We start from the raw sequence: 134218 nt of genomic DNA on the forward strand, positions 1-134218 counted from the left end.
AAGAAATTAGAATCGAGTCTTGAGACTCATTTTTGTATCTACTTTTCTAAATTGCGTCCTAGGACTCATTCATCGTTAGAGTCGAGTCTTGAGACTCATTTTACTAAATTGCGTCCTAGGACTCATTCTAAAACGTTCACTGGTTTGAATCGTTAGATTCGAGTCTTGAGACTCATTTTAGTATCTGCTTTTCTAAATTGCGTCCTAGGACTCATTCATCTATTGATTCGAGTCTTAAGACTCATTTCAGTATCTGCTTTGCTAAATTGCGTCCTAGGACTCATTCATCGTTAGATCCGAGTCTTAAGACTCATTTTAGTATCTACTTTTCTAAATTGCGTCCTAGGACTCATTCATCGTTAGATTCGAGTATTGAGACTCATTTTAGTATCTGATTTACTAAATTGCGTCCTAGGACTCATTCATCGTTAGATGCGAGTCTTGAGACTCATTTTACTAAATTGCGTCCTAGGACTCTAACGTTCTAAAACGATCACTTAATGAATCATTCGATTCCAGTATTGAAACTCATTTTAGTATTTTCTGCACCAGATTTCAGGACGCATTTTAAAACGTTCATTCAAGATTAGTAATTTTGATAGGAGGATTTGAGTCCTCAGCTCATTTGAGCCGCGGATGAAAAAACAGTTGAAAAAGCCACCATGGTTTATGGAATACATGTATGATAGATAATCAGGCTTAATAGATACTTTTAAAACTGAGAATTGGATATCCAAAAACAGCAGATCTTCTGGTGAAAGTACTTTACAAACTTCTATACGACAATAATGCTAATCGTGGGCTATCATAAGTCTATCATAAGCTAGGCCACAAAGGAAACCATCATGGGTCGTTATCGGAAAAGGACAATATACAAACACACAAAATTGCAATATACAATCAAAAATCGATAAGGGATTAAAATTAAAGAAAAACATTACGGACAAGCCCATTGTAAGTAAACTACCCAAATCCAAATATAGAAACAATTCAATCAAGCGCACATAATTAAACAAAAATGAATGAGACATTGATGTGCTCCTTATACACTACAGTAAACCTTGTATATTACGATTCCAGAAAATATATATATATATATGTCATATCCAAAATACGGTGTACGGATTTACCGATGAAGTTTCAATGCTAGTATAGTGGAATTAATATCTGAATGTATACTTTAAAACAAGAGAATATCCATAGGGTGTACATGAATAATGCTTATGACGTCAACAGCAATATCTTATTTCACCTTTTCAATTTTTATCTACGATTTGTCTCAAAAAGTGGTTTTAAAACTTCCCGATAAGAGGCAGAACAGTAGTATTAAAACCGATCATGAAATCTTAGCTCCTTACAGCAGCTTTCCTTTTTCCGATACGTTTCGACGACAATTTAGTTGATTTGGCTTACTGGGACCAAATTAATCATGCAGTGATATGTTATATAAGATACGGTCTATTCGATGATTTCGCAAAGGTTTGATAGACGGAAAATTCAGGACTAAAAATAAAACGTATAAATGAGCTAACACCGACAGCTGTTGTGTGGTAGTTAGCAGTCAGAAAGCCGTCATAATATAGTTTGCCGAGACATGTAATATAAGCAAAACAATTCGACAATATAAATTAATTTAGAAATCGAAAATCAAAAATCGAGTCTAGTAGTGAGGGCAGCCACTATCCACGAACTATTGACTCCGTTTATTTTCTTTCCGTCAACGACACTGGCGCCGGGAACCACGAAAAGGACTTGTTTGAGTTCCTGCCGATCGTGAACGTCTAAATTTGATAACGAGTCATCATCGAGTACGATAGATCCTGATAATTTCCTGACCGGCCTTCTACAACTAATTAATTGTTTTTTGGATACCGCGGCCACGTAAATTCCGTAATTTTCCCAATCAACGAGAACTACGTCTCCGTCGACGACCTGGATATTCTTAGCTCCCTCGCCTGTAATATAACATACATAAACGGGTTTTAGTGTAGAACACATTCGTTTATGTTTTCATTCTAAATGAGTAAAAAACCGCAGTCGAAACGCTCTGCGGACAAAACATTACGAGGTTTATCCCTAGTTTGTCAAAAGTTAGCAGTTAAAAGTGACTTCGAATCGGGATAAAGCTGGATTTGTTGTTATGTGTGCGCAGGACGCTTTCGTAGAATGAGCGTATTGTATCCAATGTATTCACTCTAGTGTTAACACGATGACATACCCGGTTTGACGAGAAGATTTTCACCAACGTCTGGGCAAACGACGTTAATATCCAAGCCAGGAACAGCCTTTTGAAAACCCTTTGACGACGGAAATTTCATTATTTGAAATCGCTTACCTTCTGTCTTTTCGGTCGCCTTTCATAGGTAGCGCCTGTGGTTACTGCTGGTCGCTTCTAAAAATAAATATTCATAATTAACACTGAATTGCGTGTACCGGTGTATTATTCTTCATTGGGTTCATTTGTAGCGGTTCAATAAACCACTGGAAGATATTCAGTACAGAGACTTTGATCTTAGCCAATAGGCCGAGAAGCGACTACGATTACGATTACGATTACGATTACGATTACGATTTATTTACACTCCAACCATTTCCATGGTATATGGAGGAAAACTATTACACATGTATATACAAATATTTACAAAACAACACTGAAGTGATTAAAATTTAGAGAATGAAAACGTAACGAAATATATATATACATCAACTATTTACAATACTATATATACTATTATATACATCAACTATTTACAATACTATATATACTATTGGAGGGATCTATATACATCTAAGCCGGTCTTAATGAATTTAGCTAAGTTGACCGTTGGGTTTTTCAGAATATCAAGGGTATTTAAGGTGTTCAAATTCAAAAAGTTTTTGCGTTGTTCGTTAAGTAAGGTACAGTCAAAGAGAAAATGGGATTCGTCACCTAAAGTATTACAAGTGGGGCATATTCTATCGGCTCTGTCTGCGACTCAAACCGGTACGTAGCGCCGCCTGGATATTTTGCGTTAAACTAAAGCGTATTCTGTTTCGCACATAAACCATGCTATACCGGGTACTGTGAATATAACAAAAAGATGAATAATTTACCTGCAGCTGGGTTTGTAGTTCGTTTATTTTAGCCTCGAGGCACTCCTTTTCTTTCTGAATAAAAATGAAATGATTGTTTTTAGTTCCATGCAGTTCAAATGTATCAGATAACTAAGCCTACACATTCGGTTTAAATGCCTACCTCCAATACTGATATTGTATGGTCACTGTTCTTGAGTTTTAACAGCGTCTCTGAATTCACATCCTACAATTGAACGACGAATGCACGCATTAACAGCATAATCGTATATTCTATTTAACGGAATATCAACTCGGGATAAACGTACCTTCTGTTGTTTCAGTTTTGCCTTCAAATCACTGACCGCCGATCTTAGTTCGTTGTTTTTCTCCTGGAATATAAAGAAATGAAATCTCCTTAACTACATAATAGATATACAGGCTCTAATAGGCTGATGCTTAATTATATAATTTAGTCTAAAATTATTACATTTCCGATTCTAAAAATTATATACCTTTATTTTGACAAGATTTTCATTTAATACAACATTTCTTTCTGTGTTCGTGACCTATAATTAGAAATATTATCACGTTATCATAATCAACGACCTAACAGTGGGTATTAAATGGAAAAACTGTTGGAATATGCGACAATTACCTTTTCAGTCAAAGCTCGATGATTGGATGGTGCTGTCGTTTCATCATCTTTTTGTTGGTTTTCATTGATGTTCTAGAGCAAACAAACACTAGATTTAATTAATCGAATTTGACGCATGAAAGATATGAATAGGACGGTCTCTCGGTGTTTCATGTTAAGGTAACGTTTTTTTGTCATAATTACCTGATTTTCGTTAACACTTTCCTCCTCCGTCTCATCTACTGACATATTGTTTTTTCCCGATATTTCGTTCCTATCGATATCGGATTAAGAGAGTAGAAAACATCAATTTTTGCACGTGCATTAAGGAAAATTATAAAATGATTTCGAGTGCCAATTTTATTCACCGAATATCGTTCTTTTACTTACGCGCAAATTTCCAAGGCAGTGGATAAATCCATCGCCCTCTAGCCATATCGACGAACACAGCCCGTAACTTGTTGCCTGATTTGACACGGAAAAATTTCCGTGCCACATGTCGAGTAAGCGGCCCTTTGTTGTTTTTAACATTCGCCCAGTTCTGGTTTAGATTAGTCCAAGCGTCAAATGTTGGTTTGTCCAATTGGGCGAAAAATATCGCGATATTCATTTTGTTGTTTAGTGCTTTTCTCTGAAATAATCATCAACAATTATGTGCAGATATTTCATTTCTGAAACTGGAAGAACAACAGCAAAGAGAAAACAACTCACATTCAACTGATACACTGTTTCGAGCCCTTTTTTCCATCGATTAACGATTTCGGGATCGTTCGGAGTGTCACCCTCCAGGTCAGTCCTGCCAGCGTGGTGATACAGGCATCGCCGACAGGTTAACACCTGATCCGCGAATGTAGCTGGCAGGTATTTCTCGTGCACGGCGTTGTGTTGAATAGCTAACATCCTCGCCATGTCGTCCGGGAGGTCCGACGAATAGGTGTGTACCATCGCTGAACCATAATGATTCGGATCAGCACCTGCAAAGATTCGGATCAATTCTAATTGATCAATGCTAATGTCGGGCTTGTTTTAAAGTAAATGAATGACTTAATTTCAAATCGCGTGTAATGCAACACGAAGTTAGACAATATCGGTTCCTAGGAATGCTGCATTTGTTCTTTTAAACAAATGTAGTACAATTCTGTGACGCACCTTCAATCAAAAGCTCATGTAGCGCGATTCTGGTGTGGTTTCCACCCAATATTTCGATAACATTTTTTTCTAACGGAGAGATAATGGGCCCTGTAGCACGACCTACGAGGGACATAAAGTTTGATGCAGGGCGTGCCAGCATCTCAGATTTCAAACTGTCCACGTGTTTCCGATCCACACATCGCACCTGGAGTGGCCACGACGGAGCTTTTAGCTTTTCGGTCGCTATTCTGTATGTACCTACGGAAAGAAAAATAGTTATCATTTCACATGTTTTTCACTCTTTCTTTTCATTTTTTGGATGTTTAAAAACTCGATATGAAAGTTTTACAAATTTGTCAGATTGAACTGTGACCCATGGGTAATTGTAAACATTATGCACGACTGATTCTTTTGGGATGACCATAGTCTCATTTTCTTTATGGTAGCTAGCCTTATCTATTAAAGCCAGGGTGATGCATGATGCATCGGAAATTAGACACTGATAACGAAAACGATTTGAAAATCAGCTCACCTTGTCTGAAGCGTATGACCTGTTTTTGAAGCATATCTATACAGGAAAGAAAGGGGATAAATTAAATTGATATAATTGAATAATCTGTTCGAAGCGATTATGAAATGCAAGATGTAATCTGGTCGACTTACCTGAACAAACCGATGAAGATCTGTTTTCAGTACATGTATTTTCAATTTGTTGTACATGCATTTCTGTAAATATACCACGAATGGAAATATATAATTATAGTTCTCTAAGTGTCACCATAACTTAACTCATTAATGTTGAATCTAATTCGATTCTTACTTGATAATCAAATTTTTTCTTCCAATTTTGTATTACTTCAGAAATGAGGAAATTGACGTAATATGTTTTCAGCAAATTATATGGCATGTTGTTTTTGTCTGTGAATTTCTTTATTTCCCGAAAGTAATTAAGTGAAAGTAACACATGAAGACCTACCATCACGACATTTTAACAATTCCGATGGTTCAAGGGATTTTACTTCATCACAACCTACAAGAGATGAGATTTGTAAATTGTTAAGTCTCAATGAATTCTGATAGCAACTCGTAGTGTCCGGAGTTGTTGTAACATTGAATTAAATACGTTCCTGTTTGATTGATGGATGATTAACACTTTGTTTTCGATATGATCTCGAAAAGTCGCTCGAAAATATAGAACAAAACAAGAATGGAATTTGATAAAAATGTAACACTTCACTCAATTCAGATATGATCAACTCGGATATCTTATCACATCTCAATTTGACGTCACTCAAGTTGGACACATGTCTACCACCACTTAAGGTCGGAAAGTATAATCAGGGAAGTGTGACACACTTCCCTGGTATAATCAACTACTAGAGAGCATTCTACTGTATTCTAAGTCATATAATGAACTCAAACCACTCGAATCACTCTTGGAGAATAACAAACATATCACCAGCGGAGGTGTGGAAGAGACCTCACTTATTTCACAAAGGCAAAATTGGTGTTATTTTTACACTCTAATACAGCTCGGAATAATGATATCTTAAACAATACATACCATTAGTTGAATCACCGAGGGCAGTGTTTAAGTGGAGTCCATGGAAAGGATCTTGTTCTAAATAGAAATAATACATTTCAAATTAAGAATTTATTTCAATGATTATATTAATAATGACATTTTTTATAATTTGTATAATAATTCAAGTCGCGGCATGTAATTCCATGCGATTATTGACCTATGTAATTCCAGCATTTATTTCGATATAGAACAACCCGGGGCTGATGTTATGGGCGGATTCATTTTAAAAAAGGGCCTTGCGAAAATTAAAGCAATAGGGTATGGGCGGCCATCCCCGCCAAACAGAAGTTTAGGTCATCACGTGAAGGATAAACTCAAAAATTGAAGTATAATGTAGTATCGTGGGGGATAAACTCATAACGTGACAGATCAACTCAGCTACCTTCCCTTTGAGCCAAAATGTAATGTGATGGCCGATCCAGTACGAAGTAACATTTCAAAACATCTACTGTTAACGAAAAATTCCCCGAACTCTTGAGTCGGTATTCGATAGAATTAGAACAGAGAATAGGCGGAGTCTACTGTAGGCAATGACGTGCATTCTGAGCGTACTTTTGCAATGTAATATAGACAAATAATTCGCAATCAAAATTCATGGATCCAGCAAACTACTTGTTATAAATGTTTATAATAAGTAGCTTGAAAAATTCCACCCCTTTCATGTTTTCATTAAATGCTTACTCGGAGAGTTCTTCTGGGTGTCAATAATGAAACCTCACCATTGAATGTATAGATGTCGTTCGTTTCAAAAGTGTCATCAGAAGTACTTTTTTCATGGCGTATTGGACTTTTATTACCTGTAAAAATTTAAAATCAATCTCATGTTGAATATACAATCGATATAAACATTATCTCACGTTAGTTATTGCCGCGTAGTTGGTTTGGATTTTGTCGTTGCGGTTTATTTTTCGACCTAAGTGTATTGCATTTTCTTAAACCGAGATTAGAGTGAAAACGTGTATCTATTTACACGTCTATAATTGCGAATCGTAACTAAAACGCTGCATCTATAAAAGGCTACGCTGAGCCTGTTATCCGCTTTAGTAATGTTTGATTACTTGATAATCAGCAAGACATCATTGATTAACAAAATGATGTAATAATAGCCTTTACTTGGGAATTTGACGCCAACGTCGGATGGCAACGGCGGATCTTGGCTCTGATTCAGTGAGGAATGCCCCCCCCCCAAGAATAGGGCATATCGTGATAAAAAGGGGACCCCGAAAAAAAACCAATAGACAAAAATTAACAGTTTTCTTTAGAAATACTTATGAATTTAAACTTCTTTTGGTATCAATATTTCTCGTTTACTCGTAAATTTTCAGCGCAACTTGATAATAATGTCTAGAAGGGGACCCCCGGCCTGCACTCTCTCATTGGAACCACGCCTGGAGAGAGGGTTACAGGGCGAGAGAGGTGATCAGTATATTTGAGAGTTTCTAATGAGCGTCTGTTATGATAACGGCTGAAGGTTTTAGGTCACACGTGGCCTGTGTTGACCACTAGACTGGATAAACTAAAAATAGAAAATTCGCGCTTTGGAAAAGTTCGTTAGCTTTTAATTTTAAGTCTTCTAGTTACACCCACACGATTTCCGTCGAGAGTTCGAGCACAAATATTACAATGAAGTGATTTCATCAAATACAAATTTAGTGACTCAAGGGAAGGCTCAAAACTTCTGGAATCAGTCCCACACGTGGTATCTTATTTATCTAAACGTTTTGTTTATGTTAATCATATATTTGTAGCTTTGTAAACCAGGCCATTTCACGCCTTTTTGATAATGTTAGCTATTAGTAGTTACTATGTAGCACGTGTATCTTTGTGTGCACTAGCAAAGAACCCATCCCGGTGGAGGCCACTGGTGGCGGTATGATACTATCAGTGAGCCTAAAAATAAACGACTGCGACTATGCCGTATAATGTTATAAGTCATTGAAGCAGTGGTGATATGTTTTCCGTGTTTATCGCAGTTCCCGCATTTCTTTGGACTGACAAAATTGGCGTTTGATATATCAAACAGATAGCTATATGCAAAAAGTCGCTAAGATAAATCACGGACTCTAAAACGAATAAATACATTATCTCCACTAACATGAGGCAGATGAAGCGGGTTCAGGTCACACGCGTATCTGCCGGCAAGCACACGATGGTTCGACCACACAACTTTTTGAAGCTCGATTTCTCAATTATTGTTGACCCGGTTGGCAAAATAAATAAAATTTGTGTCTTAATTTTTGTTCACACACACACACAACACCAGCTGAGCGTAGATGCAGCAGTGCATTGACCCATACATGGATGAACAAGAAATCATAATCAAAAATATGATTGTCGATAAACGAAATCAGTCATCAAGTACTACGGATATCAATTAAAATGAGTATCATTATATCAACTATGTGAGAGTCACTGAAGTTGATTCGATACGATTTTTATCAAAGGTTTAGTCTTTTTATTGTAGAAATATATTGCCTTCTCTTACCAGAAAGGAAGACTATTAAAAATGCGCCAGATTGGCTAGATTTTTCTCTAGCCAATATAGAAGTATTTCTCTCGACTAGTCGAGACGAGAGTTGTGTCGAGGAAAATCGGGCGTAACAAAGTCGAGGAGTCGAGAGTAATCTAACCAATCAACATACAGCATATTCGCGCGCATTTTGACACAACTTTGTTTATTTTTCTATCAGAAGTTGAGAAATCGAGAATTTGAGACAACTCAATTTCTCTTCAAAAAGTCGAGTGTGTGATGCTAGGTTTACACACACACACGTGTACATTCTAAACTGATCTACGTAATCAAATATGAAATTTTTCTGTTATTATCTAAATTGTGGATACTTTTCCAAAACTAAAAGAGATCATTTTTCGACTTTCTGGCATATTTTTCTAACCTTCCAATCATCTCAATGTAAATAAAGATAATTATTATTCATTATTCTATATCAAACAAATGCCAGTATTACTGTGTCCGAATAAAGCGAGGTTCCCTTTTATATAATGAGATCACATCGTCGAAAACTCAGGCGATTTTTAGATCTATTGAATATATTTCTAGATCTCGGTTATTGTCATTTTTCCCATTGTAGAATCTCTCATTTCATGCTTATGTTACTAGATACAAAATCTTAAGGTAACTTACGAGAATCCTCTAATAACAATTCATTAAACGCCTTCACAAATTCTGATCTCGAGTTCACTGTCCGCTTTAAACATTCGGGGAGGTTTTCGGTGATCAACTGGGACAGCTTGTAGCGCTTTGTGGTATTCGAAGTCGAAATCTGTGGAAAAAAGGTTGCGTTATAGAGCTCTGTTCACGTTCACTGTAAGAGAAGCGAAATTTGAACTTACATACCTTCACCCATCCAATCGAGCCGGCTTGTTTTATGTCTTTTATATGTACAGAGATATCGTTGTCATTAACCAACCATGCGTCGTTTCCGTGAAACGTAAACCCCACGGTCCTTCGACGTTTATATTGCGATCCATCTTCACGTTCGTTTTATTTTCGGATACTGAAAAAATATAATAGTAGATATAAAAGGTTCATCCTCTGGAAATCCTATTTCAATGTCTTTGCTATCGGGAAAAACATTTGTATTTCATTTCATCGTTTTTGTTGAAGAAGAGCAGTTGTTAAAATACAATACATGGGTGTGTTTAGGAGTAGGCCTAGTGATGATTTTAACAACAAGCCCATAGCCAGGGGGGGGGGGTTGTCCGTTCGAACGAACGCCCCTTTATAGGAAATGCCCTTAGTGATTTCGGTAATTTTTTCAGCCAACTTGTTACGAATTATTACACGCTTTATTACACTTGTTTGAGGTCAATTGATCATCGCTTTTGCGCATCAATCGAAACACTACTGCCTGAGCTATCGAATATGTAAAAGGGTTCAGAGGCACCACTTGAGATGTTCAGTGTAGGCCACATCCTACCAGCGACTCAGCAACAGATTCAAATTCACCAGCTGTTGCAAAAATATACGCGGGAAAAAACCTAAGACGAATGTAGTTAGCAAACATTTTAATTTGAACTATTGAACATCCAGAGTTACTTCTATTAGCGGTGAATAAATGTCATTCTCACATTTCAAATGGTTATACTGAAATGCATTTGTTTTTTTTGTATTGTTTGTGGAATAACTACAGAATTCTGTTTTTAAGCACACGATGCTCGCTTTCCTGGGATACAAAACATGCAGAAGTGCCCTTTTTATAATTCAAACAACGCCCATTTCAAAATCCGGGCTACGGGTTTGAAGAAGGCACGATATTGATAACCCATTTACACGGACTTGGTCATTCAAAAGTCTGTTAGACTTATATCAGTATCGATACTAAAACCCGTTAATTATAACTAAGTATAGATAAAATCTTACCTTCGAATAGAAGAATAAGTAAATTCTGCTGCTCAGCTCCAAACGGATATGCTCACTCGATAAAACCTATCGTGCGAATGATTCTGATAACGCGTTGACCTACAACGACTGCACAAACTGACAGCAGGATGCACTGTTTTCGCTCAGCATCTGCTACCATCCGCCGCAGTTCGGTAGCTTTGTATATTTTCTGTTCTTGACCTTTTCTCACATATGCGTGTTTGGACCGCAAATCTTGGTGTTGGACATTCCAATGTAAAACGTTTCTTCGCGCATAAGCGGTAAAAGCGATTAATTGTTTCCAGATTACGCATATCATATAGGCCTCTGAGTTTAATCAAAAGCTTTTACACAATGTCCAGTCACGTATAGAAGAGCAAATTAAAGTACATCTCATAGTTTTAGTTCTCAAATGCAGGCGCGGATCCAGACTATCGCACATGCAGCACGTGCGGTAGTTGCAGTTTTCAAATGCCCTTGAAAAATTTATGTTTCGAGGAAAAAGTTAAATAAAAGGGCACACAATTTGTGCGCCATAATAAGTAATTGCCTTTCTGTACTAGGCCTAAAGCAAAATGTGAATGAAATTGCCCAAATCAAAAAAGGCAATCTAAGGCATTTTCCTTTACTCAAAAGGGCACTATTACAAAATAGACATTATTGTTGCTCTATAAATTCAATTGAAAAAGGGTAAATTTCGCCAAAAATCTAAAAAAGGCACAAGCAAATTGAATGTGAAGACAGATTTAGTGGCATGATACCAATAAATGGCACTCAAACTCAAACTCGCTAGTTGGGCATTAATACTGGCCCTTTTCAAAGTTGGTGCCCTTTTTTCACCGTGCAGTAAGTCGTCACTGAATGCCCCTGGATCCAGGCCTGAAATGGACAGTCACAAAGATTTAAATCATCTTTCGCTTTTGGGGCTAGATTTCTTTTAGTCACAGGAAACACATATTATATATTGGTGGTATCTGATGGATCGTGAACGTTTCTCAAATGAACAGCGCACAGCGTTTTGAATTTCAGATAAACTGTTAAAACGGTTTAACTCACTTTGTCAATGCAAATATCTTTGTGGCCAAAATGAAACTCACTGACGTGTATTTTCAATATTGTTTGTCCACCCCCCGTCCTTCACGTCATGTTCGTTAAGGCCGAGCGAGCTTCGCCCTTCGTCAGTTTAACATTAACATTTTTTATGAACCCCCTCCAGGAAAAACCATGGATCCGCGCCTGTGTCTGTCTGTATAAACGCGGTCAGAGTATGCTTACGCCATTTGAATCCATGCATACAATGAGAAATATGGATATCACAATTTTAATAAAAGCTGCAAGATATTTATATACTTAGGTGAACTCCACAATTTTTAGATATCCGAAACATTGCCCCCCAGTTCCAATCCTCACTGCCCAAGTCTATTGCCTAACCAATGTGACAATATTATCAGCAGGCCTAATGGTTGGCTGGATTTGAAACCCCCCCCCCCCCCCCCCACTCTCGTCAGCAAAAGTTCCACTCTGGACTCAATCGAAAATAAAACATGTCGGGATCAGGGGTGGATCGAGGACTTTTGTAGGGGTTGAGTCCGGGAAAGTAAAAAGGAACCATATTAAATGTTACTGTAATGACGATGCAACACGCACAACGACATTACATAGACATCCGACTGTTAGGGGCTACTCGACTATAGAAACGTTTTGAAAATTTGAGAAGAATGTGTTGTAAGATTTCCACGAAGTTGAACAATGAAATCCATGATAATAATCGTAACATACACAACACCACGACCACAATCACAATACCATCGTATATTCATCATTTTGCACTTCTGTTTGTGTGCTAATTCACCATAATTTAAAAATGGTCACTTAGGATTTCTTGGAGTAGACGTTTGTAGGGACCTTCCAATTTATGGAGGGGGGATACGGACCCCTTCGGACCCCTCTCAATCCGCCCGGCCTGAGGATCACCGCCATAAATCTTTATCATCGACAAGGCTGATTTTATTTCTTTAATCTTTAGTATAGTGCATCTCTCTGGTTATATTACGGTTGTTTTTTTGTGCGCAACTATATTCATAACTCTGAATAGTTAAGTAACTACGGGGAATCACAAAACCTATCTTCAGAGCATGGACATTCAAACATTCTCTGGAGTAGTCAAAACTGTTTCAAAAGTTTAGGACAAAATTAATTCATTCAGATTTCATTTCATTCCGTCAATTATGCAACACTCCAACTTGATATAATCGAAAATATGAAATGAAGGAGACACGCGTCGTAGCCGTTGTTATGTAACTATAATCAATATTTTATTCAGATTAAACACGTGGAAATTTAGAATCTAATACTGCCTTCGGGTCACTTGCACAACACTTGCTACAAAAACATAGCCATGCGCTCTCCTTATGTGCTTACTTCATCGGCCTTCAAGGTTTTGAGTTCTTTTCCATTGAATAAATTAGCTTGAACTTAAACTAGTCGAGTTCAAAGACAGTCTTTTATAAAAAATAGATGCACACTATAAACCTATGGCATGTGGTCTATAGAAAAGTCGTTATCTCCAGAAGGCGGACTCGACGAACGTAACCGGGTGTTTGAACATCTCCGAATCACCAAATCGCCGAATTCGGTTGAAATTCAGTAGGATACATTGATTAATGCAATTTGTTAACATTTTTACCGCTATAGTGAAACAAACTTGTTACTAAGTGCGTTTAAAAAGTACGTTGGGGAATTCATCGTTCACGGTTTAGAAATGTTATTCGTGTTACCTGTTAGGACTAATATTTCATACCCAATGTATAAATATAAGTGTGGCCATGCGACGGTCAATGCACAAAACTGTATCCAATATAAAGTCCAACGGGGCCTGGCGCGGATCTAGTTTTAGAATACGGATCATCTTTCTATCTAAATAGCAAATTTATATTTTGTATTTATTTATTTTAACCGGCTTCAAAACTAACATAAGCATTTCTGTACATTTGACTATATATATATATATATATATATATATATATATATATATATATATATATATATATATATGAATGATTTTAAAGATAGATACTGATTTTTCCCGTATCGATATTTTGAATAGACGCAAACATTTGAACGTAAGCTGTTCAAAACTGCATAACCGCAAATTTGGCTTTTTTCCTCATAATCAACTGTTATATCTAGATCTATTTGGACCTTGAATTATATCCGTTTAAGTTTATCTCATTTACCGTTAACTCCTGCCCTAAACCCATAAAAGGATGGTTTCTTATTATCTGGTGTTAAGTATAAACAAGGACTTCAAACTAGTTTTTCAAATGATATCTAGTCTACCGTTTTCGGAGTGATGATTGGTCCTCATTTTTTAGAATAGCGTTCTGTGTCCGAGGCCAATCTCATTTATAAACTACAGTTAATGGCGGATTTGAAATATGTTACTTGCTTTTCAATCCGCTCAAAGCTGACTAGATCAATCGCATGCATCGTAGATATATGCTAATGTCATATACCGATAAACCGATGATCGAATGAATAATGAATAATAGTCAGAGTGTATTCATGTCAATCTTACAACTCTTCTTCAATTCACTTTCAATGTGTGGCAGATATTATATCAATTTGTGCGTGCAGGATCTGGTTCCTTCAGGAACTTTCAATTTATTGAATCAAATTCTCAAAAGTAATATTTAATCTCGAACTGGATGGAACTGGTGTCACGGTGTATCTTCAGCAGCTCTGAATTTCGATTTGAAAAAAATTTAAGATTCTTTTATAACAATCCCGATCAGAAAATGATTCTAAATCCCGGCAAGAAAAAAGGGTAGCATTCAATTATGAAATGCGAGTTCGACAGTTTATTGATTCGTTGATGAAAACTTTTTAGTGGAGTTCGAGTTATGCCTTTTTTGTTTTTGAATGTCATTTGGTTTCTTTCTCAGTAATAAACAACAATGTTCGCGTAGCTTTGAGATGGCTGAGACCTGTCAAATGAAGCAACACGTGTGTATGTGTACTTTAGTCTCGCTTGTAGTTTTCACAGGGATTAGTCAGACCATATGGCCCGTTACTATGTTGTATAGCTGACCTGATATCTAAATCTGTTTTCGTAAAAGTTCCCTGGTTTGCTGGGATGATGGGAATAGTTCGTATGCGTGCACAGGTTTCTTTCCGAGGCTCCAATAATGTTCATCTGGCACATACGTACCAGGCAGGGTTGTTAAGTTTGAACTTCGCCGAATTACCAGATCGTCGAATCACCGATTTCATTTGAAATTCAATTAAATACACTGATTAATTAGATTCATTGACGGGACATTTTTACCGGTAAAATGAAGTTATTTCTCAGTGCGTTTTAAAGCACTTGGTGAATTCATCGTTCGCGGCTTAAAATATGTTAATATTTTATATCCATATGTATATGTATATATAAATATATATATAAATATTAGTGTGCCCATGCGAGGGGATACAACAATGTATCAAGTCCAGCCGGGAAAATCTTCCCTAGGATAATTTAGTCTTTTAAATCAAGAAATTCCTTAGTTTGAGCTAAACTACCACTATTGCAGCAATACAACACATCTATCATTATGTCGTATCTAGTTTTGATAGTCGGATCGTCCTAATCTCAATAGAAAATTTCATTTTGCATTTGTTTGTCTACTAATTGATTAAATAATCAAAATGCCTTGATCGAATTTGGTGATTCGTCGGCGAGTCAGAAAAGCGATCAGGAAGCGTCTACCACAGTTTCGATAGATTTCCTTTGATAACATTTTGAACATTAACACTCTACTCGTAATTACAATTTACTGATACTCTATGTATAATTTGGTGGAAATTGTTCGAACGGATTTTAACTTAAAATGCGTATTACTTTGCTTTGTTCTTTTAATAAAATATTTATGATAGGGAGCTTAAATGACACAGAAATTTCCTGTTTGTAGCAATTGCATTAATCACTTGAATATCTTGTCTGACGCACAGCCGTATTAGAAATAGATCAAAAAACAAAATACGTTAATCATCGAGTCCCATATTTGCTAAGTTGGAATATGTATCAGCTACAACGTTTCAGTTGCACCGCTCACCGCTTAAAATGGCCTGCTATCGCCCATGAATTGACGACGGGCTTTTGAATCAGATCATGGACATTAACTAATTTATACGTCTACGATCAGATTGACCTCGGACAGTCAAAGATATTTCATCATTCTTCTAACTACACCATATGAGAGTCTGGGGGATGTTTGCAGTTTGGATAAAATAAGATGTTTGATTCTTTATCAAAAAGTTCTTGAAAACAGATTCAGAGCGCGTACAAAATGTGTCAAACTTAAGTGGATAAACCGTAAACGATGTACAAATAATTATATGTATCGTTAACATCATCGAGGAAAGGAATTGTTCCATCTTAGATTAATCGGACTGAATCAGTCTGATTACTCCGAGGTTCCATCAATTTGAATTCACTGGTGAATACTATAGAGTAACTGGTGTATTTAGTATAACAAACCTATTCCAATTTGGATAGTGCTCACATCCACAGGAACCCGCGAGTAAGATTTTTATAGTTGCATTACTTGCCCCTTCTAAGTATCTGAGAAGTTACACTTGCTAGAAAAGGTCTTGCCAACCTCCAAAAAGTAGTCACATGGAAGGTCTCGACTACAGATATGGCCGCGGGTCTAAGGGTCGGATTCTGCTCGCGGGGGTCTATGGTCCAATTTTAAGCATTGCATATTTAGATTAGACCCCCTTATATCTGCCTGTGAAGTTTCAGGGCCCGGTCCGTAATATATGGTCGCTTTTAGTTTTCGCATATAATTTTTTCGATCGCTATATTAAAATATTGTCCATAATGGAACGTTTTGCCTCCATCGCTAGAATTCACGGAGCGCTAATTATAAAAATAATGAAATGTCTAATAGCGAAAGTAAGCAGTTTTTTTTGCTTTTGAGTATATCGTCAAATTTAAAATGTGTGTATGATTTAGTAATTTGTTACATATTATTACTTTCATGAATATAGATTGAATATGAACGATATAACAGTAACAGTAATAATAATCACGCGAATTTCATTAGGGTTTTCTGTGATGTAACAGAAAACCTTAATTATTCCTTTATGCCTCAGTGATCATATGTAAACGGAAGAATAGTCTTGATTGAGTTGATTGAGAGAAATGTGATAATGTACATTATGTATTTCAGATAAAAAGAACAATATCCAGTTCGCGTTTTTTTTCACAGCTAGAATTCATTTTACTAAGACTTGTCTAAACCAATACTTAAATCGAATCCCACTTTGTCTAAACTTATTCATCACCAACAGAGACATCTCCACAACTACAACATTGGTTTGATAAACACAGCGAAATATAAACTCAAGAAATATAAGGAGTCCACATACTTCGGTATCAAAATATGTTTTCGATCAAGGTTTAATAAAGTGTGGTCGTATTCTTCATTTCTCAGGTCGAAACAGACCCGACAAAAACTAATTCTAAAACAGTAGTATTCAAAAAAAATGTCTTAGTGTGTTGATCTAAATATAATTTGCTGTAGTAACGCACGTTCAGAAAATCTCAACACCGTCAATGCAGTAATTCTACTTTTTCTTACGTTTCAAATTGTGTCTCAGTTCATGTTTCGATATTTTAGTAACCTCATAGGGTAGGAAAATGGGATTTCTTGTCACTTTGATACGTAATGGAATTTCAGCGGCAAAATCTGGAAAATGTTATTGGCATAAAACAAAACAATGCATCAGCTAGAAAGAAATAATTTTCTTTCAAATTGACCGATGAAGTCAGTAGTTGTTTCAACATCTGTTGTTTTTATTACTTCTAAAACGTCGGAATTGAAGACTCTTCAAATTGACATATATTCGATGTTATTCTCACATCTATAAAGTGACTTCGATTGGGCAATATCTGGAGATTTCAACTTCCACCTGTTTTACATAAAATGTATGAGCATGGATGTATAATCCAGGCCAGTGATACGATACGCCTACGGGTGGTGATGAGTTATATCGGTACATTTACATATCTAGCGTATGCGCGGGCTGTTTTGAATTCGCAGTGAGTTGTATGGAGATCGTGAACGAAGGGAGATTGGATTCGAGCCGCCGTATCATTTAGTTTCTCCGGATCGGGATTAAGGATTGACACGAATTTAATACTTATAGTTTGAGGTAAGTAACTTTTTCGCTTATTACTTATATATTTTAAACAAGAATATTTCCTCTATCGAAGGAAGGCGACACAATGAGTAGCTATTACACATCTCCTATTCTTATCTTCACTCATGCACTCTTAGTTAGGCAAAGGGCTAAGTGGAATTTCTATTTTAATAGGAACATAAGCATAAAGGCCCGACCGTTCAACATACGACACTTTTTGATGACCTAATGCATGTCGCGGGAGGTCTGTTTTGCAATAATGAACCTCAATTGTTACTCATAAAAATGTACAATTCTCCTCTTATTACAGGAGCGTGGATACTTTAGGCCACCGGCTCCGAAAATGAAAGTGTCTGTAAAAGAATAAACGCGCAGCCATATAGTAGTTGATATTTAATGCAGCCCCAGTTATTCAAAATGAGATATTTTATATAGGCAATAATAAGAACTTGCATTTTTCAGGCAAAACACGGAAATTAAACTGATATTTCAAAAATAATTTAAACTTCAAAACAAAGAGTTTATCGCTTTCCAACAATTAAATGCTAGATACTTATAGACAAAAGGGTATCTAATTTTGTGTTAGTTTGGGGTTGGTATTACAAATCAGGCGCAGTGGAACATTCATAATGATTAGTGGAAGGTTTTGAGATTAGCAGTGGGCACTATAGGTTTTATTTGACCCGATTAATACTATGTTGCGTGTACTTCTATGCTGGGTTTCTATGAGATGTTAAATTTTGCGTCCGGGATAGGATGTTTATACGTTTCAGTAATACATTTGAATAAATGAAAATATGTAGACTGACATAAATCATTGATATGCGATTGATCATCATTTGTATGAGTCAGCCGTAAAAAGGAACAAATGCTCAGCAAAGACGGCACCAGTGATATTAGTCTATGTGTTATAAAATAATCTTTATTTCACGCATCATTTAAATCATTTTACGTGAAAAGTTTGTTTGTGTAAAGATAAAAGGCAGCAGTGGAAGAGCCATAGCCGTCCGCGGGCAGTATTGAATAGGGTCTGGGAAACATTTAAACCACCACTATAAGTGTTGCTTAGCTTCCTTGACGATTTCACAGATCTGGTTAAAAGTTGACTTGTTAAACTAAAGCACTGGACCCAGTTAAGAATTAAATGTACAGTTAGTAAATATTATGAACTATTAACTCGAGAGTTAACTCTTACATCTCAACTGTGGAACTGGGTCCAATATAATCTTTTCTCATGCAACTAAGTAGGCTCCTCCCATCCAAAGAATATTCCAGCAGCCGCCTGGATCAAATCGACCACCATTCCCTCTGTATTGAAATAACCCAGCATCGGTCCTGAGATCATGGACGTATAAACTAGATTATAAGTCCATGTTCTAATGAAGACCCAGTCTTTCATCGTCATATTATACATCTAACTTTGAAGGAAAAACAATCCCATTAGTTAGCTGTTACTAGATTTGAATGACCTGTATTAGGTTCTTAATCTCTCGATGAAAATACATGTGTAATTGGAAAGATATTTCATGAACTTCCAGATTAAAATCATAGGTTAATTCGTGTACTGAAATCTTTATATATAGCGTTTTAAAAATTGTTTTGACTGTTCCTGAAAGTTGATGAGAAAACACAAAAATACGACTTGGGGAACTAGCTGTGTCTAAATGGATACAAGATATCAAAATGTTTTAGTAATTTAATTGAATAGCTCAATGTGAATCCTAGCTATTGTAACTTTTTGAGCCAACAGTTATCAAATAAGGGTTTTTAGTTTAGATTCAGATTGAATGAATAATATTAGATGATACGCTAGGGCATTAGACTAGGGGAACAAGGATTATAAAACAAATAAGAATTAGAAAATGTGTAATTGGGATATCTAGGGACGGGAGTGTATATAGTATAGTGAATGGATTATCATTATTAGACAACTCTTGAATATATGGCCTCAAGCCCGGGGAGAGTGGTCGTCAGTGTGAACATCTAAGACTGTTTGGATAACTATTCAGTTAACAATTTGTACATTAGCAAAACAATTGCTCTGACTTTGGCTCTGACACATTGACAATAAATCCTCTCAACCTCTTGACACTACGAAGTTTGGATACAAATTTGAGAATGTTCACTCGGGTAGCACATCGAACCCTCCAATCGTAGACATTTTTAGGAACTAATTCAACGAATAGTTGCATAATTTGGGATAATAAATTTGATAAAATGCAATATTGAACGGAGATCAGGGTCACAACTACTACGGGTCAGTCACTGGAAGATTGAGCAAGAGCTACGAGCAATTATCTGAACGTTTAGATAATTGCTCGTAGGCAAGAGTAAATAAAAGAACATATAACAGCACGCGAACCTTGGATTTATTTTTGTAGAGCGGGAAGAACTATGTAAGTCATTGTTTACATGTGCTAGAATTGTTCTGCTCTATACACAATTCAATTCCTTCAAAGGTTGTGTCATAGATGAAAAGTGGCTTTAAGTTTGTAGAGATCATTTATTTTGAGAAGTTTTAATAAGCTGTTTGAAGCGTGGTTCAGAGTGGGCAGTGAAGTTAGGCTTGGTAATAATTCGAGTTAGTTGTTTTTGAAGCGAAATATATTTTTTTGTGTTTATGGTGAGTGACCCCATGATAATAAACCATGTTTATATGAGGAAGGACAAGTGCATCGATCGAGGATGAGTTGATTTTGGTTTAGAATTTGACTGCATTTATAGATGATACCCAGGCCTTGTGAAATTATTTTGTGACCTTTTCGGTCATATCCATCGATACGCGCGCACCAAAGTCAGTTGCTAAAAGTTTGATATACGCTAGATTTAAGGGATAATATAGTAACGGGCTGCGAGAGAGGTCAACGAGCCTGCAACCTTCTCTACAAATAATTCATTTCACACGTTTTTCCATCATTTCCTTTCTTTAAAAAGCAGAAATATGACGGTGGAAATATGAAACTCCAATACACGAAAATGCAAGAATATGCGATTTTTGTTCGTCGGCATCAAATGCTTTAGGGCCTATGTATACGAATTCACTAAACAGCATGAAAATATATTAAGTTCTAATTTTTGAAGTATATTAGCATTTTGTAATTCATTTGTCTTAATTTCTATTTGACAGCTGACACAAACATGTTTTCTGCTAGTACTCCTAAGAAATCCAGACTGAGTGTATCAGACCATACTCCAGGTACCTATCATGACCTACTTTTTACTATTTCTATGCATCTACAAATTGTCGTTTTAGGAGTAATATCCGCTGTATTGATTGATGTATCGATCGCTACTTTAAACGCATGTTTTCAATCTCCTCAGGTTTAACCGCCATTCTGAGTAATGAAACAAACAGCGCCGTTGAAGAAAGTGTTTTTGAGGAAAGCGTCTTCAGTTCAGGTAGATTTTCTGAGGAATTTTCCAAAAATGATGTATATTAACATAACTGTGATGCACTCATACCATAAAATGATTTGTTTTTCATGATTCTACTTGTAGCTTTACCCGGCAATCCGTGTGAATCGAAAGATATCCTAAATGAAAGTGTTTTTGAGGAAAGTGTCATTAGTGCAGGTAGATATTCTGATATTCCTAAGGATAATTCACATTTATTTTATATCAAGATACCTGTAAATGACTTTAGCGAAAATGTACTTTTAGTTCTACCCGGCAACCTGAGTGAGGGGAAAAATGTCCTCGATGAAAGTGTTTTTGAAGAAAGCATAATCAGTACAGGTAGATATTCTGATATTCCCAGAAATTTCTGTTGCATCAAGATCCTGCACGTACTGTATGTAAACGACCTTTCCTGAAATATACTTTTAGTTTTACCCAGCAATCTGAGTGGAGGGAACGAAGATAATAGTGTTTTTGAGGAAAGCGTCCTCAGTTTGGGTAATTATATTGAAGAATTTTTCCAAATAATGTTATTATGATTATGAACCCATGATGTAAAACAACTCTTTTCATGGATCTACTTGTAGTTTTACCCTCTCATCCGATTGAGGCGAATGATATCCTAGATGAAAGTGTTTTTGAGGAAAGCGCCGGAGTAGGTAGATATTGTGATATTCCCAAAATGATAATTTCTGTTACATCTAGATCGAACTTTGTGAAACGACATTTCCTAAAATATACTTGTAGTTTTACCCCATGGTCAAATCGAAGAAAGTATTTTTGGAGAATTTTGCATCAGTTCAGGTATATATGTATTATGATTTTCACTCCCAAGACAATAATCTAAATATTAATTACAGCAACTTATTCATAGAAAAGAACACTTCTACCAATTAACTTTTAGAGTCACCAAGCAATGCGTGTTGTGAAATGGACAGCAGTGAAGATATAGAATTTGAAGAACATGCGACCAGTTCAGGTAAAATATATTTTTTTTCAAGGATTTTTCTGGTTTTCCAACCAACGACAAAGTGAGAACATCAATATGGTATTAAACAGAATATTAAAAATCTTATCTAATAATGATGAAATATGAAAGCAAAAGTGTGCAATTATCAATTTTGTTTCATTTGTATTTACCGAATATTGATATCACATTACATTCAGTTGTCTTTTGCGATTTAGTATGTCGAATTCACTTTTAACAGATAGTCAACAACAACCCCTGGAGAGCTCGCTTATCCTTCCTCATTCAAAGTCACGCATAGCCGAATCTAGCAGTAAGTATAATAGGGGCGAAAATAAGCAATTTCAATTTAGGAATTTATGCAGTTTACATAGTTGGGTTTCAATAGTTTTAAAGTATTTTCCACTAACCCGATGAAGCATTTCTCTTTATAATTGCAACGGATTTTCTGATGAAGCCCATAGAAATATAACAGAACCAAACGGGTAGTCTAATATTTCACCGTCGCCAATGGGGGCGCCACTGCCATAAACGTCGAGAAATTTACACTCGAGGTTCTGTTAAAAGGGACAGTGTGCCTGTATTAAACTTTCAAATAACCCATTCCTTCTGTTGATGTTACAGCAGTAGCCTACATGACAATCCCCAATATTCACTGATAGCCTTTACAGTGTATAAGTATGCCATTTCAGAAACGATCAATAATTATAAGAGATAATACAGTCAATTAAAGGCGATAAGCTACGCTTTCATATTGTCAACGCGGAGTCCAGTAAATCCGTTGACGACAGAAATTGCGGCTATTGACGGTCAGATATCAAACGGAACTAGAAGCATATCCAATTCTTTTATGACGTTTTTCTATTCGTTTCTAAGAAGAATGTTCTCACGAATTTCATTTTCTCTAATATTGAAATGGAAGTTGAAAACCAAAAACACAATTCCATAATCTCTATTCATGCATCAATCTCTTTTCAGGATATCCCAAAGAAAGTCTTTTTAACAAAAAAACATCATCGACAACGCTATTGAAATCTCTTCATGTGATCTGTAAAAAACATTGTACCGATTTTCTGCACATGGCTGATATAAAGAACCTGCGGGAATCCTATTGGTGTCGCAATATTTCGGATCGTCATCAATTTATCGTGGACACTCTGCAAACATGTACGCAGAATACATCACGCATTAACCTTACTGTCATGGGTAGATCTGTTTGCCAAGGCTGCTTGTTAAATGTCTATGGCATCAGTAAATCGACGCTTTACAAAATCAAGTCGAAACAGGATAAGTCAGAATGCCCGGAGAATATATCCATCAGAAAATCTAGCCCTGAATTCGTTGAGGCAACTTCTTGGCTCTCAAATTATTTGGAAAATACAGTACAATCTGCTCCCGATAAGACTGAAAAATGGCTTCCACAGATATTCCGAAAAAATTGACCTCTACCGGGAGTACAAAACAGAAAAAAACGACAACAATGATAGATATGTCAGTCAGTCTACATTTTATCGGATCTGGTCAGAGTTGTTCTCATTTGTCAAAATCAAGAAGGTAACTTATTGCTTCACTTTGCCTACATATTTCAAAAATAAATTGACATTTTCTAATATGAATGATGCTTGAATGTTTATAGGGTAGTACATTCTCGAAATGTGACGATTGTGTGAGAATCCAACAATTACTTCAATCAACGCAGAACCCGATATCCCGCAAGGAAATAATGGCAGAAAAACAACGCCACATTTCTACAGTAATGTAAGTACGTGTAAATGCATCGTATCTAATAAGCAGGCTGTTCGAATTGCCATACCGCACTTGGAATGTTGTTCCAATCTCAGTGTTTGATAATTTAAAAAAACCATCATGTATTTCTCTGCTTCAGGACTGAGAGACTCGCCTATTATGCACGCGTTCGTAGAGCGCAGACGAATCCGAACCGTTACGTTAGTTTAATAGTCGATGGTATGGACCAAACGAAGTAATTTCTTCCACATTTTGCCGGAGAAAAAGGAAAGGTGAGCAACTCGTCTAGCCACCTTATTGTCATTTAACTTACGATTTATCGCAAATTTCCCATAAATCTAATCCAGTTGTATTACCCGGTACACAAACCATTCTATAGAACTCCCCAGTAATTAACCTCCAATGGCGTACAATGATAATGACATGTTTGATAATAAACAAAAACCCACTGTAAAACATATTTAATATGCATTATTTATCATAGCCTTTTTGCACTATATTTTCTAATTACCGGTATTTCTCTTTTCAGTTCATGACAGCTACTAGTTTACTAAAAACACACATAACTGGTGTGATAAGTCATGGTCATAAACTATCTCAGTCGTATGTCGATTATCATCTTTATCCACACGACAGCAACATGACGATGAATGTTATTCTCAAGACATTATGGCGTATATCTAAGGTAAGACGAATATAAACAATTTAATACCGGTACACATTTCTATGTCAGCAAATGTGAAAAGAAATGTTAAATTCATTTATTTAATGTTAAATTCATTTATTTACTTTTTGAGAATGGTCAACTGCCATCGCATTTGTATTTGCAAGCCGACAACTGTGGCCGCGAAAATAAGAACAAATACGTTTTAGCCCTCTTGCAAATTCTAGTAGAGAAGAAAATATTTAACGAGGTGAGGAATCTGCTAGTTGCAGGCTACTAATAAATGGAGGCTTTCAATTAAGAAGCAACGCAAATACTCACTTATGTGTACCTCTGTTCGGTAGAGATTACATATATCGACAAACTTGTACCTAACTACATGTATTGGCAAGTTATGCAGTTTCTACTGCAATAGATATCATGTCTCATATATATTTCCACGTGGTATATCTTTTGAACTTATAACTTGAATTCAGAACCATACATCGCACCCGTATTATTGTATGGGTTATGAGATCGAAAATTCTAAAGACGAACTATTTCAATCATTTCAGATTCAGTTGAGTTTTCTCTTCGTTGGTCATACGCACGAAGACATCGACCAGCTGTTTAGCGTGTATGCCGGATAGGTTGAGAAGAGAAGATGCATTCGATATGGCCGGCCTGCTCAAACTGTGCGATGGTATCGAGTTGGGAGGGTTGTTGGATATTCGATCTTGGCTTGCTCCACATATCGTCAACATGAAGAACCATTCGAAACCAAGGATATTTCTATTTCGAAGGGACAGCCAAGATCAATCCCAAATTAACATGTACTATAGGAGTTCATCAACTCAGGAATGGCACTGCATGGAAGGCGGAGTATTGACAAGTATACCAACTGGTACTCCTTCAGTGCTCGATTTAAATTATTCAAACATCGAAATCAAGGATATGAAAAAGAATATGGAGAAATGGAAAAGCTTTTTACCACAGGAGAAACAAGACTGGTGGAATGATTTCCTCGATACCATTGAAACTAAGACAGTCAAGCTAGCAGAATCTGCTGCATGGTACCTTCCATATTTGAAGGCACAGGAAGGCATTGAACAGGATATCAATGAAAAACACGTTGAGTTACCGAATCCTTCAGTAAGTACATGTATATTGCGGTGATTCATACTGATAGATATCTATCTATTTGGAAGTCAGCCTTTACGCTAGATCGATCTATTCATTCATACATGCACACATTCTCTTTCAGATCGTCGTTTCGTGATTTTGAACCTGAATTCGGGACATTTGATTAGTATGCAGCAAAATATATATCTGACAGGTTAGTATTGATGGACCACTTTTAATTCAATAATTCACCAGTTTTAGTTCACTTCACTTAGCTCTAGTTTGGTGATGCCCTAATTTGAAAAAATGACATTTCTACCGAACTATTCAATTGCAGAATCAATGTAAAATGCGTGGGGCTTGTATGCCCATTCATTTGTTGTAATAATCTGTCCATAGCCTTCTTCAATACATCTCGTTTTCATAACGTCATTCAAAAAGAAATGTACTGAATAAGGCTTATTAAATATTAAAATAAACACTTCCTTAGATAAATTAGCACATCTGCACATACTGCACTTTTTCTGCATTCTGCTTCCTAGTGGTTTTTTAACTCGATAGACTGAGTGATATACAATAGTACTGAATTCCAGTTGACTATGAAAAAACTGTGATATACTGTGTGGGTATAGTGTAGACTGAGCGTAATGTGTAGACTCGACATCGGCCCAAATATGCATATTTCAAGTCTCGCATTTCAAAATCACTCTATCGTCAAAGTATGAATATTTCTTGTATTTGTAAAGTGGTCTATAAACTGCATTTTATCTTAAGGCCGAATCTAATGTTTCCTTAATCGATAGTTTGAAAATACGTCTTTAATGCATTTGAATTTTCAATAGCATTATTAAAATTTGTTACTTATGATTATAGGTAATTGTTAGGATCATTCATTATAATATCTGAATCGTTTGAACTTCAATGCGAATTCAGTTAGCGCATTATCTTTTTTTTTTTACTTTCAGGGACACTATCGAGTGCGCTGGAGAAGATTAATTACTAGTGAAATGCCGATCCCCTAGCTTAAGGGCTAGAACAGTCGCCTATCAACTTATTTCACGCTGTCCCCTCTCTGGGCCAACTGCACCGCTGATTGCCAGGGAATGAGATGTCCCAGTGACCACGTTTGGTTCCGCGATGGAACCATGTTAAACAAAGTGTAAATTAGGAGTGTCCTGTTCTACAGCAATTGCTGACCGAAAATACAATGATTGTCACTGGAGACTGCACTCCAACACAGTTAAAGTGTGAGTTTTACCCTATCGAGAGATAAGCATAATGGAGGGCAGGATAATGCCCCGGAATGACATAAAGGCAGCGCCTGTTGGAATGATTTCAATGTATTTATTAATTTTTGCATTTTTAAATAGGTTCTAAAAGTTTTGGTTTTACGTAGCTTAACGGAACAGCATTATGTTTACATAGTCAATGATATCCAGGATCAGCCTAATCATTCTATGTATAAGTCCAATCTGTCCGTGATATTATTTTTTGATGTTCATCCTTATGGATTTTGAATTATAGATTGCATAATTATTCGTGATTACAGCATCGTGAATGTACGAGTATAGTAATGTCGTGTAGAATGTTTGTACACTACTTCAGCGGGAATATCTGCTGTTTTTAGAGTAAATCAAAAACCCTCCAAATGAGTAAATTTTTGTATCATCGAATATTCAATTATAAGTTTTAGTATCCTTTAGGCTTTATCATATATTGTACATATAATGTAATTGGAAACACTATGGTGGCTTTGTCAACTGATTTTGATCCGCATTTAGATTAAGCAAAACACTCAAGACTAACGATTCCTTAAATGGAGGTTTCTTAGTACGAAATTATGTGAAGCAAACACTAAAATGAGACTCAAGACTCGAATCTAACGACGAATGAGTCCTAGGACGCAATTTAGCAAAGCAGATACTAAAATTAGTCTTAAGACTCGAATCTAACGATTCAAACCAGTGAAAGTTTTAGAATGAGTCCTAGGACGCAATTTAGTAAAATGAGTCTCAAGACTCGCATCTAACGACGAATGAGTCCTAGGACGCAATTTAGCAAAGCAGATACTAAAATGAGTCTTAAGACTCGAATCTAACGATTCAAATCCGTGAAAGTTTTAGAATGAGTCCTAGGACGCAATTTAGTAAAATGAGTCTCAAGACTCGCATCTAACGATGAATGAGTCCTAGGACGCAATTTAGAAAATCAGATACTAAAATGAGTCTCAAGACTCGAATCAAACTATGAATGAGTCTAAGGATGCAATTTAAGAAAAGTAGTTACTAATATGAGTCTTAAGACTCGAATCTAACGATTCCGCGGGTGGGCCTTTTGTAATGAGTCCTAGGACGCAATTTTGAAAACCTGATGCTAAAATGAGTCTCAAGACTCAAATCTAATTTCTTATCATATCAATATTGCAATTCTTAAAATGCATGTTTTAAGACCCGGTACAAATAATACCTCAAACTAATTTTTGAAAATGCGTCCTGAGACTCAATTTCTTGTATTAACTACAAATACTTGAATCATGTAACCCCATTGATTGAGTCTCAGGACTCAAAGCTCTTGATTTTGTATGTAAGATTCTGTTTTATGTGAACTAATAAATGTCATTTTTACTCTATAGTCGACGCGATTCAGTTGGTTTTGGGTATGGAGAAGTGTATTCTGTGTTTATATTCATATTGCAGGAATTAGGACTAAAAAGGGAACTAATAAGAAATTCCCTTTTTATTTGGGAAGGCCTTTAAACCAGAGACCCAGGTACCACAGGAATAGGGCCCGTCAGGGTGGGGTGGCGTCGGGTGCTGTCTGAACCTTTAACATGTTTTACATAAGTAAATGTCTTTTGTATTTTATAAGAAGTAGAGTTCAACTGTTCAACTCTTCATCTTATTCAAATCACACTTAACTCACAAACTGTCAACCATTTTCAATCCAGTTCAATTGTAAATAAATGCAAGTTTTACTTTTAAAAAGTTCCACTTGAAATTAATTACAACTGCATTTTATATCAACAGCTGAAAATATGTTTCATTTCAAAAGATCTATCAACTAACTATTCTAACCAAACCTATATATTCGGCCTACCTATTCAGGCTAAGGTTTGGGGGTAGGGAGGGGGCAATGAAATAGAGACGTGTTATACAGGTCATACCGGAATTCTTCAGTCGCTCTGTCATCGTCATTCAACTTTAGGGTCAATGTTCTGTGACTAGGGGGTCTTGTTCATCTCACTTAAGTAGAACATACAGGCTGCACCTGAATCGGGCCACTCTGTTGTGTGCTGGGGGTGAAGACACGTGCTCTGTGGCCTAGTCTTCTGAAGTCTTGTCTCACCGATGACCCTGAAATTTTCATGTTTATTTTAAGTAAAATATTTACATAATAGGCGTTGTCTTATAAAACAATAAATTTGAAAAAAACGGAAATTGTGAAAGAAAGAATAAAACCTGAAAATAGAGAGAAACCCTGGAAAAAAGAAGCATGAAATACAGGATCCTGAAATAAAGATATTAGGCATAAGTAATAAACAAACTGCTTTTTCTATCTGTAGACCCAGAGACCCACAGGACCGTGACGCAAATAGCACCCTATTTACTAGCGCATTTGATTTAAGATTGTATTAATATTCATGCACTCCTATAACTTACTAACACACCGAGTAAGTTCCTAATCACTAACTAAACCTATAAAACATAATTTCAGCTGTTAACTTTTTTCTAACTTACAGTTTATCCAATCCTGTGCGTGTTATTTATGAATCCAATGATAATCATTGAGTCAATTTGATTCCTTGTGTTTTTGACAACAGTTCAGTTTTTGAGCCAAGTTCATATCAATTCTGAATTAGTTTTAGCACAATTCCATTTCTAATTAATCCTAAACAAGACGACAATGCAAATTCCATAGATTTCTGAGCAACAGCTCAGTTTTTGAGGACAGTTTTTTTCAAATCTTTATTTTGTTTCAGCGCGATTCCATTCAGAATACACCCTTATATGTTCACAAGAGGTGTCTGCTTTTTTACGGGAGACAGTTTGAGCATCTCTGTCCAGACTGGTAAACCATACACCATCGCGATAACCTCTAGGTGTGAACATATACAAGACACCCAGTTGTAATAATCTGCGCGAACGACGAATTGTCGAACACAATAAAGTTTCATATTTCATATTATCTAACTATTTGGGTCACTGGTCATAATCCATATTCGCTCTATAAACTGCGCGGCTCGACAAAAATCAATGCATTCTTAACTGCATGAAGTATGTATCCATATAGTATAAACCAGATCCTAGAAATATCTAATAGCAGTTGATTTAAAATATGAAAAATTAATAATCTAATTCGATGATGCCGCTAACACCAGTTCGTACTCACAAAACATTCTCATCTGTGATCGGACCCATAATTAGTCATACTCTAACAAGTCCATACCCGCCACAACACGAAGTGTTTAATAGAGACGCAGAACATTTTGAGATAGATAGATTATGTCCTCGAATATTATTAAAAAAAAACTCAACGCAGTTCGGGAGCGACAGTAAATACTTCTTTAACGAAATAATTGCACATGATTGTAAACAAGATATTTTGAAACACGTCTAAATTTAGAAACCGCGGTTATTACAGCGAAACCGAGAACAGTTGAAAGTAACAGAAATACGAGACTGGTGCCAGTTTGATGGGAGATTTTTTTACAAAATAATTGGACTCGATCAATTCGTCAACAGCTGCCATTTGCAAATTCGTCATAACTTTGCAGCTACTCTCTTGAAAAATGTGGCGCAAATTTGGAAATAGTTAGAAATGTATTTGTTTTGAAGCGTGAATTGTGTTCAATATGCAGCAAATGAAAGCGTTGTTCGTAGTTTTACTGATCGCTTGCGGAGACTGTATATTAACGCGGGCTGATCGCGCAAACTCTGTCGAGGAAGCCGCGTCTGTTACAGTCAGTTCATCTTGTAACAACACTCAATACTCCGTCGATTCTAGGTCTGGTTACATCGTTACACCGAACTATCCGTCGTTAGTGCGCGGTGTTGAATGTCGTTGGTTCGTCAACAGCTCTATACCGGGAAGTTTTCTCGTTCAAGTTTACTACGACATCGAACCGTCGATATTCTGTAACGAAAACTACCTTCTCGTCGGTGAGTCCGACAACAAACTCTGCGCTACCGGAAGAAAACAACTTTATATCCTCAGTAACGGGTTGATTTCGTTGTTGTTTAGGAGTAACGTCGATGGAGTGCGAGGTAGTCGGGTTTATATCATATATCGTTTCGAAGAACAGAGTCGCTTGAAATTGATACAACATGAATGCAACAAATATTCAGTAAAAGAATTACCAACTCAAACAGGTTATGAATTCGTGATCTCTACCCGGCGATGTAAATTGTTGTTAGAATGGATCGGGATGCCAGACGGGTTCGCAATGAATTTAACGTTTATACAGATAGATTTCAGATTATATCCCGGTGAGAATCCAATGAAAACTCGTCCTCAAATTTACGACGGATGGAACAGCTCCAGTGAACCTATAGCTCTTATACGAGAACAAACCGGACATCCACCTTCATCGTTTTATACTAAAACTAATAAAGCCCGCATTGAATTTGAAAATAGGAATTTGTTTCAGTCGCAGTTTCTCGTGCAAGTTTACAAAATATCAGATTGGAACGTCTCTAACCCGTTAATTCAAGACTATAATAAATCAGGACTGCTCACAACAATTGATGGAATACCACATATAGTAACTCAGTCTAAACACTTATACTGCTGGTCTATCACAGTCGATGTTCTGCAGTACATCGTCTTCAACTGGACACGTGATCTCGTCTCGTCACCAGGTGTCGTTGGTGTATATAAACAGGAAGGGTTACGGATTGTGAGAACTGATATTTTACTCAGTTTTAACCATCTTAAATCACTGAGTGTAAAATCAGATGGATTTCTCGTGTTTCTGTGCGTTCTAACGAGATCGGAATTTTTAAGATCGTATTTGAAAATAGAATTTGAAGTGAAAACAATGACAATATCAGACGTCTACGTCAACAAGCCCAGGATATCGGTAAGTTGATTACAGTGATTTGTAAATTAGCTTTGTATGTTATGATGATGATAATAATGATAAGTATAACGATAGCGATAGCGGAAGCGGCAACACTCTACAATAGATAATATGTTCATTCTGTATTCGTTAAGTGAACTTCTAAAATTGCAGAAAAAAGCTCTATCGTGCATTTAGAGACTTTGTCAAAGCTTTTGATTTGGTGTGGCGAGCAGGGTTGTGGCAAAAGCTTTTGAATAATGGTATAAACGGAAAAGTATTTAATCTCATACGTAATGTGTATAGTAACGTTATATACTGTAATGAATGGAAGCTCGAAGTAATTATAAGAAAAACAAAAGTACTAATTTTTGGCACAAGAGCTCAAAGGAATCATGTCAGATTTACTATGGGTAATCAAAACATCGAAATTGTTAGTACATACAAGTATCCTGGTATCCCCTGCAACAAAACAGAAGTTTCCTAGCAACAAAGAAATATCTAATTAGTCAAGCAAAAAGAGCTCTCCATGTTTTGTACACGCGTATACATACTCTAAACCTATCACTGGACTACCAGCTTAAACTTTTCGATCCGACTATCGTTCCTATTCTAACATATGGCTGTGAGGTCTGGAGGTTCTCCAACCTACAGTGCATAGAAAATGTCCATATTTCCTTTCTGAGGCGCATATTACATCTCAGAAATAGTACTCCATCAATGTTGTCTCGATTGTTGCGATCACGATTTAAGTGAGAATTTTAACTTTTTGGGCATAAACAGTCTCATCGCCTTTCGGTAAATTGTCGCATATTTTATGTAGGTCTGTGATGAAATTATCCCGAGGAATCGGGATGCTCCAAATATTAAATCGTTCCAAAATATAAAAAAATATCCTATACCCCGTCGGACTAAATAAAATATGGGACTCACAATCATTCCCAAATGTTAATTGGCTCAAAGGAACATCTAAACAACGGTTTCTAGATCAATATAAGCAATCATGGACTAGCTCCATACGCAATTCTACCAAAGGTTCTCACTACATGTTATTCAAAACCGATCTACTCCTGGAAAACCGTCTCTGATCTTTCGGATAACCTCATAATTGATTTAACTGTATTCCGTACTACAAATCATAATCATTCTAGATACGATTCGTGCCATTCTATCTTAAGACCTGTTACAAATCATAATTTTGCGAGCGGAAATTATGTTGATACACACGAGATTTTCAGATAATCGCATTATATTATTATCGTCATCGTTATACATTTTCAGGTAGTGAAGGAGGTGAAATCATTAAGCCGCGTGTTCCCGAGTTCAAAGAATACATTGTATCGTGTTACTACATTACAACTAAAGTGGAAAGTGAACATCTATGAAAAACAGTTGAAACTAACAGTGCTATCAGAAAACTGTGATCGAGCTGGTTTTTATATATTTGATGGTAGTAATCTCACAGCTAGACGCTATGGTCCGTATTGTCCTGGTTCATACTACGGTCGATCTGTCGTCAGCCTGATTACATCAGGTGGACCGGTTACTGTAGTAGCATACGCTTTTTACTATGACAATCAGTTAACAGTTAATCGTCCTGACCAGTCGTATCTTATGTACGCCCCTATCGATTGTGATGGTTATGTTCTACAGGAAGGAGAACGTCAGATCAATATGACGTCACACTGTCTCGTGATTACACCTGAAAATCGACGCCTTCGCTTGAAAAATATTCACATATTATCAGAACAAGAATATCAAATTGACCGTTGTTTTCTCAAGATTTCATTGTCATGTGATCTTTTTCTGAGTTTGAGTAATCAGTTTCTTAATAACAGTCTCGTATTAAACACTGTAGATTTCACAGATGAGTTTGGATTCTGGCAGCAACCACTAATAGTTAAACTACGTCGTGAATGTCTAGGAGTGAAAAAAGCAGCTACTATTCGAGGTTCCCTTATCCTATCTGCGACTCCTGATGAATGTGGACTCGTGCAGTCACCGAAGTACCCGGGTCGGGCAGGACGTACGTTCAAATCAATTGTCTACAAATTTGAAAAAACTATACAACAAAATCAATTAGAATATTACAGCATATTTCAATATTACAGATTTATTGTCAAATTTATCGGATCAGTTTCATGTGAAACAAACAACGTATTTGATTATGATCCAATCATTCTAATGCAAATGATGAGTTACAGGCACTTCCTTGACGGAGTCGTTAGAAACCGACATGAAACTAAAATATGTGAAAATAACGCAGTTCGTGGACTCATATTTCATAGTTTGAAAGGTTGGGACCTGCGTTTTGAAGTAATTAATAGAATTCCAATGTTTCAAATACAATACACTTTACACGAGTCGTTACCGATTAAACATTTCGATGATTTCTACTGTAAACAAGGATTTCTGGATTCCGGAATTTCCTGCATCAAATTCATCAGAGATGAACGTCTGAATTGGGAGAACGCTGAAATATACTGTAGACAGAAGTACGCGGGACATCTACTCAGTGTCAACTCAGAACAGGAAATGATTTCCATCAAAAGATTATTTGCTACAAAACTTCTGCGAATGGCGTACACATTAAAAGCGCTTATAATGATGATTGGATTGAAATGGCAGGTAAGTCTAATGAATAAAAATATTAATTTGGAAAGAAATATTTTTGAAAAAGAAATATTATGTATTTCTAATTTTCTTCATGTAACAGAATAATGGTTATTACACGTGGACTGACGGTAAACCATTGAGCTACGCAGAGTGGTATAAACCTGTTATTAATGAAACGATACCAGAAGTTATTCGAGGATTGATATCTCCGCTAAGAAAACAACCGATAAATGACGTCAATATGCCGTGTACGGCGATGATACTAAATAATCCACGAGGATCAGCGAACTGGGTTCGATTCCCGTGTCAAATCGAGGAGACGCACACGACATTCATTTGTGAATCTGAGAGAATAGACATCAAACACAAACACAATTCAACGATAAACGATGCGAAAAATTCAACAAATACAGACTTAAGTAAAACTATGGATCAAATGATTCCCGATGTTACTTTAATCAATTCAACCTGTCCAAGGGGTTGGGTAACTGTTTCCGGACAATGTTATCGAATACTAACCGACTGGAAAAACAATCGAGGTTTAAATATTCGGAGTGCTAGAGAAATGTGTCACAGCATCCGCGCCGAAAACGTGAGAATCACCTCAAATACGGAAAGCGATATGACAAATTTAATTAGCAAATTTCAATATCGACATCAATATGGCGCTATACTGACAATGGACCACGACGGATTCAAAGTTATCAAACCACTAGTGACCAGGAATGAAATTACTTATATTCAATCGGTTAAATGGTTATTGAAACCTTTCGATAATATAACAGATGAAGTGCATTCCGTGTTGTGTACCTATAATGTAACTGGTGATGAGTTAGCTTCTATAAGCGGTTGTAAATCGTGGCAGTTTGAATGTAACGATCACAGATGTATCAGCGACCATCGCGTATGTGATACCAGACACGACTGTCAACACGGCGAAGATGAACTCAATTGTACGGATATCAATTTACACAGTCGGTTCCGCTGTAACGATGGACAGGTTATATCGATTAGCGGTTTCTGTGACTTTATGAGAGATTGCGTCGATGGCTCGGATGAGAACTCGTGCTATCATCCACCGTGTTTATCTACGCAATATCGCTGTTCCAATCACCAATGCATCGATAGTTATAATCGATGTGACGGACTAGCCAACTGTAAAGACGGTTCCGATGAGATTGGATGCACTGCCGAAATTTGTCAGGGGTTCTCGTGCGCGGACGGTGAATGTATTAGTTCTCAGTTGTATCGGGATGGTGTCGTGGATTGTAGCGGAAGTCTCGAAGAAGACGAATTGGTCACTAATAGGACAGTGAATCCCGAGGTTTACTGTAATAATGACAATCACTGTACGACTCGTTTCACGGACCTGTGTAAGGAATCGGATGAACAAAGATGTTCGTTCAATTCTCCTCGCTGTTATTCCCGACACGAAATGTGTATTTTAGAAAGGATGCCGATTGGTTTCCCGGTATGTAGAAATCTTGAACATATACTCGCATGTAATGAATTCGAATGCGCGGCTGGTACTGTAAAATGTCCGGCATCTTACTGTATACCGATCAGATACGTTTGTGACGGTCGATCCGATTGTCCTAATTCAGAAGATGAACGAAACTGCGAGACTTGGTCGTGTCCGGGAATGTTTAAATGTGGTCAAGAAAATCGATGTATTCCGCAATCTGAAGTTTGCGACGGTGTCGTTAATTGTAAGCATAACTCGGATGACGATTCATACTGTAAGGTCACATGTCCTGAACGTTGTAATTGCCGGGGTCATTTCATCGATTGTGAAAATGCTCTTTTATCAGATATTACTGGTCGTTTTATAGAATCAACTCGGGTTTTGATTTTGTCGAATAACCGAGTCGTATTTAACGAGTCGACGTTCAACTCTTTCATTTATCTTCGTTTTCTCGATATTTCGGGCAATAATTTGTCTTACATCGTTCCAAACGCGTTTTCTAGTCTGAATAATCTATACACATTAGACCTTACTCACAACCACATAACATCATTATCTGCTAATACATTCGCAGGTTTGATCGGTTTAAAACAACTATTTCTTATCGGAAATCAGCTGCAACATTTAGAAGACGGTAGTTTCCGAGGTTTGACGTCACTTAATGTTCTCGATCTTCACGGACTTTCTATATCGGTTCTCGGTGAAAATGTATTTAAAGGTTTATCCGCATTACAGTCGTTAAATATCAGCAGTAACAGAATACATTATATTTCCAGTTATGCTTTTTACGGATTGGTTGGACTTAAAATTCTAGATCTGGTCAAAAATGCCGAAGTGATATTTGTAAAAAGAAACGTTCTTGGCGATCTTACATCATTGAAATACCTCGTTTCGGATGCTTACAAATTTTGCTGCATGGCACCGAATGTTGACCGATGTCTTCCCGAAGCTGATCAATTTTCGACCTGCTCTGACCTGATGGGTAACACTGTACTGAGGGCCATCATCTGGATGATCGCATCTTTCAGTTTTCTCGCTAACAGTATCGTTATTTTATTTCGCGTCCAAGCTTTGCGGATGGAATCCACCCGAACACGTAACACATCTTCAGATATCTACATCATTAATATTGCCGGTTGTGATATTCTGATGTCGGCCTATTTGTTTGTGATTGCAGGAGCTGACCACGCGTTCAAAGGCGTTTATTATCTGAATTCTGAAGCTTGGACAGATAGCACATTATGCCGTCTCGCCGGGGTTATTGTCACCGTTTCCTGCGAAGGTTCATTGACTTTTCTCTTAATTCTAACGCGTCAGAGATATTCAAACATCGTCAACCCGTTTTCTAGAAGTCCGATTATAACTCCGAAATACGTTATCGGTATTTGCTGCATCTGTTGGCTCGTTATAAGCACAGTTTCTATTCTACCGCTGTCATCGTCGTCTTACTTCGGAGACAATTTTTACGGTACAACCGGAGTTTGTTTGCCTATGAATTTATTGACGATCGACGTCAATGGCTGGCAATATTCATTCGCTATTTTTGCCTTGTTTAATGCGGCCATATTGGCTACCATAATGATGACGTACGCTCAGATGTATAGACTCGTATCTGGAAGTAGGTCGGGCTCGGGTAGAGCCGATCCTACCGAACTGGTTTTAGCTCGAAGGAGTTTAGTAATCAATCTTTGTAATTTATTTTGCTGGCTACCGATAATAATCGTTCAGTTTTGCGCCGTATTTTCGGTCGAGATACCGAACCAGGTGGCAGCTTGGCTGGCCGTTCTATTTTTACCGATCGACTCGTCTCTGAATCCGCTTCTTTATACCATACTGACGATCGATATGAAATCAATTAGAACGAGATATAAACGTCAACAAAAGAACTAGATTAATAACACTTCAGTAGCAATAAAGGAGCTTTTAAACGAATCGTTTTAGTGTTCTCGGTCGCACACAAAACTCTAGTAATGAATCTAAAGAACAAAGGACATTAACGATGACCTTTGGGCCCATGGTCCATTCAGTTTTTTTATCAAAACTTTCTTCGTAGCTATTAGATTAATTGTAGATTGTTTGTTAAATGCAATGTTATTTACTTTAGGTGCGGATTTAACGGGCTCGGCGAGCCCTTTACTGGCCAGTGCAATTGAAATAAACGATTACATAGATGACGACTTATTAATTTATGAATGTATTCACTGATGTTGTGAAAGCGTGTGTGTGTGAGAGTGATAGGTTTCATTTTTCTTTTAGGGCGGCACGGCTCCGATAGATCATTGTGATCTCTTCGTGTAGCCCACATTTTCTTGTTACATTTTGTCACTGTATATTATGCGATATCAATAATGTAATTATGTAACAACAAAAATAAATACCATACTACTTTACTAAATATGCCACCGGATGAAATTATTTTTCAGCCACCACCGAACCGTATGGCGACCGATTCGGGTAAACGAAATTGCCAAGTTAAAGAAAGAGCAACATACCCCATGCCAAATATCACAAGCATCCAATATCATGATTGATATATGCAATCAATTTTCAATAGAATACGAAGTCAAGTTTACCACTGAACAGACTATATATTTTATCTACTTTTTCTTCCCTGCGAGGATCAGAATCCTTGAAAGTCGCAGTGTTTTATTTCACAAGGCCATATCATTTAAGTATCAAAAACTGGTATGCACTTGGGTAATATGATCGCTACCGATGAGACAGACTCTCAACGGATGTACCACGCAATATGTGATTTAAACAGAATAGTGGATATATTTCACTCACAATTTAATCATGTTAAGCCCTTTATCAGATTTAATTTCGAAATTTGACTATATTCGAGTATATTGGAGCGTTGCTCGCCACAGTTACATTTTCGGTAATCGGGTGATGATTCGAAGCGTTCAGATTCAACAGGTTTAAAGTTTATGATATTATTTTTCCTAGTTTAATTCCGGTCACGATAGCGTTGGATTGACAGGTACTTTTGTTGTTGATCACGCTTAATCAGTTATCAGAATAGAACACTAACTCACCATCTATCCACTAATTCTGGACGATGAACAATTTGAAATTTGTTTTTCCCTGCCTCTGTCTCTCGCTCTGCCTCTGCCCCCTCTCCCTTTCCCTCTCCAATAATAAATATCACAGCTAGTGATAAACATCACAGCTAGATACATCGTTTCATAGCGATGTATAAATATTTTACCACATATTATACGAACGCACCAGCGAGCCGGCGATCATATCAGCGGATAAATCACTCGTAATAAATGCAAATAAAACCGCGATGATGAGTTATAAAAAACGTTTTAAACGAATCTGTATCGATACAACACCTCCCCACTCATCAGCTCGTATGTACGTACCAGTGCGCGACGTACTTGAACAGTCATTTTTATCGCGTTTTTCATCAGTGACTGTTTGTCACACAGTTCTGGGATCTAGCTACCAGTTGTACTTTATCATCGCTGGCATTTCGTCAACTTCGGGAGGCGGTCGAACCCAGTTCCATAGTTGCCGTTACAATTTGATTATGTTGAATTTATGAATGTTAACGAATTAATCTTGATCGTATATGATACAAAAAGAACTAAACATTTCTTGGCGAATACATTGGAAACTGATCGGGATCTCGGAGTGGAAAATCGACAACTGATTTTGAATTTATAGCGAAACAATCGGAAAAAAACTTAAAAGTGACATGCTAAAACTGATTGTGACATTACAGATATTATCGTTGGACAATGAATAATGCAATCTGATTGTAAGTTCTAAATCGTTGGAAAATTGAATTTGAATTTCTTTAGAAATTGACATATTGAAAACTGATTGTGACTTTCTTGTCGAATCATCGGAAACTAATCGTGATTTTGAAGTGAAATCATTCCACTTCACAATCAAGTTGACCCAAGCGAACTTTTCAGGTGAACTTATCCGCGAATTATGGAAAGCGATAAAAGGCGAGTAATCCGCGAATTCCGGAACGCCATCAAACGTAACGACCTCGGCCTCGTCAAGAAAAAACGCGACGAATTCTTCAAACTCGAGCGAGGATCGGATTTGATCGATTCGGATCTAACCGTAAATCTAACCGACGATTCTACCGTCGTCGTTCCCGAGCGGCGCTACCCGGACAAGATAGCCGCCGAGTCGGTTTCGAACCCGCTGTTTCTGGCTTGTATTTTCTGCAGCGCGGATGTGGTCTGGTATCTCATCGCCGAGGGAGCAGACGTGCTGGTCAAGGACGTTAACGGTAACAACGTCGTTCACGCGCTGGTCTCGGCGGCGGCCGCGTGCCCGCGTCTCGAGTCAAAACTCGTCGAAATCTACCATCTCGTTGACCGCCAAATATCGCCGAATATGGCAGTTCTACTGACGGACGAGAATAAACTAGAACTTCGGCCGTTGGAGTATGCTGCCCGCGTGAAGACGTTCGGTTTGTTTTCGGTTATTTTGAACACGGAGGGTGTCTACCGCACGATGACCGCCGATCACGGTATGAAGGTCGTATACTCGTACGATCTCGGGGTTTACGATGCGGACGGCGATCGTTACGATAAATCGCCGCACTGGTTTATCGTCTTGAACGACGCCGATTCGGTGCTGGAGAAGATGCACGTCAGCGCCTGTTTGAAGAACCCGTCGTTCGAGGCCTGGTCGAAGCTGATTTGGGCTAGGAGTAAATACGTGCACTGTCTGGGAAGCGCTTTTAGATAGTGTATTTTCATGCTGTTCATGTTGATGCCGTACGTCAGGTTTTACGAATATCAGGAACACATTTCAGCGGATCTCAACAACACAGGTAAACAAGAAAACTTGAAAGTTTAGACGCGTTTAGAAATAACACATATATTGCGTTATATTGTCGACAATGAAAAACATGATATTAAGTTAGCTAGTATTTAGGAATAATGTAATTTTGGATTTAAAAAAAAATCGATTATTGAATTGACCGGCAACCAGTCTAGTCGCATTATACTGATGACGTAATAAAGCTTCAACTGGCGCAATGGAGGTCATCTCTTCCTCGTTCGCCTGCCGTAGCTATTGCATGACTATTAGTTCATACATAGATAGACCGTGACATAATCCGAAATGCGTTTTGAAGAAATATAGCAGTCGGTCAGGCGATGCGGGAATTTCACAGATAAAGAATATAGCTACAATTATAAGAACGACTTTTAATATTTTGAGTTCGGTAGATTTTTCACCGGGCGCCGCTGCGTCCGCGTGAAATTGTTTCTTACGATTTAGTTTTCTAAATATCATAATTCCGAACAAAGTTAGATTTATTACGATAAGAGTAATAAAAGGTAGAAGAACAGTCATGAACATATAGGAATTAATAACGTCACGTCATCCATTATCAAGCAAATAAACAAAAGGTGTCGGTATTGTACTCGCGCCGAAAGCGCCCATTGTATAAACACGTTCGTAACAGCGTTGCGTGCCCCTACCGGGTAAACCTAGCGGCGAAATAATACGGCCAGAAACAAACAGCGGAAGACATTGCGTTCAAAACTAAAAGACAAATGATTTGTTTTTTGTTCCAGAATCGTTTAGAATACAGCGGACTCGCGACGACCAGAAGTCTCTCGAAATTGATTATAACTACGGCCTAATTTTTTCCCATTTGAAACGTATGAAAAAGCGGCAGAACCCAAATTATAATTTCGTGTCCAAAAACCAGTCGTCGAAACGCCCGAGAATAACGTCACTTTGTTGAAAATGTATTATGAGTATCCTAAGCGGATAAAGAAGAAACACTGAAAATACGAACACTAAATCAAACCAGGCAAGAATGATTATAATTAGATAGGCTCGGGTGGCAGGGGGTTTCAGCGTAGTCGTAGTGATTGTGGTAGAATTCATACTGAAGCTTCTATAACCTGTAATCAGTGACTCGTAGTGAGTCGGTTATCAAATCTACTCTACTCTTTAGATAGTAGAAGAGAGTATAAATCTACTATATATATATATATATATATATATATATATATATATATATATATATATATATATATATATATATATGTATGTATGTATGTGTGTATGCGTGTATGCGTGTATGCGTGTATGCGTGTGTGCGTGTGCGCGTGTGCGTATATATATATATATATATATATATATATATATATATATATATATATATATATATATATATATATATATATATATATATATATATATAACGAGGTCCGAACTACAGCGACCGTGCTCAATACCGTGGTCGACTAATTCCGGACTATAGTTCCGACTAGCTGACATTCGGTTTCACTTAGTTCGGTTATGTGTCATTGCATTTCTCTGGTTCGGCTAATTCCGACAACCGATTATTGCCCAGTCTGGTCTGAGCATTGTCTCATGGTTGGAGGATTTTTTTCTAACTCGCGTTTCTAACTTAGCGCTAATTGTGATATCTAAACAGCTCGTAACAGCCTATGGCTAAACCGTGTCAATTAAGACCGTATCTAATTAACTATCCTAAACCCGAGAATCCTATCTTCACATATCACATCTCTCAATCGCAATCACAATTCGCTTACGTTCATTTACATATATTCAAATTTGATATCGATTTTTTCTCTGCAGATTACTGCATGGCGAATAAGTCATTCATACCGATGCCGCGACCGGTTCGAGTATGCATGCGTGCGTCCGCCTATGCGGTCAGCTTGATAGTTGTATTGAAGATACTGGCCTACGTCGCCCTCGTCATCGCCGCGCTTAAACGCAGGCTCATACTGAAATTCATCTTACGCAATACGTTCGGTCAACTTCTCCACGATTCGATTCTGGTGACGATCATGCTAGCGAACGCCGTCTACACCAAGAATCAAGTGCCCTACGAGTTCAGCAGGATGTACCTGTTTTTCACGCCAGTTTTTCTCAGCAACGTCTGCGCGTTTTTTCAAATATTTCCCTCGTTCGGTTTCTACTTCATGAGCTTGCAAAAAATGTTGCAAGCTCTGGCGAAGTTTTCCTTCATATTCACGGTGGTTTTCATGATCTACTGCACGTGTCTATCGTCGTTACTGGTGAACGCGAACGTCTGCGGATGGCCCAGCTGGAAAGTGATCTACGGCACGTTTCTGAGCATGATAAACATGGCGGACTATGCGAAAATATCGTCGGATCGCCACGAGTTGGTGTTGTTCCAGGTTTACCATATGGAAATGGTTTTCATCGTGGCCATCGTGATGTTGAACTTTTTGACAGCGATTATGACCGGCGTGCACTCGAAACACGACGAGCTGAAGGAGACGATTTCGACGGTGACGCGCATGCGCCTGAATACGATGGCGCTCGTGCAATTGGTGCAGTGGCGGCGTATGCTGCGTATGAAACCGTTGAACCTCGGTCTCAGCGATATACGAGTTGTCGTCAACGCGGCGGACGAAATGTGAACGATTCGTCCATGAACCGGTGACAAACACCAGATAGCGCGACTAACAGTCGGTTTTGCGGCATTCCAAATTCAAACACATTTATAAATTTTGATACATTTAAACCCCGAATTTCCAATTGGCAAAATCACTTAAAAACGGTGTTGATATACTGTATAGATCGGTGCTGTTGTATTTAGTAAATCGTTCATTTGTATAATCTTGTAAATAACCGTGTTATGTTAAAAAGTCTTTATTTTTCTCCTTTATACGATTGTAAACAAAATTATTGGCCAAAAAACCACCAACCGACATCCGTATGACCCGTATTTTCCTGTTCCAAATCATACAGTCGGGCTATGTGTTGTTTATATACCGATAAAACGTAAGACTCTTCGTAACTCTTGGAAATAAACACTTCGAACACAATAATTCGAATCATTACATCCAATGATGCCAGTCAAATATCTATGGTTTAATTGGAATTCAAACACTGGCCACATTTTATTCGAGTTCAGATTGAGTCTACTGTCTACTTTGCTATAACGAGGGTCCATATGTTCAAAACTAAGATTAAACCTATCCTAACGTCAGAGTCCTAATGAGAAACTGTTTAAAATCTCTACTCTACCGGATTATGTGAGCAGTTTTATCTTTTCCTTGAAGAGATTTCAGCTCACACATGAGTCCTCTATCAGACCAGGTTGTTTTAGTCAGCACACACTTGATGCAATCAGGTCCTGATGAAGTGAGGAAGGTCTGGAATCTGGAAACTGTATTTGTCGGTTTAGTCAACGCGCATTGGCAGCAATCAGATCCTGCACAGAAAGGTCGTCTCTGAAAATGCAACCAAAGTTTAATTAGACTTGAATCAGCTTGAATACGACCTCACCTAAGTTTGACATTTAGAATTGAAGTTAAATTGTCCGCTCACCAATTCATGTGTGGATCTGCATGGATTATTTCGATCAGTTATCGTTTCCTTGGGAAATGTGACACCCGAGCTACAGCATAATATCTGTCCGGCCTTGTTGGTTTAGTCAGCAAACATTGACAGCATTCAGATCCTGAGAGAAGTAGAGCTTATCTGAAAAACAGGCAGTATTGATCTCAATGATAATTCTTAATTTGTCTCGAAACATGCACATTGTAATTTGTTATAGCCAGTATTAAAAACCCACAAATCCACTCACCACCAATTTCTGTGTGAAGCATCATGGATTATCTCAAAAATGTCTGGAGTTCACAGCGTCGGTTTACTCAGCTTCGGAGTATTGGCAGCAATAAGGTCCCGAGTGAGGAATGGCTGATCTGAAAAACCGACAATTTCATATTTCAGTACTGACTGGAAGAATCAATGTTTAAGTTTAGGTTGGATTCCCGAGTGAGAACCCAGAGACAGGGAGTCAATTAGATTAATTTATAAACGAGATGACGTGAACTGTCGAAAGCATCCCTCGGCAACTTCCCAAATTAGTGTTTAAATTAGTGGAAAAAAACTTATAGATCTCCCTTTTTACTTACCTAATCTCACGCAAGCACTGTACATATATGCGCGTCTATATTGAATTCAACGCGTGTTAAGAATTAATCCTATGCCGGTTAAATTTCAAATCGAAAGGTATTCATTGAATTCAGAGATCGAGGACAATAACCAGACACAATATGAACTGAGTTTGTCATGATGCGGTGCAAGGGACGCGAGAACCACTGGCTAGATAATACCATACAGACCCTGTTAATATTTTAACTTCAGAAACCTAACTAATATATGAAGTAGATATAATATCAGATATTCTACACGTCCTCGTTAAAATGATATTTCTATACAGTAAATTAAATCCTTTCAAAATTGAATTAACAGAAAAATCACTTTGCAATACAATCTGTTATTTACATTTCCATTGTCTATAACTCGAATTGTCACTGAAATCAAACACACATCATAGAACTATTTGGAATTGATCAAATAAAATGAATTAAGATGATATCATCATAGGAAATATGCAATACATTCAACAAATCAAATGTCCATTGTCTGTAACTTGTTAGAACTGTCTTAGCACCAGCAACAGCAGTAGTAGTAATAGTAGCCAAGCAGGAAATACTGTTATTTGTATTTATGAATTCAAGTCATCAAGATGATAAATAGAGGCTACTTTAACTTTTCTCATGATTCTAACTCGTCAGAGATATTCAAATATCGTCAACCCGTTTTCTAGAAGTCCAATTATAACTCCAAAATGCGTTATCGGTATTTGCTGCATTTGTTGGCTCGTTATAAGCACAGTTTCTATTCTACCGCTGTCATCGTCGTCTTACTTGGATTGAGTTGTTTCCTCAGAAAGTCTGCAGAGAAAAAGTCCTTACCCGCCACAATCAGATATCCATGCGCTTCGCTTTGTTTCAACTCTGTTATCATATTGACTGTAGAGTGTGAATTGTCAAAACAGATGTTGACGAAGTGTTATAGAGACGCAGAATATATAAGTTAATAAAGAAAATATTATCGAATATTGTCAAATCTGGTTCGGATATCAAAACGCAGTTCGGAAGCGACAGTAAATATTTTTAGCGAAATAATTGCGCATGATTATAAACACGATATATTGAAACACGTCTAAATTTAGAAACCGCGGTAATTACAGCGAAACCGAAAACAGATGGAAGTTTCACAAAATACGATACTGGTGCCAGTTTGATTTGGTCTTTACAAAATAATTGGACACTGGATCAATTCGTCAACATCTGCCATTGGCAAATTCGTTGTAACTTCGTTATAACTGCAGCTATTCTTTTGAGAAATGTCGTGCGAACTTGGAAATAGTTAGAAATGTGTTTGTTTCGAAGCGTGAATTCTGCTCAATATGCAGCGAATGAAAGCGTTGTTCGTAGTTTTACTGATCGCTTGCGGAGACTGTATATTTACGCGGGCTGATCGCGCAAACTCTGTCGAGGAAGCCGCGTCTGTTACAGTCAGTTCATCTTGTAAGAAGACTCAATACTCCGTCGATTCTACGTCCGGTTACATCGTTTCACCGAACTATCCCTCGTTAGTGCACGGTGTTGAATGTCGTTGGTTCGTCGACAGCTCTTTACCGGGAAGTTTTCTCGTTCAAGTTTACTACGACATCGAGCCGTCGATATTCTGTAACGAGAACTGCCCTCTCATCGGTAAATCCGACAACAAACTCTGCGCTACCAGTAGAAAACCACTTGAAATCGGCAGTAACGATTTGATTTCGTTGTTGTTTAGGAGTAACGTCGATGGAGCGCGAGGTAGTCGGGTTCATATCATATATCGTTTTCTAGAACAGAGTCGCTTGAAAATCGAATATAAATGCATTATTTATTAACGGTGGAGTAAAAGAATTACCAACTCAAACAGGTTATAAATTCACGATTTCTACCTCTCGGTGTATATTGTTGTTAGAATGGATCGGGAAGCCAGACGGGTTTGCAATGAATTTAACGTTTATACAGTTAGATTTCAGATTAAAACCAGGAGAGTATCCAATGAAAACTCGTCCTCAAATTTACGACGGATGGAACAGCACCAGTGAACCTATAGCTCTTATACTAGAACAAACCGGACATCCACCTTCGTCGTGTTATACTAAAACTTATAAAGCACGTATTGAATTCATTTCAACTAGATCTTGGTTTCAGTCGCAGTTACTCATGCGAGTTTACAAAATATAATTTTGGAACATCTCTAACCCGTTAATTCAAATCTATAATAAATCAGGACTGCTCACTACAATTGATGGAATACCACATATAGTAACTAAGTCTAAACACTTATACTGCTGGTCTATCACAGTCGATGTTCTGCAGTACGTCATCTTCAACTGGACACGTGATCTCGTCTCGTCACCAGGTGTCGTTGGTGTATATAAACAGGAAGGGTTACGTATTGTGAGAACTGATATTTTACTCAGTTTTAACCATCTTATATCTCTGAGTGTAAAATCAGACGGATTTCTCGTGATTCTGTGCGTTTTAACGACATCGCATTTTTTTAAATCAAATTTGAAAATAGAATTCGAAGTGAAATCAATGAAAATATCAGACGACCACGTCAACAAGCCAAGGATATCGGTAAATTAAAAACAATGATTTGTAAATTAGGTTCGTGTAATAGAATCATTGTAATAATCTATGATTTTGATGGCGATTTTGACGAGTGAAACTTTGCCGAGAAACTTGGAATGACAACGTTATGTGTGACCCAAAGCACATGTTGTTTACGCGGAGTAATTATGATGATTAGTGGAAGAATTTAAATTATTTTGGATTACAACTAGAACTATTATCGATATTTTGCTGTTTGTTAGTGGTTTGAAATTGTCGTATTGTAAACATTCAATACTGTAATCAATTCTCTTATATTTCAGCATTCAATCACAAAGTTTGTGATTGAATGCTGAAATATAAGAACTCAATATCAGCTAATCGATTGTTCCCAAGATCAAAGACTACATTTTATCGTGTAACTACATTACAACTAAACTGGAAAGTGAACATCTATGAAGAACAGTTGAAACTAACAGCGCTATCAGAAAACTGTGATCGAGCTGGTTTTTATAATTTTGATGGTATAATTTCACAGCTAGACGCTATGGTCCGTATTGTCCTGGTTCATACTACGGTCGATCTGTCGTCAGCCTGATTACATCAGGTGGACCGGTTACTGTAGTAGCATACGCTTATTACTATAACAATCGGTTAACTGTTGGTTGTCCTAGCAGGTCATCTCTTGAATTTGCTCCTACTGATTGTGATGGTTATGTTCTACAAGAAGAAGAACGTCAGATCAATATGACGTCACACTGTCTCGTGATTACACCTGAAAATCGACGCCATCGCTTGAAAAATATTCACATATTATCAGAACACGAATATCAAATTGACCGATGTTTTCTCAAGATGACATTATTATGTGATCAGTTTCTGAGTTTGAGTAATCAGTTTCTTAATAACAGTCTTGTATTAAACTTCACAGTTAATGAGCGGTTCCTGAACTTCGCTGAAAAGCTGAAACACTGAAAAGCTGAAACGCTGAAATAAAAACGCTGAAATTTCAGGGAATTTCCGAAAAACGCCGAAATTTCAGGGAATTCCCGAAAAACGCTGAAATCGTGCTAGGTACCGACAATACACGTTTTGAAATGTTTTCCGGGCCGGTGTCCGCTGACGAGTCCTGAACCGTGTTTTATGCTCTACCTTCGGTTACAGAGACATGCCTTATGGTCGTCGTCATGACCGACTTGATCGATTGCGGATTGCGTGGATTGTTAGATGTGTTTTTTGCCATAGTTTTATGTGCATATACCGGTACGATCTAACAATGAAGTTATCACTTCATTTGAATAAATTCTTAATCACAGTAATATTAATTCACAATATTTTTTCTTATGTTTGGTGATTTCTTGCAACGTATCATTGCCAAGTCTCATACAAGTAGTAGCTGAATGAAAGTACAGTTAGGCTGAACCTGATAACCCAAATTAAGTGCTAGCATAGAACTAATGATTATTTTGATTCTATTTTCGGTGTCATTGAAATTCGTTAATAAAGGTTTTAACCGTCATAGTATACTGTACTTGGCATTGCTACAATTGGGTGCCATATTTCTACAATTTCTACAAGGAGGAAGGAATCTTTAAGTGTCTTTGTTCCCGGGTAGGGTACGGGGTAAAACCTGGTTTACTTTCTCTTTCGACTTGCCGGAGACTACTATCTGCAATGTATTGCATGCTTTGATGTGTCTGGCCTATAGGAGTCGAACGATATTTTTTTCCCATACACAGGCATGGCTTTAGTGTAGATGAAGGCTAGGCACTGCACATTGTGGATTGACTGGAACTCTTAACTCACAAAATTAAACGAGTCAACAAGAAAGATCCAATAATTGGACATTTGTCTAACTATATTATTTAACAGCTTGAAATAACACATTCTGCAAGAGTATACAAAGGAAATCAGTTCTTACATTATATCAGAATCAATAGTTCGCTTAACTCTGGCTAGAATTCTGGTTCCATTGCTTCATATTCTAATGAAATCCACTAGTATACCTTAGAATATCGCTTCTTAGCTTAAGACTAAAAATTTGGTACCAGGAAACAGGGAAGAAAAGTGGGTGTACTGTACATCCGCAATTGACTTATTTCTCTCTGGTTGAATCAAGTTATTATTGAAATAGCATTCGAATAGCCATTTTATTTTTAAAAATTGTGTCGTTCAGCTATCCTGCTGCAAATTTCGCAGTTGAAGTTTACTGGTGCCATCTGATTTCTCAGTATCTCAAAAAATTTGCACATTCTAAGCCTGAATCTAAAAATAGAAAAAGGTGCATTTTAGTCGGATATAAAAGAATAGTGGCTAATACACCCTGGACTATATAGCCTATGGGGTGGGCCTAGTTTGAAAGCACTGAGGTCTGACAGAACAGCACTTAGTAAATAAATACTGAAATTAAACTTACAAAACACCCAGTACTTGAGATGATGTACTTGACAAGAAGTGTCACCAGCTAAGCATATCAACTTTGTCTATGACTCCTCCTTTTATAGATTCAGTAGTAGTCTAAAAATAAGAATCGGTACATTTTTCTAACAGTCGGTATGTCATTTCTTCAAAAAAACTAATTATTATCACGCCACAGCAAATAAATTATTCACAGTTGTTGAATGGTTAGCCCGATTTAGATTAATTGGTTGACGCTAATCAGTATGACCCATACGTAGGGGCCTACTGCATGCCATTGGCGTCAATCCATTCCATTCCATTCCACAGTGAATTAAAAAGAACTTTAGTTAGATCCCTTTTGTCCAAAAGCTGCATCATTTATATAACTAGCTGTCAAATTTAATTTACCTCCTTCAGAGAATACCATAGTGACATAGTCCGTCGCCCATCAACGTGTTGACAAAAGAAAAGTTGCTCCATGTTTTATACATGAACGTTCAAATAAGATATTTTGCGTCTTGCAGGGAATATTGAGCATAGTGTTTAAGTTGGCTTGCACGGTTTGTGAATGGGTTTTCCTCATTATGCTGCCTGTATGCATTAAAAATCCGGATTTCAAGCGAATTAATTTGTCCAACAAGTGGCCCTCTAGAAGTATACTCCACACATACTGTCCATGCGTGTCTCTGTAACCGAAGGTAGAGACTAAAACACGGTTCAGGACTCGGCAGCGGACACCGGCCCGGAAAATATTTCAAAACGTGTATTGTTGGTACCTAGCACGATTTCAGCGTTTTTCGGGAATTCCCTGAAATTTCGGCGTTTTTCGGAAATTCCCTGAAATTTCAGCGTTTTTATTTCTGCGTTTCAGCGTTTCAGTGATTCAGCTTTTTCAGCGAAGTTCAGGAACCGGTTAATGAGTTTGTATTCTGGCAGGAACCACTGATAGTTAAACTACGTTGTCAATGTCGGGGAGTGAAAAAAGCGCATAAGTTTTGGATTTGCCGGTTCCCGTCTCCCAGTTGCTACTAAAGATAAATGTGGACTCGTGCAGTCACCGAACTACCCGGGTTCGGCAGGAAGTACATCTAAATCTTTTTTCTACGAATTTGAAAAACCCGATACAACATAATATATTTCAATATTTCAGATTTATCGTCAAATCTATTGGATCAGTTTCATGTGAAACAAACAACGTGGATGCGAATGATCCGATCATTTTGATACACAGCTGATAAAGTAATACCTCTTTCAAAATGGAAAACTGTTCAAATTTATAAGGACCCAACACAAAACTTTAATATGTGAAAATAACGCGGTTCGTGGACTTAGTATAACTAGATTTATTCACGACTTTAAAAGTTCGTAACCACTATAATCTATGGGATAATATATACCCAGGGGAATAATATAGAATCCAGGAATATCGGACTCGGGGAATAAATAGAACCCCTTTATCTAGGTTTCCCCTGGGGAACATAGAACCCGTGGGAAATATAGAACCCGGGGAACATGGGTATGGATCGTATTATTTTCAAGTGTCGTCATCTTGCAAGTAAATCCAGTCACAATCTGTCCCTGGATTAATCCGTAAAGAATAAACAATCTCTCAATCAATTATTTTGAATAACACAGATAACTGATGAGTAATACTTGTTTTGCTTTTTTCCTGAAGCTGTCGTTCGTTGCGCAATAAACGAAGAAATTTACTGATGAATCAAAAGCACTGAGCAGAATTCCAACTTTCCTCAGGACCATTAGTTCATCTCCGGATAAACTGTGGCGTATTCCTAACTTGATTCTGAAGAAATGTAACAATCGCTGTACAGATGCCGGAATTTCGAACACAAAGTACAATAACACAATCAAGAGAACCATTTTTAATATTTTCAATTCAGCGGATGTGTTTTTACTTTTCTCACTGATCGCCGCTGAGTTAAATTGTTTCTTCCCATCTATTTTTCTAAATATCATGACTCCGAACAAAGTTAGATTTAACATTATTAGAATAATGAAAGGTAAGAGAACCGTCATGAAGATGTAGGTAATGAATGTGAAGTAATACCCATAATCATACCGATAATGAAAAGGTGTTCGAGTTGTTTGGCCACCAAAGGCTCCCAATGTAAATACACCTGGAACACAAGGATCGGTGGTCCTTCCGGGTAAACGTAATGGAAAATAATGCGGCCAATGACAAACTGCTGAGAAAAACGCGTTGAACAATGATAAGAATATTATTTGTTTTTTGTTCCAGAATCTTCTAAAATACAGCGGACTCGCGACGACCAAAAGTCTCTCAAAACTTACTATCACAACCGCCCAGTTTCTAGCAGTTTGAAATGTAAAGAACAGCGGCATCGCCCATGTAATGATTTCGTGTCCAAAATACCAATCATCATAGTGCATAAGCAGTTTAGTTTTAGTGGTTTTGCTGAAATCGATGATAATAAGACGAAATGGGTAAAGTACGAATACTGACAACAGAAATAGTATTTCAAACCAGGCAAGAATTATAATAGTTTGATAAGTGGTACGACCGATCTTTCTGAATACTACAATAGAAACAGAGTTCAGTATCACTCCCAGAACTGAAACCAACGAATATCCGAAACGGTACAGATTGACACTGAACACATGGTTCCATCGTGTAGGTGGATGTACACAGTGAGGAGACTCAGCCATCGTCGATGTGAATTGTGATGTAAAATTCATATTTCAATAGCAGTAATCAGCTGGCAGTTTAATAGCGAGAGACACGTAGCCTCCCGTTATCTATACTCGTGTCATACATAACCTGCAATCATCTGCACGACTGTATCGTATCGCTCATCTCCATCATGCAGTGCCAGAAATTACTTGCTGAAATACGTTTTATTCGATATCTCCGATGGAATATGTTTTTTGCGAAAATAGCGGAACTCTATTAAACTACCAGAACAAGTCGTGGCTTTCCTCGACTGTTTGATAGGACAGTAATATTACTAGAGTTTGGAAAAGAAGGCGTAACTAGGTCATAACTAGGTGTCTAATGAAGACGGGACATGCATTTAGAAAAAGGGGACAATATATTCTGTTTTTATTTCATTTTTCAAATCGAGAAGGCATGTGGTGACCCGACGTCCGGCGTCATTTGGCACACTGTGAACAATATACTTCGGTCAAAATATGTGCAAGAGTTGAACGCGGATATTTCCGACATATCTTCCGACGTATATTTTTCCGAGATAATTCGGTCTTCAACGAAAGTGACACAGGTTAATGGGATCGGCAGATCCCGACACAAGTAGGATATTTCCTGCGCTCGATTGCTGTTGTAAAGCGATTTACATCGGATATAATCGAATATGAGCGGTTGTGTCCGACCAGTAACGATCGGGATTATTCCAATCCGAATTTTGCCATTCCATGGCGTAGGCGTTTTCCGATTATCGCAGGGAAATTCCGATAAAAACCATTGGATATCTCAGAATGTTTGTCTCAAATAACCTGTTAAGTCAACATTTTCCAAAACAATGTCAATGTTGACCTGTAACAGGCTATCTGATTGCAACAGACATCCCGAAACTAAAAAGGAAAATATCTGCAACATATGTTATCAATGGGAAATCCGCGTGCAATAGATAAGCAAACGGATGAAGAGAAAGGTGAAAATGGTTAGATCAAAAATATCATCGGACCTTCCTGACCTGACCTTATCAGCCCTATGGGCGACAATTCCTTTCAAGGAGTCAAGAACGATATTGCCGCTAGATTTCCGGGCCTGTAGTCAGCCATGTCTTCGGAGGGTGGATTGTCACTGAATTGATCGACCTTTTATTTCTATGAAAGTTGAACCATTTGTAAGGTTAATTACCACGTAAATTCCGGGTCCTGTGAGAACTTACGTAAACAATTTTCTTTTCCAAATTGATAGAAGCAAATTGATAGGTAGTTTCACAACTTCTAGAATATTTGGGCTGAAGTTTTTCTTCTTTAACCAACAATTTTGCCTCCGATCAATTAAGTTTGTAAGCGTGCGCATATTATATAAACGAAAAAAAAAACAACGAAAGAAAAGTTTTAGTAAATGAGTAAATTCAGTTGATGCCCGATACTCCGTTACTTGTCTGAAGCAATTCATGTAAATCAAAACTTATCAAACTGTCTCGTCGTCGCTCTCTTGAACTGACCCGTTCCAACAACTGTTGTTAGCCAAGGCGAAGATAGAACCGTTTGTCCAGTTTCTCGACTAATTTGTGTCACTAATTTTCTGTCGCAGTCTCCTGCCTGACTAACTTGTGACTGACCTTGAACTCGTGGATAAAGGTGCTGCAGGTGACCTGATCAGAAAGCTGAGTTTTAGAGTGACCTGAAATATGTGTTTAAAGACGTAAGTTTTAGTATAGTATGTTCATAAGTACAACTTAAAACATTATAAGATTCGTAGAAGAAATAATAAGGCCGCGCAAAAAGATGACGACGGTCGAAGGATTTTATTTTTAACTCCCTTTTAACCCTTTCAGTTCTGACTAATTAATACCCTATAGTGCTGGAGATAATTTGAAATTTTTTAGAAATTCCACCCTATTCTGTAGAATAACGGGAATACCACTATATTGTGCGTCTACACCGCGGTGCGGCGTATCGTTAGTTACTAGTATTTTACTATGTTTGACAGGTGTTGTCATTTTTCAAGATAGATAATTATTAATTATATCAATACACCGCAGTGTGGTGTACTAGCAAAATCTATCACTGATTTATACACCATAGGGTTATCCCTTCTCTATGATAAGATAATTCGAATTTTCTTGCAAAGTTTATGGATTCAATGTTGCAACTTTGTTGGCGAATTCTTTGTAGATTTTGTAATTGATACCGTGTCAAAGAATCTGCCTTCGTCCGATATCAACCCACTCGAACCAGTTACAACCACAGCGTCTGAAACTCACTGCGGTTTGAAATGTGTTTTGAATCGTGAATGTGATTTGTTCGTCATCAAACGACAAAATAACATCGTCAAATGTCGTTTATATAATACAGATCTGATTGCCGTTGGTCAATGGCAACAAGCCACTGATGAAGTTATCTATAAAGATGAGTCTAGATTCAGACACATCACATAAGTCTAATAACGCATTTTGCTGATTGATTAACCGTGAAAGCTTCGATGTTAGCAAATCACGATAATTCAATATATGTCAATAATATAATGGAAATTATAGCGTTATCAAACGTAACATTTATTCAAATAGACAAAGCCAGGTTGCGACCAACTCGAGAGAGAAATACGTAACGCAATGTATTTTGATATTCTTATTCGATTCTTAATGAAGGATTCATTTTGTTGTCAATCTTTTTAATCTAGTGGCTTTTAATCTATACTCTTTAAAACGATACTTTAATTCTTCAATAAACTCCATAACATGTTTGAATCGAGTCTGTCGCGTGGGACGAAGCTATATCGGATTTATACGCCTGTGAATTCGTGAAAATCCAAAGCCAGAATGCGTAATGTCTATTAATCTACGTCTGGGATCGTTTTTGGATATCGTTCGAACACATACCTCAGTTCGGTCTTAATACGACCAGTGAAACAGTGCAGGGTAAATAAACCATCGTTTTTTTATATCCATTCTACAATACAGCATTGTTTAGATTAATTAAAGGCTTATCAGTTGTAACATACACAGAACACGTAGATGCGGTCTCACCTGACGCGGCACTGGCATGAGTACAGGCCCGATGCACAAGTCACTGCGGAGGGGTCATCAGACAATGTTGATCGTAGATTAATTGCCTACGTTTTAAGATTTTCTGCAGAAGTAAATGAACAGGACCAAACAAAAAAAAAAACAAATTACTGATTTTGTACTTAAATATTCAAAAAGAGTAAATGATACTTCTATATAATTGAAAGATATTGTCTTGCTATATTCAAATTAAAGGAGACTGTAGTTCACTATACACATAGAGAACCATTTGACAATGTTATTTACCATTTTCCGAGATATGGGTTCATGAAATAAATCTTGCGGGGCAGTATGATATACAGCTTCCGTGGTACATTGAACTTACCTATGTCTCAACATGCGTCGCACGTGTATTATGTAAAAAGTCACACAATTCTTTCTCCCGGCTACAGTGCGTAATTGGAGTCTGATCGTTGTAAAGATGAGCACGACTGATTGTTGTAAAGCAGATGGTGGACTCGTGAAAATAATATATTTAGTTCGTTTACGCAGCGACTGTTTAATCGCTGCATTCATTCTCAATTCTCGCATTAAGTTTCAAATGTATTGATTTAAAAAACCGTTTCAATAAATGGTTATTAAGATTTGACGATTTCTGTGATATTTTGGCCATGCATCATTTTCCCTCGTTGCGTGTCTCAAGTTACCCCGGTTACTTTGCCACAATTCTACAAATTTTCAAAGTCTAATTTCACCATACTGCTTCTGGACGATATTTAAATGTAAATGGTGTTGTTTCTCATAGACGTATTAAATTGTTATTTTACTATCCTGGTTTAGTTTATGCAAATTATCTAATATGGTGTATGGCGTATAGGTCAACAAATGTCTTAACCTACCCCGGTCTTTCCGACTTCTGTCATTTCTATTTATGATTCAAGAAATAGATTTATGCTCAATCGTTTTCGTTGTACTGCAAGACTTAGCACAAGGGGATTGTTTAGCATATTGAAAATACCTACTTCATTTAATTCATTTCATTTCATCTTAAGACATCGACAAAATGGAGTTCCGGTATAAGCACTATTATTCGAAAATGGAATTTTAATGTTAACACTGATCAATACCCGGTTCATTTCTTGCGCCTCTGCCATTCTGTCCCCCTTCATGGTCGTTGTGTGGTACGTAGGGGTTGAGGTCCGGAGGGAAAAAACCTGTCCCAGGCATATCAGCAAGAAGACTTGTAGAATAAGCACGGATTAACAGTTTATTTTACATCAGAGTTTACATGCAGTAAATTTATATGAAATGCCGGAACTATCGGAAATGTGACTGGCAACTAGCAGGTAGTAATAATTATAGTTGAAGAAAGGGAACCCACATTTATCAAATAGTGATTCGCGATTAAGATTGACATAGGAGGAGAAAATATCCTTTCATCACGATACAGAATTATAGCTCATTTGCTGTTAATTATCATGCATTACAACTTCGTGTTGTTTTGTAGTAAATAGTCAAGCCATTCGTATCTAGTTTATCAATCCCACAATAACCGTTATTCTGTTTGCAAAAAAACGTCATGGCGCATTCGGTTGGCTTGAGGAGTAATAGATAAGGCGGATCCGTGCGTGCTTAAGTTGTAAGATTGGCTGTAGAACTAAGTTGGTCTTAGACTGGACTTAAGTATAAGCCATGACTGTGCAACCGGCCCCTGATATACCACCATGCCCCCTATACCACCAAAATCGCCCTGCACCGATGTGGGCGGTATATCGGGATTAACTATTAGATATCTATGTCTATTTGAATATATTCTCTATATCAATAGGAATATAAATTTGATTATAACACTAAAAACCGGGAAAGACTACGTCTATTATGATAAAGCTATATTTAACGACAATGACTAAACGACTACACTGTATCAATTTGTTTCGAAGCTCTGTATCGGAACGACATTACTGACGTCACGTCGCAGTCGACCTGAACCCACCTACTGTATCTGATTCTCGATTATCTTCGCTTATTCGCTCGCTGTTTTGGAGGCTTTGGAGGTTTGACCCAATTTGAATTCCGCTCGACACATATCGAACACTCGTTTGTTGACGATAAAAGCCAAGAAAACCAGACAACCTTGAGACGAGTTCAACAAATTGAAGAAATACCAGAGATAATCGTTATTTACGAACGACGCTACGAACCCGACCACCCACGTGACCACAGTCACTAAAGCCATCCGGTAGAAAATGAATGTGGTCGTTCTCATCTGTTTGGCGTTAGATGAAGAAGTGGCCATCGCGGAAAATGACCGGTGAATGCAGTAAACTGTAGCTACGAATAGAATTATACTGACCAGATCGATAATACCGATCGGTAGAACGAACGCCATCAATAGGGAGAAACTGGAACTAAACCAACAAGTAACGGGGCTACCGTAAACCGCACCGGAGTACTGAGTGGTATCGGTGTTGTGTAGGACGATACAGGGTCCGACAATGAGGAATGGAGAAAACCAAACTGATAGTAGATAGTACAGTAACGTCTTAGGAGAATCGACCAGTTTACGAACAGCAGAAAATGTTGTGAACATGTGAACAGAAACAGCGGCCATAGACGCGAAAACAACCATCCAAATATAGTGTTTAACAGCGGCCATCGACACGCATAGTAATCGATTATCAACGCCGACCAGGCTGGAAATATGAAGAGTTTGAGCCACTGCGAGAGTTATACAGAGATTGACGATGAGTTTACCGGGAAGAGTTCGCAGATCGGGAATATTCAAATAGGTTACCACCGTTATCACGAGACTGACGACGGATAGACAGCTACAGGTGAAGGTTATCAGAAAATCTCGATCGGAAAATAACGAACTGACCGTTATTTTGAATTTTGAATTGTTTTGTTGTCTGCAAACCATGGCTCCTGTACTAGAATACACTCGCACGCAGTCGATGATTTTAGTGGAACATTTACTCGATTTTACTATTTTCGTTTTTCCGTCGTCGCTGGTGATTTGAAAAATTCTGTAATATTTGAAAGACTGGTTGGACTGGGCTAGAAACGAGTTACTTCCGGTTTGGGCCATATTATTTTCTACGTCTGCCTCTGTATCGATGACGTCACAGCGAGTATTCTTAGTCAAACTCGTAGTCGACAACTCGTAACCGGAAATGGTCACCAGACTGCCATCATTACCGAATTGACACGTGATCATCGCCTCATATTTGCTCAAGATTGATTCCATAGTGACGTCACCGAGAAACTCTTCGTGATTGGTAAGCGTGAAGTCGCGTCTGTACAATGACGATTCATTGCTTAAAGATGATAAACTTCCTATTTCTGTAATCTTTGATTTATGGACATCGCCGCAGACTTTCACTTTGAAATACATCAATTCATACCCGAAGTTTTTCATAACAAATCGCTGAGTTTCGTTAAACGTAATAAAGAAAGAGAAATACACGCGTACGGATATTCTAGGCCATTCGTTCTCAACAAGCCGACAGACGGCGTTGTCTTCGACGGTACCCAGGAGCCGGTATCCACGTATACAGTCGTATCCGCGACATCTACGCGTCTCCTGGTCAAATATTTCGTTTGTTTCCGAGCAGAGAAAGTCTTTCGGCGCCCACGAGATGACGGGCATTCCCGCAGTTCGAAATTCTACGCCGTTCGCGAGACTGAAATCGAGTAAGATATTCAAACCGAATGTTTTTTGGCCGGTTAGATCATAATTACAAACTAAGGTCGATTCGTTTAAAACACTGTCACTCAGTTCACATTTCATACAGTAATAATTACGGTATGTTTTCACCCGTCCACCGACTACAGCTGATATCGGGTTAAACACCCGTCTGCATTTAGACCTTAAGTCTTGATCTGCTGACTCGTTGCAGTGTGACGTCACGGGTAGGTTACTGCGCATGCACGGTTGTAAAACCATGCGAACTTTCCTGTGATGCGCGTAAGATAAACGACAATCTTCGGGCAGCCGAACCTTCGCGGTATCGTCGCTTAAAGACGCGTTGTGCACGCTCGTGATGACGTCATCGATTCGTGTTGTGTTAGTGCACTGCAGGACGAGACTAGCCGGTTCGTATCGAGTGTCGTTGAACCCGTGACACATCGCGCAATACATATTCTTAAAGGGAAGCCAGTCGTCGCTGTAGACGGGAATCGTCGTAGCTAGATTACTGGACGGCGATTCGCAATAGCGACGCACGTCTGAATTCAAGTCGAAATCACTCGGGCATCGACCGATCGCTATAAAACCTTTTGACTGATACGTCTCGATTCCGATTCCGTATATACAGTCGGTCCATTGAATTTGTTGTATCGTTTTTTTCGTCTCAATTCGTCCGCGTCGCTTCTTATGACGCACTTTCCAATCAGGTCACAACAGTTGTTGAACAGTCCACAAGTACATAAATTAGCCAAACAACCCGTGACTGGACAAACTCGAACTAAATCACCATCTTCATCTATTTGCTCTGATGCCACCTTGTAATCTCCGATCAGTTGGCTGTTTTTGTTGTCGCCTCTTTCGGGAATTTTTCGACCAGGAATCCCACGTGCGTTACCCGTTATCCCAGTTCCGGGAATCTGTCTACTCGGCATTCCAGATTCTGGAAATCGTTGGGCCGCGATGAAATAATCTGAAATAATCATGCGGCTTTTAGTTTTGTTTTTTTGATAAAACACTTAATACGCAGACCCCCGTTTTCTCCCTGCCCCTCGCCACTTGAGCCGCGACCACACGAGCGTTTTTCTTTCGAAAAAATCTTGAACGAATTTGCCAAATCTTACTTAACCCTGGGATACCCAAACATACTTCTGACAGTAGGGCATACCCCATATTTATTTTTTTTCAGTTCATTTGGGTCTCCTATGACCAATCAATATCAATATTGGGTATATTTTCACATCAACATGCTTTTTGCGAGGGGTCACATATGACCCCCAACTGCTTCATTATTAGTTAAGAGTACCTAAATATTTTCAGAGAAACTTCATAATATGAAAAAGTGCATCCTTTAATGCCCAGTGTTCCATATATGACCCCAATTCGTTGATTGAAAACGTACAAGCTACGTTTTGGCTATGGGTCATATATGACCCCTTGGGGAAGGGTGGTAAATTTAATTTATGGAGCGCCACCTGGTGAATTTTCTACTTACTGACAAGGCTCATATATGTTATTGGGATTTTTAGGTAGCACACGTGATTTATAAACAGTTGTCAAAGTTAAAGGTTATCGCAGAGGATGGGAATTTGATTAGCTGGAATTGAGTATTCAATTCAATTTTGCGCAATTGCAAGGGTGTTATGTTTTTCCACTTAACTGAGGATGATATTACATCTCACATAATTGAACAACGACAAATTACGACAATTCAAAGTTATCACATGAGGTGTGGCCTATTGCACTTTGATATACAACTATGTGTTAGATAATTCATGAAATAATAATGCACTAAATTGAAAGGTTCAATTAAAACCAAGACCTTTCGGAACGCCCTGATCTCCGAGAGAAAATGCACAGATTCCCAGGTCATTCTTGTCTCCAATTAGTATTTAGAAACGCCTTTGATACAAAATCCTTTACTTTTCAATTTTTTCCTATATTCCTTCAGTAGAATAAACACACTCAAACGCGCTGAACGAATAATAAGAACCCACTATCTACACGATACATTTTTTTTTAAATCGGGAATTTATCTAATCAAATATTAAAACAACGCGACCTCGAACTCACCCTAGAGATCATCGCCAGGCGTTCAAACTCCTGGATGATGATCCCAAAGGTGAGATCGAAATGTCGCGTACTTTTGATTATTTGGCTGAATAAATTTACGATTTTAACTCTTTCGAACATGTAACATAGTGTATACATGCTAAAGGCCTGAGTATATCGTTTCTTTTGATTTTTTGATTAAGTAAACACTTTCAATCTGTACATCGTGGGATTTCATCTCGTGATTCCTCCCACTTGTTTTAGAAAAACCCTTAACCCATTGGTCAAAAGACCAAAGAGCATATAGTTAGAAACAATCAGACATTTGAATAGCATTTCTACCCGTTCAAACATGTCGATACAATATCGTAATTTCTAAGTGAAAAACGTTTTTTTTAAGAATAATTAAAATCTGACTAAACAGATCCGCTCGAAAATTTAGAACCGAATCAGTCTTTTGGTTCGTCTAAAATGGTCAGTAATCTAAAATACTCAACAAATTCAGGAAAGATCTGGATCAGTTTCGTATGGTGGCTGATTCGAGCTATTCTAAAAAAAAATTCGACCGATGAAACGATTAAACAATTTTCATATTCGTTTTTTTTTATTTAACGCGTGGGAATTCAAAAAGTTTGGTTTGTCTCGCGCGATTGAACGAAAAATATTGAATTCTCGCGCGGGAAAACCGCCAGTGTGAAAATTTTTTGACGCCTTATAAAACGTTACCATTATGAAACCTAAACAATGTTAACCATTCAGCGTCATTTTACAAACGACAGCCGTAAATCGATGTGCAAAACGTCACAGGTCTATGTGTACACAAACAAGCTATCTGGCAAAATATTATTGACATTGATGTAGAATGGCTTCCTGTGATTATATAATGACCTATATTTGAACGTCGAAATGTTATATTGCATTGAATATCATAAGAAGACGTATTGTAATAGTGAAGGATGTATGATTATATCAGAAGCGGCAGGCATAAATAGAAATGATAAGTAAATCGGATTATTCGGTTAAATGGCGGATGTATACACGATTTGGAAGTCTGATATAAAAGTCAGACCCTGACGTGGGCATGCCGGTGGAATGACGAAGCTATCTACGATGTGTGTAGGGCCGGTGTGAATTTCATCAGCGGCTACAAGCGGTCAATATGAAAATGTGTAAACATATAATTTCAATATTCAAACGTTTTAGAAAATATGTTTGATATTAGGAGTATGCAGGTTTCGTGAGATTAGCAATTTATAATAGCATAGCTGTCATATACGGCTCCGCGTTCTCTGATGGCTTGTGAATTAGGTGACAATTGAATTCAATTCTTTATTGATCCTTATTACATTGAAATTCCGGGATAAAATTCCCAAATTCAATAAATACAAATTTTAAAATAAATTAATACAACATACATGACACACGGGTAATTCATACAGAACAACATAAGCATGTTATTTTAAATGACAATGTCTACCTCAACCCACCCAGACTCAACTCTAGGATATCGAGTGACAGCCAAACCCGTGGCCCGGGCCGGCTGGCTAGGCCACACGATATGTTCGAAGTCATGATGAAGCAGACATCAGAAGAGCTCGTTCTTCAACCATGGAGGCTATGAAGTTGCAGACCAGCTTAGAGGTATAAGTAAATGAAGTCGGTCGCAAGTTCGCGATCAATTATTGAGAATTTTCATTAAAAAAAATTTAAACTACTACTAGAGTCGAAAACCTGTATCATCTACCCAATCGCCAAATCTCATCATTTCCCAAATTTCTTAAAACTTCGATTTCAAATTTGCAATTCCACATTAGCTTAGCCCAGAAATTCTACATTTTTTTCGCAGGCGTCAAATAATTTTCTTAAATTAATTTTCTTGTTTATCGTTGCTCTAGCCGTACAGAAAATGTATTATTATGGCCCGAATCAGCCACCGTAGCTTTTGGTTGGTCTAAATACGTCAGTTTTGAAAAAGAATGGGCCGATTTAGAACGAGCCATTCGCAAGTTGTGCACCCTCGGTCCGTTCTAAATTCGAACGGACTAAATTTACACAGACTACATTTTTACGGACTAAATTAAGTAACACAGTGTGAACATGGCTGATATATGCGAATCTCTAAATCGTAAACTTTCCCCGCAAGAAACTAACGAAATAGTTTTTGACCTACCGGTGCAGACGATCAAAAGAAGAAGAAATCGATCCACGAAGGATTGGCGCGACATCTCAAACACAACTCGATTGGCAACTCGTGAATGAGATCGAGTAGAACGACTTTTGCCATCTTATACGGTTAGATATCGTAACCTGTAATTATCTTTACCAGATATCACAGGCTGTTCGCGAGGCATAATAATAATATCATTGATCATAATGATAATGATTATATGTGTCTTATACAGCGCTAAAGCTGCTCAGAGCGTTTTAGATTTTACGGTATTAATACCCCAACCATTTTGATACCCTAACATGTATCAGTCATCTCTCCCAGGAGAGACGTAACAGCCTAGCTAGCCGCTTAGGAGTCATCTATCAGACCCTGTACCTGTTTTCTCCTGGGTGGAGAGAGGCAATGAGGATAAGTGTCTTGCCCGAGGACACTACGGTAATGTACGGGGTTCGAACCCACGACCTGGCTTCCCTGAACAGCCGAACGCTAAAACCGCTCCGCACAGAGGCGTGGATACAGAAGTCCATCATATCGAGTGCCCATACTTTAACTTTCGAACACCATCGAGCTAGGGCTCTGGATCCGCCCCTGATTGTAACTATAGGAGTTATGCTCCGTTGCCGGAGATCTCTATTTCGCAGCGCGACAAGCTGAAGCACAAACACCGCCACACATAACTAGAAACTGTCTCAGAATTTCGCGTCCGAAATAAATATACAGATAAAAATTCATGGAGTAATTCAGTGACTTTATTAGCGCGCTTAACTGATATGGGATATCTAGAGTCTGATTTACACCGGGTATTAGATAAATCAGGACCAGTATGACGCATAGTGGGATTGAAGTCACGATGAAGAACACTCAGACCGAAGCCACCATTATCGTGGCTTGATTGGCGCTCGAGTTCGATTTACTGTTCTCGACTTTTTTCTTCATCTGATTTATACTATAGAAAAAACAAGCCGTGAAGAAAATAAGGCTTAAAGTCGGGTTGAAACCTTGTATCGTGACGATGAATAGATAGGTGACCGTCATTAGAGTGGGATCGCTGAGGTAACAACCGTGTATATCGTCGTAACTGTTAACGGTCAATAGAAACAGACTTATACCGGCGCAGATGACGAACGTTAAAAACGCCGTTAATGAAGTCTTAGTCGGTGTCCAAAAACTGGGACCCGAAAACGGAAATCGGATGATACAAAGACGCTCGACCCCGATCATAATCAGGAGACTGGGTGCGTAGCAACAGGTGGTGTTGTTGAAGAACTGTTGACCCGCGCAGAGCAACCAAGAGTTCAGGGGTATACAAATATAGCTTTGACCCTAGACCTAGTCTAGTGTTCAGTCATTGATTTTTATATACTCTACTTACGGGTTAAATTTAAAACAGTGTCTTAACCGTGTTCAAATTAAGCAAATCTTGCATTAAACCTCGTCGAAATATAGAAATGGCGCCAGGTATAGGTCTCTTTTTCCCTTTTGAAAAATGTTGTGTGAAAAAAAACAAGGAAAAATTCTGTTTTTGTATGGAAAATGAATATGTAGAATCCTTTCACTTTTGTGTGAAGAAATGTAAAAGTTTCAGAATCTTGCATCTCATCCCAGGTTTAGATAGAGTGCTATATGTAGTTAAACATTCTGTAGAATTCAAAAAGCCTCGGTGGTCTAGCGGGAAGACGCCGCGCTAGCAAATAGCCGGTCCGGTTTCGAATCTTGCTCTATTTTCTCTTCTCCTTTCTCAACACTTTCCTACTTCGTGACTCATGGTTTGGCCTAGGTCTATAAAAAATTCTATGAAAATAAGTTTTTCTCGTGTTGACAAAAAATATCAGTGCTGTCTGTATCGGTTTTTTGCGAAAGTTCAATGTACCTTGAACTTGGCGCCCGGTTCGTGCGTCCCCTGTGGAAGGTGCTTGCCCGCGTATGTTTTTCAAGCGCGGCCGGGTTTACATTTCTGCGTCGTCAACTCAACGACAGCAAGTCTGAATTTACTGTTAGACAAACAATAGACTAGAAAGTTCATACACGAATCGACCACGGTCAGACCGATGGCGATTTTCCGCTGAACCATCCGCGACTCGTACACGTTTAGATCAGCTATAGGAGTGTCCGGTATGGCGAAACCCGCGCGCTGCATCCGTCCGATAAACAGCAGCGATTCACAACCGACGAATACTGCGACGAGAGCGAACGACATTCTCAATGCGCGCAACTCCAACGTGTTGGAAGTTTGATTCTTTATCGCCGCCGAACGACTTTTCCCGATACCTGAAAATTTGTTCACGATCAAAGCGACGATCAAAACGACGTTGACGGCGAACAGCGCGATCATCGGAGCGATGATGTTGATTAGGGTGCCCTGCCAGCCTTCCAGACGAGCTTTCCAGTGACCGAAAATGCGATGGAAAAAAGGGAAAAACCTGCCTTGCCCGAGAGTAGGGGAATAGTGAATACATCGCTGCGGCACGAGTGCGCGGTCCAAAATAAACGACGGAATGAAACACAAAAAACTGAACACGGTCAACAAGAATATAACACAATTGACGACTTTCCGCGTCCAGAACACTCGTGATTTCAACGGGAAAAGCGTAATTACGAGTCGTTCCAAACTGATCAGAATAACACACCAGTTTCTGATCAGCTGGAAGATGTAAAACGGTCCTAAAGCGACCTGCGTGAATTCCCAGCCGAAAAACCAGTCGTCTATACGCAAAACGGTGTCGCCTAGATGTACGTAGAGGTGAATCGCGCGTAGAGGATACATGACGAACACGCTCGACGAGTAACATATGTCGAAAATCGCGAGAACTTTCAGTAGATAGTAGATATCCTTGTTCATCTTTTTCAAGACTAGAATCGTCGTGACGTTCAAAACGACGCCCGATATCGTGGCCGGTCCATAGAAAAAGATGTACAGATAAACGCTGATTTTATACTCTAAACGGATGGGCAGTTCAGCTCGGGCCTTATCGCAAACTCCGAGATAGACTCGTTTTGTGGTAATAGTCGACAGAACGGTGGTGTTTGAGTCAGCCATCGGTTGTCTAGCAGCTTCTCGCGCCCATTGCAACTTTACCCTCTGAAATATCACCCGCCTAAACTTGTCGACGTCAGTCAGTATACCCGCCTATTTTCAGTAGCAGGTAGAAATTTGTAAGACGACTGACTGCACGATGGTATATGTTGTCTAACCCGGAGGTGCAAGTTGATCGCAGGCCTATTCTAAATTATACAGCCACCGCTTCTGAACTATATGGAATATGAAGCTTGTTATTTTCAAAACTATATATATGCATATATTCTTGTTCATGTTTAGCAAGTTTCAACTCGGATATTGGCTTATATAACGTTGAGATGTTGAGACTCGATAAGGCTGTATGTATGGTAAATGTCTCTTGCAGGGGTTGCATCGTCAATGAAAAACGACATTTTCTTCATACGGTTTTTGCATTCTTGCTAAATCCTCTTGTTGCGTGTCTTTTTTCGCAAAGCCGAACACTTCAAAAAATAACCTACGTTACCAAATCTTGAGGAATAGACAAGTAGAAATGTTTGCAGTTTCAAAGCGGTAAACTACGCCAAAATCAGTACAGTTTGGACCAGGATTTGTTTTTACCCAATAAGACTGCTACCGAGTTAAATAGTGTATAGGATGAAACTATAAAATATATATATATATATATATATATATATATATATATATATATATATATATATATATATATATATATATATATATATACATACAGAACCACTGAATTAACGGTTTACCAAGCAAGATAAACAATACTGATTTAGGAGGAGTCTACAGTAATTGGGGTATGAAAGTGATTCAGACGCTTCCTCGAAATTTGAAATTTACACCGATCGATAGAACGAACGCCATCAATAGGGAGAAACTGGAACTAAACCAACAAGTGTCGGGGCTTCCGTAAACCGCACCGGAGTAGTGAGTGGTATCGGTGTTGTGTAGGACGATACACGGTCCGACAATGAGGAATGGAGAAAACCAAACTGATAGTAGATAGTACAGTAACGTCTTAGGAGAATCGATCAGTGTACGAATAGCAGAAAATGTAGTGAACATGTGAACAGAAACAGCGGCCATAGAAGCGAAAACAACCATCCAAATATAGTGTTTAACAGCGGCCATCGACACGCATGGTAATCGATCATCAACGCCGACCAGGCTGGAAATATGAAGAGTTTGAGCCACGGCGAGAGTTATACAGAGATTGACGATGAGTTTACCGGGAAGAGTTCGCTGATCGGGTATATTCAAGTAGATTACGACCGTTATCACGAGACTGACGACCGACAGACAGCTAAAGGTGAAGGTTATCAGAAAATCGCGATCGGAAAATAACGAACTGACCGTTATTTTGAATTTTGAATCGTTTTGTCGTCTGCAAACCATGGCTCCTTCACTAGAATACACTCGCATGCAGTCGGTGATTTTAGTGGAACATTTACTCGATTTTACTATTTATGTTTTTCCGTCGTCGCTGGTAATTTGAAAAATTCTGTAATATTTGAAAGACGGGTTGGACTGGGCTAGAAATGAGTTACTTCCGGTTTGGGTCATATTATTTTCTACGTCTGCCTCTGTATCGATGACGTCACAGCGAGTATTCTTAGTCAAACTCGTAGTCGACAACTCGTAACCGGAAATGGTCACAAGACTGCCATCTTCACCGAATTGACACGTGATCATCGCCTCATATTTGCTCAAGATTGATTCCATAGTGACGTCACCGAGAAACTCTTTGTGATTGGTAAGCGTGAAGTCGCGTCTGTACAATGACGATTCATAGCTTAAAGATGATAAACTTCCTATTTCTGTAATCTTTGATTTATCGACAACGCCGCAGACTTTCACTTTGAAATACATCAATTCATACCCAAAGTTTTTCATAACAAATCGCTGAGTTTCGTTAAACGTAATAAAGAAAGAGAAATACACGCGTACGGATATTCTAGGCCATTCGTTCTCAACAAGCCGACAGATGGCGTTGTCTTCGTCGGTACCCTGTAGTCGATCCCCGTAAACAGCCGTATCCGCGTCATCTACGCGTCTCCTGGTCGAATATTTCGTTTGTTTCCGAGCAGAGAAATTCTTTCGGCGCCCACGAGATGACGGGCATTCCCGCAGTTCGAAATTCTACGCCGCTCGCGAGACTGAAATCGAGTAAGATGTTCAAACCGAATGTTTTTTGGCCGGTTTGATCATAGTTACAAACTAAGGTCCATTCGTTTAAAGCGCTGTCACTCAGTTCACATTTGATACAGTAATAGTAAAAAATCCTGATACTCCCCCCCCCCCAGGATTACATCAGGCTTTCCGTAGACGTCGGTGATACGTGGGGACGTAGGAATCCTAAGGTATCGAAATCAAGATTTTGGGAGTCGAATATCTGGTCATGGTTATCATTCCTCATTCGCATGAAAAGTCGCTTTCCTGGGCCACATTTAACCACCAGAAATGCAAGTCAGGATTGAGTTGAGAGACATGAAAGTCTCGAATAGAAATCAAACGTGATTATAGATCACTCAGTTCAGTTTTTAGTGGGTTTCTTATACATTGAAAGAGTGTACACTGTATCCTGAACGATTATCATATGCCAAACTGCATTACATATCCTGAATCATCATCAGAGCAGTGTAGCCCGATCAGCACAAAACAAACGAAACAAGGCAATTCGATACTACGTATCTATGTCCCCCGCGATAGCCAGTAGGGAATGAATGACCCCCGAAGACACTAATCTTTGGTATAGAAAAATGATGAGTGTATCCATGGATAACCATACTATGAAATATCATTTTCCTGCTATGTAATTTAAGAATTGAGTTTACAGGGTTTTAGGCAAACGACGTTTACCAACCTTGACCTTTGACCCTAGAACTCCAAAATCACTAATGCACATCCTCTCCCCAGGGGTAATCATACTATGAAATAGCATTGTTCTGTTATTAATGGTTCTTCTTGGATCGTGTTTCCAAGCTTTCATATGAATAATATCTAGTGACCTTGACATTTTTCCCCAAAATCAATAGGGCACATCCTCTCCCTAGGGGTAATCATGCGATGTAATATCATTGCATTGCTATCAACAGTTCTTTCTGAATCACATTCACGACACAAGGTTTCACATGAATGACCTGAAGTGACCTTGACCTTTGATCCTTGGAGCCCAGAATCAATAGGGCACATCCTCTCCCTAGGGGTAGTCATACTACGTAATATCATGGTCCTGCTATCAACGGTTCGTCTTGAATCGCGTTCACAAGGTTTCACATGAATAACCTGTAGTGACCTTGACCTTTGGTCCTTGGACCCCAAAATCAATAGGGCACATTCTCTCACTAGGGGTAATCATACTGCGTAATATCATAGTCCTGCGATCAACGGTTCTTCTTGAATCGCGTTCACAAGGTTTCACATGAATGACCTGTAATGACCTTGACCTTTGGTCATTGGACCCCAAAATCATTAGGGCACATCCTCTCCCTAGTGGTAGTCATACTGTGTAATATCATAGTCCCGCGATCAACGGTTCGTCTTGAATCGCGTTCACAAGCTCATGCGGACGGACGGACAGACGGACGGACGGAGGCGGATACCAAGTCCCCAGCTCGCGGCCTACGCCGCGCGGGGGACAATAACAAGGATTAGTTTATAAATCAAAGAGCAAACAAAGTGAACGAGGCCTCGGACTCTTCATCTACCGGGTTAAGAAGCCTAGAGTTTAGTGACTGTACCTGCCTGCACTGTGGATAATTGGACTGTTCGCTGAGTGGCGGGTCTGTATGAATTCTGTTGATAATAATTCAAGAAATTACAAGTAATCATCTTACACGATTTAATCGAATTTTTCCAAAAATCGAATAATGCTCGAATTCCTAGCTGTTAAACCTTACACATTGTCAGAGAGCCAGAAGTGTGTTGTATTCATCAACCATCGAAACGAGCATCGACAAACTAACTTGAAATGAACATTTAAATTATATTTGAAGAACAAGACTGATTTTTCCACGGGCTCCAGCGGTTGGATCATCGATTGTCACCGTAAAGTTACCGAGATGTGGGGGAAACGCTGACTTTTATGAATTCATGAGTTTGATAAATTGATCCGAGTTAATGTTGAAGAATGGCATCTTATTAATGATTTTAATTAGGATCGTCAACGCGCGTTGTGGTTCCTGATGTGGCTTGATGAGCTTGGGAGGAACTACGTAATTCACACATTAGTCGTGCTGCATCGTCACAATATATAACTAATTTCGACCACGTTCACTACATAAGGCGTGGAGCCACTTAATGGTGTCTTAGTTGATATCCGAATATCATGATTAGGTTGTTCGTGTAATCATCGAGGTCTAATGAACATGGCGTAGCCGGGGGAGACAGTTCACGTGTGAAATTCATCGAACTCCATTTTTGTGCGCTAAAAATATGCTTTAAATATTAAGGGATATCCGAGCACTTCCCGACCTTTTGAAGCCCTTTGTCAAGTTACCTATTGGACAATTTCGACAGCGGAATAATTAACACGCAGAAAGCACATAGAGACAAATATTCCCTCTATTTTTAGGTTTCTCTTTTACACTAGAATTTCAGTTTCGTAAATGTCTACTAGACAACGACTAAAGTTCTAATTGTACAGTTAGTTTAGATAAACAAATAAATTTGGGAGTCATCGTTCAGAGAAACCCCGGGCCACGCGATGACTATAGTCTACACGGACGAAAACGAAATCGCCTCGTAAGAATTCAGCGAGATGAACGTCAAAAACTCCGATTCACAGAAGATTTGACCTGAAAAGTGTCACTAAAACTTACGTCGTCGCAAATACATTAAAGTATTACGTCGCTGTAGAAATATATATGTCGGGACGTTATTACGTTGCAAAAAAAACATGCGTCGGTGCAGCGCTCATATTTGTTACATTCATCGCGTTAATTCCCACATAAGGATTGAGTTGAGACACATGAACAGAACGGTGATTAGACAGTTTAGTTTAGTTTAGTTCAGTTTAGAGGATTTGTATTCAAAGAAAATGACAGTGTACTTTTGCCTGCGAACGATTTTGATGCCAAACCGCATTGCATCTATAAATGCAATGCGGTTTGGCATCAAAATCTCTATCAATCATAGAGTAATGGAGCATGAGCAAGAAAATAACGAATTAACAACGGTCAGTTAAAAAAATCGAAAAGCGAACAGAGTGAGCGCAGTGTATGTACCTGTCATTGACACTTCACCGGGAGGAGAAGAGTACCTTCAGCGTGGATGATTGGATTGAATGGTAGGTGATTTATTTGTTTTACAATAATATCATAAAACAAATATATTATATTCAACCCCCAATATACCACCCTCGAATATCTTGCATTTCAAGATTATGAAAACAGCAAATAATCATTTAATACGTATCTCATGCCTCACGTTGCACATCCAGAGAAAGTCGAGCAGAAGTAGAATAACTAATCTTTCTTCTTTTTAAGAACGAATGATGGTTGATTTTATTTCCTCACTGTGAAACCTTACAAATTTGTGAATGACTGTCGGATGTCTAACTAATGAAATATATTAAAATGTAGAACACCTGGACATGGGCTATCAGGATTTTTATGCCCACGTGAAAAGGGGAGGGGGCAGACAAACTCGTTCGGGTAATTGGAGTTACGCTAGGGCTTATACATTGCACTGATCGAAGTGGTGACTTGGCAATTTCTCTTTGTTATCGTTCATTTAATACAAAGAAATATTTTCTGCGTTTCAAGCGAATTTGTTTCAAAGCGGCACTTTCGGTGGAGAGAGGCGTGGCCACGGAAGAGGCGTGACACGACTATCAATCACATTGATGTGTGACCCGCAGCTCGCGTATCTCCCATCGCATATTAAATCACCAGAAGATTCTTACCGCCGCAATCTGGCCCATGAAAACACTTTTACTGACGATATCGGATTATTTATAACTGATCGAGAACCAAAAACTTGCATTTTCGAAAGCTGACTTTTTCTATAAGAACGGGAATTTACATTGTGTGCTCTTTGCAGCGACGTCATCGTAGAGTTTTCTAATTAATTTCATAACCGTGTATAAAAACTTTTTACCGAAGATCCGTCGTGAAGCAGCCGTGTGTGGATCGTGAATCACGCGAACAAGAAGAAAACATCAATCAAGTAATTGAACTTTGATGAGATATATTCACGAGTTGAAACAAATACGTCGATAAAGAAATGAACTCGACTTCAAATAACGCGAATGAAACTTATCCCCAAGAACGACACCTCTATGGCGCGTCCTGCTACTTCTATTTTGTCTATCCAGTGGATTTGGTGAACACTATGAACCGGTCGATAAAGTGGGTACACATTGTTTGCACCTCGTTCTTTATTGTCTTCGGTCTGATGATGAATATCGTATCATTAATCGTTATGATGATGCCGAAAATGCGCAAGAGCTCGTTCGCGGTCTACTTGGCAGCTCTAGCCATAAGCGACGGCGGTAATTTGATGCTGCACAGTATTTTCTGGATTAATTACATCAGCGCCCTTTCGGGTAGACCGTTGGTCATCGTGGTCTTTGGAGGGTTCGCAAAGAGCTTTATGAAATACATAAGTATGTATTTTGCCGCTTTGAGCAGTTGGTTAGTAACATTGATAAGTATTGAACGTTTTATCGTTGTCTGTTTTCCGATGTCAGCGTCGCGTTTGTATCGCCGTGGATCGGCCCGTGGCGCCACCTGTTGCACGGTTCTAAGCGTCCTTTGCGTAGTGTTAATCGACGGTTCCCTGCGTCCATGGATGAACTACCACACCAGTTGTAGGATACCCAATCGACGCCGCGACTCACGCGCTTTAGGGACTCTAATGATGGGCTACCTGCCTTTTATCATTATAACGTTTTGTTGCGTGAGTATAGTCGCAGTTTTGAGACTCCGCAGTGCTAGAATGCCGATCGCCGCCGTCAAATTAACCAATAACAGAGTTACTCGACTTATGCTTCTCGTAATGCTCGTTTTTCTCGTTCTGTTATTTCCTACTGTAGTTACTCTTACTCTAGTAACCGTGCTCCCACACTTGCGAGAAGTTCTGCAATTGGTATCGAGTTCAATGTCCGTCATTCTTTCAGAAATAAGCTATTCGGTCAATTTCCTCATTTACGCATTGGCCAGTCGAAAGATGAGGGAAGCGTTTGCTGAAAAGTTTCTTATTTGGTCGACAGATGGCACTCGTAGCAACATCCGATTAAGGGATCGAATGAATAACAAAATTAAGTCCAAAGAGACAACGGACTCTCCTACACCCGCTATTAATGCTAGTGAACCTTAAAGGCCATCGATCTTGTGTTTGACGTGGAAGCAGATGAATGAACAACGTTTTAGCAAGAATCAGTCTCAATGAATATACACGAAATGTATATTTACTGGATGTAGAAGAAAATCAGAATCGTTGGAAATATAAATAAATGTTTGCAACGTTAATGTCACGAAAGCGGTTGCTCTCTTATTGTCATATTTTAACATTAGGCATTCAGAAGTTTTGGCTGAAATAGGCAGAAATACAGGTATCCATCTCCAGCACCCCTGGAAACATGCACCATTGTAAGGTTAGGTCATATCGACCAGGTTTTGAAAATGTGTTGATTAAAGATCTCATCTGGTACGTAATTGATTTTAGTTATGTACACGTTACCGTAAAACGGGGTGAATAGGAACAGGCAGAGGGAAAAGTTTTTTCTCTCCTCATATGAACTTTAACGTTTGACAAATTAATTCTAAATTCTTTTCAAACTTTAGCCACAACGCTAGCTAAGAAAAAACACAGTAAATTATGGAAGTCAATAGGAACAGGCACATCTCTATGAAAAAATATATGTTCCTTTTCAAATTTTGATAAGTTGAATTTACTACCTTGTACCACTTGGTCATATGGACATGATATTTTCTGTAATCCAGCCAATATTGGGTTCTACGTTAGGTACACGTATAACATGTAAATGACTGCACCGGTGAATGTATGTTCTAAAGTTAATGTTGATTGCTGATCATGAAACAATTAAACCGGTAGTGCCAGCAGGTACACAACCAATTTTCGACGTCGATCCTGCGTTGAAGACTGTGATGTCGAAATACTAACGTGGATTTACGTCGATGGTTTTGTTTGTTGTAAGCTGGCGTCGCTTTACTAGTTAATTTCAATGTTTTATCGACGTGGGTTAAAAACAAAGTTCTTTTCGACTAAAATTATTCGATCGACGTAATAACGTCGCGGACATCATACCGAAACAAAAACATGGAAAATGGTCACGATCATACATAAAGAAAGATTAATCATAAATATTGGTTCTAGATTTGGTTGCCCTCACAACGCGTTGTTGGGGCATGCTGTATTCACTTCGTCGTCCGTTCATCTGTCCGCAGTGTTTTCCGTGCCCTAGCACCTAAACCCTTTGACAGACTTTCTTTAAATTCAAAGAGTTGTGTTGTCCTTGGTTAGTATCTGATTAGATTTTGGGTCCTGTAGGTCCAAGGTCAAGGTCGCAGAAATCCATTTTGTGAAATTCATTTCTGGGCTCTAACTCACAGATAGTTTAAAATAACTAAATGAAATTCCATACGGATAGGATATTCTATTCTTAGCGTGGGTAAGGCCACAGCAAAAGAAAACCCTGTTTCTCGGGCACGAACGACCCGACTCGATATTTCGCCATTTCAAATAATCATTTCCAGAAAAAATATAATTGCTTATGAACGTCGCCACCGGGTATACCCAACCAAGGACCGGTTAGTCTAACTTGTTGTTTACAGCAACCGGGCCAGATTCAGACCGTATAACATTAGATTTATCTACTAACTGGTAGTAAAAATCTGAACCGACTAATAACGCTACATTGAAAGAATTTGAACCACTGTTCACGCTATGTGCGAATGTTATACCCTTGAACTCAGGAATCCTAGAAAACGATGTAACTTGAACTGACATAGGTTTAGTAATAACAGGGACAACTAACGCATCAAGCTCAAAAGGTTCCTCTTCGACAGAAATAACATTCAAAGTAATAATTATCAACTTCTTTGAATCCTGATGATCTAGCATCAAAACCAGAAAAGTTAAAAAAATTCTCGTCTCTTCGTCTTGAAATTGATCAAATTATAATGATTGGGTTATGAATGACCTCTGAGATCCGTCATCAAATAACATTCCTGTATTTTCAATAATTATCTAACAGGAGACAGTTGTCACAGCAGCAACAGCAGTTTTTAATAAAACCGAACCGTACGATTGCCCTTGAATAGTAGTACAGTAAACTGTGGCCAGGTCGGATCTGGCCGAGTCGTATATAACCACTCAACTCGGCGGCGGTGCAATATAAAAAAAATTCAGTTTCCTATATGAAATAATGCTTTCGTATTCTCGTAGCAATGTCTCAATCGTTTTCGTTACTTACTGCGGCTAAGTCGTATATTCTGAACGACCATTGGTCTAACCAGTATTATTCAATCCCCAGTAAATTCAATGACAATTTGTGACCGGACCAATAATGCTCGTAGGGCCGGCGTTGACCGTTCGAAACAGTAAATGAATTCTGCGGGTGGGTTCGAATCCCGGATAAATGACACTGACAGCAGAACGATTGCTGGCATGCGAGGTGGCACCCGACATGTGAATGCTGACCAGGGGATTTCCCGGCTACAGAATTAGATAGGGTTAATCGATCGCACATCAGACAGATGATACAAGCCACGAGCAACCAAAAACTGATGTTACTTATTTAAATAGTACACATTTGATTATTTATTTACGTTTATTTCTGCATATAACAGTTTTTACAGTGAGTAAACCCTATATTAGCAACCATAGTCCTTAAATTTGAATTTGTAACTTGTAAATGTTTAACTTAACCATTTTGCCTATAATGTACTTGTACCTTGGCACTGGAACTTATATTATAATGTATATTAATATTCGGAATAAACATCTTTATAACTGCAAAAAAAATAGTCCTTAATGAATGAGTTCCAAAATATTTAAAAAAAAAATGGTCCTTCAGAGTCGGATTCCAACCATGTCGGACGAAACTTAGGCGAAGACTGTAGTACTGGTTATAGCCTGATCTGAAAAATCGACGCTTAAAGATGCAAGATTCTGGTTTCTTTAATTCCGACCCAACTGTTGACTGTTGTAACTTAATAGACTCATTCGAATCGATTTTAACATGTAAGCCAACCGGGATTTTCGACAGGTTTGCTCCACGTAAACTAGTATGTTGGGAAACTGAACATGATTTATATTTTATTTTGGAAACAAAATCTTATACAAATATATACAAACGTAATACACGTAAATATAATACACGTGTAAATGTGACAATATAAGGTTATATTTGGGTTCATTATTTAATTGTTCACCTACGAATAAGATTCAATGAAACGTTTCGATATTCCGAAAAATTTGATAATGTTATTTAAGGACAAAACGATTCGCGTGAGCAATGAAATCATCAAAATCATCATCTCAAATAATCTCAATCGATTTTTCAAAAACTACAAATTACTATGATTTTGAGAGTATTTTGATATTGTTCTGTGAGCTCTCTAGAAAGTAGAAACTAGTTTGGATAAACATTCTGTCTCATGAAAATATGTTGAACCAAAAGAATCCAGGAGTAATTCAAGAATTCGTCAGTAGGCCGATCTCGAAGAGTTCGTTAACCTAAAGAATCGAGAATTCCAAACACTTACAACTATATCAACATGATACATATCGTTATGAAACCACCACTGCTGCTACACTAACAGATGGTTTTTTTTTGTAAAACTAGGTTTATAAAATCAAAGGCTTTTATACCGTTGAAGATATCAATGTAATAAATCATTTCACGTTTATACATTTCGTCTCTAAAACGCTTAAAATTCATCCATTGTGTAAAACTAAACTTGAGTCGTCTACACGTGTTACAGTTGTTCGATGACTTTTACGCGCGTTGCGATGAAGAAACTACTCGGTACCACCGAATCAATAACGAATAGCGAATAACGTATGACGATTAACCAATAGCGAATAACGTTTAGCGATTGACGAACAGCGTGGCGGTCCAGGAATTCCGTACGGTTCAGGTTTTCAAAAAGAGAGAGATCGTGAAAATATATACATACAAGCATTCATAGAATGTGCATATTACGCATTGGTAGGTGTTCCATTTCATAGATTACAGGTTTCTCTCTCACGATGAATTTCAGTTCGCAGACGACTTCACTACTCTCTACAACTACTAGAAATCCCTGCTCACCTTACTTATTCCAAAACGTATTGTCAATCAGCGTAAAACTAGCTGGAGGTTTTCCTATCAGTATCGTCGGAATAATTTTGAATAATTTCAGCATTGTGATTTTACGTCGCCAAACTTCAAATCACATATCGCTCTACATTCTGCGATGTCTGGCAGTGGCTGACATAATCTTTCTTACATTTCACATAATTCAAGAACCTTTTCGTTTCATTGTCTCCGGTTTGACCCAGGGTAGTCATATGTTCGTGATTCCTACGAGTATGAGTTGGGGTGTTCGGCCATGGATCTATCGGGTAGCTTGGTTACCGAGAACCTCAGCGCAAGTGACAAGGAACTGGATAACTGTACTACTAGTTTTAGAAAGGTCCTTTTCTATCGCTAGGCCATTCTTCGCTAGAACTCATTTCACAATACCAAGGGTAAGAATTGTAGTTTGTTGTTTCTATATTATTTTTGGTATCTTAGGCTCTCCATTGATTATCGGTACTACAGTAGGTATCTGGTTTTATGACGAATGTAATAAAGTCGTCATAAAATCCATCCGCGGAGCAAGCGATCCCATACGAAAATACTTCCTCACTGTATTTATGTGGATTGATGACTTTCCTAGTCCTTTGTACAAAGAAATCCTGCCTGCCTTAATGCTAATAATTTTCAACAGCCATCTGATATGGACTCTGAGAAAGATAAGTTCTAGGAGAAAAGAAATGACACACGAAGGCGAACAAAGGCTAGACGTGAAAGCTATCAGGATAGCTGTAGCTATTGTTATTCTGTTTATCGTCTGTGAAATCCCTGCTTCGTTCCGATCTTATAACGAATTCATCGGTCGCTTCGTCAAAATGCCACCTATTAAATACTCTCACACCATCTATACCCTTCAAGAACTGTTTACCGATCTTTTACCGACCTTAAACTCGTCTGTAAATTTCTTTATCTATTACTTAGCAAACGATAATTTTAGAGGAACTGCAAAAAAACTGTTGAGAAGGCGGCCGATTTAAACTCCGTCGAGCGAAACAGATATATTTTGGATCCGTCCAGGCTTTTTTAGATTTCAGAGCCCCATCCCCAACGCCATATTTGACGAGAATTTAACATGTGTGATTGCCGTTTAATCACTAAACCAGTTGAATTAAAAAGATGGAATAGAATTTGCAAAAATCACTCTGGATACTTAAAGTTGATGAGAACATAAAAATAATGATTAATGCAACGTGAGCCAGGTACTTTGAAATGGATGTTGTCATTGCGAATTTATTAAAAGAACTGTTGAAGGTCTCTTTAAAACTGCGTACATTAATTACTTTTTTTAATTAATTAATTTTTTTAGAACATCAAATCTCTATATAGATTCAATTAACCCGATTGCCTTCTTTCTTACACTTTATGTCACAGTATCACTATCTCCGACGATCTTAGTTATTACATAATAAGCAAATTGCGATACTTTGTGATATTTGCTAACAGTATGAATTCAAGCGTATATGCGGCTTTGTGTGATATGTAATACGTATCATAGCGAATGGACAACGAGAGGGTTGTGAAATCGGAGGAACTGACTCCGTGGAATAACAATATACCGAGATCTACCTACCTAGAGTCGCCGTGACAGAAATGAAACAGCGCGAAATGGCTTCAAAATTATAACTTAAAAAGTTCGTAGCCACTATTATCTACATATATAATAATTGTAATAAATCGTTGAATCTAATTCTGTCTTCTGTAATGAATTTCTATGTTCGCAATAAAACACTGATGTTCACTGGTACGAAAAACAACCGCTTCTATTACGAGATTATATGAAATTGAGAGGAGACCTCAAAATAACAAGAAACGAGTGATTTGAATCATCAATTAAAAACCGCGTCTTCTAAAAATACATCCGAGAAATATCGACATCAAAACAAAATCGCGCGCCCAAAATCAGCTCAAATACCAATGAAATAGTTTACCCATATAAAACCAGAAAATCTAGGTTCCACAGGAATAGGGCCCGACCGAAACCGGCTGTCTGAACCTGAAACCAGTTGTACGTAAGTAAATGTCATTTGTATTTCATAAGAAGTAGAGTTCAACTCTTCAACTCTTCATCTTACTCAAATCACACTTAACTCACAAACTGTCAAAAATGTCCAATCAAGTTCAATTGTAAATAAATGCAACTTATTGTTAAAAGGTTCCACTTAAACTTACATATTCTGTATTTTATATCAACAGCTGAAATTATGTTTTAATTTAAAGATCTATCAACTAAGTATTCTAACCTAACCTATATATTCGGCCTACCCATTCAGGCTAGGTTTTGGGGGTAGGGAGGAGGATACTGAAATTGAGAGACATGATATACAGGTCACACCGGAAATCTTCAGTCACTCTGTCATCATCATTCAACTTAAGGTTCAATCTACTGTGACTAGGGGATCTTGATCTTCTCACTGAAGTAGAACATACAGGCCGCACCTGAATCGGGCCACTCTGTTGTGTGCTGGGGGTGAAGACACGTACTCTGTGGCCCAATCTTCTGGGTTCTTGTCTCAGCGATGACCCTGAAATTGTCATGTTTATTTCAAGTAAAATATTTACATAAAAGGCGTTGTCTTATAAAACAATACATTTGAAAAATCTGAAATTCTGTAAAAATAGAAAAAAACCTGAAAACAGAGAGAAACCCTGGAATAAAAGAAGCATGGAATACAGGAACATGAAATAAAGATATGAGGCATAAGTAATAAACAAACTGCTATTTCTATCTGTAGACCCAGAGACCCACAGGACCCTGACGTAAATAACACCCTATTTACTAATTAACGCATTTTATTTAAAATTGTATTAATATTCATGCATTTCTATAACTTACTAACTCACCGAGTAAGTTCCTAAACTAATTAAACCTATAAAACATAATTTCGACTGTTAATGTTTTTCTAACTTACAATTTATCCAATCCTGTGTGTGTAATGTATGAATCCAATGATAATCCTTGAGTCAATTTGAATCCTTGTGTTTTTTATAACAGTTCAGTTCATTGAGCACAGTTTATATCAATCCGGTAATTAGTTTGAGCGCGATTTCATTCCAAATAAATCCTGAACAATAATACAATTCAAATTCCATTTAATTTCCAGTAACGGCTCAGTTTTTGAGAACGGTTTATCTTTCATCCATCCAGAATACATCCTAATATGTTCACAAGAGGGGTCTGCTTGTTTTACGGGAGACAGTTTGAGCACCTCTTTTCAGACTGGTTAACCATACACCATCGCGATAACCTCTAGGTGTGAACATATACAAGACACCCAGTTGTAATAATCTGTGCGAACGACAAGAATTGTCGAACACAATGAAGTTTCATATTTCATATTATCTAACTATTGGGGTCACTGGTCATAATCCATCTTCGCTCTATAAACTGCGCGGCGACTCTAGTGAAGAAATCAATCTATTCTGAACTGCATGAAGTTTATATCGGTATAAATCATAAATCTCTGATAGCAAAATGATTTAATTTGAAAATTGAATTATTAAAATTGCCGCGAAAACCAGCTTCCAAAACTTCATCATCAATGATTGGACGCATAATTAGTCATACTCGTCGATGATTGGCTAATTTGTACGAAATATGCATAAACTGGATGATTTACGTAAGTTCTCAGCGGACCCGATATTTACGCGGGAACCTTACAAATGGTTCCACCTTCTTAGGAATAAAAGTTCCATTACTTCTGTGAAAATCCACCCTCCGAAGACATGGCTGACTTCAGCCCCGGAAATCCAGGAAGAAAGACACTGAATATTTGGATGGATGAAAGCTGTGGGTACTGGAGTGTGTAATGGGTAGTGTAGTGTGATCTGTGTGCATTTGTGGCCAGCACACAGATCACATTGTTCATTGGGTTTAGTCCAGGACTCGCGAGATTTTCAACAACACGGAAGTAACGTGTAATAAATGATGACTTGAATTGCATGACTACCTACCACCCCTCATTATTGTTGGAAAACTAAACGTTCCGCACGACTAAAAATTAGTAATAATAATCAATAACATTTTAGGAATGGCCAGAATTTTAACTTAGGTTCTATCTCTTTTTTATTTTACAATTGCGATTGGTATAATTTTTTTTAAACGGCCGTTAAGGCTTCATGTTTCGTCTGCAATTCACTGCAAATAGTTACGCAACTACGCACATTTCAGTGTTTTTGGCAGCTGTACACTCAATCGGCACCGTTCGTGACTAGCTTCACTGCGGAATTATCATTAATCAACATCGCCATATCACATCATCATTTTATATTGTGCCTTAAAACCCTAACAGCCGAAATAATTGAAATACACACACGATTTCTATCATTGAAAATTGAGAGAATGGCCGTGTTTGTGTTCTGCTGCTTCACGTAAATCCCGCGGGGTGGCGCCACCGCGCGGATAGGGGCCTATACGTCCAGAGCCCTAGCTTGATGGTATTCGAAAATTAAAGTATGGGCACTCGATATGATGGACTTCTATATCCACGCCTCGGTGTGGAGCGCGGAGCGGTTAGAGCGTTCGGCTAATCAGGGAAGCCAGGTCGTGGTTTCGAACCCCGTACATTACCGCAGTGTCTTCGGGCAAGACACTTATTCTCATTGCCACTGTCCACCCAGGAGAAAATGGGTATCTGGCCTGATAGATGACTCCGACTATTGCTCCCCAGGGAGAGATTACTGATATATGTGAGGGTATTAAAATCATGGTTGAAGTATTAATACCAAAAAATGTAAAGCGCTCCGAGCTAGATTTAGCGCTATAAAAGACACATATTATTATTATTCTCATCATCATACTGGATATTGCTGTTATTATGCCTCTCGAACAGCCTGTCATATCTGTAAAGATAATTACAGGTTACGATATCTAACCGTATAAAAGGGCAAAGTCGTACTACTCGATCTCATTAACGAGTTGCCAATCGAGTTGTGTTATTTCTGCATTATCACATTTTTCATTGGGGTTTGGTCCAGAACTCACGAGATTTTCAACAACACGGAAGTAACGTGTAATAAATGATGACTTGAATTGCATGACTACCTACCACCCCTCATTATTGTTGGAAAACTAAACGTTCCGCACTGACTAAAAATTAGTAATAATAATTAATAAAATTTTAGAAATGGCCAGAATTTTAACTTAGGTTCTATCTCATTTTTATTTTACAATTGCGATTGGTATAATTTTTTTTTAAACGGCCGTTATGGCTTCGTATATCGTCCGCAATTCACTGCAAATAGTTACGCAACTACGCACGTGTTTTTGGCAGCTGTACACTCAATCGGCACCGTTCGTGACTATTTGTGGAATTATCATTAATCAACATCGCCATATCACATCATCAACTTATATTGTGCCTTAAAACCCTAACAGCCGACATAATTGAAATGCACACACGATTTTTATCATTGAAAATTGAGAGAGTGGCCATGTTTGTGTTCTGCTGCTTCGCGTAAATCCCGCGCGGTGGCGCAACCGCGCGGAGTGGGGCCGATACGTCTAGCGGCAATATCGTTCTTGACTCCTTGAAAGGAATTGTCGCCCATAGGGCTGATCAGGTCAGGAAGGTCCGATGATTTTTTTCATCTAATAATTTCACTTTTCTCTTCCTACATTTGATTATCTATAACACGCGGATATATTTACTCTATTATCAATGCATCTAAATCTATTAAACTTCCTCAACCAGAGCGATTGTTTTGGCTATGTATATACGACGGGTATAGGTGAATCAATCCTTTCTATATCACGACGATGAAGACGCGTCTGTTCTTTATTATCTGCACAGTTTTGTTGCAACTGGGAAATTTATACAACACACAAACATCTGGAGCTGAAAGTAAGTTACTGCAGCCGCCATTACTCGATTTTGTGATTATATTTCAGTCAGATTTGCGAATTCGATGACGTTAGCTGTTTAATAATAGATTTACTACAGGCCCTAAATGTAACCTGACAAAACAACAAATATAAACACATCTGGTTGACTTAATTTCACATGAAGTTTGTATCTTGATGTCTGGTTTGATAAAAAACGAGTCGCTTATATAATCACCTCACTAACCAGGGGCGGAGTCAGACGTCTGAGTAGAGGGGTCAAGTGCAGTTTTTTCCCAGGTATCTCATATATTTCAATGAAAAATACATTCACCGTGTGCAGTGATTTCCGGCAGACGCCGCGAAACAGAAATCGATAAAGATTTGAATCATGGTTAATTTCATCATTAATATGATTCATGTTTATATTCATTTGTTTCAGTAATTTACGGGACGCCTCATTCTGCTCGAGATGCAAAACCCGACAATAAAACGCAAGGAGAAACGATTCGATATACTTGTAAAATAATTGGCAGAAATTCTACAGTATCATTCCAAGAGAAGAGAAACGGTTCGGAACAATGGTTAACAGTTCCAGACGACCAGCTTAACAAAACTAAAGACAAACAGAATGTTGAGTTGGTTGAGCTAAAATTCCAAGCAGATTTCAAACGACACAATGGATCTTCATTTAGATGTCTTGTAAATGAAAGCCCAACAGATCCGGAACCTATTCAGTTTGATCTGATCGTAGTTAAACGAACTGGTAAGTAACCGTTTGAGTTGCTTATTGAAATAATCAAATTATCTAGAACATTAACTTGCATTCTTGGTTTTCCTAGAAATATCATAGAGTCAAATTGAGCTGATAAAATGTCTGATATCTGGTGTTTGTAGAGTTCGTTTTTAGCCCATTTTGGACTTTAGTCCCAGCGGGCTAGTGCGTTCACTTTTCGTCCGTAGACGGGATCCAGTTATTTTGACGAAGTTTCAAGACTGGCAGCCATTGTTGTTCGCCAAAATCAGCACTTTTTCCACATTTTTCAAGTTTTTAAGGGAAATTTTGAAGAGACTTTTATCAATTATCGTGGTCTTTCGTAAATGTTTTCATCCCCCAAAGGGCCCATCAGCACGAGAAAAATTTGGCCGATAGGACTCAAGATGGTCGTCCTCTGACCTAGGCGCTACAAATATCAATCGATGTAGATTTTAATTGTGGTTAGTTCCATCATTAAATGATTGATCTCACTATCAGAAATAATCTGAACACGAAGCATGGGAGGGGTTCGATAGCCTCTAACACCCCACCCCCCCCCTCCTTGGATTTTCTTCTGATAAGTTATTCGAAGTTTGACCGAGTACTGTGCTGGGGAAGGCTATTTAATGTGTACTGTGCTATATATTTATATTCATTCGTTTCAGAAATCATTCCAATGCCAGATCTCAAAGGAAACCCCGACAGTAAAACACAAGGAGAAATTGTAAATTACACTTGTAAAATTGTCGGAAATTTTAATGCAACATTAACATTCCAAGAGAAGAGAAGAGCTTCAGAACAATGGGAAACAATTCCAGACGACAAGCTTCACAGAGCTAGCAAAAAGAATGTCCATTACGTTGTGCTAAAATTCCAAGCAGATTTCAAACTGCACAATGGAACGTCTTTTAGATGTCTAGTAAAGGAAAGCCCAACAGATCGGGAACCTATTCAGTTTGATCTAATCGTACTAGTTAATCGAACAGGTAAGTAACTGTTTGTATAGCGAATTGAATAAGTTAAACAATTTAGAACATTAAAACTTGCTTTCTTGGTTTTCCTACAAATATCAAAGAGTCAAATTGTGCCGATAAAATGTCCAATGTCTGGTGTTTGTTGTTTCATCCGTAGTTTCATTTTCTTTTAAAAATGTCCCTGGTCAAGTGCTGAACACATGCGGAGAATGGACGACCAATTTTTGAAAGTATTCTTTTAAAGAATCTCATGTAAATATCATCTGTTTCGACATCGAATTTACTTTTTTTTCACGCATTATTTTCGTTGGACCGCGGTTTGTTGCCTCCTCGTTGATGTATCTATTCCGTCCGTTCCTCCCGTACAAGAATAAATTTTGTGTCAACCATTTTACGGCTCTCAGTTTTAAGAGTCAGATTTCGTTGATTTCACTGTCTGGGCCCAGTTCCACACTTGTGAATTAAGAGTTGACTCAGAGTTAACTCATTGAAAATGAACTAAATTAACTCAAGTTAACGCTAACTCAGAACTGTGGAACTGGATGCTGAAGCACTGTTGTCTGACTGGCCACGCAGGAAGTATTCTTTATTAGGCGCCGCATTCATAAACGGATCTCATTTCGTGTTTGTTGTTCATTTTATGCGAAAAGGCACATCGATTTACAAATCAGCTATTTTGCGTTCCGGGTACTATACTTAGTTAACGCGAAGATCCAGCATAAGGTTTTCTAGAATTTTTGCACAGTCAAAAGAGTGAAAAAATTGCCTAACATCATTAACTTCATCAGGTGACGGGTGGAAACCAATGGCATTTACTGAAAAATAGTCTAGGAGGAGGTATGACATCATGTGACCAGTGATAGTTGATAACTATTAGGCGTTACTACGGTGTTAAATGCATATTTGTTCATTACGGAAAACACTTTTTTCCAGGCTACTTTGAAAGCAAAACCACACGCAGTGAAAGTTACTTTCAAAATGTAGTTTTTTTCTCTCATTTCAGATGATTCAAGTTCCACTCAAATCCCGACGACTGAAACCACTACATTCGGGTCAGTATTCATTTCGAGCTAAAAATGTCCGACGGAAAAGGTTCCTAGACGATGTACGGGTTCCTGTTGTTTCGTAACAACGGCTGATACTAGACTACGTATCACACTCTGCTTTGCGGTCTATGTGTTTTGTAAAAATAACTTGATTCGATATCTCGCTTGTCTCTGGTTTCCGAATAAGAATCACGTGCTGGTTGGTGTATTTATAATGCTGATGTTTAGATGTGTCGGGGTCAATGAAACTGGAATTGTAATAAAAACTGGAACATTCACTAATTATTCATGTCGTTTTCTACCATCAGCTGAAAATTTGGGAATAAAGGCAATCGCAAAATATGTGACATCGATGCCGCTACCACCAGCCCTGCTTTTGTTCAATTCTTCTCTGTTAATTAGTTTTTTGATTGTAAATTTCGTGCTTTTCATTCAGAGTTCGCCTGGTTACTACTGAAGAAAAGTTTCGCTCGAAAAACAAGGTCATTATGAATTTAACTTATAATATCAAACTTTCATGTGTAATATAGCCCCCGGATCCATCGCACAATTAATACCCACTTAACGTGGGGTAAAACAAAACAAACTTTGGAATAATTATATACATAAAATATAATTTTCATCACCTTAATATTTATTTATATATTCATTTTTTTTCTCAGACTGACCCAACCGTCCAACCTACACTGGGCCAGACTGACCGCACCACACATGACTGGACCATGACGATAGTTTACATCATTAGTGGAGTTATCGGTTTCCTCCTCATCATCGTTATTATCGTAGTCATCGTTTGCAGGTATTTTACTAAACTAACACGGTAGATTTCTGAAGAGATTATAACTATGTCTGATTGGACCGAAGTTCAATATCAAGGTCGATTGTAGAGCTCTATAACTAATGATAAGCGGTTGTCGTTAGTTCCAAGTCGAGTTTGTCGGTGACGTCATGTATAAATGATAACGTAACCGCGCGCGTGTCTACTTACTTCGAATCGAACATACACGACAAATGTTGCTATTATATTGTGGGCTTTCCTGACAAAATGGCTGATAACCAAAAAAACTAGTCACATTGGCTTTATGTCACAACAAATATCCGATAACGAACGTGATAAAGCATTTTGATTTTTTAATTGATCGGAAAACAGGTTTTCGTAAGGTAGGCCTACTGGCAGTACATTAAACTGTTCAAATTCCAATAAAAAATGTCGAAGTTCCAATTTTCTCTAATTATTCTTCAAAGTAATGACGACTTTGATAAACTCATAGGAATTGCAGAGACGGATCAATACACGAGCTTTTTATGCGCAGTTAACTCTTCTTTTTCAAGAGGTTTTTCTAGATGCGGGCTTTGCGGTAAATGATCTGAACAGTATGATCTCTGATCAAAATCTTACATTATTTCAACATTTCTTTCTCGCTCGATTTCTTCAGCGCAAAACTACCCATTTTTCAGACGCAGACGACTTTCCAGTGGAGATCGTGTGGACACTACACCCGAGTCTACAACACCGCAGCAACAAGTCGAGATGGTGTATGGAGTCAACGACGAGTTGAATGATGTCATAGATTCGGGTAACGAAACTGACATACCACACACCAGCAATCAGAAAGTTACTACAGATCCGTGCGTGGATACTGAGGCCACAAACAACAAATATACGACTCCTTATATGGATATGGGAGCAGGGGGAGACACGCATAGAGATCAGTTCTCGAATCCCGAACCTTTCGTGACGTATCATCAGTTAACGGAAGATACTGGTGAACCTGTGAAAGATGATATTCAACATTATTCTTACGCTTCTGTTGAATATACTCATGATCAATTTCCCTTAAGGGCTGCCACTGGACAAACAGTAACTGATTGTACATACACAAAACATACTAGGTTTTAATATATCGTTTCAATGGTTACAACATCTGCTAAATGAAATCGACTAAAACTACTTTATCGAAACAATAATTGATTTCACATTTAGCATATGATAATAGACCAGGTGTCTAGTTTGGTTTGAGTCTCTGACTTGTGCAGCAGACGGATGGGGTGTCAGATCCGTCCACATCACTGCACCACGCAACTGATGAACTGGGCTGTCCATAACATTCTCCCTTTAAAAAGGACATCACCAAGAAATATCGTTAATCTTTAGCAAATGTTTACTTTGGTCGAATTATATTCAAACTGTAAATTGAAATTCCAATGATTAATCTTCAAAAATTAATCTTAAAATCGTTACCTTAAATAGAGTGAGCATGAAGTCAAATAGTCATTTGTAGCTTAACTAGATTTTTTTTAGCAAGTATGAGCTTTGTCGAAAATTTGGTAATGTTTATAAGACAAGGAATGCTTTACGTAGATAAAAAAGATTTTCAACAAGGATAGACACAAAATAGATATAATTGTCGAACAGATATGTAAATTGATATAATATAGTATTATGTACAATCAGACTTTGTGCTGAAAAACCATCGTGAAAATTACAGCTGGCATCAACTGTGTGTAACGAATCACAAAAGAAGAGAAAGATAAAGATAGAAAAGTCACTTTTTATGTTAATAGTTCATTGGTTATCTCGCTTGCCGCAAACTCTTAACGTTTTTGGCATCGTTTGACAACTATGACGTCATGCCAATGCTAGTTAAATTGTTCGAAAGTCGTAGTAAAAATAACGCCGACGCTTCTCATTTTCGTAGTAACTACAAATTGAAACTCCGTTTACGTTAAATATTAGACACAGCTGAAAATGACTAAACATAATGTTTCGATTATCCCCATCAACAAAGCGTCGCCAGATTTATGATTTAATGGTCCACAAAAGTTATTTCATCACATATTTGCTCGTTAATTGCTACCAACATGCATGTATAACTGGCTTAGATTCAGAAATCTAAAAATGAAACTTCTGGGTATAACGAGGTCATGCGCCACTTAAATGTAGATATAGTCGTTCTGGGAAACCCAGAAATAATTTTGAAAAAATAAACGGCAACCCGAATTCGATTTTATTCTATCACGCCGTAACTCGTAAGTTTAAACACGGTTCACAACTCGAAAGTAAAACGGATCATAATAGCGACACGAATACGAATACGCTCCAAACATTTCCATGGTAAGAGGATGGAAAAAACGGTACTTAAAAATAATTACATAAACGTTAATTAAAGCATTTAAAACTTCATAAACTGAACTCACATTCTACCGCAGAGGTCTCGACATCTACCGCAGAGATTCAGAATTACGATTTAGACCGGACCTGGTACCAATTTCTGTCTACACACATACGTAGATTCAGACTGGTCCAAAATTTGGACCGAACCTGGTTCCTCTTTTAGAACCAAATTTAGACCGGTCTAAATTTCGTCTTGTGAACGCGCCCTTAGAATAAACCGAATTAGTCTTGGGTCTAACGACAACCGTTCCTGGTTATACTCCCAAGTAGGCATTTGGTCGGGAGCACTCGGAGATCTTCAGTGATGATGAAGAAATGCTTCGAAAATATTAACAGCAAGAAAAAGTATACAACGACAAAAACAATATTTATTATTTCCACAGAAAATCCGTGGACACACATTTCATGGGGTCGTGGGTGGTCGTGTACGTACGGAAGTGGATACGTAATGTCCTATCTATATGAGGTACAACCAAAAATTATCACGATTGATCAGGATTCGCAATTGAGATTCACTTGGGGTAAATTGATGAATATGTACGAACAAACTACATTTTATCAAAAAACGCATTTGTCTTTTTAGTTTTTATTAGGGATTTTTTCATGGTGTGGGTGGCATTTGACTTTCTTGAGAAACTAGTTTGTCGTGTGGTCTTAGGCTACCAACCGATGACTACTACGATCAACGTTCGTTATAACGCCAAACATACTTAATGTGGTCGCTCACTTAACGCCATCGTGTTTCAGAGAACAAATCTGCCAAATCCAACACAAACGAAAATTTTATTCTGTATGAGATGTCAATTTTGTTATAATGCGGTGTGTTCAATTGGTCCCAATAGTGGCATTTAAAGGACTTCTACTGTATATCCATACGACACTACTTTACGTGTTTGACTACATCTATATTATGAACATAAGTTAAATGAATCACATTTGACTAATGCCCTACCGTAGCAATTTGTTTCGAAGTTCGACGATAAGTAGATACTGTTACTTTTTTTATTGTGTCTACATTTTCCGAAGCTAACTTTCTATGAGTACATTTAAACGACTGTAAGACATCTCTAGAGAATGCTGAGCAGCAGGTTTGACTAGTTTGCCATCTTTAGGTAATACAAGTTATGAATCTGTCTTCAGTCTGGTAACCACGCCTATACCTATTAGATAACATCGTCCCGGGCATGAGACCATCGGTTGAAGAGTTCTTTTAATCTACTCAATTTTTGGCGGCTCGACTAAAATTGAATTTCGCTCGACACATATCGAACACTCGTTTGTTGGCGATGAAAGCCAAGAAAACCAGAAAACCTTGAGACGAATTCAACAAATTGAAGAAATACCAGAGATAATCGTTATTTACGAACGACGCTACGAACCCGACCACCCACGTGACCCCGGTCACTAAAGCCATCCGGTAGAAAATGAATGTGGTCGTTCTCTTCTGTTTGGCGTTAGATGATGAAGTGGACATCGCGGTAAATGACCGGTGAATGCGGTAAACTGTAGCTACGAATAGAATTATACTGACCAGATCGATAATACCGATCGGTAGAACGAACGCCATCAATAGGGAGAAACTGGAACTAAACCAACAAGTAACGGGGCTTCCGTAAACCGCACCGGAGTACTGAGTGGTATCTGTGTTGTGTAGGACGATACAGGGTCCGACAATGAGGAATGGAGAAAGCCAAACTGATAGTAGATAGTACAGTAACGTCTTAGGAGAATCGATCAGTTTACGAATAGTGGAAAATGTAAGGAACATGTGAATAGAAACAGCGGCCATAGACGCGAAAACAACCATCCAAATATAGTGTTTAACAGCGGCCATCGACACGCATAGTAATCGATTATCAACGCCGATCAGGCTGGAAATATGAAGGGTTTGAGCCACGGCGAGAGTTGTACAGAGATTGACGATGAGTTTACCGGGAAGAGTTCGCAGATCGGGAATATTCAAGTAGATTACGACCGTTATCACGAGACTGACGACGGACAGACAGCTACAGGTGAAGGTTATCAGAAAATCGCGATCGGAAAATAACGAACTGACCGTTATTTTGAAGTTTGAATTGTTTTGTCGTCTGCAAACCATGGCTCCTGTATCAGAATACACTCGCACGCAGTCGATGATTTTAGTGGAACATTTAGTCGATTTTACTATTCTCGTTTTTCTGTCGTCGCTGGTGATTCGAGAAATTCTGTAATATTTGAAAGACGGGTTGGACTGGGCTAGAAACGAGTTACTTCCGGTTTGGGTCATATTATTGTCTACGTCTGCCTCTGTATCGATGACGTCACAGCGAGTATTCTTAGTCAAACTCGTAGTCGACAACTCGTAACCGGAAATGGTCACCAGACTGCCATCATTACCGAATTGACACGTGATCATCGCCTCATATTTGCTCAAGATTGATTCCATAGTGACGTCACCGAGAAACTCTTCGTGATTGGTAAGCGTGAAGTCGCGTCTGTACAATGACGATTCATTGCTTAAAGATGATAAACTTCCTATTTCTGTAATCTTTGATTTATGGACATCGCCGCAGACTTTCACTTTGAAATACATCAATTCATACCCGAAGTTTTTCATAACAAATCGCTGAGTTTCGTTAAACGTAATAAAGAAAGAGAAATACACGCGTACGGATATTCTAGGCCATTCGTTCTCAACAAGCCGACAGACGGCGTTGTCTTCGACGGTATCAAGTCGACGGTATCCACGTAAACAGCCGTATCCGCAACATCTACGCGTTTCCTGGTCAAATATTTCATTCGTTTCCGAGCAGAGAAAGTCTTTCGGCGCCCACGTGATGACGGGCATTCCCGCAGTTCGAAATTCTACGCCGTTCGCGAGACTGAAATCGAGTAAGATGTTCAAACCGAATGTTTTTTGGCCGGTTAGATCATAGGTACAAACTAAGGTCGATTCGTTTAAAACGCTGTCACTCAGTTCACATTTCATGCAGTAATAATTACGGTATGTTTTCACCCGTCCACCGACTACAGCTGATATCGGGTTAAAAACCCGTCTGCATTTAGACCTTAAGTCTTGATCTGCTGACTCGTTGCAGTGTGACGTCACGGGTAGGTTACTGCGCATGCACGGCTGTAAAACCATGCGAACTTGCCTGTGATGCGCGTAAGATAAACGACAATCTTCGGGCAGTCGAACCTTTGCGGTATCGTCGCTTAAAGACGCGTTGTGCACGCTCGTGATGACGTCATCGATTCGTGTGGTGTTAGTGCACTGCAGGACGAGACTAGCCGGTTTGTATCGAGTGTCGTTGAACCCGTGACACATCGCGCAATACATATTCTTAAAGGGAAGCCAGTCGTCGATGTAGACGGGAATCGTCGTAGCTAGATTACTGGACGGCGATTCGCAATAGAGACGCACGTCTGAATTCAAGTCGAAATCACTCGGGCACCGACTGATCGCTATAAAACCCTTTGACTGATACGTCTCGATTCCGATTCCGTATATACAGTCGGTCCATTGAATTTGTTGTATCGTTTTGTTTCGTCTCAATTCGTCCGTGTCGCTTGATATGACGCACTTTCCAATCAGGTCACAACAGTTGTTGAACAGTCCGCAAGTACATAAATTAGCCAAACAACCCGTGACTGGACAAACTCGAACCAAATCCCCATCTTCATCTATTTGCTCTGATGCCACCTTGTAATCTCCGATCAATTGGTTGTTATTTATGTCGCCTCTTCCGGGTATTTTTCGACCAGGCATCCCACGTGTGATACCCGTTATCCCAGATTCGGGATTCGACATTCCAGATACGTTGAGACGCGATGAAACGATCTGAAATAATCGGGCTATAGTTACCTTTCATATAACATATAAACATATAACGAACTCCAGTTTTCTCCCTGCCAACAACCCTCGTCAATAAATGATCCTAAACTGTACTTCAAACGCAATTTATGCACAGATAAAGTCCAATATGACGCCATTCAGCGCCATCAAATTTTGGGTAAATTTGCAAAATCGAAATAAAAATTCGATGAAATTACAATTTCTTGTAACCGCGTGCTCCCAAATGACGACATGTTGAATGGCATGAACCGCGCGTAATAATCAGGCTATCAGGCTATTTTCCCTTCTTCCCTACCATAAACCCTCCATTGTGCGTTAAAGAATATTCCAGTTATCAAAAAGGCTTAATTAAACGAATCCGGAATTGACCAAACGTCTTTTCTTTACCGACGGTTTAAAAGAGTTTGTACTCGTATTAGCATGAGAGAATACAATATATAAATCTTTGGATCGTTAACATTTCCCTGTAAGATACAAAATGATTATTGAATTACACCAACCGACAAGCCATTTATAATTTACGCAATGAGAAATGACCAATTCGAAATTTTAGAACGGATCTTATTTGATCTTCGTTAAGAATTGTGTGAACGCTTGGTCCGTTCTATTTGATCACGGAATAAATCTCCAAACGAACTTTCTGTATCCAGTTCCAGAGTTCTAAAATTAATTCGACTCTTAAGTTAGAACATTGAAAATGAACTGATTTTAACTCTAAGTTAACTCTATCTCACAGCTGTGGACATGTGCTCTGAATAGTTAAGTGTGAAAAGCTGCTAAATATAGTTATTTCTTCCACGTAAATAAATTTAAAAAAAAAATTATTATTTTGTTCTGATGTTTCAACTGGATAATCCACCCATATTCAGAGAATTCTTCGAAAGTGAGATTGTGGGTGAAATAACTACAATCCAGACCGAAAATAGACTCGAATATCTGCAACCATGATAACCACGCTGCTAGTATCGAGGTTTCTATAAAAATGTACAAAGAGCAAGAGACTAAGAGAGAAAGAACAAGAGATTGCCAAGAGAGCAAAAAATATGTTTTCCATTATTCTTGTTTCTCTCGCAACTTCCTTTCAAGGGTGCGTTGCCTTTGGCCTTTGCTTGACCGTAGTAAAAATACCGTCTCAATTTTTGTTCTGTTTGTAAATATTCTTAACGTACTTTCTTATGAAATGAATTGAAATTAACGAATAGTTTAACTCGACTTACCGGTGCAGACGATCAGAAGAAGAAGAAGAAATCGACTTACGAAGGATTGGCGCGACATCTCAACCGTGCACAGAAAAGACTCGACTGCGAATCGTAAATGAAATTGAGCTGAACGATTCTCAACTTAGATTTATCGTGTTCGGATGAAACAAGAAGCCGAATGCGTGAATCAAAAACGGTTGGAAGTTTCAATGGACGTGTGTGATTTTAATTTCCTTTTATACACAAACGTTGAAATGCGCTCAATACTCATCTATATGAACATACATGACAGGTGTAACATTAATTCGGATATAATTTCACAAGATTCAATAGTAAGAGCTGATCACGCAGGGCGAAACCTCGTGAATATTTGTATGGGTTGTGATTTACTAATACTAAATGGCAGATCTCACGACGACAAAAATTGTGGCAAATACACATTTCGCCAGCCGAAAGGTAAATCGTTATGACGCAACGCTGGACTTCAATAGATCACCGATCATCATCTAAGACTCTTTGCGCACCGGAGAATGTCGGAAATTGTAAATAGGCTTAAATTACAGTACTATACTATTATATTACAGGTACCAAATCAACCAAAATTGTTCAAATTCAAAACCATTCAAATGTCAAAATAATCCTCTCTTTCATAATTGTTGTATATAAGCTCCGAATAAATGTTCTCAGTCAGTCAGTATACAGAACCCAGGTCTTGTTACGTCAGTCGTTCACCAACAGGCTGGCCGTTCTATTTTTACTGATCAACTCGTCTCCGAATCCGCTTCTTTATACAATACTAAATATCGATATGAAATCTAATCGTGAACGCAATAAACGAGGACTAGGATTGACGAAATCCAGTAAATAAACAATATAACGCTGCATCTATATTCACGTAGTCACGTTCGAATCCGATCCGTTGAAACCGTTTCCTTTTTCCAAAACGTTACGATTCAAATTTCTCGAATCGATTAATGTTCTTACGAGATAAAGAATAATTCAAGCAATGCGTATTTTTAAGTAATCATCTCAAGTCGATTTAATCGATTTCTAAAAATCCGGTTTAGTTACTGTTTATTCAACTCACGAAAAATACCAGACCACCTGATATCTCTACTTTTAGTGGTTTTTCACATAAATTGAAAATAATTTGACATTAGAAATAGTAGTTTAATTGGAAATGAACCAGAAATTCTTCTATTTTTTTAAGAATAGTTTGATAAATTTCTGGAGTTGTTGGGAATAGAAACTACTCTCAAATAGGAGATGGAGTCCAGTTTGAAAATAGGGGAAAATTAGCTTTTCGACTTCGAAAATAGAAATTTATATGAAAATAACCTATAATTTCAACCGATTTTGAGAGGTTCTTTTTGATATTTTTGGTGAAGCTCTTTAAATAGTAAAAACTACTCTCAAATAGTATTCGTTGTCAGATATGCAAACTAAATCAGTTCGATCATACAGATCTGAGCAAATGTATTTTTTTCAGTAAACCTTAATCGTTTGTGCTAAATATATGCGTCTTAGAAAGTGGTCCAATCTAGACTTACATTGACTGGTAACGCTTTATGACGGTTTCTTTTTCCTACGAAAATATTGAACAAACTTCTGTTTACTTTTTTGAAAACAGTTTTTTAATTTCAAGCGTAAACAACAACTACATAATAACTAAACACACAAATCATCGATTCTGTAATTCTAGTTTTAGTTCAGTAGAGCGCGGTTCATTAGTTCAAACGAAATTTACCGAATACATATTTCGTTGCCTATTTAGCTACTTCTCGTCATTGTTTCGTTACGGGTTCGAACCCGGAATCCGGTGCAGATCGTGGACGGGTCTTGTTTCCCTGAACAGCAGGAAGAATGTTTATCTCATTATCAATGAAAAGTAGGTATCCAAAAATGCATGATAGAAATAGGATATTGGTGATAGTTTGGACAGAGCCATAAAGACTGTTGAATCAGTAAGGTCAGTCGGATCCTCAGCCAGGCAGGGCATCATTATATATAAGAAACTGAGTGGTGATAAAAGTCGAACCTCTTTTTGGAACTGGATCGTGACTGGACGAGATAGGACGGACTGACAACTTGTTCTCGGAAACGTTTTTTTAGCTTGATTGTTCAGTGCTCAACGCTCATTGTTGCTCGTTTAAGATCCATGCTTATTATAACGATGGTAGATTATAAAGGTACAAACTGATGTTCGAGCAAAGTTGCATGCAGGTTTTAAGCCGTCGACCTAGGTACAACAATATTTTAGCCACGGTCAGTGATAACAATATGATTCGATTTTCGGATAAGTGTTTACACTGGAAGTCCATTTGTCGATGTCTTCAATGAATGAAATAGATATTTTAAACAGAAATGAACGAAGCGTATTAGCTCAATCTACGGGCTTCGCATAATGCCCTTTGGCTCATCGTACATTTTCGGTTTTTGCCAAGGGCAACGTCTTCTTCTTACGAACTAGCGCTTTGCGATAAACCACAATCCAGTCTCAGGACAACTCAACACAGCTGCTGGGCTGTGTGGTAATCAAGAATTTGATTCTAACAATGATGGATCTTCCTTTTAGTGCCCTGAGGTAAGAAATTGGTGAGCTTTTGTCATAATCCAGTAAAAATGTTAGTAAACTCGTGACAGTGACCAATAGTGACAAAATAAAGCATTTTTTGATTCTGACGTTGGTCTTTAATTTGTTTCACAAATTATAGGGCAAACTTTTCAATATCATGTTGCCACACGTACGTAGCATACATGCTTTACAAGCAACATTTCCCAGCAAGGGAAGGGCAACAACTCTGGTCTAAAGAGAAAAACCAATACGTTCCCCACTGGCTGTTGCACAGGCATTTAATTCCTCTCTTTTGAAAGTCAACTTCTGAAAAAAAAAACACGAAGCGTTAAATGGAATTGAAAACAGTATGAAAAATAATTTAATCTGATTGCATGTGTGAACCCGATGATTTTCAAGAATTACCTTCATTTGCGGCGGTAATCGCTCCAATGACCATAAACAAGGCCAAGGCGATGAACAGAGTTTTAGTGAACATACTGAAATACGTTACAGTGTTACATAAGATAAAAAAGAGTAACAAATTCATAGTTCCTGTGATGAAATACGGGATCAGTCGAAATGAGTGAACTAAAACCTCACAACTCAAAAACTGACCAAAAACAATTATGGGAGAACTGGATCCGCAGTCAAATAGCCGATTCAACTGAAGTGGGTCAGAATCAGATAGAACTCACGCTACTTGTGAAATTGGAACCGTGAACCATTTCAGTAGCGAATGATAAAACACACCAGAAAATTAATTGGTTACAAATCGCGGAGCTGTACATACCTTGTCGTGTGAATCGAGCAAACAATATTATACAGTATAAAATGCCATTCTTATACATTTTCAAACCATTCATATTCCCCCTGACAAATCATGTGATTTATCATCATAATTACTTGTGAACAGAGAACTGCACGTAGAGCCTTGCGTCATTAAACACTCTAGAATTAGCGATCAGAAAGTGAAAATTCAAACTCCACACAGTAGCTGCCTTATGCGGTAATCTATTTGTTTCTTACAATGGGGGATCTACCTTTTAGGGCCCTCTTGGTTTACCCCTGACTTAAGAAAATTCACGATTCTGACAATTGGGATCATAAATGGACTATACGTATTTCAATGACTTTACATAAACTATTAGTATGGATTATATACTTCTAACCGATGTTACCGATATTTCAATGAAAAAGCAATATGTATCCGACATTAGACTGAGCAGATTATCTCGGACTGATATCATTAATCGCCGTTACTTATTCAAATATCCATAAATGAGATTTCAGAATACTATTAATAATCCTATACAATGCATGATTTTGACCAATCATTATCCGTCGTTTAGTGATATCAGATTATGAACGGATTATATAATATTCAACTACTCGGCGTCAACCATTAATACGGATTATATTTCATAGGCCGTTGATTTGATAGATATTATTTATGCATCCGACTAAGTAGCTGATTATTCTAGACTGATATCACCAATCATACTTTATATAACTAATCATACTTTACATAACATATCTCACTATCCACAGGTCTATACATTGTTTGATATGAACGATTTCCACAATCGACGACTAATCTCGAGTTGAGACATCGAACAAGACTTTCGTTTGACTGATCGTTGACCTATAAATTCAACTTTATACCCTCTTCTACCCCCTTACATTCTGACCCTAGATATAGATAAAATCAGCCGGGCGCGACGCAAATTCAAACAAGAGGACCATACGGTACATATTTTCGAAGATAGTGTTTTAAATTGAGTAAATAGTAGTGAGTGGATGCATGAGGGGAGATGTCAGTTTTTATCAGCGAAAACTAATTCACGTTTCCAACAAAGAATTGATGATTAGTTCCCTAAAGACATAATAGTGTTCTTATTTTAGTTTATTTCAATGAGAAGATCTATTTCGATAATGAAATGCGTGGCTGGCGATGTACTGTACTGGTAATAGCACATAGGCCTAATCTGCCTTCCCTACAAAACATAGTGTAATCGCCCAACCATACATAACCCATCCTCGTTTCGATGATGGTATAGTCCACACAATAAGCCAATGAAGCCAGTGTTCTCGCTGTGTGTGAGATGTTTTAATGAATGAATGGAGTTCATGTGACAGACACTACTACTGAGTGGTAGTTTTAATTACGGAAAAGAACACGTGATAACACAAGAATGCACTTAAATTGGCTCCAAAAATCCTCAAAACTTCTCCCTTTGAGCTTCACGCCTGATGTGTTCGTTATTATATCTTTTTTTCTTCTACGCGCGCCGTACAGTTTATTTTTCGTCAATCTGGGTCGGCTTGTGTTAGCCTCGCTATGTGTATACAGCACTGCTGTCTCTAGCCCCCTACATGTGCTAACTCGAGGTATTCCCGATAGTACAACATCTTCGCATTACCGCTTATTTTCATGGAGAAAATCCCTCACTCGCAATGCTTTCAAAAAATAAAATCCGGGCTAGCGACAGACATACCCTGCACAGACAACCCTTTCGATCCTCTCCAGTGTAAACCACGAACTGCGCAGTTTCCATGCACTACTTACAAATGTATTAGTACGCGAGCACCTGTGAGGATAGTGATGGGGATAACACTTCAGTGCTGAGTAAAACCGATATAGACAATTCACTGACAGGTAGGCCCTTCATGCGCCTCAAAAATTTCCATAATTCATCATTATTTTGGAAACCTCACTACATGATAGTAATAGCTAGGATCATGGATACAGGCAAATGTCGCGTTACAGACAATTGTTTATCGGATTATCAGTTCTATATAATACAGCATTATGGGACTATATTCATGGCAGTAGAGATACTATGTATGGGTGTTTTTCGGTGAGCGGCGGGATTTTCACAAGCGACGATGCCTATATGTTCCTCGACCATAAACATGAGAACAATACATTTCAAAGATAAAAACTTATGATTTGGAATCAATTACTATTTTTACATTAAATTTTTATTCAAAAGCACTTCTCGAATATTTTTGTAATCAAAAGTATCAACCTATCAACGATATTTGCTTTTCAGTTTGGGGCTGCTTTTTGTCACCAGTTTATGCTGCATTCATCATCGATCAGAATGAAAATATTTATATCGTGAAGAAAAGAATCAAAAGTAGAACTTGGAATTACATTCAAAATGATTTTCAAAATAAAAGCGAATCGTATAAAAAGTAACACAACTACTATCCATTGGATTAGGGCGCACTCAAAAACGTAGGAAGTTGATTTACCTCCGTAAAACTCATTACAATATTCATCCGCTCACCCAGTTGTGGATTACACGTAAACCTGATATACACACGCCTTCTAAAGCGTGAGATGCACTTTTGATTAGATGAACCAATAATGACACATACATGTATGTACCGATATACTACATTTTGTGATTTATATAACGAAAAATTTTTAATCACAGGCAAAAAGTCGATAAACATCCATTGAGTTTATTAAGGAACTTGGTCAGGGTTTTTTTATTCTAATATTGGGTAAATTACATATTTGGATGCAAAAGCCTTAAGTAGAAGAATATGAAACGTGGTTTCTGTATTGTAGGTGGCGCTACTGGAAAACTTAAGAAATTACCTTGTAAAATAGTATTTGTTCGATGATTACAGATGCTGAACTGATATTATAAATTGCACTCAACTTTTTAGAACACGAGAGAGGTCACCTGTCTTAGAAAACTAAACAATTGACTATAATATATTTAAGAATATAAATGAAACCAGTTTATTGATTATCAAGTTACGATTGTTTCGAATTCTAAACTCTAAATCTCAACTCTACCCCCACTCACTCCACTAGTTACATATATCATTACACGGACGTGCGGGTAATTACTGTCATACATCACGTGATTAAACAGATAAAACGTGTTCAATCACCACAACTAGATTATCAATGATAAAAATGAAAAAAATGCATTTTTGAAATTTTGACGGTATGGAAAGATTATTCGGCGAAATTTTCAAACCTTAAAACGATAAATAAAGAAACTTTAAGACTTGAATATGTGGTTTAAAGTTATCGGCATCTGTCACAGTCCGTTAGAACATTTTTTCGATGATCAATTTTGATTATGTTTTGATAAAAGCTAAATCATGATTTTCCAAGCATTTAGTTGGTACATACGCTATCAGTGGAATAGTGTTTCTTCAAAAAGATCCCGCCGAACAAGACCTAACACGCCACATTCAGATAGATACATGCGCTTCACTTAGCTTCAACTCAGTTATTATATTGACTGAAGAGTGAATTGTCGAAACAGATATTGATCGGGATGCCAGACGGGTTTGCAATGAATTTAACGTTTATACAGATAGATTTCAGATTATATCCTGGAAAGGATCCAATGAAAACTCGTCCTCAAATTTACGACGGATGGAACAGCACCAGTGAACCTATAGCTCTTATACGAGAACAAACCGGGCATCCACCTTCATCGTTTTATACTAAAACCAATAAAGCACGTTTTGCGTTCATTTCAAATAGATGGTCGTTTACGTCGCAGTTACTCGTGCAAGTTTACAAAATATGAGATTGGAACATCTCTAACCCGTTAATTCAAGTCTATAATAAATCAGGACTGCTCACTACAATTGATGGAATACCACATATAGTAACTCAGTCTAAACACTTATACTGCTGGTCTACCACAGTCGATGTTCTGCAGTACGTCGTCTTTAACTGGACACGTGATCTCGTCTCGTCACCAGGTGTCGTTGGGTTATATAAACAGGAAGGGTTACGTATTGTGAGAACTGATATTTTACTCAGTTTTAACCATCTTAAATCTCTGTGTGTAAAATCAGACGGATTTCTCGTGATTCTGTGCGTTCTAACGACATCGGATTTTTTAAGATCGAATTTGAAAATAGAATTTGAAGTGAAATCAATGACAATATCAGACGTCTACGTCAACAAGCCATGGATATCGGTAAGTTTTGTATAACGGTTTTTTTCAAATTAATTTTGATTAATAGTATTAATTTAGATTTTGATTATCATCTTGACGCATTTGAAATCTGCCATAAACACGTTACGTTAATTTTTGACAAATCCATGAAATAAACGGATAATGAATACCATAGTAACAATGAACTCTCATTTGTCATTATGTCAACTACCCACTGGTTAACACTAGCGAAACCTCGAACGTTTGGTCCAATAAATACATGTTTACACAAACTAATTTATAATTACTTGGAGAATTGCAACTCCTCAAAATATCATCGATATTCTTTCGTTATATTCGAAATTATCCCTTTGTTAACATGCAATGTTTTAATCAATCATCTTATATTTTAGAGATCAAACGCATTGACACGTTTAACAGCTTATCGACTGTTCCCGAGTTCAAAGAATACACTGTATCGTGTTACTACATTACACGTAAACTGGAAAGTGAACATCTATGAAGAACAGTTGAAGCTAACAGTGCTATCAGAAAACTGTGATCGAGCTGGTTTTTATATATATTTGATGGTAGTAATTTCACAGCTAGAAGCTATGGTCCGTGTTGTCCTGGTTCATACTACGGTCGATCTGTCGTCAGCCTGATTACATCAGGTGGACCGGTTACTGTAGTAGCATACGCTTATTACTATAACAATCAGTTAACAGTTGGTAGCTCATCTCTAGAATTTGCTCCTACTGATTGTGATGGTTATGTTCTACAGGAAGAAGAACGTGAAATCAATATGACGTCACACTGTCTCGTGATTACACCTGAAAATCGACGCCATCGCTTGAAAAATATCCACATATTATCAGAACACGAATATCAAATTGACCGATGTTTTCTCAAGATGTCTTGGTCATGTGATCAGTTTCTGAGTTTGAGTAATCAGTTTCGTAATAACAGTCTCGTATTAAACACCGTAGATTTCACAGTTAATGAGATTGGATTCTGGCAGAGACCACTAATAGTTACACTACGTCCTAAATGTTTAGGAGTGAAAAGGCGATATTTTGGATTTGCCAGCCCCCCTCTTGTCAGCTGGACTAAAGATAATTGTGGACTTGTGCAGTCACCGAACTACCCGGGCTGGTCAGGAGGTGCACCAGAAACTATTTCCTATCAATTTAAAAACCCGATACATCAAAATATATTTCAATATTACCGATTTATTGTCAAATTTATCGGATCAGTTTCATGCCAAACAAGCGTTAGGAACGCGGATGATCCAATTTTGTTCATACAAGTGATAGGTTACAACATTTTCTTTAATGGAAAATATTTCAAAAATATTGAAGCCAAACATGAAATTAGAATATGTGAAAATAACGCTGCGCGGGGACTTATATTTTATAGCTTGACAGATAATTCCCTGCTTTTTGAAGTGAAGAATAAAATTCCCACCTTTCAAATACAATATACTTTACGCGAGTCGTTACCGATTAAACATTTCGATGATTTCTACTGTAAACAAGGATTTCAAGATTCAGGAATTTCCTGCATCAAATTCATCAGAGATGAACGTCTGAATTGGGAGAACGCTGAAATATACTGTAGACAGAAGTACGCGGGACATCTACTCAGTATTAACTCAGAACAGGAAATGATTTCCATCAAAAGATTATTCGCAACAGAACTTCTCCGAATGGCGTACACATTAAAAGCGCTCATAATGATGATTGGATTAAAATGGCAGGTAATACACAAATGTACACAAATATGAATTAGAGAAAAGATATTTGAAAGTAATAATCATTTTCTTTTTTTCGCGAAACAGAATGGTTATTACATGGACTGACGGTAAACCATTGAGCTACACAGAGTGGTATAAACCTGTTATTAATGAAACGATACCAGAAGTTATTCGAGGATTGATATCTCCGCTGAGAAAACAACCGATAAAGGACGTCAATATGCCGTGTACGGCGATGATACTGAATAATCCACGAGGATCAGCGAACTGGGTTCGATTCCCGTGTCAAATCGAGGAGACGAACACGACATTCATTTGTGAATCTGAGAGAATCGACATCAAAAACAAACACAATTCAACGATAAACGATGCGAACAATTCAATAAATACAGACTTAAATAAAACCATTGAACAAACGATTCCCGATGTTGATTTAATTAACTCAACCTGTCCAAGAGGTTGGGTAACCATTTCTGGATAATGTTATCAAATACTAACCGACTGGAAAAACAATCGAGGTTTGAATATTCGGAGTGCTAGAGAAATGTGTCACAGTATCCGCGCAGAAATAGTAAGAATCACCTCAAATAGAGAAATAGATATGAACAATTTGATCAGCGAATTTCGATATCGACATCAAGATGGCGATATACTGACAATGGACCGTGACGGATTCAAAGTTATCGAACCACTGGTGACCAGAAATGAAATTACTTATATTCAATCAGTTAAATGGTTATTTAAACCTTTCGATAATACAAAAGATAATGTGCATTCCGTGTTGTGTACCTATAATGTAACTGATGAAGAGTTAGCTTCTGGAAGCGGTTGTAAATCGCGGCAGTTTGAATGTAACGATCAAAGATGTATCAGCGACCATCGCGTATGTGATACCAGACACGACTGTCAACACGGTGAAGATGAACTCAATTGTACGGATATCAATTTACACAGTCAGTTCCGCTGTAACGATGGACAGATTATATCGATTAGCGGTTTCTGTGACTTTATGAGAGATTGCGTGGATGGCTCGGATGAGAACTCGTGCTATCATCCGCAGTGTTTATATACGCAATATCGCTGTTCCAATCACCAAGGCGTCGATAGTTATAAACGATGTGACGGACTAGCCAACTGTAAAGACGGTTCCGATGAGATCGGATGCACTGCCGAACTTTGTCAGGGGTTCTCGTGCGCGGACGGTGAATGTATTAGTTCTCAGTTGTATCGGGATGGTGCCGTGGATTGTAGCGGAAGTCTCGAAGAAGACGAATTGGTCACTAATATGACAGTGAATCCCGAGATATACTGTAATAATGACAATCACTGTACGACTCGTTTCACAGATCTGTGTAAGGAATCGGATGAACAAAGATGTTCGTTCAATTCTCCTCGCTGTTATTCCCGACACGAAAGGTGTATTTTAGAAAGGATGCCGATTGGTTTCCCGGTATGTAGAAATCTTGAACATATACTCGCGTGTAATGACTTCGAATGCGAGGCTGGTACTGTAAAATGTCTGGCATCTTACTGTATACCGATCAGACCCGTTTGTGACGGTCGATCCGATTGTCCAAATTCAGAAGATGAACGAAACTGCGAGACTTGGTCGTGTCCGGGAATGTTTAAATGTGGCCAGGAAAATCGATGTATTCCGCAATCTGAAGTTTGCGACGGTGTCGTAAATTGTGAACATAACTCGGATGACGAGTCATACTGTAAGGTCACGTGTCCTGAACGTTGTAATTGCCGGGGTCTTTTCATCGATTGTGAAAATGCTGTTTTATCAGATATTACTGGTCGTTTTATAAAATCAACTCGAGTTTTGATTTTGTCGAATAACCGAGTCGTATTTAACGAGTCGACGTTCAACTCTTTCATTTATCTTCGTTTTCTCGATATTTCGGGCAATAATTTGTCTTACATCGTTCCCAATGCGTTTTCTAATCTAAACAATCTTCACACATTGGACCTTACTCACAACCGCATAGCATCATTATCTGCTAATACATTCGCAGGTTTGATCGGTTTAAAAGAACTATTTCTTGTCGGAAATCCGCTGCAACATTTTAAAGACGGTAGTTTTCGAGGTCTGACATCACTTCCTGCCCTTGATCTTCACGGACTTTCTATATCGGTTCTCGGTGAAAATGTATTTAAAGGTTTATCCACATTACAGTCGTTAAATATCAGCAGTAACAAAATTTTTCTGGATTGGTTGGACTTGAAATTCTTGACCTCGTCAACAATTTTTGAGTAATATCCGTAGAAAGAAACGTTCTAGGCGATCTTATATCATTGAAATACTTAGCATCGGATGCTTACAAATTCTGCTGCATGGCGCCGAATGTTGACCGATGTCTTCCCGAAGCTGATCAATTTTCAACCTGCTCTGACCTGATGGGTAACACTGTACTGAGAGCCATCATCTGGATGATCGCATCTTTCAGTTTTCTTGCTAACAGTATCGTTATCTTATTTCGTATTCAAGCTTTGCGGATGAAATCCTCCGGAACACGTAACATATCTTCAGATATCCTCATCATTAATATTGCCGGTTGTGATTTTCTGATGTCGGTCTATTTGTTTTTGATCGCAGGAGCTGACCACGCGTTCAATGGTATTTATTATCTGAATTCTGAAACTTGGACGAATAGCTCATTATGCCGTCTCAACCGGGATTATTGTCACCGTTTCGTGCGAAGGTTCCTTAACTTTCCTCTTAATTCTAACGCGTCAGAGATATTCAAATATCGTCAACCCGTTTTCGGGAAGTCCAATTATAACTCCAATACGTTATCGGTATTTGCTGCATTTGTTGGCTCGTTATTAGCACAGTTTCTATTCTACCGCTGTCATCGTCGTCTTACTTCGGAGACAATTTTTAAGGTACAACCGGAGTTTGTTTGCCTATGAATTTACTAACGATTGACGTCAATGGCTGGGACTATTCATTCGCTATTTTTGCCTTGTTTAATGCGGCAATATTGGCTACGATAATGACGACGTACGCTCAGATGTATAGACTCGTATCTGGAAGTAGGTCGGGCTCGGGTAGAGCCGATCCTACCGAACTGGTTTTAGCTCGAAGGAGTTTAGTAATCAATCTTTGTAATTTATTTTGCTGGCTACCGATAATAATCGTTCAGTTTTGCGCCGTATTTTCGGTCGAGATACCGAACCAGGTGGCCGCTTGGCTGGCCGTTCTATTTTTACCGATCAACTCGTCTTTGAATCCGCTTCTTTATACAATACTAACTATCGATATGAAATCTATTCGTGAACGCAATAAACGACGACTAGGATTGACGACACCGAGTAAATAAACACTATGAATATATCTATGTTTAATATTTCATGTTTCACCTACGTATCTTATTCAATGAAACGTTTTGATATTCCAAAAAATATGATTATGTTATTTTAGGACAAAAACCAATCGCAAGCAAACAGATCATTGTCAAAAACAAATAATCTCAATCGATTTTTCATTCAAAGCCTTGTGTAGTGACTCTTTATTCAATTCGACAAGAAACATGTCTAGACCTGACCACATGGTATCTGTAATTGTGGTGGAATCTACCAGAGTAATTCGACGTCAAAAATAGTCGTTTAACTAAAAATGAACTACTAGAAATTATTCGGATTTTGAAAGTATTTTGATATTGTTCTGAATGGTTCCAAAGCATTTTCTATTAATGAAAGTAAGTGTAGTGAAATGTGCAAATGGGGAAAAATGACCTTTTGTGACTTGAAAAATAATTAAAATAAAAGTGAACTGTCAATTATTTGGATTTTCAGAGTGTTTTGATATTCTTGGGGAAGTAAGTTGATCTCATTAAAAAGTAGAAACCACTCTCAAATATTAGTCGTAGACTGGACTTAACAAAGCAAACCAAATCAGTTCGACCAAGCAGGTCTCAGGAAATAGAATTTTTCAGTAAACGCTATGCGCTTTAGAAAACAGTCAAATCTGAGCCTATAGATTGACTGGTAAAAAGTTACGACGATTTTTTTCTAATGAAAATATTGAAAATTTGCTAGTTTTTGCAAAACGTTTTTTTTATTTATTTCGAAGACAACAACAATATTAGCTAACCAAAAATATTCGATTCTGCATATTCGGCTCACTGAAGCGCGTCTCTTAACTCGGAGCGAAGAACTGATAAATGAAGAAATGAGAACACGCGCCATTGAAATGTTATCAGTGTTGTTTATGGTTTCGTGAAATGTTTTTTTTTCAAATTCGTGATTTTATCGATTTCGTTGCGCGACACGTTCATTGAGAGCTGTGTTTATATGGACTATGGACTGTTTATATGGATGGGTTAGAACTGGATGCGCGCCGGACAGACACATTTCAGCACAAACGATAAGTTTAATTGTTTTATACATTGTAACTTACGTATTTAAACAGCAATTATCACGTGACTCTAAAACTCTGTTAGCTTTCTGATCAAGTCACTTGCAGCTTTCGTATCCACGAGTTCAAAGGCAGTAACAAATTAGTCAGACAAGAGACAACGACAGAAAAAAAGGATGTTTGGTAACGTAAAATGAACCCAATATTATTTTTACTTTTTTAGAATTGTTTCACATCCTACGGAATAGTTAAGAATAGAAACTACTCTCAAATAGAAATTTGAAGCCAAATCTGAAAATAGGGAAAAAGGGCCATTTCGACTTCGAAAATAATAGTATTATTGAAGACCAGTTTTTGAGAGTTACTATAAATATTTTAAGCTCTTTGAAATAGTAGAAACTAGTCTCAAATAGGAAGTCGTTGTCCGATCCGCAACCAATACAGTCGTGGATCAGACGCGCGAGCAGTGGATGATTTTAAAGAAATTGAAAAATGGCCGAAAACTATGTTTCATGTAGAATTTCTGATTAAAAAATGAGATTTCAAAGAAGCCAACGAAAAATGAAATGAGTCGAAACGGCGGAAAAATTCGTGCACTAAAGCAAGCGCAGGAGTATTTCGTCGCCATAAAAAACCGTTGCAACAATTTGTGTATACATTGATACCTAGTTTGAGGGGTTCTGTGTGAGTCGATGCGCACACAGAGCTTGTCTATTTGTAGTTAGATATTAAGAGTTCTGCTTTCTCTGGAGTCACGCACTATAATTATATAAACTAGAATAAGGGTTGTAGAGGAGCCTATGTTAACCCGGTTTCCAATCAACAAAACCTAAAACACATGACCCAGTTCCACAGTTCTGGGTTAGGATTTGGTTAAGAGTAAACTCATTGAAAATGAACTATTTTAACTTTGAGTTATCTCTAACTCACAACTGTGGAACTGGATCCAGAAGTCACATTATGGGTTATTCATACAGGGACTCGTTTACCCGATGAAGCTGCTCGAAGCTACTATAGTTGCAAAAGCCCGTGTCTAGCTAAGACTAAAATACAATACTGTCTGTCTTTTACATGTTACTAAACGAACAAAACAGTTTTATGAAACTTGATATAAGCGGTTATCTGACCAAATTCCTACAGCGGATTTTCATACAGAAATATTCCTAATTTTTCATCCCATTAAAGGATAAAATTACTACAAAGTTACACATTTGAAACTTTACAAATTAGCCATATAGAAATTCACTCTGTTCCTTGAGTGAGATTTGAGTGAGATTTGTAAAAAAAGTGACAGTAGTGGATGGAACTGTAAATATTGCAAAGCAAAAGCCGTGACGGTTATTACTAATTTAAAAATGTATTGCTAAAAACGCTTAGCGTTTTGAGGCGTGACGCATCTGCTGATCATACAGTATATCAATGACATCATTTGATGTTATTGCTCTGCTGGGTTTTGTATGTTACATAATCAAAACGATACAAATCAGTACAAATGATATTTTGTGAACGCGGCCGAGCTTAGAGATATAACGTGTTATAATGATGGTTTCGTGCATGATTTTGATTTTAAACTTCAGTTTATTCACTGGAACCAAACTACCGATAGGTAAGAGACGTATTGATAATTTGTGATCACGTTTACAGTATATTTCAATTCTTATATACAGCATAGTTTATGTATCCAATCTCATCACATCTGAAATACAAATAAAACTGGTCTGATGAGAAACATGATTCTACAACTTACTAAAGAGACCTTATTTACAACTCTTATTCCACCGTCTACAGTAGACTGCCATCTGAATCTTTCCAGATGGCAATAGTGAAGATCTCTAAACAAGAGTATGGAAATAACATAAGTCATGGCCCGGAGAACTTCCTACTTTTTCAGTATTTCAATTAAAAGCATTCCAACAGAAATTTCGTTATTTGGGTCTTATTTGTTCTCATGTGTCGTATGATTTACGATGATTTTGTGGCTGTTTTCGAATTCGAAAAATATTTTCAAATAACTTTTCTAGACACGTGTGGACCTCGGGAAAGGCTCCGATGGAACATTATCGCGGGGAAGAGACAAGTAGGAAACATATATGTTTGTAGTAAGGCTTCTGCTATGAGACAGTGTATGTATCAATGCGCGCATCATACACAGTTTCTCTGTATGTCACTCTGTTATCACCGATCAACTGAACTCTGTTGTATTCATCCTGAAAGTAGATTCACTCGGCCGGATTTGTTCCGAGATGGGTCAGCGTATGATTATATGGATTGGTACTGTGAACGTGCAGATGAGTTAGGTATGTAAACCCCTAAACCTGTTTAATCGAATATTCGGTTTAATCGCTGGATTGTAGCGAGTCTGACGAATTCTGAAAAGTGGCCATTTTCGGAAAAATTTATATCAGGCTCTGATTAGTGCTTAATTTGCAGGTAAATCCTGGTAATGTTTGAAAATTCCCATCGGATTAAAGAATAAAACGCATTTAAAAGTTAGAAATTCCGTTGTTTTAATTTTTGCTGACAAAAAGCAACTACGATTATTCTAGCAAGGTTTATGGTTTGTATATTGTAAATTTAATTTCGAATATTTTGTAGTTTTTCTGATTGATACCGGTTCAAAGAATCTGCCTTCGCCTGAAATCAACCCACTCGAACCAGTCGCAGCAACAGCGTCCGGGAATAACTGCGGTTTGAAATGTCTTTGGAATCGTGAATGTGATTTGTTCGTCATCAAACGACAAAAAAACATCGTCAAATGTCGTTTATATAATACAGATCTGATTGCCGTTGATCAATGGAAACAATCCACTGATGAAATGATCTTTAAGGATGAGTCTAGATTCCGACACCTGTGAATATTCTAATCATGCATATAATAATTAATTTACTTTGAAAGCTTTGATGTTAACAAATTACGATAATTCAATAATATGTAAATATTGCGATATGGCAATTAAGTGTAATCAAACGTTTGCAGTCATTTCAATAGAAATTTCAAAGGGCATTCTATCCTTTAGGAAGATTTTTTGGTAATAATGAATTCATGCTATTGTATACTGTTGCTGCCATCATATATGATATGATATACCTATGTTAGTGGGTGTAAATGTGACAAAATGATGGTGATTTTATCAATCTTAGATACGTACACTACGCGTATAACGGCACTGAACGCACGCACGTGTTTGTTTTTATTAACAGAGATATTGTCATGAATAGCGCTGATCGCGTTGTGGGTGAACTACGTTATCGAAGAGAAAATAACTGAATGACTGATTTTGGACCAATCAGAATGTTTTTTTTTTCGGTTAGCCAGATCCCAGGTTGTTATTCATATACAAATGTAGCATTTGGTTTATTAATCACGAAAAGTACAATTTCTGTGGCGTATGTGTACTTTATGAAATCAGGTCACAGTTCATTAGATGTCATTGAAGATTGAGAAATATATCGCTCTTACGTTCATTAATTTTATTATTCGTCCCGTGGTTGAAACACACAGAGACAAAGCTATATATCGGTGTTAAATACAATTTCAAATTCACATTTTAAAGAACGTTCTGTTTTGGTCTTTATTTTCTGACTTTTGATATATAGACTGTAGGTACCCAGTATCATAGGTACCACCTATAAACAATTTTGATTTTATAACCGATACCTAGGATTTCGGTTCGGATTTTTTATTTTGTACCCCGAGCTATCGTGACAAGTACTTGTACCTATGAGTAAGCCGTATACCAACAAATCTATTTCATCAGCAGGCAATTTCTAAAACTTCCCACGCGAATAAATTAGTTGATCAAGATACAAGGAGATATGTTAGTAAACTATATAGAATGAAATAGTTGTGGCTAATTTCGAAATTTCGTTAAACACATCTGATATCGCCCCGGAAATTACCATAAATTTTTGATTTTGATTTCCCTCTTTTTTGTATTGTCGATTGGTTTCAATAATAATCATCAAACAGTTCGTATCGTTGGTCTCTAGGATACGCGCCGTGACGTTTTAATTAGTAAAGTTATTACTACAAAACACTCGTTTGAGGCGTGACAAATCTGCTAATCATACAGTACATCAATGCAGCTATCATTGAATGTTATTGCTCTGGATGAGCTTATCATTTTAAAATATTAAAACATGAGATACAAATCAGTTGAAATAATAATTCAGAGACCGCGCATACAGCCACATATTGTTATAATGTTTGTTTTGTGCATGATTTCCAGTTTCAAGGCCAGCTGTAGGCTGAGCCTATTACTATACAAATGGAGCGAATTTAAATGCCCTTATGAAAATGGTACACGTGTATTTAGCTAAATACACGTGTAATACACGTGTAATATGAAATTACACGTGTACTTTTGACGTGTATTTTGAAGTACATGTGTAAAACACGTGTATTTCTAAAATACACGTGTAGTTTGGACATGTAATTTGAATTACACGTGTACTGAAGATGTGTATTTTGAAATACACGTGTAACTTAGGACGTGTATTTTAAAAACACGTGTAAATTCATGTGTGGCTTCTGAAATACATGTGCAATCTGGATGCATGTACTAGGCTAAATTATACATGTACCTTGTTTCTCATAATTGGTCAATTTTGTGAACTGCAATAAAATTTGTAATTACATCATTTAGCTTCACATGATTTCATAAAAAGTAAGATTTTGCATGTAATGTTCGGAGAATTGAAGGAATCTCCTGTCTTTATAATTGTTTGATCCTCATTTAGTAGTTTTTTTCCAGGATGCCGTGTCAAAAAAGTCATGTTGTTTCTCCTGTATTGACTAGATTGGATCCTGTATGAATGAAACACATGTCTTTGTTGCCCCCTGAATAAATCCAAAAACTGTTTCACAAAAATCATGATCTGAACAAAAAATTTTGGATATTTCATTTATTATCAAGATAACTAGAGGCTTAGGGGACTGCCCAAGCCTCGAATTACAATGTTATTTATGAAAAATGTTGAATATATTGCTGTCACCAGCTCCAAGTGTTCTGCTTTCCTTGTAGGCCCATTCATTAATTTTTCTAGCTAGCTCTTCTTAGCCGAGGAGTCTTTTCAGTTGTTCATTAATGGGCATGTACACAAAAAATGTCCTTTTTCCTCTAATGTTGCCTTATCATACTGTATATCACATAATGAACATTTGTATCATACCTGCAGTTTTTTGAATAATGTCTGGTTCAAGTCCAGTATAGCGTGGAATAGTTCCCCGCTCAAAGATACATTTTTAGAAAAGGAGTAATTCGGCTACGTACTTTTCAAGACAAACCGACAAACCGACATACCGACAAACCGACAAACCGACGAACCGACGAACCGACAAACCGACATACTCGTATTCCCTCGATCCAGCCACGGGTAATCCACGGAAAAACCCTGTCCCTCGATCCTAGCCACATTATATAAGGGTAATCCACAGAACCACGCAGCCCCTCGATCGCCACATTATATAAGGGTAATCCACGCAACCACGCAGCCTCTCGATCCCAGCCACTTTATATAAGGGTAATCCACGCAACCACGCAGCCCCTCGATCCTAGCCACTTTATATGAGGGAAATCGGCGGGTAATCCACGCATATACCCAGCCCCTCGATCCTAGCCACTTTATATGAGGGTAATCGGCGGGTAATCCACGCATATACCCAGCCCCTCGATCCCAGCCACTTTATATAAGGGTAATTCATGCACCAAACAGCCCCTCGATCCCAGCCAATTTATACAAGGTTACATACCCAGCCCCTCGATCCCAGCCACTTAACATAAGGGTAATCCACGCATACACGCAGCCCCTCGATCCCAGCCACTTTATATCAGGGTAATCCACGCAAGGATTTGTCGGTTCGTCGGTTTGCCGGTATGTCGGTTTGCCGGTATGTCGGTTTGTCGGTATGTCGGTTTGTCGGTATGTCGGTTTGTCGGTTCGTCGGTTTGTCGGTATGTCGGTTTGTCGGTATGTCGGTTTGTCGGTTCGTCGGTTTGTCGGTTCGTCGGTTTGTCGGTATGTCGGTTCGTCGGTTTGTCTGTATGTCGGTATGTTCGAACGTCCCTATGGCGTAATGTCGTAAGATTCAATCAGTCCAATATTGGCGGATTAATTCCAAATACCAGTCCAATGTGATAAGTCCCTGCTGGAACTTTTTAATGCTATAATGGACTTGAGCCTAATGTCTTATATACAGCGCAGTAATATTTGTTCACCTCCGCACATAGAGAAAATCTTTTCAAAATAGGCATTTAGAACTGCGTAGAACCGCTTCTCAGTAACAGTAAATTCAACCGATCCAACAATCCAGTCAAAATAGTTTATGTGGATCCAGCTTCGAGGGAGAACACCTGGGGAGAACGTCATAATAGTAGTAACAGCCCCACGAAGAGTCACCTCAGCATTTGTGTGGAGAGGATCATCTATTTCCATCAATGAGCTGTGGCTGCAAAACAGATTAAACATTGTGGTGATTGGTCAAGTTCATATCGGATGAGTAGATTGGCAATTAAGATTGCATTCACTTTAGTCATAAGGCACTGTATTACTAACTTACGTCGTCACAACCATTGTCTGCATTATTGGTGGATTGTGGCCATTTTCAATTCTTAAATCTTCCAGATTCTCAAAATCAACTTCTTGAAAAATCGAAATGTCCATCATTTAGCAACATATTACCATCTACAAAACAAGAAGTAATTTGAGAATAAATTATTATCAAGCATATAGAACTTAAGGCTACAGTAGGCCTATACGTAGGTTGATTTCCAGCTAGCGATTTCGTAGCCTATTGTTGCGATGAACAGTAAACCTCATGCATAACGTACCAGATCGGACCTGGATTTTTTGTCTGTAAGGGCTTATATACGAAATACATAGCATTGTCTATCATACATTATCCATTATATATGTATATACCATATTTTGTATGTTATACACCATATTTTGTATTTTAAATTACACGTGTACTGAAGATGTGTATTTTGAAATACACGTGTAACTTAGGACGTGTATTTTAAAAACACGTGTAAATTCATGTGTGGCTTCTGAAATACATGTGCAATCTGGATGCATGTACTAGGCTAAATTATACATGTACCTTGTTTCTCATAATTGGTCACTTTTGTGAACTGCAATAAAATTTGTAATTACATCATTTAGCTTCACATGAGATTTCATAAAAAGTAAGATTTTGCATGTAATGTTCGGAGAATTGAAGGAATCTCCTGTCTTTATAATTGTTTGATCCTCATTTAGTAGTTTTTTCCAGGATGCCGTGTCAGAAAAGTCACGTTGTTTGTCCTGTATTGACTAGATTGGATCCTGTATGAATGAAACACATGTATTTGTTGCCCTGGATTTTTTGTCTGTAAGGGCTTATATACGAAATACATAGCATTGCCTATCATACATTATCCATTATATATGTATACACCATATTTTGTATGTTATACACATAAAAAGTATGTGGTACAATGCGATCGTCCAATATACAGACACTGAGACAGACAGAGGCCATCCCCTCAATTAGAACTGAGCCCGCTTGTAAAAACTAACAACATTAACATTAAACTAAACAATTGGCCTATGCAATTGCATAATTCTCCATGTCTCTTGTTTGTCCTGTCAACTTTATTGAACTGTCAAACCAATAATATACTTGTTTAACATTGAATTGATAAGAACCAATAAGGTCAATTTGATTTGCTTAGATTTAAAATGATCTTACCTCCAAATGTTTAACATGTAGGCCTACTCGCGTATTTTAACTGGCCTTCTACTTGCAATTTCTTTTTCAAACTCCATGCTTGCAAAAGACGAATTCGGTTGGTATACATCGATATTTACGGGTAATTTTTCCACTAAAAAGTGCATCTTGATGTTATTTGTCTTCCATTTTGGAACACTACTAAAATGAAAACCTCACTGACGAACTGACGAGCTCCGATTAAATGGTTTTCAATGAACAGAAAAACAACCTAGACAAAATAATCTCATCTAGATGTTGAATTAAATAGTAACAGGCCTTATTCATGCACCGTTTTGTCTATTTTTATAACTTACTTAATTGATTTCGCCTTAGCTTCATAATAACTTAGTATAAGTTATTTTTACTAATTAAATATCACTAATCACGGTTATTCTTAAATTCTAAAAGAACTAAAATGCAGATGTAAAACTTATTAATAATTAAATAATTTATTTCAATTAAACTCCCAAGCACCCCTGCGTGGTGGCAGCCATATTGCCATTGTTAAGCAACACGTTTTCACGCCATTTTCACAGGCTTTCACGATCTATTCGTGATCTATTCACGATCTATTCTATTCTCATAATGATTGCAAAACGCATTAATGGATGACAATGTAATATGTAATAGATGAAATCTAAGTGACGGACGCTTCGTCACCGCAGCTTGATTTAATTTTCACGACTAAGATTAAGAAATCATAACAATTCGAAAACAACCTCGTTCACGTATGGAGTGTAACAAAAACACTCAAAATAGTGTCAGTGACTAAAGGAACACCGAGAAAATTAATTGTTGTCAATGAAACTGGAAAGAAACTCTTACTAACTCTTAAAGTCTATCAATTTTATTTCGATGTTGAAATTGTTCTGTAGATTTGGGCCCCGAGCATTAAATTATTGAAGAAATTAAATCAATTCTTATTGTTAAGCTTGGAAAAATGAAAACTGATGCCATGTAGTTAAGTGGTGGGGGAAAGAAGATGAAACTTCAACTTTAAGGTTCGATTAATTTCTGGTTATTAAAAATTTTGGCTTATATTTTGATTAGGAAAATTATGACGAACCTGTTCATTTCATCTGTAGATCAAATGAAATTAAATTTTCTATGAAAATAACTTGACCCATTTCTTAACTAAATATAAACTGGTGTTTGGCTACCCGGGACAGGTCGGTTTACTACTGCTAAAAAGATTACTATTTCGATTTGTATCAGGAATTTTTCAATGGTTTATGAACCACTTTGTAAAACCCGAAATGTTAAAACCGACATTATGGTGAAACTGAGACGGTTTGCAAGATTGAAGAATTTGAGCTGGTGTTAATTTAGAAATGAGCTCCATTTGAAAAGTAAAGGAAGACGAGAAAAAATGAAAGACACGTTGAAACACTTCGATCGCATAATTTTTTTCTGCCAGAAAAAAAAAATCGAATAAATTATCAGCAGTAAAATTTAAATGTCAATACAAAAATTGATTTCTCTCGCAAAAAATATTTATTTGTTTCTTATTCTCGGGGGTATGTCGAGTACCGGGAATCTAAGGCTCAAAATTAATAGTGCACGTGGCCAGCGGTACCGAATTCCTTATTTGGTGAAAGAAGGGGCGGAGACTAATGTTTTTGCCGACCGCGATGTCGCTGCTCCGCGGAGCGAGACCGTGCCGCCTTGAAATTTTAAGCAAATCGTACGACAACGCGACTCATCGCAGTTTTAGGGTCATTAAACTTGATAAATGATCACATATTTCAGCGCTGCGGCTGGGGTTGACTGTCGCATGCGCGTGCGAGAGCGTAATTCTCCGGGATTCGAACCTGCGATGGCTGGACCGGGCCCCGGCGCGTGGTTTGTTTATTATGAATTCGCTCCCCGTTGCTTCGGGAATTTCAGCTATTTTCGAACTCGTTCGATCAACGCGGTTCATTGTTAAACTATTCATCGACCCAATCTTGTTCGAAATTTCATGAAATAAATAAATTCTGAAATAACCCGATCCATAAATTGCCTTATTTTAGTTATTTCGCTGCCGGATTTTAGCGTGACGTAATTCTACTTCCGATTTCCCCATGAACTTCAAACCGGACGTCAAGTGACGTCATTTTTTTCTGACTTTGTCAGCTAGTCAGAATCGGTTAAGAAGACACTTCGTAGTAACCACATATACGCGTTTACCAAAGGGACGTCCTCCGGGCGCCTTCGGCGCCCGGCGTCCGTCTATAATAGGGGATCATTGACAACTGGACCAAAAGTGACACTGCTTCTTTGTTTGAGGTGAAACACATAGTGGATCATTGAATGATTAGATTCATTTAGAGTGGATTCCAATGGAAGTGGAACAGAAAAAGTCGAAGGCCATTTATTATCCCGCGTTTAAAGGACGCGTTGTGGATTGTTCAGGTATGATTATTGTTATGTACATGTAGTAAAGTAAAGGTTTATTGTGTTGGGCTTCAGGCCACCACAAGGTCACTAAAAGAATATGTTTATTGGAATGAAAACTAACATGACTAAGTAAATATTGTAGGCCTAAAAGTATTGAATTGAATTTGAATTAGTTATAGTTATTAGGAGGCCTTAAATGATTGAATGCCCAGTGAAAAAATTGTGAGTGATCATTCCAATCGTGAGGGATAAAAATGGAGTGTCTTTGGTGTTTATTCATCGGTCCAATCTAAAAACCGCAGGGTCATTTTGATTTTGTTGTGCGCCCATCATCGCCATTAAATTTGTATGCTGGACATGAAATTAGGAGTTTCGCTGTCGGAGTTTCGATTGGGGACAAAAACGACGTTAGTGCAATCAATTCTTGACCATTTTTTTTCAAACTTTATAGGGTCTACACCAATAAGAATTGATCCAATGACCGACACTATAAAATTGGAATTCCCATTTTTTGGCTTAAAAATGTGTCCACCAGGGGATTGTTGGAAAACGATGTTAGTGCGAGAGAGCCTTCAATTCTCCACTGATTTCTCAACAATGACAGTGTGATGAAAATCAGGTATTTACATAATAGATTATATGAGCGTCAAAATGGTTTTAGTGTAGATTACAGCGTGAGCATTGTTAATTCTTCTCATTTAAGGATGCCTACTCACTATTGGATGATACAACAGCTGCTGCCATACGCTGATTAGTCGGAAAACCTAATACTGTTGGGTGCATGCATGCTGTCGTCCACTCATTTAAAAGAAGAACTAATTGTCAAGGCATTGGACTGGATGCGATGCAATGAAAGTCTTCCATGAGGAAAAAAGTTGGACCCAAACCGGGTCAGCTAAATAATACGTAAGTACATGAATTCAATATATAATGGCTAGCGTTCATTTGTTGTTGATTTACAGGGGCGAATCCAAGCTGGAAGAACGAGGGTTCAGCTCTTATGAAAAGGGCCCTAGTCAATACAGGTCTCCCGGTGTGAAACGGTAGTTTGGGGTTTGTGCACTTTGATCATAGGGTGGATTTTTTCTCCTGTGATTCAAAAGGGCACTTGGTCAGAAAAGGGGAGGGTTTAACGTTTAATATGGCTCGAGGCGAACAATCACCGTGTCCTGATGCGTTGGGTGATTCAGTCGAAGGACGTGTTGGATTCGGGCGATTCAGTCGGCGCAGACCCTGACAAACTAGGTGATTTTACCGACGATTTCATTGCACAACATAAGTGCTCGACGAAATTGCCTTATGTGTCCCCAGCTTTAGTCCATTTGAGACTTTAGTCCAAGCGGGCTATTGCATTCACCCTTTGTTCATCTGTTGTTGGAATCCAGTATTTTGGGAAGTTTTAATACTTTTGATATTTAAGTTATACATATATCTATCCTAGCCATGTCTCCAGCCCAAAACTGGTCCGAATCAAGATGGCTGCATTGGCCAACTGCATTGGCCATTTTCATTCCCCAAAATCATCACTTATGAAGATGCTTCAATCTTGACACAAGATGGCCATCATGTGACCTTTTTGTACCCAAAAAGGTCATTTTTGCCTTGTAGCTGCCTAATGGTTTGCAATTTTTCTTTGAAATTTGTAATGGGTGTACATTCTTAACAATCTAAAACATACGAGACAGATTTTTCGATCAGTCAAGCGTGACACATTTGGCAGCCATCTTAGTGTCATCAGTTCTTATTCATAGAAAGAAAAAGGTTTTTGAAGGAAAATATCAACAGGTTTTGACTTATAGTCTTGATATTTGATAATTGTTACCACTGTTGTAGTATTCATCTCATGTGGAATTGGGGTTACCCAGGTTTTTGTTCTCACCACCAGGGGGGTTGAATATTGAATTATATAAGGGTCATTCATTTATTACGCACGCATTAGGAGTTTCAATGTCCTGTTTCTATTTTATTATGTTGATTGGTTAGCATTCGAAACCATATGGGCATGGTGTCCCTAGACCCCTTGTTTTTCATCAGGTGGCGTTGAACATTGAAATTTCCAGATTGTCAAGCATTTCACCATATGGCTTAAAATCAAGTCATTGAAGAGTGCAAAAACTGTTAACTGTTATATGCAGAAGACTCTTAGAAAAAGCTACAGAATTCAATCATCATCCCAAGCAGCTGAATTTGAATTATTTATCCGGGTAAAGAAATCATTGTATACTTTTGCTTAATTTTTTCAAATGGTTATCATTTCAGAACAATGTCGAAAGGAGAAGGGTGCGAAAGAGGCCAACATAAGACATGCCATAACTCAAAGATTTATAAAATTTATGAAGATGAATAAATCAGTTAGTATGGAAAATGTGAATCTCTTGAGTACGTTCATTCTAAACAGCACATGGATTAAGGAGATTTCCTCACATGGTGGTTTGATTTGAATTCAACAAAAAATGGCAATTGAAGACACATGTATTTAGCATGAAGTACACGTGTAAGACACGTGTAATATTGGATGAAATACACGTGTAATTAGGATAAAGTACACGTGTAATACAAGATGAAAAACACGTGTAATAAGGATGAAGTACACGTGTAATACACGTGTAATTTGGATGAAGTACACGTGTAATTAGGATGAAGTACACGTGTAATTTGGATGAAGTACACGTGTAATACACGTGTAATTTGGATGAAGTACACGTGTAATTGGGATAAAGTACACGTGTAAAATTGGGCAAATTTTACACGTGTACTTGAAATACACGAGTATTTTCATTTACAATTACACGTGTACCATTTTTGTAAGGGTGGCATGGTTTCCAGAGCAAAGGCTCCTTGTCTGTGCAACTGAGCATATATTCATACAAATCCTTCATTAAGAAATTATCCATTCTCGAAACTCTATGAAGCTGAATTTTGAAAGAGGGCCTCGTTAAAAATTATATCAGCTTTCTTCGCGAAAATCTGATCACAAAATATCTGTTTTAAAAAGGCAATCAGAAATCAAAGACTCCACTAAGATTGGCTAAGTCGCAGAGATCAGCAGGTGTTCACGTGAACCCGCGGTATCGTCTACCGTTTTACTTCCGGGTTTTATTTTTTTAAGATCTAAAATTGTTATCCAAGTTTTCAATTGAAACGAAAATGTCGTCAGAGTACTACCACATCAAGTTTTACCTCTAGCCCAGGGATACGCGTGTAGTGTATGTAATCCGCACGAAACAAGCACGAACTCACATGTAAATTTTTTGCAATATTTACGCTTCCAACTACTATAACGTCGTTATTACCAGTCTCGCCGGAACAGAGAGATTTCCTATTGGACATTTGCACTCAGTTTCATGTTTGTAACTATGTAGTAAATTTTTACATATATCTTTTACTGGGACGAGAAATTCGTGAGTATTTCTGTCTGAAAATCCGCTGTAGAAATTCAGTCAAAAATAACTATTGATTTCAAGGATTTATTCACTATATACCATTTCGCTTATAGTTCTATGTTTAAACAGATAGAACCGGTATTCACCGTATACTGCGCATTGTGATATTCTGTAAATTATATACCTACAGCTCCATAAATGACTACGCGCACTCAAAATTCATCTTCGACAAATCGATGGTTTTTTTTATTGCTTATTTTCCTCTCACAACACACACATACACAAATACGAATTAATTTTCCTTTCTTTCGAATTCACGTTTCAACTTACTATAGTGCTTGATGAAAAACATTCAGTAAACAAAACATAACGAATTTGATCGAGTTTGATCGAGAAATACCAAATATCCATTTAAGATTCATACTACGTGCACACTGTTAACTATAGCAATTCCACCTCAATTTGACGGTAATCTCAGTTACAGGTGACGTCATTATGGGAGGTCAGCGTGGTGTTGTTTTTATCTTATTCTATTTATCTAATTTGGCAACCATAAATCTTTCGATCTTCAAATCAGTTCTAACTAATTTCTAGTACGCGCAAGATTTATATGGATAATTCTTCGGCTAGGCACTTGTGCTTAAATCATAACACGACGACTCCAGCAACATGACTCCAAACGGCCAGTCGATCATGCAATTCCTAGACAATCATTCAGCCAATGATTTGTCCAACAATTCAGCACAGACTATAGCGTCGCGTTTATTGATTGGTTCTTAATGGAATCGCTAGTAGGCTACTGTTGTATTGTATTTGCATTTAATACTAAATCGAAGCTGACACATTTTATCAATATCTCCTCATGTTATTGAGACTTAAGCTGTGATCACATAGACACGATTTGACCCGGGCCAAATTGGCACGGATCAGGCTCGGGCCAAATTTGGCCCGTGCCTAATTAGAGAGCGCGTTCACACGCAAACCATTCACTCGATACTAAACAATGCTCAAACAAAGCGAAGTGGATCATTTCCGGTGCCAGTTGCAATTAAAACGCAATCATTTGGCTGGTGCAAAAATTTGCCTCGGACTTTGTCCGAAGTTTTTGGTCGGGTCAAATTCGGCCCGGGCTAAAAGGCTCGGGCCCATTTGGCACCCGTGGGAACAGTTGTTCCGGGCCAAATTTGGCACGGGCCGAAAATGCTCCTGTGATCGCGGCTTTATGCGAGGTATTGCAAATTCAAGCTCCCTTTATCCCTTAAGGTAAAGCTATAAAGCAGCGATAACGGGTCTTCAGCCATTGCTGGTTTAAGAAGGTTTATTTTACTTTACTGTCCCCTGGTGGTAATTATATTTAAGTAATAAACTATTACGCGTTTATTGTTAACTGCAACGACTCAAAATGAATCTTGAATTTTCGTGTAAACTTTCACACGATCTAATGCCATAATATTCTAACTGTGTTTATAGTACGTATATAGCATACCGCGCGATGCTTACGATTTTCAACAAAAAAAATAATCGATCGATTCGTATTCTATTTCCCCCAATTATGCTCTGATTTCAACCGCGTAATTGGTTATCTAAGCTGTTCTTGGGCAAAACGATATCCGAGAAATATGATATTTTGTTCGACGTCAATAACTGAAGTACATATATTTCAATATCAAGTAATCGGTATTGGCGCACATTTGCGTTTCTGCAGCGTGGTGTGTAGATGGTGTGAAATCATTTTAAACTATGGATGTAAGAGTGGACACTAATTGTCTCGCTGTTATTACCAACTAGCGACCGTGCGTTGTGTGCGAACTGAAATGATGGCTTTCGAAAATGTATCGGTTGTTGGCGCCGAGATTCTCAATGGATCAGACCTGACGACCACCACTGAGAAGGCAAGGTTTAAACCGCATTCGCGGTGTAAATATATTCATCACGCTGATTACAAACCGTTTCACGAGAATCTGTATCTACAGATCACGACGTATGTTATAGTCAGCATTGCCATCTTTGGCTTCGGAGCAAATTTACTGTCTTTTATAATTCTCAGCAAAGAACGTTCTAACAACACCAGTATATTTTATATGAGATGTTTGGCTATTGCGGATACGTCTATTTGTTTGTCTTATATTGTATTTGACTTTCAATATCGGCTCTACAATCACACACTCATACTGGATATGACAGCCGAAATCAACCAAGTTATGAAGCGCATGTATTCATACACTCAACACATTCGACTTTTGTTTTCGTGTATCAGTGATCTAATTACTCTACTAATAGCTATTGACAGATACATCGTAGTTTGTTGGCCCCTGAAAGCTGTAAGAATCATCACATTTACGAGAAGTTATGCCTACATCATTTTCGTGGTGGCAGTTACCTTTGTTGATGAGTCGAGAAATTATTTCAAATATTATGCTCGTAGGTCCATTAACCCGTGCACTGGGCACGAGCGATGGACTCAGAAGTTGACGCCATTTGGTAAAAATAAATATCTGAAATTATACGGTGTATTTGTCCGGGCTCCAATATTTACTATCATCCCGACAGCGATAGTGATTCTAATTACTATCAGATTGATCTTAACGTTACGAAGCGCTGGTGAAGCAAGAAAAAGCATGTCTACAAATAATCAAAATTCTAGCTGCAGCAGCAGCGACCGTAGTCTAACTCTGGCGTTAGTTTTTATTTCATGTTTCTACTTACTGAAGAAGGCATTTAGTCTAAGAGCAGCAGTAATGAATCTTATTTCAACTCTAAATGGGAAAATTTCAAAAGGTTCAATATCAACAATGTTGAACCAAATTCAAAATATAGTCAGAATGATCGTGGCGTCTAGTAATTTCGTAATCTATTGCGCTTCGCGGCGTCGATTTCAAGTTCAATTAAAAGCACTGTTTTCATTGAAAGGAAATCTAGTGACTGAAAAAAACTAAAAACTTATACCGACATATATTACCCCTCAACTGTGACTTTCACCTGCTGACTATAGTAGTAGTCTTATTCTTCCATTAGTTTCAAAGCATCGAGTCACAAAACCACTCGTATTCTGCAGTCAATTTCCTATCCCGTCTTCTTTACTTCTTGGACTGGACCATTGACGATGGCAAAATCTGATAGAATTATTAGACCGACATATCAAATCTCCAATTAGCTCGCCACGTAGCTTATTGCCCTATTACCTCTGGTAATCATGTACCCACGTCATTGCTTGACACGGAACCGTGTGTCTCGTATGACATAATGTAAACAAATTTCCTCACTCCAACTCATGGGACAACGATTCATTGCTCCAACTGCTCCGGAATTCAACTCATTGTCGTTCTAACTTACCACCTAGTTCTCGAACGCAAGCATGAAATAAAGTTTTTAAATCAGTTTTGAAATATTCTCTAAAATTTCATGTTTAAGATTCTCAATAGTGTACAGGTTTAATAATAGAAAGTTTGGATAGATGTATTCCTCAGTAACTTTCGGTAGTTCTAGCTAAGACAACTACAAACGCAAGACCCTGTAATTTGACGAAGAGCAGACGATTAAAATATACACAGATTTATTCCTTAAAGCGAGGTTCATCATAAAGTGACATTAATAGATATGTGATGATATATGAGTATAAATGATACAGATTAAATATAAAACGTGTTTATCTTAATGATTAGTATACTGTCGACTTATTTCATAATACTTAAATACGAAACTAATGTTCTCTGATATCGAGCATATTCTGGCCGTAATTCTCATTGATTACTTGCCAAAAATGGCGGCCAAGTTAATTAAAATAGAACATAACTGCTCAAGAACATCTAACCTATTTAAACACATACTATTGCTCTAGTATAATTGATTAATATTATTTCAACTATTATATTAAAACACCATGTATTCGGCCATACTTAATAAGTAATATTATTAAATAAAGTACATCCTAGGCCTAGTCAATATTTCCATAGAATATGACTTAATAAAATATTATAAAACTTATTACACATACCTGTAATTTGACGAAGAGCAGACGATTAAAATATACACAGATTTATTCCTTAAAGCGAGGTTCATCATAAAGTGACCTCAGCTGCCCTTCGTCCACTATTTATACCTCAAAAATACCATAACCCTGATTGGTCTGTTCCGTGACTTTGCCCACGGTAACTAAGGTTTGGATCACCCTTGTTGGTGGTAACCAATGCCAAACCTGCTAATTGTTGGTACAAACTTGTTAATTACACATTGTTATAAATTATAAATAATTACTCAGAACGACAGATTGTCGATCTCAAGAAATGACAAGTTCGCTTGTTTGCGATACCCTTGACTGGTCATACCTGCCAGGAAGGTAACAGCTTGCATGAACATGTTAATACTCCAATAGGTTCAGACAATATTTTAGTTAATAAAAAAAAAACACAAACATATTGATTTATAAAACTTTATAGTCGATTATTTTGATACCCATTTTTCAATATCTATTTTAGAGCTTAGCTGTCAGATTAGTGTTGCTAAACAGGTAGCTGATTGCGTATGTCTGATGTCATTAGATAAACGAGCTGCTATTCCTGTCGATACTAACGCATGGGAGATCACGTGTGGATATTATCACAACAAATTACTTCAAACTGTCAAATCTTTGACTCAAAGATTTTATATAATGATATCGGACAGTGCAGTATCGATAGTAAGATTGAAACCCACTAATTATCAGTGATTGGATGCATAATCGGTCATACTTATCGGCGATTGGATAAAATAGTACAACATTAGCATAATCGATAGTGAAACTGGATGATGGCGGTTTTGATGTGACCCGCGCGCGCGTAACGTAGACATTTGTTTCTTATTGTACGAGAACAATAGACAATGACATTTGACACATTTTACTTTAAATCATCATCTTCTTTATATTATAAACTCAACGCAGGAGAAACTGAAATTAATCTCGCACTTTCTAATTCTCGGCTGTTGTTTTTTGTTGATAATTATCAAATTATTTCGTGTGTCGAACGGAAGAACGCCACACGCATGCGCAACGCTTACGAACAACGTTCCCGTGGCGGATCACGTGTTTATGAGGAGAGAATTAGCGCTCAGATTCACTGGACCTCACAACGGATCATTAACCCCCTAGTACCGTGTCTTACCAACAGCACCTCCTAGCGGGGGGGAATATCTATCCTATAACCTATGATCATCCGCCATCTTACGAGGAAGCAATGAGTAGCATGTGAACTCTTCAAACTTGAAAGAAGTGAAGTAAATCATAGTTCAAACTCGTGTTAAGTCATTTCATTTGGATAAGTCGTCATATTTTCATTGAAGAAGTAATCTCTATTTCTGAGTCCCAATTTGTAGGCCTATTTCTAATTCAAATCATTTGAAGTCGTCATTTGGTTGAGTTGATCGTCACATAACGACTTCAACAGTGAATTTTAAAACTTTTTAATTCATTAATTCGATCTTATTGACAACGAGAGGGTTGTGAAATTGGAGGAACTGGCTCCGCGATATTACAATAGACATAGACCTACCTAGAGTCGCCATGGCAAAAATAAAACAGCGCGAAATGGCTTCAAAATGATGACTTGAAAAGTTCGTAGCTACATCCAACATTTATATTCTACATTAGAATAATTGTAATAAAATGTTGAATCTAATTCTGTTTCATGTTATGAATTTCTATGTTTGCAATAAAACACTGACGTTCACTGGTAAGAAAACAACCGCTCCCATTACGAGATTATACAAAATTGAGAGGAGACCTCAAAATAACAAGAAACGAGTGAATTGAATAATCAATTAAAAAACCTGTCTTTTAAAAATATACCCGAGATATAGTGACAGCAAAACAAACATCGTGTGCCCAAAATCAGCTGAAATATCAATGAATTAATTCAACCAAAAAAACAGAAACCCAGGTACCACAGGAATAGGGCCGGGCCGGGTGAGATGGGGCGTAGTGGGTGCTGTCTGAACCTGAAACCAGTTGTACGTAAGTAAATGTCATTTGTATTTCATAAGAAGTAGAGTTCAACTGTTCAACTCTTCATCTTACTCAAATCACACTTAACTCACAAACTGTCAAACATTTCCAATACAGTTCAATTGTGAATGAATGCAACTTTTACTGTTAAAAAGTTCCTATCGAAATTACAAATGTGATAACAACAGCTGAAATTATATTCTAATTCAAAGACCTGTCAACTAAATATTCTAACCAAACCGATATATTCGGCCTACCCATTTAGGCTAGGGTTTTGGAGTAAGGAGGGGGATACTGAAATACAGAGACATGCTATACAGGTCACACCGGAATTCTTCAGTCACTCTGTCATCATCATTCAACTTCAGGTTCAATCTTCTGTGACTAGGGGGTCTTGTTCTTCTCACTGAAGTAGAACATACAGGCCGTACCTGAATCGGGCCACTCTGTTGTGTGCTGGGGGTGAAGACACGTACTCTGTGGCCTAGTCTTCTTGGGTCTTGTCTCAGCGATGACCCTGAAATTTTCATGTTTATTTCAAGTAAAATATTAACATAAAAGGCGTTGTCTTATCAAACAATAAATTTGAAAAAACGGAAATTCTGAAAAAAGAAGGAAAAAAACCTGAAAATAGAGAGAAACCCTGGAAGAAAAGAAGCATGAAATACAGGATCCTGAAATAAAGATATTAGGCATAAGTAATAAACAAACTGCATTTTCTATCTGTAGACCCAGAGACCCACAGGACCGTGACGCAAATAGAACCCTATTTATTAATTAACGCATTTGATTTAAGATTGTATTAATATTCATGCACTCCTATAACTTACTAACTCACCGAGTAAGTTCCTTAAAACTAACTAAACCTATAAAACATAATTTCAGCTGTTATCGTTTTTCTAACTTACAGTTTATCCAATCCTGTGTATGTACGTAATGTATGAATCCAATGATAATCCTTGAGACAATTTGATTCCTTGTGTTTTAACAGTTTTTAGCACAGTTTATATAAATCCCGTAATTAGTTTGAGCGCGATTCCATTCCAACTAAATCCTGAACAAGAAGACAATTCAAATTTCATTTAATTTCCAGTAACCGCTAAGTTTTTGAGAGCAGTCTATTTTAAATTCGTTTAAGCACCATTCCATACATGTTCACAAGAGGTGTCTACTTTTTACGAGAGACAGTTTGAGCACCTCTGTCCAGACTGGCAAACCATATACTATCGCGATAACCTCTAGGTGTAAACATACACGGACACCCAAATGTAATAATCTGTGCGAACGACAATTATTGTCGAATACAATGGAGCTTCATGTTTCATATTATCTAACTATCGGGGTCACTGGTCATAATCCATCTCCGCTCTATAAACTGCGCGGTGACTCTAGTGAAGATATCAATCCATTCTGAACTGCATGAAGTATGTATCAACTTATAGTATGAATCAGACACTAGCAATATCTAATAGCAGTTGATTTGATTTGAAAATTCAATAATCAAATTTGATAATGCCGCTAACACCAGGTCGCGCTCACAAAACATTACCATCTTTGATAGAACGCATAATTAGTCATACTCGACGATGATTGGCTAATTGGTACGAAATATGCATATTCTAAACAGGCTGAAACCAGCTTCGATGCGACCCGCGCGTCACGTGGGCATTTGACACATTTCACGTGACTTTTCTCATTTTCTACTGAAGGTCATTGAATCTGTATCGGAATCTGTTCATTTCAGATATACAGTAAACCCCGAATCCTAACAAAAATCATTTTCAGATTTATTTTACGAACTTTATCTCGGATGACGCTTACCTCGGAACGAAGAACTGATAAAAGAAGAGGTGAGAACACGCGCCATCGAAATATTATCAGTGTTGTTTATAGTTTCGTGAAATTGTTTTTTTTTTCAAATTCGTGATTTTATCGATTTCGTTGCGCGACACGCTCATTGAGAGCTGTGTTTATATTGGACGGGTTAGAATTGGACGCGCGCCGGACAGACAAAAAGCTGATTTCAGCACAAACGATCAGTTTAATTGTGTTATACAATGTAACTTTATTCAACATCGTCAACCCGTTTTCTAGAAGACTAATTATAACTCCGAAATACGTTATCGGTATTTGCTGCAATTGTTGGCTCGTTATAAGCACAGTTTCTATTTTACCGCTGTCATCGTCGTCTTACTTGGTTTGTGTTGGTTCCCTGAAAAGTCAATAGCGAACAGGTCCATACTCGCTACAAAACGAAGTGTTTTATAGAGACGCAGAATATTTTGAGGTATAGGATACATGGGTAACTAGCTCAGATATGTGTTGTCCGTAAAATCATTGTCCGTAAAATATAGAAATGACCACTCGTGAATTTAGATATATGTATTGTGCATTTATTACCGGCTGGTCTGGATGAGTGTGGAGGTACGAATGGCGATGATCGAGGAGGGGTACTGTTGTGGTATGGATTCTCCACCTATGTTATGGTCGCGTATATCTACCAGTGTTATGGATCCGGGTTGGGTTCTCCAACTAGCGTTGTGGTAATAATTCCTCTCGACGATGTTGCGAGGGACACTCTCTTAGGTCGGATCTCAGTCCTTGGTCTTGACTTACACAGCTCCCAGATATAACTTAACAATTTCTAAAGTTATCTTTCGTTTATTTTCTCTTACCAGATGTATACAAGATCATTCCCCGGAACTGTCGTGCTAACTAAAACATCCCTATTTATGTAACTTTCTCTTTTGTAGCGTGTGAAGGTCCTCTTCCACACATAGCTTGGAATTCATGGCTTTTGACGTATTCATACGTTACAACATTCCTCCCATCCATGTATGGGCGATGACGTATCTGCACACGTCACAATTTTCTATAAATATATTTTTTGCACTCAACAGAGTCCATGGCCGCACCATATTAGGTTTACGATTAGGTCTACGTAGACACATACGTCACTTCCAGACTTGTTTATTTATATAATTTCTATTTATGTTCATGTATGTACATATCCACGCAGGTTGTCTGGTACTGCAATACTGGCCATGAACTCCAGCTTCCGTGCAATACTTGTTGATATTGTTTAACCGCTGATAACTGAACCCTACTAATATGTTCCGGAAGCTTTGTCGGTATAATTCATGAAAGCCCAATAATATATGTCCTAAAAGTCTTCATGATAGATTGTAGTGGAAGTCTCGAAGAAGATAAATTGGTCACTAATATGACAGTGAATCCCGAGGTTTACTGTAATTATGACAATCACGGTACGTCGCATTTCACAGATCTGTGTAAGGAATCGGATAAACAAAGATGTTCGCTCAATTCTCCTCACTGTTATTCCCGACACGAAAGGTGTATTTTAGAAAGCATACCGAATGGTTTCCCGGTATGTAGAAATCTTGAACATATACTCTCGTGTAATGACTTCGAATGCGCGGCTGGTTATGTTAAATGTCCGGCATGTTCCTGTATACCAATCAGGCACGTTTGTGACGGTCGATCCGATTGTCCTAATTCAGAAGATGAACGAAACTACGAGACTTGGTCGTGTCCGGGAATGTTTAAATATGGCCAGGAAAATCCATGTATTCCGCAATCTGAAGTTTGCGACGGTGTCGTAAATTGTAAACATAACTCAGATGACGAGTCATACTGTAAGGTCACGTGTCCTGGTCGTTGTAATTGCCGGGGTCATTTCATCGATTATGCAAGTGCTCTTTTATCAGATATTACTGGTCATTTTACAGAATCAACTGGGTTTTGATTTTGTCAAATAATCGAGTCGTATTTAACGAGTCGACGTTCAACTCTTTCATTTACCTTCGTTTTCTCGATATTTCGTGTAACAATTTGTTTTTACATCGTGCCCAACGCGTTTTCTAATCTAAACAATCTATATACATTAGACCTGACTCACACAAATATTACATCATTATCTGCTAATACATTCGCAGGTTTGATCGGTTTAAAAGAACTATTTCTTATGGGAAATCCGCTGCAACATTTAGAAGACGGTTGTAGTTTCCGAGGTCTGACATCACTCACTGTTCTCGATCTTCACTCGACTTTCTATATCGGTTCTTGGCGAAAATGTATCTAAAGGTTTATCCGCATTACAGTCGTTAGATAACAGCAATAACAGATTCCATTATATTTCCAGCTATGCTTTTTCTGGATTAGTTGGACTCGAAATTCTTGACCTCGTCTACAATTCCGAAGTAATATTTGTAAAAAGAAACGTTCTTGGCGATCTTACATCATTGAAATACCTCGCTTCGGATGCTTACAAATTTTGCTGCATGGCACCGAATGTTGACCGATGTCTTCCCGAAGCTGATCAATTTTTGACCTGATGGGTAACACTGTACTGAGAGCCATCATCTGGATGACTGAATCTTTCAGTTTTCTCACTAACAGTATCGTTATTATATTTCGCGTCCAAGCTTTGCAGATGGAATCCTCGGGAACACGTAACAAATCTTCAGACATCCTCATCATAAATATTGCCGGTTGTGATTTTCTGTGATTTTTCGGTCTATTTGTTTTTGATCACAGGAGCTGACCACGTCTTCAAATGTGTTTATCATCTGAATTCTGAAACCTGGACGGATAGTTAATTATGCCGTCTCTCCGGGGTTATTGTCACCGTTTCGTACGAAGATTCCTTGACTCTTCTTTTATTTCTAGCGCGTCAGAGATATTCAAATATCGTCAACCCGTTTTCTAGAAGCCCGATTATAACTCCGAAATACGTTATCGGTGTTTGCTCGTTATAAGCACAGTTTCTATTCTACCGCTGTCATCATCGTCTTACTTCGGAGACAATTTTACGGTACATCCGGAGTTTGTTTTCCTATGAATTTACTGACGATCGACGTCAATGGCTGGCACTATTCATTCACTATTTTTGCCTTATTTAATGCGGCCATATTGGCTACGATAATGACGACGTACGCTCAGATGTATAGACTCGTATCTGGAAGTTGGACGGGCTCGGGTAGAGCCGATTCTACCGAACTGGTTTTAGCTCGAAGGAGTTTAGTAATCAATCTTTGTAATCTATTTTGCTGGCTACCGATAATAATCGTTCAGTTTTGCGCAGTATTTTCGGTCGAGATACCGAACCAGGTGGCCGCTTGGCTGGCCGTTCTATTTTTACCGATCAACTCGTCTCTGAATCCGCTTCTTTATACAATACTAACTATCGATATGAAATCTATTCGTGAACGCAATAAAAGACGACTAGGATTGACGACATCCAGTAAATAAACAATATAAAGTTACATCTGTGTTCAGTATTTAATTACTGACGTACGAATCCGATTCATTGAAACGTTTCCTTAATCCAAAACGTTACGATTCAAATTTCTCGAATCGATTTAATGTTCGTTTGAAATGAAATTGAATTCAAGCAAAGACTATGTAAAGTAAACATGTCAAGGCGACTTTACCGCAGTAGTTACTGTTTATCCCACTCAAGAAATATACCAGATCAGACCACCTGCTATTTCTACTCTTAGTAGTTTTCACATAAAATGAGAATAACTAATTGACATTAAAAAAGTACCGTAGTTTAATTGAAAATGAACTAGAATTTATTCTTATTTTGAGTAGTTGAAAATACAAACTACTCTCAAATAGGAGTTTTATTCGAGCCTGGAAATAGAAAAAAACCTACCTTGTTTGAATTCGAAAATAGTTTATTTGAAGACAAATTGAACCAGATTTTGGAAGTTTCTTTAATATTTTTGGAGAAGCTCTTTAAAATAGTAGAAGCTACTCTCAAATAGTATCTGTAGTCACATCTGCAAACCAAACCAAATCGGTTCAATCATACCGGTCGGAGCAAGTGTATTTTTCATCATTAAACCTAATCGTTTGGCTAAATAAATGCTTCTCGGAAAATGACCCAATCTTCTTAACCTTTATTGACTGGTAATGATTTACAACGATTGCTTTTTCGTACGAAAAAATATTGAACAAACTTCTGTTTGCTTTTTTGGATAACAATCTTTTTATTTCCAACGAAAACAACATTAACAACACATTAACTAACCACAAATCTTTTGATATATTCTAGTTTTAATTCAGTTTTAGTTCAGTCGAGCGCAGTTTATCGGTTTATACGAAAATGACCGAAAAATGCATATTTGATGGCCCGGTTAGCTACTACGCGTCATTGTTTCGTTACGGGTTCGAACCAAGGACTCGTTGGTCGTGGACGGCTTGTAGTGTCCTGTTTCTCTGAACGGCAGGAATACTGTTTTAGAGCTGACTGGGTTGTCGATCAGGTGACTCGTCTCGTCGGCCTCCGAGTTGAAGTGCTGATCGTTTTTCAAAGCTGAAATAAGAATGACGCGGTGCTGATATTACAGAAGCTAGATACGTCATTTGGCAGTCGAATACGTTGATTCAATTTCATATCAACGTCGAGTCGAAAAGTCATGTCACCAGTTTATCATATAGAGATGTACTCCCCGAAAAAGTAAAATCGACGTCCCAATTCGGCACATAATTCAAATGTCGGTTGTTAACCTCGTTAGAATGTACATAATC

At 37.9% G+C, this 134218-nt stretch overlaps 7 protein-coding genes and 3 long non-coding RNA genes across 10 annotated transcripts in view; 4 read left to right on the forward strand and 6 right to left on the reverse strand.

The window, feature by feature from the left end:
• Nucleotides 1-2334: 2334 nt before the first annotated feature.
• Nucleotides 2335-3296, reverse strand: LOC141911121 (uncharacterized). The gene is made up of 3 exons (XR_012619977.1): nucleotides 3236-3296; nucleotides 3094-3147; nucleotides 2335-2392 (listed from the first exon to the last, which is right to left on the reverse strand). It is a non-coding gene; the product is annotated as an uncharacterized LOC141911121 (long non-coding RNA).
• A 17811-nt stretch (nucleotides 3297-21107) lies between these two features.
• Nucleotides 21108-24324, forward strand: LOC141910475 (uncharacterized). The gene is made up of 8 exons (XM_074801166.1): nucleotides 21108-21172; nucleotides 21298-21375; nucleotides 21475-21549; nucleotides 21637-21711; nucleotides 21802-21870; nucleotides 21960-22027; nucleotides 23976-24097; nucleotides 24225-24324. The coding sequence occupies exons 1-8, from the start codon at nucleotides 21115-21117 to the stop codon at nucleotides 24322-24324; spliced, it is 645 nt and encodes a 214-aa protein (XP_074657267.1). The 5' UTR covers nucleotides 21108-21114.
• Nucleotides 24325-24958: 634 nt separating this feature from the next.
• Nucleotides 24959-27240, forward strand: LOC141911119 (uncharacterized). The gene is made up of 4 exons (XM_074802081.1): nucleotides 24959-24999; nucleotides 25304-25880; nucleotides 25993-26064; nucleotides 26816-27240. Exons 2-3 carry the CDS (start codon nucleotides 25368-25370, stop codon nucleotides 26005-26007), a joined length of 528 nt encoding a protein of 175 aa, XP_074658182.1. The 5' UTR covers nucleotides 24959-24999; nucleotides 25304-25367; the 3' UTR covers nucleotides 26008-26064; nucleotides 26816-27240.
• Nucleotides 27241-49344: 22104 nt separating this feature from the next.
• LOC141911120 (uncharacterized) lies at nucleotides 49345-50518 on the reverse strand. Its single transcript, XR_012619976.1, has 3 exons — nucleotides 50263-50518; nucleotides 49871-49971; nucleotides 49345-49719 (listed from the first exon to the last, which is right to left on the reverse strand). It is a non-coding gene; the product is annotated as an uncharacterized LOC141911120 (long non-coding RNA).
• A 7034-nt stretch (nucleotides 50519-57552) lies between these two features.
• On the reverse strand, nucleotides 57553-60200 carry LOC141910476 (uncharacterized). The gene is made up of 2 exons (XM_074801168.1): nucleotides 60005-60200; nucleotides 57553-59912 (listed from the first exon to the last, which is right to left on the reverse strand). The coding sequence occupies exons 1-2, from the start codon at nucleotides 60198-60200 to the stop codon at nucleotides 57553-57555; spliced, it is 2556 nt and encodes an 851-aa protein (XP_074657269.1).
• Nucleotides 60201-65366: 5166 nt separating this feature from the next.
• On the reverse strand, nucleotides 65367-66473 carry LOC141910477 (uncharacterized). Its single transcript, XM_074801169.1, has one exon. The coding sequence runs from the start codon at nucleotides 66471-66473 to the stop codon at nucleotides 65367-65369; it is 1107 nt and encodes a 368-aa protein (XP_074657270.1).
• A 17025-nt stretch (nucleotides 66474-83498) lies between these two features.
• On the forward strand, nucleotides 83499-88599 carry LOC141911117 (uncharacterized). Its single transcript, XM_074802079.1, has 7 exons — nucleotides 83499-83606; nucleotides 84027-84350; nucleotides 85007-85327; nucleotides 86319-86367; nucleotides 86798-86843; nucleotides 87024-87160; nucleotides 87820-88599. The coding sequence occupies exons 1-7, from the start codon at nucleotides 83522-83524 to the stop codon at nucleotides 88259-88261; spliced, it is 1404 nt and encodes a 467-aa protein (XP_074658180.1). The 5' UTR covers nucleotides 83499-83521; the 3' UTR covers nucleotides 88262-88599.
• A 2156-nt stretch (nucleotides 88600-90755) lies between these two features.
• On the reverse strand, nucleotides 90756-93326 carry LOC141910478 (uncharacterized). Its single transcript, XM_074801170.1, has one exon. The coding sequence runs from the start codon at nucleotides 93324-93326 to the stop codon at nucleotides 90756-90758; it is 2571 nt and encodes an 856-aa protein (XP_074657271.1).
• A 25462-nt stretch (nucleotides 93327-118788) lies between these two features.
• LOC141911410 (uncharacterized) lies at nucleotides 118789-120608 on the forward strand. The gene is made up of 3 exons (XR_012620040.1): nucleotides 118789-118919; nucleotides 119004-119206; nucleotides 120560-120608. It is a non-coding gene; the product is annotated as an uncharacterized LOC141911410 (long non-coding RNA).
• Nucleotides 120609-133665: 13057 nt separating this feature from the next.
• The window catches only part of LOC141911096 (gamma-glutamyl hydrolase-like), a 7597-nt gene continuing 7044 nt past the window's right edge, over nucleotides 133666-134218 (reverse strand). Inside the window, exon 9 of the mRNA XM_074802057.1 lies at nucleotides 133666-134003. Coding sequence (XP_074658158.1) covers nucleotides 133825-134003 — 179 coding nt within the window. The 3' untranslated portion in view covers nucleotides 133666-133824. The remainder of the gene's footprint in view (nucleotides 134004-134218) is intronic.

This window comes from Tubulanus polymorphus, chromosome 9 (assembly GCF_964204645.1).
Source record: "Tubulanus polymorphus chromosome 9, tnTubPoly1.2, whole genome shotgun sequence".
Lineage (NCBI taxonomy): Eukaryota > Metazoa > Nemertea > Palaeonemertea > Tubulaniformes > Tubulanidae > Tubulanus > Tubulanus polymorphus.

Bases quoted from the DNA above. Each gene is read 5' to 3' on its own strand.
- LOC141910475 (XM_074801166.1), top strand. From the start codon at position 21,115: ATGTTTTCTGCTAGTACTCCTAAGAAATCCAGACTGAGTGTATCAGAC. The intron at 21,376-21,474 runs GTAGATTTTCTG...TTCTACTTGTAG, and splicing joins GGAAAGCGTCTTCAGTTCAG to CTTTACCCGGCAATCCGTGT. The intron at 21,712-21,801 runs GTAGATATTCTG...ATATACTTTTAG, and splicing joins AGAAAGCATAATCAGTACAG to TTTTACCCAGCAATCTGAGT.
- LOC141911119 (XM_074802081.1), top strand. From the start codon at position 25,368: ATGCCGGATAGGTTGAGAAGAGAAGATGCATTCGATATGGCCGGCCTG.
- LOC141910476 (XM_074801168.1), bottom strand. From the start codon at position 60,200: ATGATTATTTCAGATTATTTCATCGCGGCCCAACGATTTCCAGAATCT. The intron at 59,913-60,004 runs GTGATTTAGTTC...CTGATTGGAAAG, and splicing joins AGAGCAAATAGATGAAGATG to TGCGTCATAAGAAGCGACGC.
- LOC141910477 (XM_074801169.1), bottom strand. From the start codon at position 66,473: ATGGCTGACTCAAACACCACCGTTCTGTCGACTATTACCACAAAACGA.
- LOC141911117 (XM_074802079.1), top strand. From the start codon at position 83,522: ATGAAGACGCGTCTGTTCTTTATTATCTGCACAGTTTTGTTGCAACTG. The intron at 83,607-84,026 runs GTAAGTTACTGC...CATTTGTTTCAG, and splicing joins ACAAACATCTGGAGCTGAAA to TAATTTACGGGACGCCTCAT. The intron at 86,368-86,797 runs GTCAGTATTCAT...CTTTTCATTCAG, and splicing joins ACTGAAACCACTACATTCGG to AGTTCGCCTGGTTACTACTG.
- LOC141910478 (XM_074801170.1), bottom strand. From the start codon at position 93,326: ATGTCGAATCCCGAATCTGGGATAACGGGTATCACACGTGGGATGCCT.